The 144,179-nt window shown below is 51.5% G+C and overlaps 1 protein-coding gene and 1 pseudogene across 1 annotated transcript; both read left to right on the top strand.

Moving 5' to 3' along the window:
* Window positions 1-66,547: 66,547 nt before the first annotated feature.
* Window positions 66,548-67,699, top strand: LOC120842567. The gene has a single exon (XM_040213701.2). It carries the CDS (start codon window positions 66,548-66,550, stop codon window positions 67,697-67,699), a length of 1,152 nt encoding a protein of 383 aa, XP_040069635.2.
* Window positions 67,700-77,358: 9,659 nt separating this feature from the next.
* LOC115331420 lies at window positions 77,359-126,484 on the top strand (annotated as a pseudogene).
* Window positions 126,485-144,179: the final 17,695 nt, after the last annotated feature.

The following is a 144,179-nucleotide window of genomic DNA, read 5'->3' as shown; positions in this document are numbered from 1 at the left end:
CATTGGGCATCGCAGCCAACGCGCGCGATACGAGTGAGCCAACTAAACGGCGTCGAAATTGTCTTGTCAGAGACCGCTCAGTCTTGGGATTTTCGCTCTCATTGGGCATCGCAGCCAACGCGCGCGATACGAGTGAGCCAACTAAACGGCGTCGAAATTGTCTTGTCAGAGACCGCTCAGTCTTGGGATTTTCGCTCTCATTGGGCACCGCAGCCAACGCGCGCGATACGAGTGAGCCAACTAAACGGCGTCGAAATTGTCTTGTCAGAGACCGCTCAGTCTTGGGATTTTCGCTCTCATAGGGCACCGCAGCCGACGCGCGCGATACGAGTGAGCCAACTAAACGGCGTCGAAATTGTCTTGTCAGAGACCGCGCAGTCTTGGGATTTTCGCTCTCATTGGGCATCGCAGCCAACGCGCGCGATACGAGTGAGCCAACTAAACGGCGTCGAAATTGTCTTGTCAGAGACCGCTCAGTCTTGGGATTTTCGCTCTCATTGGGCACCGCAGCCAACGCGCGCGATACGAGTGAGCCAACTAAACGGCGTCGAAATTGTCTTGTCAGAGACCGCTCAGTCTTGGGATTTTCGCTCTCATAGGGCACCGCAGCCGACGCGCGCGATACGAGTGAGCCAACTAAATGGCGTCGAAATTGTCTTGTCAGAGACCGCGCAGTCTTGGGATTTTCGCTCTCATTGGGCATCGCAGCCAACGCGCGCGATACGAGTGAGCCAACTAAACGGCGTCGAAATTGTCTTGTCAGAGACCGCTCAGTCTTGGGATTTTCGCTCTCATTGGGCATCGCAGCCAACGCTCGCGATACGAGTGAGCCAACTAAACGGCGTCGAAATTGTCTTGTCAGAGACCGCTCAGTCTTGGGATTTTCGCTCTCATTGGGCACCGCAGCCAACGCGCGCGATACGAGTGAGCCAACTAAACGGCGTCGAAATTGTCTTGTCAGAGACCGCTCAGTCTTGGGATTTTCGCTCTCATAGGGCACCGCAGCCGACGCGCGCGATACGAGTGAGCCAACTAAACGGCGTCGAAATTGTCTTGTCAGAGACCGCTCAGTCTTGGGATTTTCGCTCTCATAGGGCACCGCAGCCGACGCGCGCGATACGAGTGAGCCAACTAAACGGCGTCGAAATTGTCTTGTCAGAGACCGCGCAGTCTTGGGATTTTCGCTCTCATAGGGCACCGCAGCCAACGCGCGCGATACGAGTGAGCCAACTAAACGGCGTCGAAATTGTCTTGTCAGAGACCGCTCAGTCTTGGGATTTTCGCTCTCATAGGGCACCGCAGCCAACGCGCGCGATACGAGTGAGCCAACTAAACGGCGTCGAAATTGTCTTGTCAGAGACCGCTCAGTCTTGGGATTTTCGCTCTCATAGGGCACCGCAGCCGACGCGCGCGATACGAGTGAGCCAACTAAACGGCGTCGAAATTGTCTTGTCAGAGACCGCGCAGTCTTGGGATTTTCGCTCTCATTGGGCATCGCAGCCAACGCGCGCGATACGAGTGAGCCAACTAAACGGCGTCGAAATTGTCTTGTCAGAGACCGCTCAGTCTTGGGATTTTCGCTCTCATTGGGCATCACAGCCAACGCGCGCGATACGAGTGAGCCAACTAAACGGCGTCGAAATTGTCTTGTCAGAGACCGCGCAGTCTTGGGATTTTCGCTCTCATAGGGCACCGCAGCCAACGCGCGCGATACGAGTGAGCCAACTAAACGGCGTCGAAATTGTCTTGTCAGAGACCGCTCAGTCTTGGGATTTTCGCTCTCATTGGGCATCGCAGCCAACGCGCGCGATACGAGTGAGCCAACTAAACGGCGTCGAAATTGTCTTGTCAGAGACCGCGCAGTCTTGGGATTTTCGCTCTCATAGGGCACCGCAGCCAACGCGCGCGATACGAGTGAGCCAACTAAACGGCGTCGAAATTGTCTTGTCAGAGACCGCTCAGTCTTGGGATTTTCGCTCTCATAGGGCACCGCAGCCGACGCGCGCGATACGAGTGAGCCAACTAAACGGCGTCGAAATTGTCTTGTCAGAGACCGCGCAGTCTTGGGATTTTCGCTCTCATAGGGCACCGCAGCCAACGCGCGCGATACGAGTGAGCCAACTAAACGGCGTCGAAATTGTCTTGTCAGAGACCGCGCAGTCTTGGGATTTTCGCTCTCATAGGGCACCGCAGCCAACGCGCGCGATACGAGTGAGCCAACTAAACGGCGTCGAAATTGTCTTGTCAGAGACCGCTCAGTCTTGGGATTTTCGCTCTCATAGGGCACCGCAGCCGACGCGCGCGATACGAGTGAGCCAACTAAACGGCGTCGAAATTGTCTTGTCAGAGACCGCGCAGTCTTGGGATTTTCGCTCTCATTGGGCATCGCAGCCAACGCGCGCGATACGAGTGAGCCAACTAAACGGCGTCGAAATTGTCTTGTCAGAGACCGCTCAGTCTTGGGATTTTCGCTCTCATTGGGCATCGCAGCCAACGCGCGCGATACGAGTGAGCCAACTAAACGGCGTCGAAATTGTCTTGTCAGAGACCGCTCAGTCTTGGGATTTTCGCTCTCATAGGGCACCGCAGCCGACGCGCGCGATACGAGTGAGCCAACTAAACGGCGTCGAAATTGTCTTGTCAGAGACCGCTCAGTCTTGGGATTTTCGCTCTCATAGGGCACCGCAGCCGACGCGCGCGATACGAGTGAGCCAACTAAACGGCGTCGAAATTGTCTTGTCAGAGACCGCGCAGTCTTGGGATTTTCGCTCTCATAGGGCACCGCAGCCAACGCGCGCGATACGAGTGAGCCAACTAAACGGCGTCGAAATTCTCTTGTCAGAGACCGCGCAGTCTTGGGATTTTCGCTCTCATAGGGCACCGCAGCCAACGCGCGCGATACGAGTGAGCCAACTAAACGGCGTCGAAATTGTCTTGTCAGAGACCGCTCAGTCTTGGGATTTTCGCTCTCATAGGGCACCGCAGCCGACGCGCGCGATACGAGTGAGCCAACTAAACGGCGTCGAAATTGTCTTGTCAGAGACCGCTCAGTCTTGGGATTTTCGCTCTCATTGGGCATCGCAGCCAACGCGCGCGATACGAGTGAGCCAACTAAACGGCGTCGAAATTGCCTTGTCAGAGACCGCTCAGTCTTGGGATTTTCGCTCTCATAGGGCACCGCAGCCGACGCGCGCGATACGAGTGAGCCAACTAAACGGCGTCGAAATTGTCTTGTCAGAGACCGCGCAGTCTTGGGATTTTCGCTCTCATTGGGCATCGCAGCCAACGCGCGCGATACGAGTGAGCCAACTAAACGGCGTCGAAATTGTCTTGTCAGAGACCGCACAGTCTTGGGATTTTCGCTCTCATTGGGCATCGCAGCCAACGCGCGCGATACGAGTGAGCCAACTAAACGGCGTCGAAATTGTCTTGTCAGAGACCGCTCAGTCTTCGGATTTTCGCTCTCATAGGGCACCGCAGCCAACGCGCGCGATACGAGTGAGCCAACTAAACGGCGTCGAAATTGTCTTGTCAGAGACCGCGCAGTCTTGGGATTTTCGCTCTCATTGGGCACCGCAGCCAACGCGCGCGATACGAGTGAGCCAACTAAACGGCGTCGAAATTGTCTTGTCAGAGACCGCTCAGTCTTGGGATTTTCGCTCTCATAGGGCACCGCAGCCGACGCGCGCGATACGAGTGAGCCAACTAAACGGCGTCGAAATTGTCTTGTCAGAGACCGCTCAGTCTTGGGATTTTCGCTCTCATAGGGCACCGCAGCCAACGCGCGCGATACGAGTGAGCCAACTAAACGGCGTCGAAATTGTCTTGTCAGAGACCGCGCAGTCTTGGGATTTTCGCTCTCATTGGGCACCGCAGCCAACGCGCGCGATACGAGTGAGCCAACTAAACGGCGTCGAAATTGTCTTGTCAGAGACCGCGCAGTCTTGGGATTTTCGCTCTCATTGGGCACCGCAGCCAACGCGCGCGATACGAGTGAGCCAACTAAACGGCGTCGAAATTGTCTTGTCAGAGACCGCTCAGTCTTGGGATTTTCGCTCTCATTGGGCATCGCAGCCAACGCGCGCGATACGAGTGAGCCAACTAAACGGCGTCGAAATTGTCTTGTCAGAGACCGCGCAGTCTTGGGATTTTCGCTCTCATTGGGCATCGCAGCCAACGCGCGCGATACGAGTGAGCCAACTAAACGGCGTCGAAATTGTCTTGTCAGAGACCGCGCAGTCTTGGGATTTTCGCTCTCATTGGGCATCGCAGCCAACGCGCGCGATACGAGTGAGCCAACTAAACGGCGTCGAAATTGTCTTGTCAGAGACCCCGCAGTCTTGGGATTTTCGCTCTCATTGGGCACCGCAGCCAACGCGCGCGATACGAGTGAGCCAACTAAACGGCGTCGAAATTGTCTTGTCAGAGACCGCTCAGTCTTGGGATTTTCGCTCTCATAGGGCACCGCAGCCGACGCGCGCGATACGAGTGAGCCAATTAAACGGCGCCGAAATTGTCCTGTCAGAGACCGCGCAGTCTTGGAATTTTCGCTCTCATTGGGCATCGCAGCCAACGCGCGCGATACGAGTGAGCCAACTAAACGGCGTCGAAATTGTCTTGTCAGAGACCGCGCAGTCTTGGGATTTTCGCTCTCATTGGGCACCGCAGCCAACGCGCGCGATACGAGTGAGCCAATTAAACGGCGTCGAAATTGTCCTGTCAGAGACCGCGCAGTCTTGGAATTTTCGCTCTCATTGGGCATCGCAGCCAACGCGCGCGATACGAGTGAGCCAACTAAACGGCGTCGAAATTGTCTTGTCAGAGACCGCGCAGTCTTGGGATTTTCGCTCTCATTGGGCACCGCAGCCAACGCGCGCGATACGAGTGAGCCAACTAAACGGCGTCGAAATTGTCTTGTCAGAGACCGCTCAGTCTTGGGATTTTCGCTCTCATAGGGCACCGCAGCCGACGCGCGCGATACGAGTGAGCCAATTAAACGGCGCCGAAATTGTCCTGTCAGAGACCGCGCAGTCTTGGAATTTTCGCTCTCATTGGGCATCGCAGCCAACGCGCGCGATACGAGTGAGCCAACTAAACGGCGTCGAAATTGTCTTGTCAGAGACCGCGCAGTCTTGGGATTTTCGCTCACATTGGGCACCGCAGCCGACGCGCGCGATACGAGTGAGCCAATTAAACGGCGCCGAAATTGTCCTGTCAGAGACCGCGCAGTCTTGGAATTTTCGCTCTCATTGGGCATCGCAGCCAACGCGCGCGATACGAGTGAGCCAACTAAACGGCGTCGAAATTGTCTTGTCAGAGACCGCGCAGTCTTGGGATTTTCGCTCTCATAGGGCACCGCAGCCAACGCGCGCGATACGAGTGAGCCAATTAAACGGCGCCGAAATTGTCCTGTCAGAGACCGCGCAGTCTTGGAATTTTCGCTCTCATTGGGCATCGCAGCCAACGCGCGCGATACGAGTGAGCCAACTAAACGGCGTCGAAATTGTCTTGTCAGAGACCGCGCAGTCTTGGGATTTTCGCTCTCATTGGGCACCGCAGCCAACGCGCGCGATACGAGTGAGCCAATTAAACGGCGTCGAAATTGTCCTGTCAGAGACCGCGCAGTCTTGGAATTTTCGCTCTCATTGGGCATCGCAGCCAACGCGCGCGATACGAGTGAGCCAACTAAACGGCGTCGAAATTGCCTTGTCAGAGACCGCGCAGTCTTGGGATTTTCGCTCTCATTGGGCACCGCAGCCAACGCGCGCGATACGAGTGAGCCAACTAAACGGCGTCGAAATTGTCTTGTCAGAGACCGCTCAGTCTTGGGATTTTCGCTCTCATAGGGCACCGCAGCCGACGCGCGCGATACGAGTGAGCCAATTAAACGGCGCCGAAATTGTCCTGTCAGAGACCGCGCAGTCTTGGAATTTTCGCTCTCATTGGGCATCGCAGCCAACGCGCGCGATACGAGTGAGCCAACAAAACGGCGTCGAAATTGTCTTGTCAGAGACCGCGCAGTCTTGGGATTTTCGCTCTCATTGGGCACCGCAGCCAACGCGCGCGATACGAGTGAGCCAACTAAACGGCGTCGAAATTGTCTTGTCAGAGACCGCTCAGTCTTGGGATTTTCGCTCTCATAGGGCACCGCAGCCGACGCGCGCGATACGAGTGAGCCAATTAAACGGCGCCGAAATTGTCCTGTCAGAGACCGCGCAGTCTTGGAATTTTCGCTCTCATTGGGCATCGCAGCCAACGCGCGCGATACGAGTGAGCCAACTAAACGGCGTCGAAATTGTCTTGTCAGAGACCGCGCAGTCTTGGGATTTTCGCTCTCATTGGGCACCGCAGCCAACGCGCGCGATACGAGTGAGCCAATTAAACGGCGTCGAAATTGTCCTGTCAGAGACCGCGCAGTCTTGGAATTTTCGCTCTCATTGGGCATCGCAGCCAACGCGCGCGATACGAGTGAGCCAACTAAACGGCGTCGAAATTGTCTTGTCAGAGACCGCGCAGTCTTGGGATTTTCGCTCTCATTGGGCACCGCAGCCAACGCGCGCGATACGAGTGAGCCAACTAAACGGCGTCGAAATTGTCTTGTCAGAGACCGCTCAGTCTTGGGATTTTCGCTCTCATAGGGCACCGCAGCCGACGCGCGCGATACGAGTGAGCCAATTAAACGGCGCCGAAATTGTCCTGTCAGAGACCGCGCAGTCTTGGAATTTTCGCTCTCATTGGGCATCGCAGCCAACGCGCGCGATACGAGTGAGCCAACTAAACGGCGTCGAAATTGTCTTGTCAGAGACCGCGCAGTCTTGGGATTTTCGCTCTCATTGGGCACCGCAGCCGACGCGCGCGATACGAGTGAGCCAATTAAACGGCGCCGAAATTGTCCTGTCAGAGACCGCGCAGTCTTGGAATTTTCGCTCTCATTGGGCATCGCAGCCAACGCGCGCGATACGAGTGAGCCAACTAAACGGCGTCGAAATTGTCTTGTCAGAGACCGCGCAGTCTTGGGATTTTCGCTCTCATAGGGCACCGCAGCCAACGCGCGCGATACGAGTGAGCCAATTAAACGGCGCCGAAATTGTCCTGTCAGAGACCGCGCAGTCTTGGAATTTTCGCTCTCATTGGGCATCGCAGCCAACGCGCGCGATACGAGTGAGCCAACTAAACGGCGTCGAAATTGTCTTGTCAGAGACCACGCAGGCTTGGGATTTTCGCTCTCATTGGGCACCGCAGCCGACGCGCGCGATACGAGTGAGCCAATTAAACGGCGCCGAAATTGTCCTGTCAGAGACCGCGCAGTCTTGGAATTTTCGCTCTCATTGGGCATCGCAGCCAACGCGCGCGATACGAGTGAGCCAACTAAACGGCGTCGAAATTGTCTTGTCAGAGACCGCGCAGTCTTGGGATTTTCGCTCTCATAGGGCACCGCAGCCGACGCGCGCGATACGAGTGAGCCAATTAAACGGCGTCGAAATTGCCTCTCAGAGATCGCGCAGTCTTGGAATTTTCGCTCTCATTGGGCATCGCAGCCAACGCGCGCGATACGAGTGAGCCAACTAAACGGCGTCGAAATTGTCTTGTCAGAGACCGCGCAGTCTTGGGATTTTCGCTCTCATAGGGCACCGCAGCCAACGCGCGCGATACGAGTGAGCCAATTAAACGGCGCCGAAATTGTCCTGTCAGAGACCGCGCAGTCTTGGAATTTTCGCTCTCATTGGGCATCGCAGCCAACGCGCGCGATACGAGTGAGCCAACTAAACGGCGTCGAAATTGTCTTGTCAGAGACCGCGCAGTCTTGGGATTTTCGCTCTCATTGGGCACCGCAGCCAACGCGCGCGATACGAGTGAGCCAACTAAACGGCGTCGAAATTGTCTTGTCAGAGACTGCGCAGTCTTTGGATTTTCGCTCTCATAGGGCACCGCAGCCGACGCGCGCGATACGAGTGAGCCAATTAAACGGCGCCGAAATTGTCTTGTCAGAGACTGCGCAGTCTTGGGATTTTCGCTCTCATAGGGCACCGCAGCCGACGCGCGCGATACGAGTGAGCCAATTAAACGGCGCCGAAATTGTCCTGTCAGAGACCGCGCAGTCTTGGAATTTTCGCTCTCATTGGGCATCGCAGCCAACGCGCGCGATACGAGTGAGCCAACTAAACGGCGTCGAAATTGTCTTGTCAGAGACCGCGCAGTCTTGGGATTTTCGCTCTCATTGGGCACCGCAGCCAACGCGCGCGATACGAGTGAGCCAACTAAACGGCGTCGAAATTGTCTTGTCAGAGACCGCGCAGTCTTGGGATTTTCGCTCTCATTGGGCACCGCAGCCAACGCGCGCGATACGAGTGAGCCAATTAAACGGCGCCGAAATTGTCCTGTCAGAGACCGCGCAGTCTTGGAATTTTCGCTCTCATTGGGCATCGCAGCCAACGCGCGCGATACGAGTGAGCCAACTAAACGGCGTCGAAATTGTCTTGTCAGAGACCGCGCAGTCTTGGGATTTTCGCTCTCATAGGGCACTGCAGCCGACGCGCGCGATACGAGTGAGCCAACTAAACGGCGTCGAAATTGTCTTGTCAGAGACCGCGCAGTCTTGGGATTTTCGCTCTCATTGGGCACCGCAGCCAACGCGCGCGATACGAGTGAGCCAACTAAACGGCGTCGAAATTGTCTTGTCAGAGACCGCGCAGTCTTGGGATTTTCGCTCTCATTGGGCACCGCAGCCAACGCGCGCGATACGAGTGAGCCAATTAAACGGCGCCGAAATTGTCCTGTCAGAGACCGCGCAGTCTTGGAATTTTCGCTCTCATTGGGCATCGCAGCCAACGCGCGCGATACGAGTGAGCCAACTAAACGGCGTCGAAATTGTCTTGTCAGAAACCGCGCAGTCTTGGGATTTTCGCTCTCATTGGGCACCGCAGCCAACGCGCGCGATACGAGTGAGCCAACTAAACGGCGTCGAAATTGTCTTGTCAGAGACTGAGCAGTCTTGGGATTTTCGCTCTCATAGGGCACTGCAGCCGACGCGCGCGATGCGAGTGAGCCAATTAAACGGCGTCGAAATTGCCTTGTCAGAGATCGCGCGGTCTTGGGATTTTCGCACTCATAGGGCACCGCAGCCAACGCGCGCGATACGAGTGAGCCAATTAAACGGCGCCGAAATTGTCTTGTCAGAGACCGCGCAGTCTTGGAATTTTCGCTCTCATTGGGCATCGCAGCCAACGCGCGCGATACGAGTGAGCCAATTAAACGGTGTCGAAATTGTCTTGTCAGAGACCGGGCGGTCTTGCGATTTTCGCTATCATAGGGAACCGCAGCCAACGCGCGCGATGCGAGTGAGCCAATTAAACGGCGCCGAAATTGTCTTGTCAGAGACCGCGCTGTTTTGGAATTTTCGCTCTCATAGGGCACCGCAGCCAACGCGCGCGATACGAGTGAGCCAATTAAATGCCGCCAAAATTGTCTTGTCAGAGACCGCGCAGTCTTGGGATTTTCGCTCTCATAGGGCACCGCAGCCAACGCGCGCGATACGAGTGAGCCAATTAAACGGCGCCGAAATTGTCTTGTCAGAGACCGCGCAGTCTTGGAATTTTCGCTCTCATTGGGCATCGCAGCCAACGCGCGCGATACGAGTGAGCCAATTAAACGGCGCCGAAATTGTCTTGTCAGAGACCGGGCGGTCTTGCGATTTTCGGTCTCATAGGGCACCGCAGCCAACGCGCGCGATACGAGTGAGCCAATTAAACGGCGCCGAAATTGTCTTGTCAGAGACCGCGCACTCTTGGGATTTTCGCTCTCATAGGGCCCTGCAGCCGACGCGCGCGATACGAGTGAGCCAATTAAACGGCGCCGAAATTATCTTGTCAGAGACCGTGCAGTCTTGAGATTTTCGCTCTCGTAGGGCCCCGCAGCCGACGCGCGCGATAAGAGTGAGCCAATTAAATGGCGCCAAAATTGTCTTGTCAGAGACCGCGCAGTCATGGGATTTTCGCTCTCTTAGGGCCCCGCAGCCGACGCGCGCGATACGAGTGAGCCAATTAAACGGCGCCGAAATTGTCTTGTCAGAGACCGTGCAGTCTTGGGATTTTCGCTCTCATAGGGCACCGCAGCCAAAGCGCGCAATACGAGTGAGCCAATTAAATGGCGTCGAAATTGTTTTGTCAGAGACCGCGCAGTCTTGGGATTTTCGCTCTCAGAGGGAACCGCAGCCAAAGCGCGCGATACGAGTGAGCCAATTAAACGGCGCAGAAATTGTCTTGTCAGAGACCGCGCAGTCTTGGGATTTTCGCTCTCTTCAGGCCCCGCAGCCAAAGCGCGCGATACGAGTGAGCCAATTAAACGGCGCCGAAATTGTCTTGTCAGAGACCGCGCAGTCTTGGGATTTTCGCTCTCTTAGGGCCCCGCACCCAAAGCGCGCGATACGAGTGAGCCAATTAAACGGCGCAGAAATTGTCTTGTCAGAGACCGCGCAGTCTTGGGATTTTCGCACTCTTCAGGCCCCGCAGCCAAAGCGCGCGATACGAGTGAGCCAATTAAACGGCGCCGAAATTGTCTTGTCAGAGACCGCGCAGTCTTGGGATTTTCGCTCTCTTAGGGCCCCGCACCCAAAGCGCGCGATACGAGTGAGCCAATTAAACGGCGCCGAAATCTTCTTGTCAGAGACCGCGCAGTCGTGGGATTTTCGCTCTCATAGGGCACCAAAGCCAAAGGGCGCGATACGAGTGAGCCAATTAAACGGCGCCGAAATTGTCTTGTCAGAGACCGCGCAGTCTTGGGATTTTGGCTCTCATAGGGCACCGCAGCCAAAGCGCGCGATACGAGTGAGCCAATTAAACGGCGCCGAAATTGTCTTGTCAGAGACAGCGCAGTCTTGGGATTTTCGCTCTCATAGGGCACCGCAGCCAAAGCGCGCGATACGAGTGAGCCAATTAAACGGCGCCGAAATTGTCTTGTCAAAGACCGCGCAGTCTTGGGATTTTCGCTCTCTTAGGACCCCGCAGCCAAAGCGCGCGATACGAGTGAGCCAATTAAACGGCGCCGAAATTGTCTTGTCAGAGACCGCGCACTCTTGGGATTTTCGCTCTCATAGGGCCCCGCAGCCGACGCGCACGATACGAGTGAGCCAATTAAACGGCGCCGAAATTGTCTTGTCAGAGACGCGCAGTCTTGGGATTTTCGCTCTCATAGGGCCCCGCAGCCAAAGCGCGCGATACGAGTGAGCCAATTAAACGGCGCCGAAATTGTCTTGTCTGAGACCGCGCAGTCTTGGGATTTTCGATCTCATAGTGCCCGCAGCCAAAGCGCGCGATACGAGTGAGCCAATTAAACGGCGCCGAAATTGTCTTGTCAGAGACCGCGAAGTCTTGGGATATTTGCTCTCATAGGGCACCGCAGCCAACGCGCGCGATACGAGTGAGCCAATTAAACGGCGGCGAAATTGTCTTGTCTGAGGCCGCGCAGTCTTGGGATTTTCGCTCTCATAGGGCCCCGCAGCCAAAGCGCGCGATACGAGTGAGCCAATTAAACGGCGCCAAAATTGTCTTGTCAGAGACCGCGCAGTCATGGGATTTTCGCTCTCTTTCGGCCCCGCAGCCGACGCGCGCGATACGAGTGAGCCAATTAAACGGCGCCGAAATTGTCTTGTCAGAGACCGCGCAGTCTTGGGATTTTCGCTCTGATAGGGCACCGCAGCCAAAGCGCGCGATACGAGTGAGCCAATTAAATGGCGCCGAAATTGTCTTGTCAGAGACCGCGCAGTCTTGGGATTTTCGCTCTCATAGGGCACCGCAGCCAAAGCGCGCGATACGAGTGAGCCAATTAAGCGGCGCCGAAATTGTCTTGTCAGAGACCGCGCAGTCTTGGGATTTTCGCTCTCTTAGGGCCCCGCAGCCAAAGCGCGCGATACGAGTGAGCCAATTAAACGGCGCCGAAATTGTCTTGTCAGAGACCGCGCAGTCTTGGGATTTTCGCTCTCTTAGGGCCCCACAGCCAAAGCGCGCGATACGAGTGAGCCAATTAAACGGCGCCGAAATTCTCTTGTCAGAGACCGCGCATCTTGGGATTTTCGCTCTCATAGGGCCCCGCAGCCAAAGCGCGCGATACGAGTGAGCCAATTAAACGGCGCCGAAATTGTCTTGTCAGAGACCGCGCAGTCTTGGGATTTTCGCTCTCATAGGGCCCTGCTGCCGACGCGCGCGATACGAGTGAGCCAATTAAACGGCGCCGAAATTCTCTTGTCAGAGACCGCGCAGTCTTGGGATTTTCGCTCTCATAGGGCACCGCAGCCAAAGCGCGCGATACGAGTGAGCCAATTAAGCGGCGCCGAAATTGTCTTGTCAGAGACCGCGCAGTCTTGGGATTTTCGCTCTCTTAGGGCCCCGCAGCCAAAGCGCGCGATACGAGTGAGCCAATTAAACGGCGCCGAAATTCTCTTGTCAGAGACCGCGCAGTCTTGGGATTTTCGCTCTCATAGGGCCCCGCAGCCAAAGCGCGCGATACGAGTGAGCCAATTAAACGGCGCCGAAATTGTCTTGTCAGAGACCGCGCAGTCTTGGGATTTTCGCTCTCATAGGGCCCCGCAGCCAAAGCGCGCGATACGAGTGAGCCAATTAAACGGCGCCGAAATTCTCTTGTCAGAGACCGCGCAGTCTTGGGATATTCGCTCTCATAGGGCACCGCAGCCAAAGCGCGCGATACGAGTGAGCCAATTAAGCGGCGCCGAAATTGTCTTGTCAGAGACCGCGCAGTCTTGGGATTTTCGCTCTCTTAGGGCCCCGCAGCCAAAGCGCGCGATACGAGTGAGCCAATTAAACGGCGCCGAAATTGTCTTGTCAGAGACCGCGCAGTCTTGGGATTTTCGCTCTCTTAGGGCCCCGCAGCCAAAGCGCGCGATACGAGTGAGCCAATTAAACGGCGCCGAAATTCTCTTGTCAGAGACCGCGCAGTCTTGGGATTTTCGCTCTCATAGGGCCCCGCAGCCAAAGCGCGCGATACGAGTGAGCCAATTAAACGGCGCCGAAATTGTCTTGTCAGAGACCGCGCAGTCTTGGGATTTTTGCTCTCTTAGGGCCCCGCAGCCAAAGCGCGCGATACGAGTGAGCCAATTAAACAGCGCCGAAATTGTCTTGTCAGAGACAGCGCAGTTTGGGATTTTCGCTCTCAAAGGGCACCGCAGCCGACGCGCACGATACGAGTGAGCCAATTAAACGGCGCCGAAATTGTCTTGTCAGAGACCGCGCAGTCTTGGGATTTTCGCTCTCTTAGGGCCCCGCAGCCAAAGCGCGCGATACGAGTGAGCCAATTAAACGGCGCCGAAATTCTCTTGTCAGAGACCGCGCAGTCTTGGGATTTTCGCTCTCATAGGGCCCCGCAGCCAACGCGCGCGATGCGAGTGAGCCAATTAAACGGCGCCGAAATTGTCTTGTCAGAGACCGCGCTGTTTTGGAATTTTCGCTCTCATAGGGCACCGCAGCCAACGCGCGCGATACGAGTGAGCCAATTAAATGCCGCCAAAATTGTCTTGTCAGAGACCGCGCAGTCTTGGGATTTTCGCTCTCATAGGGCACCGCAGCCAACGCGCGCGATACGAGTGAGCCAATTAAACGGCGCCGAAATTGTCTTGTCAGAGACCGCGCAGTCTTGGAATTTTCGCTCTCATTGGGCATCGCAGCCAACGCGCGCGATACGAGTGAGCCAATTAAACGGCGCCGAAATTGTCTTGTCAGAGACCGGGCGGTCTTGCGATTTTCGGTCTCATAGGGCACCGCAGCCAACGCGCGCGATACGAGTGAGCCAATTAAACGGCGCCGAAATTGTCTTGTCAGAGACCGCGCACTCTTGGGATTTTCGCTCTCATAGGGCCCTGCAGCCGACGCGCGCGATACGAGTGAGCCAATTAAACGGCGCCGAAATTATCTTGTCAGAGACCGTGCAGTCTTGAGATTTTCGCTCTCGTAGGGCCCCGCAGCCGACGCGCGCGATAAGAGTGAGCCAATTAAATGGCGCCAAAATTGTCTTGTCAGAGACCGCGCAGTCATGGGATTTTCGCTCTCTTAGGGCCCCGCAGCCGACGCGCGCGATACGAGTGAGCCAATTAAACGGCGCCGAAATTGTCTTGTCAGAGACCGTGCAGTCTTGGGATTTTCGCTCTCATAGGGCACCGCAGCCAAAGCGCGCAATACGAGTGAGCCAATTAAATGGCGTCGAAATTGTTTTGTCAGAGACCGCGCAGTCTTGGGATTTTCGCTCTCAGAGGGAACCGCAGCCAAAGCGCGCGATACGAGTGAGCCAATTAAACGGCGCAGAAATTGTCTTGTCAGAGACCGCGCAGTCTTGGGATTTTCGCTCTCTTCAGGCCCCGCAGCCAAAGCGCGCGATACGAGTGAGCCAATTAAACGGCGCCGAAATTGTCTTGTCAGAGACCGCGCAGTCTTGGGATTTTCGCTCTCTTAGGGCCCCGCACCCAAAGCGCGCGATACGAGTGAGCCAATTAAACGGCGCAGAAATTGTCTTGTCAGAGACCGCGCAGTCTTGGGATTTTCGCACTCTTCAGGCCCCGCAGCCAAAGCGCGCGATACGAGTGAGCCAATTAAACGGCGCCGAAATTGTCTTGTCAGAGACCGCGCAGTCTTGGGATTTTCGCTCTCTTAGGGCCCCGCACCCAAAGCGCGCGATACGAGTGAGCCAATTAAACGGCGCCGAAATCTTCTTGTCAGAGACCGCGCAGTCGTGGGATTTTCGCTCTCATAGGGCACCAAAGCCAAAGCGCGCGATACGAGTGAGCCAATTAAACGGCGCCGAAATTGTCTTGTCAGAGACCGCGCAGTCTTGGGATTTTGGCTCTCATAGGGCACCGCAGCCAAAGCGCGCGATACGAGTGAGCCAATTAAACGGCGCCGAAATTGTCTTGTCAGAGACAGCGCAGTCTTGGGATTTTCGCTCTCATAGGGCACCGCAGCCAAAGCGCGCGATACGAGTGAGCCAATTAAACGGCGCCGAAATTGTCTTGTCAAAGACCGCGCAGTCTTGGGATTTTCGCTCTCTTAGGACCCCGCAGCCAAAGCGCGCGATACGAGTGAGCCAATTAAACGGCGCCGAAATTGTCTTGTCAGAGACCGCGCACTCTTGGGATTTTCGCTCTCATAGGGCCCCGCAGCCGACGCGCACGATACGAGTGAGCCAATTAAACGGCGCCGAAATTGTCTTGTCAGAGACGCGCAGTCTTGGGATTTTCGCTCTCATAGGGCCCCGCAGCCAAAGCGCGCGATACGAGTGAGCCAATTAAACGGCGCCGAAATTGTCTTGTCTGAGACCGCGCAGTCTTGGGATTTTCGATCTCATAGGGCCCGCAGCCAAAGCGCGCGATACGAGTGAGCCAATTAAACGGCGCCGAAATTGTCTTGTCAGAGACCGCGAAGTCTTGGGATATTTGCTCTCATAGGGCACCGCAGCCAACGCGCGCGATACGAGTGAGCAAATTAAACGGCGGCGAAATTGTCTTGTCTGAGGCCGCGCAGTCTTGGGATTTTCGCTCTCATAGGGCCCCGCAGCCAAAGCGCGCGATACGAGTGAGCCAATTAAACGGCGCCAAAATTGTCTTGTCAGAGACCGCGCAGTCATGGGATTTTCGCTCTCTTTCGGCCCCGCAGCCGACGCGCGCGATACGAGTGAGCCAATTAAACGGCGCCGAAATTGTCTTGTCAGAGACCGCGCAGTCTTGGGATTTTCGCTCTGATAGGGCACCGCAGCCAAAGCGCGCGATACGAGTGAGCCAATTAAATGGCGCCGAAATTGTCTTGTCAGAGACCGCGCAGTCTTGGGATTTTCGCTCTCATAGGGCACCGCAGCCAAAGCGCGCGATACGAGTGAGCCAATTAAGCGGCGCCGAAATTGTCTTGTCAGAGACCGCGCAGTCTTGGGATTTTCGCTCTCTTAGGGCCCCGCAGCCAAAGCGCGCGATACGAGTGAGCCAATTAAACGGCGCCGAAATTGTCTTGTCAGAGACCGCGCAGTCTTGGGATTTTCGCTCTCTTAGGGCCCCACAGCCAAAGCGCGCGATACGAGTGAGCCAATTAAACGGCGCCGAAATTCTCTTGTCAGAGACCGCGCATCTTGGGATTTTCGCTCTCATAGGGCCCCGCAGCCAAAGCGCGCGATACGAGTGAGCCAATTAAACGGCGCCGAAATTGTCTTGTCAGAGACCGCGCAGTCTTGGGATTTTCGCTCTCATAGGGCCCTGCTGCCGACGCGCGCGATACGAGTGAGCCAATTAAACGGCGCCGAAATTCTCTTGTCAGAGACCGCGCAGTCTTGGGATTTTCGCTCTCATAGGGCACCGCAGCCAAAGCGCGCGATACGAGTGAGCCAATTAAGCGGCGCCGAAATTGTCTTGTCAGAGACCGCGCAGTCTTGGGATTTTCGCTCTCTTAGGGCCCCGCAGCCAAAGCGCGCGATACGAGTGAGCCAATTAAACGGCGCCGAAATTCTCTTGTCAGAGACCGCGCAGTCTTGGGATTTTCGCTCTCATAGGGCACCGCAGCCAAAGCGCGCGATACGAGTGAGCCAATTAAGCGGCGCCGAAATTGTCTTGTCAGAGACCGCGCAGTCTTGGGATTTTCGCTCTCTTAGGGCCCCGCAGCCAAAGCGCGCGATACGAGTGAGCCAATTAAACGGCGCCGAAATTGTCTTGTCAGAGACCGCGCAGTCTTGGGATTTTCGCTCTCTTAGGGCCCCGCAGCCAAAGCGCGCGATACGAGTGAGCCAATTAAACGGCGCCGAAATTCTCTTGTCAGAGACCGCGCAGTCTTGGGATTTTCGCTCTCATAGGGCCCCGCAGCCAAAGCGCGCGATACGAGTGAGCCAATTAAACGGCGCCGAAATTGTCTTGTCAGAGACCGCGCAGTCTTGGGATTTTTGCTCTCTTAGGGCCCCGCAGCCAAAGCGCGCGATACGAGTGAGCCAATTAAACAGCGCCGAAATTGTCTTGTCAGAGACAGCGCAGTTTGGGATTTTCGCTCTCAAAGGGCACCGCAGCCGACGCGCACGATACGAGTGAGCCAATTAAACGGCGCCGAAATTGTCTTGTCAGAGACCGCGCAATCTTGGGATTTTCGCTCTCATAGGGCCCCGCAGCCAAAGCGCGCGATACGAGTGAGCCAATTAAACGGCGGCGAAATTGCCTTCTCAGAGACCGCGCAGTCTTGGGATTTTCGCTCTCATAGGGCCCCGCAGCCGACGCGCGCGATACGAGTGAGCCAATTAAACGGCGCCGAAATTGTCTTGTCAGAGACAGCGCAGTTTGGGATTTTCGCTCTCATAGGGCACCGCAGCCGACGCGCACGATACGAGTGAGCCAATTAAACGGCGCCGAAATTGTCTTGTCAGAGACAGCGCAGTTTGGGATTTTCGCTCTCATAGGGCACCGCAGCCGACGCGCACGATACGAGTGAGCCAATTAAACGGCGCCGAAATTGTCTTTTCAGAGACAGCGCAGTTTGGGATTTTCGCTCTCATAGGGCACCGCAGCCGACGCGCACGATACGAGTGAGCCAATTAAACGGCGCCGAAATTATCTTGTCAGAGACAGCGCAGTTTGGGATTTTCGCTCTCATAGGGCACCGCAGCCAAAGCGCGCGATACGAGTGAGCCAATTAAACGGCGCCGAAATTGTCTTGTCAGAGACAGCGCAGTTTGGGATTTTCGCTCTCATAGGGCACCGCAGCCGACGCGCACGATACGAGTGAGCCAATTAAACGGCGCCGAAATTGTCTTGTCAGAGACCGCGCAGTCTTGGGATTTTCGCTCTCGTAGGGCCCCGCAGCCGACGCGCGCGATACGAGTGAGCCAATTAAACGGCGCCGAAATTGTCTTGTCAGAGACCGCGCACTCTTGGGATATTTGCTCTCATAGGGCACCGCAGCCAACGCGCGCGATACGAGTGAGCCAATTAAACGGCGCCAAAATTGTCTTGTCAGAGACCGCGCAGTCATGGGATTTTTGCTCTCTTAGGGCCCCGCAGCCGACGCGCGCGATACGAGTGAGCCAATGAAACGGCGCCGAAATTGTCTTGTCAGAGACCGCGCACTCTTGGGATATTTGCTCTCATAGGGCACCGCAGCCAACGCGCGCGATACGAGTGAGCCAATTAAACGGCGCCGAAATTGTCTTGTCAGAGACCGCGCAGTCTTGGGATTTTCGCTCTCATAGGGCCCCGCAGCCAAAGCGCGCGATACGAGTGAGCCAATTAAACGGCGCCGAAATTGTCTTGTCAGAGACAGCGCAGTTTGGGATTTTCGCTCTCATAGGGCACCGCAGCCGACGCGCACGATACGAGTGAGCCAATTAAACGGCGCCGAAATTGTCTTTTCAGAGACAGCGCAGTTTGGGATTTTCGCTCTCATAGGGCACCGCAGCCGACGCGCACGATACGAGTGAGCCAATTAAACGGCGCCGAAATTATCTTGTCAGAGACAGCGCAGTTTGGGATTTTCGCTCTCATAGGGCACCGCAGCCAAAGCGCGCGATACGAGTGAGCCAATTAAACGGCGCCGAAATTGTCTTGTCAGAGACAGCGCAGTTTGGGATTTTCGCTCTCATAGGGCACCGCAGCCGACGCGCACGATACGAGTGAGCCAATTAAACGGCGCCGAAATTGTCTTGTCAGAGACCGCGCAGTCTTGGGATTTTCGCTCTCGTAGGGCCCCGCAGCCGACGCGCGCGATACGAGTGAGCCAATTAAACGGCGCCGAAATTGTCTTGTCAGAGACCGCGCACTCTTGGGATATTTGCTCTCATAGGGCACCGCAGCCAACGCGCGCGATACGAGTGAGCCAATTAAACGGCGCCAAAATTGTCTTGTCAGAGACCGCGCAGTCATGGGATTTTTGCTCTCTTAGGGCCCCGCAGCCGACGCGCGCGATACGAGTGAGCCAATGAAACGGCGCCGAAATTGTCTTGTCAGAGACCGCGCACTCTTGGGATATTTGCTCTCATAGGGCACCGCAGCCAACGCGCGCGATACGAGTGAGCCAATTAAACGGCGCCGAAATTGTCTTGTCAGAGACCGCGCAGTCTTGGGATTTTCGCTCTCATAGGGCCCCGCAGCCAAAGCGCGCGATACGAGTGAGCCAATTAAACGGCGCCGAAATTGTCTTGTCAGAGACCGCGCACTCTTGGGATATTTGCTCTCATAGGGCACCGCAGCCAACGCGCGCGATACGAGTGAGCCAATTAAACGGCGCCGAAATTGTCTTGTCAGAGACCGCGCAGTCTTGGGATTTTCGCTCTCATAGGGCCCCGCAGCCAAAGCGCGCGATACGAGTGAGCCAATTAAACGGCGCCGAAATTGTCTTGTCAGAGACCGCGCACTCTTGGGATATTTGCTCTCATAGGGCACCGCAGCCAACGCGCGCGATACGAGTGAGCCAATTAAACGGCGCCGAAATTGTCTTGTCAGAGACCGCGCAGTCTTGGGATTTTCGCTCTCATAGGGCCCCGCAGCCAAAGCGCGCGATACGAGTGAGCCAATTAAACGGCGCCGAAATTGTCTTGTCAGAGACCGCGCACTCTTGGGATATTTGCTCTCATAGGGCACCGCAGCCAACGCGCGCGATACGAGTGAGCCAATTAAACGGCGCCAAAATTGTCTTGTCAGAGACCGCGCAGTCATGGGATTTTTGCACTCTTAGGGCCCCGCAGCCGACGCGCGCAATACGAGTGAGCTAATTAAACGGCGCCGAAATTGTCTTGTCAGGGACCGCGCACTCTTGGGATATTTGCTCTCATAGGGCACCGCAGCCAACGCGCGCGATACGAGTGAGCCAATTAAACGGCGCCGAAATTGTCTTGTCAGAGACCGCGCACTCTTGGGATATTTGCTCTCATAGGGCACCGCAGCCAACGCGCGCGATACGAGTGAGCCAATTAAACGGCGCCGAAATTGTCTTGTCAGAGACCGCGCAGTCTTGGGATTTTCGCTCTCATAGGGCCCCGCAGCCAAAGCGCGCGATACGAGTGAGCCAATTAAACGGCGCCGAAATTGTCTTGTCAGAGACCGCGCACTCTTGGGATATTTGCTCTCATAGGGCACCGCAGCCAACGCGCGCGATACGAGTGAGCCAATTAAACGGCGCCGAAATTGTCTTGTCAGAGACCGCGCACTCTTGGGATATTTGCTCTCATAGGGCACCGCAGCCAACGCGCGCGATACGAGTGAGCCAATTAAACGGCGCCGAAATTGTCTTGTCAGAGACCGCGCACTCTTGGGATATTTGCTCTCATAGGGCCCCGCAGCCGACGCGCGCAATACGAGTGAGCTAATTAAACGGCGCCGAAATTGTCTTGTCAGGGACCGCGCACTCTTGGGATATTTGCTCTCATAGGGCACCGCAGCCAACGCGCGCGATACGAGTGAGCTAATTAAACGGCGCCGAAATTGTCTTGTCAGAGACCGCGCACTCTTGGGATATTTGCTCTCATAGGGCACCGCAGCCAACGCGCGCGATACGAGTGAGCCAATTAAACGGCGCCGAAATTGTCTTGTCAGAGACCGCGCAGTCTTGGGATTTTCGCTCTCATAGGGCCCCGCAGCCAAAGCGCGCGATACGAGTGAGCCAATTAAACGGCGCCGAAATTGTCTTGTCAGAGACCGCGCACTCTTGGGATATTTGCTCTCATAGGGCACCGCAGCCAACGCGCGCGATACGAGTGAGCCAATTAAACGGCGCCGAAATTGTCTTGTCAGAGACCGCGCAGTCTTGGGATTTTCGCTCTCATAGGGCCCCGCAGCCAAAGCGCGCGATACGAGTGAGCCAATTAAACGGCGCCGAAATTGTCTTGTCAGAGACCGCGCACTCTTGGGATATTTGCTCTCACAGGGCACCGCAGCCAACGCGCGCGATACGAGTGAGCCAATTAAACGGCGCCGAAATTGTCTTGTCAGAGACCGCGCAGTCATGGGATTTTCGCTCTCATAGGGCCCCGCAGCCAAAGCGCGCGATACGAGTGAGCCAATTAAACGGCGCCGAAATTGTCTTGTCAGAGACCGCGCACTCTTGGGATATTTGCTCTCATAGGGCACCGCAGCCAACGCGCGCGATACGAGTGAGCCAATTAAACGGCGCCGAAATTGTCTTGTCAGAGACAGCGCAGTTTGGGATTTTCGCTCTCACAGGGCACCGCAGCCGACGCGCACGATACGAGTGAGCCAATTAAACGGCGCCGAAATTGTCTTTTCAGAGACAGCGCAGTTTGGGATTTTCGCTCTCATAGGGCACCGCAGCCGACGCGCACGATACGAGTGAGCCAATTAAACGGCGCCGAAATTGTCTTGTCAGAGACAGCGCAGTTTGGGATTTTCGCTCTCATAGGGCACCGCAGCCAAAGCGCGCGATACGAGTGAGCCAATTAAACGGCGCCGAAATTGTCTTGTCAGAGACAGCGCAGTTTGGGATTTTCGCTCTCATACGGCACCGCAGCCGACGCGCACGATACGAGTGAGCCAATTAAACGGCGCCGAAATTGTCTTGTCAGAGACCGCGCAGTCTTGGGATTTTCGCTCTCGTAGGGCCCCGCAGCCGACGCGCGCGATACGAGTGAGCCAATTAAACGGCGCCGAAATTGTCTTGTCAGAGACCGCGCACTCTTGGGATATTTGCTCTCATAGGGCACCGCAGCCAACGCGCGCGATACGAGTGAGCCAATTAAACGGCGCCAAAATTGTCTTGTCAGAGACCGCGCAGTCATGGGATTTTTGCTCTCTTAGGGCCCCGCAGCCGACGCGCGCGATACGAGTGAGCCAATGAAACGGCGCCGAAATTGTCTTGTCAGAGACCGCGCACTCTTGGGATATTTGCTCTCATAGGGCACCGCAGCCAACGCGCGCGATACGAGTGAGCCAATTAAACGGCGCCGAAATTGTCTTGTCAGAGACCGCGCAGTCTTGGGATTTTCGCTCTCATAGGGCCCCGCAGCCAAAGCGCGCGATACGAGTGAGCCAATTAAACGGCGCCGAAATTGTCTTGTCAGAGACCGCGCACTCTTGGGATATTTGCTCTCATAGGGCACCGCAGCCAACGCGCGCGATACGAGTGAGCCAATTAAACGGCGACGAAATTGTCTTGTCAGAGACCGCGCAGTCTTGGGATTTTCGCTCTCATAGGGCCCCGCAGCCAAAGCGCGCGATACGAGTGAGCCAATTAAACGGCGCCGAAATTGTCTTGTCAGAGACCGCGCACTCTTGGGATATTTGCTCTCATAGGGCACCGCAGCCAACGCGCGCGATACGAGTGAGCCAATTAAACGGCGCCGAAATTGTCTTGTCAGAGACCGCGCAGTCTTGGGATTTTCGCTCTCATAGGGCCCCGCAGCCAAAGCGCGCGATACGAGTGAGCCAATTAAACGGCGCCGAAATTGTCTTGTCAGAGACCGCGCACTCTTGGGATATTTGCTCTCATAGGGCACCGCAGCCAACGCGCGCGATACGAGTGAGCCAATTAAACGGCGCCAAAATTGTCTTGTCAGAGACCGCGCAGTCATGGGATTTTTGCACTCTTAGGGCCCCGCAGCCGACGCGCGCAATACGAGTGAGCCAATTAAACGGCGCCGAAATTGTCTTGTCAGGGACCGCGCACTCTTGGGATATTTGCTCTCATAGGGCACCGCAGCCAACGCGCGCGATACGAGTGAGCCAATTAAACGGCGCCGAAATTGTCTTGTCAGAGACCGCGCAGTCTTGGGATTTTCGCTCTCATAGGGCCCCGCAGCCAAAGCGCGCGATACGAGTGAGCTAATTAAACGGCGCCGAAATTGTCTTGTCAGAGACCGCGCACTCTTGGGATATTTGCTCTCATAGGGCACCGCAGCCAACGCGCGCGATACGAGTGAGCCAATTAAACGGCGCCGAAATTGTCTTGTCAGAGACCGCGCAGTCTTGGGATTTTCGCTCTCATAGGGCCCCGCAGCCAAAGCGCGCGATACGAGTGAGCCAATTAAACGGCGCCGAAATTGTCTTGTCAGAGACCGCGCACTCTTGGGATATTTGCTCTCATAGGGCACCGCAGCCAACGCGCGCGATACGAGTGAGCCAATTAAACGGCGCCGAAATTGTCTTGTCAGAGACCGCGCAGTCTTGGGATTTTCGCTCTCATAGGGCCCCGCAGCCAAAGCGCGCGATACGAGTGAGCCAATTAAACGGCGCCGAAATTGTCTTGTCAGAGACCGCGCACTCTTGGGATATTTGCTCTCATAGGGCACCGCAGCCAACGCGCGCGATACGAGTGAGCCAATTAAACGGCGCCGAAATTGTCTTGTCAGAGACCGCGCAGTCATGGGATTTTCGCTCTCATAGGGCCCCGCAGCCAAAGCGCGCGATACGAGTGAGCCAATTAAACGGCGCCGAAATTGTCTTGTCAGAGACCGCGCACTCTTGGGATATTTGCTCTCATAGGGCACCGCAGCCAACGCGCGCGATACGAGTGAGCCAATTAAACGGCGCCAAAATTGTCTTGTCAGAGACCGCGCAGTCATGGGATTTTTGCTCTCTTAGGGCCCCGCAGCCGACGCGCGCGATACGAGTGAGCCAATTAAACAGCGCCGAAATTGTCTTGTCAGAGACCGCGCACTCTTGGGATATTTGCTCTCATAGGGCACCGCAGCCAAAGCGCGCGATACGAGTGAGCCAATTAAACGGCGCCGAAATTGTCTTGTCAGAGACCGCGCACTCTTGGGATATTTGCTCTCATAGGGCACCGCAGCCAACGCGCGCGATACGAGTGAGCCAATTAAACGGCGCCGAAATTGTCTTGTCAGAGACCGCGCAGTCTTGGGATTTTCGCTCTCATAGGGCCCCGCAGCCAAAGCGCGCGATACGAGTGAGCCAATTAAACGGCGCCGAAATTGTCTTGTCAGAGACCGCGCACTCTTGGGATATTTGCTCTCATAGGGCACCGCAGCCAACGCGCGCGATACGAGTGAGCCAATAAACGGCGCCGAAATTGTCTTGTCAGAGACCGCGCAGTCTTGGGATTTTCGCTCTCATAGGGCCCCGCAGCCAAAGCGCGCGATACGAGTGAGCCAATTAAACGGCGCCGAAATTGTCTTGTCAGAGACCGCGCACTCTTGGGATATTTGCTCTCATAGGGAACCGCAGCCAACGCGCGCGATGCGAGTGAGCCAATTAAACGGCGCCGAAATTGTCTTGTCAGAGACCGCGCAGTCATGGGATTTTCGCTCTCATAGGGCCCCGCAGCCAAAGCGCGCGATACGAGTGAGCCAATTAAACGGCGCCGAAATTGTCTTGTCAGAGACCGCGCACTCTTGGGATATTTGCTCTCATAGGGCACCGCAGCCAACGCGCGCGATACGAGTGAGCCAATTAAACGGCGCCAAAATTGTCTTGTCAGAGACCGCGCAGTCATGGGATTTTTGCTCTCTTAGGGCCCCGCAGCCGACGCGCGCGATACGAGTGAGCCAATTAAACGGCGCCGAAATTGTCTTGTCAGAGACCGCGCACTCTTGGGATATTTGCTCTCATAGGGCACCGCAGCCAACGCGCGCGATACGAGTGAGCCAATTAAACGGCGCCGAAATTGTCTTGTCAGAGACCGCGCAGTCTTGGGATTTTCGCTCTCATAGGGCCCCGCAGCCAAAGCGCGCGATACGAGTGAGCCAATTAAACAGCGCCGAAATTGTCTTGTCAGAGACCGCGCACTCTTGGGATATTTGCTCTCATAGGGCACCGCAGCCAACGCGCGCGATACGAGTGAGCCAATTAAACGGCGCCGAAATTGTCTTGTCAGAGACCGCGCAGTCTTGGGATTTTCGCTCTCATAGGGCCCCGCAGCCAAAGCGCGCGATACGAGTGAGCCAATTAAACGGCGCCGAAATTGTCTTGTCAGAGACCGCGCACTCTTGGGATATTTGCTCTCATAGGGCACCGCAGCCAACGCGCGCGATACGAGTGAGCCAATTAAACGGCGCCGAAATTGTCTTGTCAGAGACCGCGCAGTCTTGGGATTTTCGCTCTCATAGGGCCCCGCAGCCAAAGCGCGCGATACGAGTGAGCCAATTAAACGGCGCCGAAATTGTCTTGTCAGAGACCGCGCACTCTTGGGATATTTGCTCTCATAGGGCACCGCAGCCAACGCGCGCGATACGAGTGAGCCAATTAAACGGCGCCGAAATTGTCTTGTCAGAGACCGCGCACTCTTGGGATATTTGCTCTCATAGGGCACCGCAGCCAAAGCGCGCGATACGAGTGAGCCAATTAAACGGCGCCGAAATTGCCTTGTCAGAGACCGCGCAGTCTTGGGATTTTCGCTCTCATAGGGCCCCGCAGCCAAAGCGCGCGATACGAGTGAGCCAATTAAACGGCGCCGAAATTGTCTTGTCAGAGACCGCGCAGTCTTGGGATTTTCGCTCTCGTAGGGCCCCGCAGCCGACGCGCGCGATACGAGTGAGCCAATTAAACGGCGCCGAAATTGTCTTGTCAGAGACCGCGCACTCTTGGGATATTTGCTCTCATAGGGCACCGCAGCCAACGCGCGCGATACGAGTGAGCCAATTAAACGGCGCCGAAATTGTCTTGTCAGAGACCGCGCAGTCTTGGGATTTTCGCTCTCATAGGGCCCCGCAGCCAAAGCGCGCGATACGAGTGAGCCAATTAAACGGCGCCGAAATTGTCTTGTCAGAGACCGCGCACTCTTGGGATATTTGCTCTCATAGGGCACCGCAGCCAACGCGCGCGATACGAGTGAGCCAATTAAACGGCGCCGAAATTGTCTTGTCAGAGACCGCGCAGACTTGGGATTTTCGCTCTCATAGGGCCCCGCAGCCAAAGCGCGCGATACGAGTGAGCCAATTAAACGGCGCCGAAATTGTCTTGTCAGAGACCGCGCACTCTTGGGATATTTGCTCTCATAGGGCACCGCAGCCAACGCGCGCGATACGAGTGAGCCAATTAAACGGCGCCGAAATTATCTTGTCAGAGACCGCGCAGTCATGGGATTTTCGCTCTCATAGGGCCCCGCAGCCAAAGCGCGCGATACGAGTGAGCCAATTAAACGGCGCCGAAATTGTCTTGTCAGAGACCGCGCACTCTTGGGATATTTGCTCTCATAGGGCACCGCAGCCAACGCGCGCGATACGAGTGAGCAAATTAAACGGCGCCAAAATTGTCTTGTCAGAGACCGCGCAGTCATGGGATTTTTGCTCTCTTAGGGCCCCGCAGCCGACGCGCGCGATACGAGTGAGCCAATTAAACAGCGCCGAAATTGTCTTGTCAGAGACCGCGCACTCTTGGGATATTTGCTCTCATAGGGCACCGCAGCCAAAGCGCGCGATACGAGTGAGCCAATTAAACGGCGCCGAAATTGTCTTGTCAGAGACCGCGCACTCTTGGGATATTTGCTCTCATAGGGCACCGCAGCCAACGCGCGCGATACGAGTGAGCCAATTAAACGGCGCCGAAATTGTCTTGTCAGAGACCGCGCAGTCTTGGGATTTTCGCTCTCATAGGGCCCCGCAGCCAAAGCGCGCGATACGAGTGAGCCAATTAAACAGCGCCGAAATTGTCTTGTCAGAGACCGCGCACTCTTGGGATATTTGCTCTCATAGGGCACCGCAGCCAACGCGCGCGATACGAGTGAGCCAATTAAACGGCGCCGAAATTGTCTTGTCAGAGACCGCGCAGTCTTGGGATTTTCGCTCTCATAGGGCCCCGCAGCCAAAGCGCGCGATACGAGTGAGCCAATTAAACGGCGCCGAAATTGTCTTGTCAGAGACCGCGCACTCTTGGGATATTTGCTCTCATAGGGCACCGCAGCCAACGCGCGCGATACGAGTGAGCCAATTAAACGGCGCCGAAATTGTCTTGTCAGAGACCGCGCAGTCTTGGGATTTTCGCTCTCATAGGGCCCCGCAGCCAAAGCGCGCGATACGAGTGAGCCAATTAAACGGCGCCGAAATTGTCTTGTCAGAGACCGCGCACTCTTGGGATATTTGCTCTCATAGGGCACCGCAGCCAACGCGCGCGATACGAGTGAGCCAATTAAACGGCGCCGAAATTGTCTTGTCAGAGACCGCGCACTCTTGGGATATTTGCTCTCATAGGGCACCGCAGCCAAAGCGCGCGATACGAGTGAGCCAATTAAACGGCGCCGAAATTGCCTTGTCAGAGACCGCGCAGTCTTGGGATTTTCGCTCTCATAGGGCCCCGCAGCCAAAGCGCGCGATACGAGTGAGCCAATTAAACGGCGCCGAAATTGTCTTGTCAGAGACCGCGCAGTCTTGGGATTTTCGCTCTCGTAGGGCCCCGCAGCCGACGCGCGCGATACGAGTGAGCCAATTAAACGGCGCCGAAATTGTCTTGTCAGAGACCGCGCACTCTTGGGATATTTGCTCTCATAGGGCACCGCAGCCAACGCGCGCGATACGAGTGAGCCAATTAAACGGCGCCGAAATTGTCTTGTCAGAGACCGCGCAGTCTTGGGATTTTCGCTCTCATAGGGCCCCGCAGCCAAAGCGCGCGATACGAGTGAGCCAATTAAACGGCGCCGAAATTGTCTTGTCAGAGACCGCGCACTCTTGGGATATTTGCTCTCATAGGGCACCGCAGCCAACGCGCGCGATACGAGTGAGCCAATTAAACGGCGCCGAAATTGTCTTGTCAGAGACCGCGCAGTCTTGGGATTTTCGCTCTCATAGGGCCCCGCAGCCAAAGCGCGCGATACGAGTGAGCCAATTAAACGGCGCCGAAATTGTCTTGTCAGAGACCGCGCACTCTTGGGATATTTGCTCTCATAGGGCACCGCAGCCAACGCGCGCGATACGAGTGAGCCAATTAAACGGCGCCGAAATTGTCTTGTCAGAGACCGCGCAGTCATGGGATTTTCGCTCTCATAGGGCCCCGCAGCCAAAGCGCGCGATACGAGTGAGCCAATTAAACGGCGCCGAAATTGTCTTGTCAGAGACCGCGCACTCTTGGGATATTTGCTCTCATAGGGCACCGCAGCCAACGCGCGCGATACGAGTGAGCAAATTAAACGGCGCCAAAATTGTCTTGTCAGAGACCGCGCAGTCATGGGATTTTTGCTCTCTTAGGGCCCCGCAGCCGACGCGCGCGATACGAGTGAGCCAATTAAACAGCGCCGAAATTGTCTTGTCAGAGACCGCGCACTCTTGGGATATTTGCTCTCATAGGGCACCGCAGCCAAAGCGCGCGATACGAGTGAGCCAATTAAACGGCGCCGAAATTGTCTTGTCAGAGACCGCGCACTCTTGGGATATTTGCTCTCATAGGGCACCGCAGCCAACGCGCGCGATACGAGTGAGCCAATTAAACGGCGCCGAAATTGTCTTGTCAGAGACCGCGCAGTCTTGGGATTTTCGCTCTCATAGGGCCCCGCAGCCAAAGCGCGCGATACGAGTGAGCCAATTAAACGGCGCCGAAATTGTCTTGTCAGAGACCGCGCACTCTTGGGATATTTGCTCTCATAGGGCACCGCAGCCAACGCGCGCGATACGAGTGAGCCAATTAAACGGCGCCGAAATTGTCTTGTCAGAGACCGCGCAGTCTTGGGATTTTCGCTCTCATAGGGCCCCGCAGCCAAAGCGCGCGATACGAGTGAGCCAATTAAACGGCGCCGAAATTGTCTTGTCAGAGACCGCGCACTCTTGGGATATTTGCTCTCATAGGGCACCGCAGCCAACGCGCGCGATACGAGTGAGCCAATTAAACGGCGCCGAAATTGTCTTGTCAGAGACCGCGCAGTCTTGGGATTTTCGCTCTCATAGGGCCCCGCAGCCAAAGCGCGCGATACGAGTGAGCCAATTAAACGGCGCCGAAATTGTCTTGTCAGAGACCGCGCACTCTTGGGATATTTGCTCTCATAGGGCACCGCAGCCAACGCGCGCGATACGAGTGAGCCAATTAAACGGCGCCAAAATTGTCTTGTCAGAGACCGCGCAGTCATGGGATTTTTGCACTCTTAGGGCCCCGCAGCCGACGCGCGCAATACGAGTGAGCCAATTAAACGGCGCCGAAATTGTCTTGTCAGGGACCGCGCACTCTTGGGATATTTGCTCTCATAGGGCACCGCAGCCAACGCGCGCGATATGAGTGAGCCAATTAAACGGCGCCGAAATTGTCTTGTCAGAGACCGCGCAGTCTTGGGATTTTCGCTCTCATAGGGCCCCGCAGCCAAAGCGCGCGATACGAGTGAGCCAATTAAACGGCGCCGAAATTGTCTTGTCAGAGACCGCGCACTCTTGGAATATTTGCTCTCATAGGGCACCGCAGCCAACGCGCGCGATACGAGTGAGCCAATTAAACGGCGCCGAAATTGTCTTGTCAGAGACCGCGCAGTCTTGGGATTTTCGCTCTCATAGGGCCCCGCAGCCAAAGCGCGCGATACGAGTGAGCCAATTAAACGGCGCCGAAATTGTCTTGTCAGAGACCGCGCACTCTTGGGATATTTGCTCTCATAGGGCACCGCAGCCAACGCGCGCGATACGAGTGAGCCAATTAAACGGCGCCGAAATTGTCTTGTCAGAGACCGCGCAGTCTTGGGATTTTCGCTCTCATAGAACCCCGCAGCCAAAGCGCGCGATACGAGTGAGCCAATTAAACGGCGCCGAAATTGTCTTGTCAGAGACCGCGCACTCTTGGGATATTTGCTCTCATAGGGCACCGCAGCCAACGCGCGCGATACGAGTGAGCCAATTAAACGGCGCCAAAATTGTCTTGTCAGAGACCGCGCAGTCATGGGATTTTCGCTCTCATAGGGCCCCGCAGCCAAAGCGCGCGATACGAGTGAGCCAATTAAACGGCGCCGAAATTGTCTTGTCAGAGACCGCGCACTCTTGGGATATTTGCTCTCATAGGGCACCGCAGCCAACGCGCGCGATACGAGTGAGCCAATTAAACGGCGCCGAAATTGTCTTGTCAGAGACCGCGCACTCTTGGGATATTTGCTCTCATAGGGCACCGCAGCCAAAGCGCGCGATACGAGTGAGCCAATTAAACGGCGCCGAAATTGCCTTGTCAGAGACCGCGCAGTCTTGGGATTTTCGCTCTCATAGGGCCCCGCAGCCAAAGCGCGCGATACGAGTGAGCCAATTAAACGGCGCCGAAATTGTCTTGTCAGAGACCGCGCAGTCTTGGGATTTTCGCTCTCGTAGGGCCCCGCAGCCGACGCGCGCGATACGAGTGAGCCAATTAAACGGCGCCGAAATTGTCTTGTCAGAGACCGCGCACTCTTGGGATATTTGCTCTCATAGGGCACCGCAGCCAACGCGCGCGATACGAGTGAGCCAATTAAACGGCGCCGAAATTGTCTTGTCAGAGACCGCGCAGTCTTGGGATTTTCGCTCTCATAGGGCCCCGCAGCCAAAGCGCGCGATACGAGTGAGCCAATTAAACGGCGCCGAAATTGTCTTGTCAGAGACCGCGCACTCTTGGGATATTTGCTCTCATAGGGCACCGCAGCCAACGCGCGCGATACGAGTGAGCCAATTAAACGGCGCCGAAATTGTCTTGTCAGAGACCGCGCAGTCTTGGGATTTTCGCTCTCATAGGGCCCCGCAGCCAAAGCGCGCGATACGAGTGAGCCAATTAAACGGCGCCGAAATTGTCTTGTCAGAGACCGCGCACTCTTGGGATATTTGCTCTCATAGGGCACCGCAGCCAACGCGCGCGATACGAGTGAGCCAATTAAACGGCGCCGAAATTGTCTTGTCAGAGACCGCGCAGTCTTGGGATTTTCGCTCTCATAGGGCCCCGCAGCCAAAGCGCGCGATACGAGTGAGCCAATTAAACGGCGCCGAAATTGTCTTGTCAGAGACCGCGCACTCTTGGGATATTTGCTCTCATAGGGCACCGCAGCCAACGCGCGCGATACGAGTGAGCCAATTAAACGGCGCCGAAATTGTCTTGTCAGAGACCGCGCAGTCATGGGATTTTCGCTCTCATAGGGCCCCGCAGCCAAAGCGCGCGATACGAGTGAGCCAATTAAACGGCGCCGAAATTGTCTTGTCAGAGACCGCGCACTCTTGGGATATTTGCTCTCATAGGGCACCGCAGCCAACGCGCGCGATACGAGTGAGCCAATTAAACGGCGCCAAAATTGTCTTGTCAGAGACCGCGCAGTCATGGGATTTTTGCTCTCTTAGGGCCCCGCAGCCGACGCGCGCGATACGAGTGAGCCAATTAAACAGCGCCGAAATTGTCTTGTCAGAGACCGCGCACTCTTGGGATATTTGCTCTCATAGGGCACCGCAGCCAACGCGCGCGATACGAGTGAGCCAATTAAACGGCGCCGAAATTGTCTTGTCAGAGACCGCGCAGTCTTGGGATTTTTGCTCTCTTAGGGCCCCGCAGCCGACGCGCGCGATACGAGTGAGCCAATTAAACAGCGCCGAAATTGTCTTGTCAGAGACCGCGCACTCTTGGGATATTTGCTCTCATAGGGCACCGCAGCCAACGCGCGCGATACGAGTGAGCCAATTAAACGGCGCCAAAATTGTCTTGTCAGAGACCGCGCAGTCATGGGATTTTTGCTCTCTTAGGGCCCCGCAGCCGACGCGCGCGATACGAGTGAGCCAATTAAACAGCGCCGAAATTGTCTTGTCAGAGACCGCGCACTCTTGGGATATTTGCTCTCATAGGGCACCGCAGCCAACGCGCGCGATACGAGTGAGCCAATTAAACAGCGCCGAAATTGTCTTGTCAGAGACCGCGCACTCTTGGGATATTTGCTCTCATAGGGCACCGCAGCCAACGCGCGCGATACGAGTGAGCCAATTAAACGGCGCCAAAATTGTCTTGTCAGAGACCGCGCAGTCATGGGATTTTTGCTCTCTTAGGGCCCCGCAGCCAAAGCGCGCGATACGAGTGAGCCAATTAAACGGCGCCGAAATTGTCTTGTCAGAGACCGCGCACTCTTGGGATATTTGCTCTCATAGGGCACCGCAGCCAACGCGCGCGATACGAGTGAGCCAATTAAACGGCGCCGAAATTGTCTTGTCAGAGACCGCGCAGTCTTGGGATTTTCGCTCTCATAGGGCCCCGCAGCCAAAGCGCGCGATACGAGTCAGCCAATTAAACGGCGCCGAAATTGTCTTGTCAGAGACCGCGCACTCTTGGGATATTTGCTCTCATAGGGCACCGCAGCCAACGCGCGCGATACGAGTGAGCCAATTAAACGGCGCCGAAATTGTCTTGTCAGAGACCGTGCAGTCATGGGATTTTCGCTCTCATAGGGCCCCGCAGCCAAAGCGCGCGATACGAGTGAGCCAATTAAACGGCGCCGAAATTGTCTTGTCAGAGACCGCGCACTCTTGGGATATTTGCTCTCATAGGGCACCGCAGCCAACGCGCGCGATACGAGTGAGCCAATTAAACGGCGCCAAAATTGTCTTGTGAGAGACCGCGCAGTCATAGGATTTTTGCTCTCTTAGGGCCCCGCAGCCGACGCGCGCGATACGAGTGAGCCAATTAAACAGCGCCGAAATTGTCTTGTCAGAGACCGCGCACTCTTGGGATATTTGCTCTCATAGGGCACCGCAGCCAAAGCGCGCGATACGAGTGAGCCAATTAAACGGCGCCGAAATTGTCTTGTCAGAGACCGCGCACTCTTGGGATATTTGCTCTCATAGGGCACCGCAGCCAACGCGCGCGATACGAGTGAGCCAATTAAACGGCGCCGAAATTGTCTTGTCAGAGACCGCGCAGTCATGGGATTTTTGCTCTCTTAGGGCCCCGCAGCCGACGCGCGCGATACGAGTGAGCCAATTAAACGGCGCCGAAATTGTCTTGTCAGAGACCGCGCACTCTTGGGATATTTGCTCTCATAGGGCACCGCAGCCAACGCGCGCGATACGAGTGAGCCAATTAAACGGCGCCAAAATTGTCTTGTCAGAGACCGCGCAGTCATGGGATTTTTGCTCTCTTAGGGCCCCGCAGCCGACGCGCGCGATACGAGTGAGCCAATTAAACGGCGCCGAAATTGTCTTGTCAGAGACCGCGCACTCTTGGGATATTTGCTCTCATAGGGCACCGCAGCCAACGCGCGCGATACGAGTGAGCCAATTAAACGGCGCCGAAATTGTCTTGTCAGAGACCGCGCAGTCTTGGGATTTTCGCTCTCATAGGGCCCCGCAGCCAAAGCGCGCGATACGAGTGAGCCAATTAAACAGCGCCGAAATTGTCTTGTCAGAGACCGCGCACTCTTGGGATATTTGCTCTCATAGGGCACCGCAGCCAACGCGCGCGATACGAGTGAGCCAATTAAACGGCGCCGAAATTGTCTTGTCAGAGACCGCGCAGTCTTGGGATTTTCGCTCTCATAGGGCCCCGCAGCCAAAGCGCGCGATACGAGTGAGCCAATTAAACGGCGCCGAAATTGTCTTGTCAGAGACCGCGCACTCTTGGGATATTTGCTCTCATAGGGCACCGCAGCCAACGCGCGCGATACGAGTGAGCCAATTAAACGGCGCCGAAATTGTCTTGTCAGAGACCGCGCAGTCTTGGGATTTTCGCTCTCATAGGGCCCCGCAGCCAAAGCGCGCGATACGAGTGAGCCAATTAAACGGCGCCGAAATTGTCTTGTCAGAGACCGCGCACTCTTGGGATATTTGCTCTCATAGGGCACCGCAGCCAACGCGCGCGATACGAGTGAGCCAATTAAACGGCGCCGAAATTGTCTTGTCAGAGACCGCGCAGTCTTGGGATTTTCGCTCTCATAGGGCCCCGCAGCCAAAGCGCGCGATACGAGTGAGCCAATTAAACGGCGCCGAAATTGTCTTGTCAGAGACCGCGCACTCTTGGGATATTTGCTCTCATAGGGCACCGCAGCCAACGCGCGCGATACGAGTGAGCCAATTAAACGGCGCCGAAATTGTCTTGTCAGAGACCGCGCAGTCTTGGGATTTTCGCTCTCATAGGGCCCCGCAGCCAAAGCGCGCGATACGAGTGAGCCAAATAAACGGCGCCGAAATTGTCTTGTCAGAGACCGCGCACTCTTGGGATATTTGCTCTCATAGGGCACCGCAGCCAACGCGCGCGATACGAGTGAGCCAATTAAACGGCGCCGAAATTGTCTTGTCAGAGACCGCGCAGTCATGGGATTTTCGCTCTCATAGGGCCCCGCAGCCAAAGCGCGCGATACGAGTGAGCCAATTAAACGGCGCCGAAATTGTCTTGTCAGAGACCGCGCACTCTTGGGATATTTGCTCTCATAGGGCACCGCAGCCAACGCGCGCGATACGAGTGAGCCAATTAAACGGCGCCAAAATTGTCTTGTCAGAGACCGCGCAGTCATGGGATTTTTGCTCTCTTAGGGCCCCGCAGCCGACGCGCGCGATACGAGTGAGCCAATTAAACAGCGCCGAAATTGTCTTGTCAGAGACCGCGCACTCTTGGGATATTTGCTCTCATAGGGCACCGCAGCCAAAGCGCGCGATACGAGTGAGCCAATTAAACGGCGCCGAAATTGTCTTGTCAGAGACCGCGCACTCTTGGGATATTTGCTCTCATAGGGCACCGCAGCCAACGCGCGCGATACGAGTGAGCCAATTAAACGGCGCCAAAATTGTCTTGTCAGAGACCGCGCAGTCATGGGATTTTTGCTCTCTTAGGGCCCCGCAGCCGACGCGCGCGATACGAGTGAGCCAATGAAACGGCGCCGAAATTGTCTTGTCAGAGACCGCGCACTCTTGGGATATTTGCTCTCATAGGGCACCGCAGCCAACGCGCGCGATACGAGTGAGCCAATTAAACGGCGCCGAAATTGTCTTGTCAGAGACCGCGCAGTCTTGGGATTTTCGCTCTCATAGGGCCCCGCAGCCAAAGCGCGCGATACGAGTGAGCCAATTAAACGGCGCCGAAATTGTCTTGTCAGAGACCGCGCACTCTTGGGATATTTGCTCTCATAGGGCACCGCAGCCAACGCGCGCGATACGAGTGAGCCAATTAAACGGCGCCGAAATTGTCTTGTCAGAGACCGCGCAGTCTTGGGATTTTCGCTCTCATAGGGCCCCGCAGCCAAAGCGCGCGATACGAGTGAGCCAATTAAACGGCGCCGAAATTGTCTTGTCAGAGACCGCGCACTCTTGGGATATTTGCTCTCATAGGGCACCGCAGCCAACGCGCGCGATACGAGTGAGCCAATTAAACGGCGCCGAAATTGTCTTGTCAGAGACCGCGCAGTCTTGGGATTTTCGCTCTCATAGGGCCCCGCAGCCAAAGCGCGCGATACGAGTGAGCCAATTAAACGGCGCCGAAATTGTCTTGTCAGAGACCGCGCACTCTTGGGATATTTGCTCTCATAGGGCACCGCAGCCAACGCGCGCGATACGAGTGAGCCAATTAAACGGCGCCAAAATTGTCTTGTCAGAGACCGCGCAGTCATGGGATTTTTGCACTCTTAGGGCCCCGCAGCCGACGCGCGCAATACGAGTGAGCCAATTAAACGGCGCCGAAATTGTCTTGTCAGGGACCGCGCACTCTTGGGATATTTGCTCTCATAGGGCACCGCAGCCAACGCGCGCGATATGAGTGAGCCAATTAAACGGCGCCGAAATTGTCTTGTCAGAGACCGCGCAGTCTTGGGATTTTCGCTCTCATAGGGCCCCGCAGCCAAAGCGCGCGATACGAGTGAGCCAATTAAATGGCGCCGAAATTGTCTTGTCAGAGACCGCGCACTCTTGGGATATTTGCTCTCATAGGGCACCGCAGCCAACGCGCGCGATACGAGTGAGCCAATTAAACGGCGCCGAAATTGTCTTGTCAGAGACCGCGCAGTCTTGGGATTTTCGCTCTCATAGGGCCCCGCAGCCAAAGCGCGCGATACGAGTGAGCCAATTAAACGGCGCCGAAATTGTCTTGTCAGAGACCGCGCACTCTTGGGATATTTGCTCTCATAGGGCACCGCAGCCAACGCGCGCGATACGAGTGAGCCAATTAAACGGCGCCGAAATTGTCTTGTCAGAGACCGCGCAGTCTTGGGATTTTCGCTCTCATAGGGCCCCGCAGCCAAAGCGCGCGATACGAGTGAGCCAATTAAACGGCGCCGAAATTGTCTTGTCAGAGACCGCGCACTCTTGGGATATTTGCTCTCATAGGGCACCGCAGCCAACGCGCGCGATACGAGTGAGCCAATTAAACGGCGCCGAAATTGTCTTGTCAGAGACCGCGCAGTCATGGGATTTTCGCTCTCATAGGGCCCCGCAGCCAAAGCGCGCGATACGAGTGAGCCAATTAAACGGCGCCGAAATTGTCTTGTCAGAGACCGCGCACTCTTGGGATATTTGCTCTCATAGGGCACCGCAGCCAACGCGCGCGATACGAGTGAGCCAATTAAACGGCGCCAAAATTGTCTTGTCAGAGACCGCGCAGTCATGGGATTTTTGCTCTCTTAGGGCCCCGCAGCCGACGCGCGCGATACGAGTGAGCCAATTAAACAGCGCCGAAATTGTCTTGTCAGAGACCGCGCACTCTTGGGATATTTGCTCTCATAGGGCACCGCAGCCAAAGCGCGCGATACGAGTGAGCCAATTAAACGGCGCCGAAATTGTATTGTCAGAGACCGCGCACTCTTGGGATATTTGCTCTCATAGGGCACCGCAGCCAACGCGCGCGATACGAGTGAGCCAATTAAACGGCGCCGAAATTGTCTTGTCAGAGACCGCGCAGTCTTGGGATTTTCGCTCTCATAGGGCCCCGCAGCCAAAGCGCGCGATACGAGTGAGCCAATTAAACGGCGCCGAAATTGTCTTGTCAGAGACCGCGCACTCTTGGGATATTTGCTCTCATAGGGCACCGCAGCCAACGCGCGCGATACGAGTGAGCCAATAAACGGCGCCGAAATTGTCTTGTCAGAGACCGCGCAGTCTTGGGATTTTCGCTCTCATAGGGCCCCGCAGCCAAAGCGCGCGATACGAGTGAGCCAATTAAACGGCGCCGAAATTGTCTTGTCAGAGACCGCGCACTCTTGGGATATTTGCTCTCATAGGGAACCGCAGCCAACGCGCGCGATGCGAGTGAGCCAATTAAACGGCGCCGAAATTGTCTTGTCAGAGACCGCGCAGTCATGGGATTTTCGCTCTCATAGGGCCCCGCTGCCAAAGCGCGCGATACGAGTGAGCCAATTAAACGGCGCCGAAATTGTCTTGTCAGAGACCGCGCACTCTTGGGATATTTGCTCTCATAGGGCACCGCAGCCAACGCGCGCGATACGAGTGAGCCAATTAAACGGCGCCAAAATTGTCTTGTCAGAGACCGCGCAGTCATGGGATTTTTGCTCTCTTAGGGCCCCGCAGCCGACGCGCGCGATACGAGTGAGCCAATTAAACGGCGCCGAAATTGTCTTGTCAGAGACCGCGCACTCTTGGGATATTTGCTCTCATAGGGCACCGCAGCCAACGCGCGCGATACGAGTGAGCCAATTAAACGGCGCCGAAATTGTCTTGTCAGAGACCGCGCAGTCTTGGGATTTTCGCTCTCATAGGGCCCCGCAGCCAAAGCGCGCGATACGAGTGAGCCAATTAAACAGCGCCGAAATTGTCTTGTCAGAGACCGCGCACTCTTGGGATATTTGCTCTAATAGGGGACCGCAGCCAACGCGCGCGATACGAGTGAGCCAATTAAACGGCGCCGAAATTGTCTTGTCAGAGACCGCGCAGTCTTGGGATTTTCGCTCTCATAGGGCCCCGCAGCCAAAGCGCGCGATACGAGTGAGCCAATTAAACGGCGCCGAAATTGTGTTGTCAGAGACCGCGCACTCTTGGGATATTTGCTCTCATAGGCCACCGCAGCCAACGCGCGCGATACGAGTGAGCCAATTAAACGGCGCCGAAATTGTCTTGTCAGAGACCGCGCAGTCTTGGGATTTTCGCTCTCATAGGGCCCCGCAGCCAAAGCGCGCGATACGAGTGAGCCAATTAAACGGCGCCGAAATTGTCTTGTCAGAGACCGCGCACTCTTGGGATATTTGCTCTCATAGGGCACCGCAGCCAACGCGCGCGATACGAGTGAGCCAATTAAACGGCGCCGAAATTGTCTTGTCAGAGACCGCGCACTCTTGGGATATTTGCTCTCATAGGGCACCGCAGCCAAAGCGCGCGATACGAGTGAGCCAATTAAACGGCGCCGAAATTGCCTTGTCAGAGACCGCGCAGTCTTGGGATTTTCGCTCTCATAGGGCCCCGCAGCCAAAGCGCGCGATACGAGTGAGCCAATTAAACGGCGCCGAAATTGTCTTGTCAGAGACCGCGCAGTCTTGGGATTTTCGCTCTCGTAGGGCCCCGCAGCCGACGCGCGCGATACGAGTGAGCCAATTAAACGGCGCCGAAATTGTCTTGTCAGAGACCGCGCACTCTTGGGATATTTGCTCTCATAGGGCACCGCAGCCAAAGCGCGCGATACGAGTGAGCCAATTAAACGGCGCCGAAATTGTCTTGTCAGAGACCGCGCAGTCTTGGGATTTTCGCTCTCGTAGGGCCCCGCAGCCGACGCGCGCAATACGAGTGAGCCAATTAAACGGCGCCGAAATTGTCTTGTCAGAGACCGCGCAGTCTTGGGATTTTCGCTCTCATAGGGCCCCGCAGCCAAAGCGCGCGATACGAGTGAGCCAATTAAACGGCGCCGAAATTGTCTTGTCAGAGACCGCGCACTCTTGGGATATTTGCTCTCATAGGGCACCGCAGCCAACGCGCGCGATACGAGTGAGCCAATTAAACGGCGCCAAAATTGTCTTGTCAGAGACCGCGCAGTCATGGGATTTTTGCTCTCTTAGGTCCCCGCAGCCGACGCGCGCGATACGAGTGAGCCAATTAAACGGCGCCGAAATTGTCTTGTCAGAGACCGCGCACTCTTGGGATTTTCGCTCTCATAGGGCCCCGCAGCCAAAGCGCGCGATACGAGTGAGCCAATTAAACGGCGCCGAAATTGTCTTGTCAGAGACCGCGCAGTCTTGGGATTTTCGCTCTCATAGGGCCCCGCAGCCAAAGCGCGCGATACGAGTGAGCCAATTAAACGGCGCCGAAATTGTCTTGTCATAGACCGCGCACTCTTGGGATATTTGCTCTCATAGGGCACCGCAGCCAACGCGCGCGATACGAGTGAGCCAATTAAACGGCGCCGAAATTGTCTTGTCAGAGACCGCGCAGTCTTGGGATTTTCGCTCTCTTTGGGCCCCGCAGCCGACGCGCGCGATACGAGTGAGCCAAATAAACGGCGCCGAAATTGTCTTGTCAGAGACCGCGCAGTCTTGGGATTTTCGCTCTCATAGGGCACCGCAGCCAAAGCGCGCGATACGAGTGAGCCAATTAAATGGCGCCGAAATCGTCTTGTCAGAGACCGCGCAGTCTTGGGATTTTCGCTCTCATAGGGCACCGCAGCCAAAGCGCGCGATACGAGTGAGCCAATTAAACGGCGCCGAAATTGTCTTGTCAGAGACCGCGCAGTCTTGGGATTTTCGCTCTCTTCGGGCCCCGCAGCCAAAGCGCGCGATACGAGTGAGCCAATTAAACGGCGCCGAAATTGCCTTGTCAGAGACCGCGCAGTCTTGGGATTTTCGCTCTCTTAGGGCCCCGCAGCCAAAGCGCGCGATACGTGTGAGCCAAATAAACGGCGCCAAAATTGTCTTGTCAGAGACCGCGCACTCTTTAGATGTTTGCTCTCAAAGGGCACCGCAGCCAACGCGCGCGATACGAGTGAGCCAATTAAACGGCGCCGAAATTGTCTTGTCAGAGACCGCGCAGTCTTGGGATTTTCGCTCTCGTAGGGCCCCGCAGCCGACGCGCGCAATACGAGTGAGCCAATTAAACGGCGCCGAAATTGTCTTGTCAGAGACCGCGCACTCTTGGGATTTTCGCTCTCATAGGGCCCCGCAGCCAAAGCGCGCGATACGAGTGAGCCAATTAAACGGCGCCGAAATTGTCTTGTCAGAGACCGCGCAGTCTTGGGATTTTCGCTCTCATAGGGCCCCGCAGCCAAAGCGCGCGATACGAGTGAGCCAATTAAACGGCGCCGAAATTGTCTTGTCAGAGACCGCGCACTCTTGGGATATTTGCTCTCATAGGGCACCGCAGCCAACGCGTGCGATACGAGTGAGCCAATTAAACGGCGCCAAAATTGTCTTGTCAGAGACCGCGCAGTCATGGGATTTTTGCTCTCTTAGGTCCCCGCAGTCGACGCGCGCGATACGAGTGAGCCAATTAAACGGCGCCGAAATTGTCTTGTCATAGACCGCGCACTCTTGGGATATTTGCTCTCATAGGGCACCGCAGCCAACGCGCGCGATACGAGTGAGCCAATTAAACGGCGCCGAAATTGTCTTGTCAGAGACCGCGCAGTCTTGGGATTTTCGCTCTCTTTGGGCCCCGCAGCCGACGCGCGCGATACGAGTGAGCCAAATAAACGGCGCCGAAATTGTCTTGTCAGAGACCGCGCAGTCTTGGGATTTTCGCTCTCATAGGGCACCGCAGCCGACGCGCATGATACGAGTGAGCCAATTAAACGGCGCCGAAATTGTCTTGTCAGAGACCGCGCAGTCTTGGGATTTTCGCTCTCATAGGGCCCCGCAGCCAAAGCGCGCGATACGAGTGAGCCAATTAAACGGCGCCGAAATTGCCTTGTCAGAGACCGCGCAGTCTTGGGATTTTCGCTCTCATAGGGCACCGCAGCCAAAGCGCGCGATACGAGTGAGCCAATTAAATGGCGCCGAAATTGTCTTGTCAGAGACCGCGCAGTCTTGGGATTTTTGCTCTCTTAGGGCCCCGCAGCCAAAGCGCGCGATAGGAGTGAGCCAATTAAACGGCGCCGAAATAGTCTTGTCAGAGACCGCGCACTCTTGAGATATTTGCTCTCAAAGGGCACCGCAGCCAACGCGCGCTATACGAGTGAGCCAATTAAACGGCGCCGAAATTGTCTTGTCAGAGACCGCGCAGTCTTGGGATTTTCGCTCTCGTAGGGCCCCGCAGCCGACGCGCGCGACACGAGTGAGCCAATTAAACGGCGCCGAAATTGTCTTGTCAGAGACCGCGCACTCTTGGGATATTTGCTCTCATAGGGCACCGCAGCCAACGCGCGCGATACGAGTGAGCCAATTAAACGGCGCCGAAATTGTCTTGTCAGAGACCGCGCAGTCATGGGATTGTTGCTCTCTTAGGGCCCCGCAGCCGACGCCCGCGATACGAGTGAGCCAATTAAACGGCGCCGAAATTGTCTTGTCAGAGACCGCGCACTCTTGGGATATTTGCTCTCATAGGGCACCGCAGCCAACGCGCGCGATACGAGTGAGCCAATTAAACGGCGCCGAAATTGTCTTGTCAGAGACCGCGTAGTCTTGGGATTTTCGCTCTCATAGGGCACCGCAGCCAAAGCGCGCGATACGAGTGAGCCAATTAGATGGCGCCGAAATTGTCTTGTCAGAGACCGCGCAGTCTTGGGATTTTCGCTCTCATAGGGCACCGCAGCCAAAGCGCGCGATACGAGTGAGCCAATTAAATGGCGCCGAAATTGTCTTGTCAGAGACCGCGCACTCTTGAGATATTTGCTCTCAAAGGGCAACGCAGCCAACGCGCGCGATCCGAGTGAGCCAATTAAACGGCGCCGAAATTGCCTTGTCAGAGACCGCGCAGTCTTGGGATTTTCGCTCTCATAGGGCCCCGCAGCCAAAGCGCGCGATACGAGTGAGCCAATTAAACGGCGCCGAAATTGTCTTGTCAGAGACCGCGCAGTCTTGGGATTTTCGCTCTCATAGGGCACCGCCGCCAAAGCGCGCGATACGAGTGAGCCAATTAAACGGCGCCGAAATTGTCTTGTCAGAGACCACGCAGTCATGGGATTTTTGCTCTCTTAGGGCCCCGCAGCCGACGCCCGCGATACGAGTGAGCCAATTAAACGGCGCCGAAATTGTCTTGTCAGAGACCGCGCACTCTTGGGATATTTGCTCTCATAGGGCACCGCAGCCAACGCGCGCGATACGAGTGAGCCAATTAAACGGCGCCGAAATTGTCTTGTCAGAGACCGCGTAGTCTTGGGATTTTCGCTCTCATAGGGCACCGCAGCCAAAGCGCGCGATACGAGTGAGCCAATTAGATGGCGCCGAAATTGTCTTGTCAGAGACCGCGCAGTCTTGGGATTTTCGCTCTCATAGGGCACCGCAGCCAAAGCGCGCGATACGAGTGAGCCAATTAAACGGCGCCGAAATTGTCTTGTCAGAGACTGCGCACTCTTGAGATATTTGCTCTCAAAGGGCACCGCAGCCAACGCGCGCGATACGAGTGAGCCAATTAAACGGCGCCGAAATTGTCTTGTCAGAGACCGCGCACTCTTGAGATTTTTGCTCTCAAAGGGCACCGCAGCCAACGCGGGCGATACGAGTGAGCCAATTAAACGGCGCCGAAATTGTCTTGTCAGAGACCGCGTAGTCTTGGGATTTTCGCTCTCATAGGGCACCGCAGCCAACGCGCGCGATACGAGTGAGCCAATTAAACGGCGCCGAAATTGTCTTGTCAGAGACCGGGCACTCTTGAGATATTTGCTCTCAAAGGGCACCGCAGCCAACGCGCGCGATACGAGTGAGCCAATTAAACGGGGCCGAAATTGCCTTGTCAGAGACCGCGCAGTCTTGGGATTTTCGCTCTCATAGGGCCCCGCAGCCAAAGCGCGCGATACGAGTGAGCCAATTAAACGGCGCCGAAATTGCCTTGTCAGAGACCGCGCAGTCTTGGGATTTTCGCTCTCTTAGGGCCCCGCAGCCAAAGCGCGCGATACGTGTGAGCCAAATAAACGGCGCCGAAATTGTCTTGTCAGAGACCGCGCACTCTTGAGATGTTTGCTCTCAAAGGGCACCGCAGCCAACGCGCGCGATACGAGTGAGCCAATTAAACGGCGCCGAAATTGTCTTGTCAGAGACAGCGCAGTTTGGGATTTTCGCTCTCATAGGGCACCGCAGCCGACGCGCATGATACGAGTGAGCCAATTAAACGGCGCCGAAATTGTCTTGTCAGAGACCGCGCAGTCTTGGGATTTTCGCTCTCATAGGGCCCCGCAGCCAAAGCGCGCGATACGAGTGAGCCAATTAAACGGCGCCGAAATTGCCTTGTCAGAGACCGCGCAGTCTTGGGATTTTCGCTCTCATAGGGCCCCGCAGCCAAAGCGCGCGATACGAGTGAGCCAATTAAACGGCGCCGAAATTGTCTTGTCAGAGACCGCGCACTCTTGAGATATTTGCTCTCAAAGGGCACCGCAGCCAACGCGCGCGATACGAGTGAGCCAATTAAACGGCGCCGAAATTGTCTTGTCAGAGACCGCGCAGTCTTGGGATTTTCGCTCTCGTAGGGCCCCGCAGCCGACGCGCGCGATACGAGTGAGCCAATTAAACGGCGCCGAAATTGTCTTGTCAGAGACCGCGCACTCTTGGGATATTTGCTCTCATAGGGCACCGCAGCCAACGCGCGCGATACGAGTGAGCCAATTAAACGGCGCCGAAATTGTCTTGTCAGAGACCGCGCAGTCATGGGATTTTTGCTCTCTTAGGGCCCCGCAGCCGACGCCCGCGATACGAGTGAGCCAATTAAACGGCGCCGAAATCGTCTTGTCAGAGACCGCGCACTCTTGGGATATTTGCTCTCATAGGGCACCGCAGCCAACGCGCGCGATACGAGTGAGCCAATTAAACGGCACCGAAATTGTCTTGTCAGAGACCGCGTAGTCTTGGGATTTTCGCTCTCATAGGGCACCGCAGCCAAAGCGCGCGATACGAGTGAGCCAATTAGATGGCGCCGAAATTGTCTTGTCAGAGACCGCGCAGTCTTGGGATTTTCGCTCTCATAGGGCACCGCAGCCAAAGCGCGCGATACGAGTGAGCCAATTAAATGGCGCCGAAATTGTCTTGTCAGAGACCGCGCACTCTTGAGATATTTGCTCTCAAAGGGCAACGCAGCCAACGCGCGCGATACGAGTGAGCCAATTAAACGGCGCCGAAATTGCCTTGTCAGAGACCGCGCAGTCTTGGGATTTTCGCTCTCATAGGGCCCCGCAGCCAAAGCGCGCAATACGAGTGAGCCAATTAAACGGCGCCGAAATTGTCTTGTGAGAGACCGCGCACTCTTGAGATATTTGCTCTCAAAGGGCACCGCAGCCAACGCGCGCGATACGAGTGAGCCAATTAAACGGCGCCGAAATTGTCTTGTCAGAGACCGCGCAGTCTTGGGATTTTCGCTCTCGTAGGGCCCCGCAGCCGACGCGCGCGATACGAGTGAGCCAATTAAACGGCGCCGAAATTGTCTTGTCAGAGACCGCGCAGTCATGGGATTTTTGCTCTCTTAGGGCCCCGCAGCCGACGCGCGCGATACGAGTGAGCCAATTAAATGGCGCCGAAATTGTCTTGTCAGAGACCGCGCAGTCTTGGGATTTTCGCTCTCATAGGGCACCGCAGCCAAAGCGCGCGATACGAGTGAGCCAATTAAATGGCGCCGAAATTGTCTTGTCAGAGACCGCGCAGTCTTGGGATTTTTGCTCTCTTAGGGCCCCGCAGCCGACGCGCGCGATACGAGTGAGCCAATTAAACGGCGCCGAAATTGTCTTGTCAGAGACCGCGCAGTCTTGGGATTTTCGCTCTCATAGGGCCCCGCAGCCGACGCGCGCGATACGAGTGAGCCAATTAAATGGCGCCGAAATTGTCTTGTCAGAGACCGCTCAGTCTTGGGATTTTCGCTCTCTTAGGGCCCCGCAGCCAAAGCGCGCGATACGAGTGAGCCAATTAAATGGCGCCGAAATTGTCTTGTCAGAGACCGCGCAGTCTTGGGATTTTCGCTCTCATAGGGCACCGCAGCCAAAGCGCGCGATACGAGTGAGCCAATTAAATGGCGCCGAAATTGTCTTGTCAGAGACCGCGCAGTCATGGGATTTTTGCTCTCTTAGGGCCCCGCAGCCGACGCGCGCGATACGAGTGAGCCAATTAAACGGCGCCGAAATTGTCTTGTCAGAGACCGCGCAGTCTTGGGATTTTCGCTCTCATAGGGCACCGCAGCCAAAGCGCGCGATACGAGTGAGCCAATTAAATGGCGCCGAAATTGTCTTGTCAGAGACCGCGCAGTCTTGGGATTTTCGCTCTCGTAGGGCCCCGCAGCCAAAGCGCGCGATACGAGTGAGCCAATTAAATGGCGCCGAAATTGTCTTGTCAGAGACCGCGCAGTCTTGGGATTTTTGCTCTCTTAGGGCCCCGCAGCCAACGCGCGCGATACGAGTGAGCCAATTAAATGGCGCCGAAATTGTCTTGTCAGAGACCGCGCAGTCTTGGGATTTTCGCTCTCGTAGGGCCCCGCAGCCAAAGCGCGCGATACGAGTGAGCCAATTAAATGGCGCCGAAATTGTCTTGTCAGAGACCGCGCAGTCTTGGGATTTTCGCTCTCATAGGGCCCCGCAGCCAAAGCGCGCGATACGAGTGAGCCAATTAAATGGCGCCGAAATTGTCTTGTCAGAGACCGCGCAGTCTTGGGATTTTCGCTCTCGTAGGGCCCCGCAGCCAAAGCACGCGATACGAGTGAGCCAATTAAACGGCGCCGAAATTGTCTTGTCAGAGACCGCGCAGTCTTGGGATTTTCGCTCTCGTAGGGCCCCGCAGCCGACGCGCGCGATACGAGTGAGCCAATTAAACGGCGCCGAAATTGTCTTGTCAGAGACCGCGCACTCTTGGGATATTTGCTCTCATAGGGCACCGCAGCCAACGCGCGCGATACGAGTGAGCCAATTAAACGGCGCCGAAATTGTCTTGTCAGAGACCGCGCAGTCATGGGATTTTTGCTCTCTTAGGGCCCCGCAGCCGACGCCCGCGATACGAGTGAGCCAATTAAACGGCGCCGAAATTGTCTTGTCAGAGACCGCGCACTCTTGGGATATTTGCTCTCATAGGGCACCGCAGCCAACGCGCGCGATACGAGTGAGCCAATTAAACGGCGCCGAAATTGTCTTGTCAGAGACCGCGTAGTCTTGGGATTTTCGCTCTCATAGGGCACCGCAGCCAAAGCGCGCGATACGAGTGAGCCAATTAGATGGCGCCGAAATTGTCTTGTATGAGACCGCGCAGTCTTGGGATTTTCGCTCTCATAGGGCACCGCAGCCAAAGCGCGCGATACGAGTGAGCCAATTAAATGGCGCCGAAATTGTCTTGTCAGAGACCGCGCACTCTTGAGATATTTGCTCTCAAAGGGCAACGCAGCCAACGCGCGCGATCCGAGTGAGCCAATTAAACGGCGCCGAAATTGCCTTGTCAGAGACCGCGCAGTCTTGGGATTTTCGCTCTCATAGGGCCCCGCAGCCAAAGCGCGCGATACGAGTGAGCCAATTAAACGGCGCCGAAATTGTCTTGTCAGAGACCGCGCAGTCTTGGGATTTTCGCTCTCATAGGGCACCGCAGCCAAAGCGCGCGATACGAGTGAGCCAATTAAACGGCGCCGAAATTGTCTTGTCAGAGACCGCGCAGTCATGGGATTTTTGCTCTCTTAGGGCCCCGCAGCCGACGCCCGCGATACGAGTGAGCCAATTAAACGGCGCCGAAATTGTCTTGTCAGAGACCGCGCACTCTTGGGATATTTGCTCTCATAGGGCACCGCAGCCAACGCGCGCGATACGAGTGAGCCAATTAAACGGCGCCGAAATTGTCTTGTCAGAGACCGCGTAGTCTTGGGATTTTCGCTCTCATAGGGCACCGCAGCCAAAGCGCGCGATACGAGTGAGCCAATTAGATGGCGCCGAAATTGTCTTGTCAGAGACCGCGCAGTCTTGGGATTTTCGCTCTCATAGGGCACCGCAGCCAAAGCGCGCGATACGAGTGAGCCAATTAAACGGCGCCGAAATTGTCTTGTCAGAGACTGCGCACTCTTGAGATATTTGCTCTCAAAGGGCACCGCAGCCAACGCGCGCGATACGAGTGAGCCAATTAAACGGCGCCGAAATTGTCTTGTCAGAGACCGCGCACTCTTGAGATTTTTGCTCTCAAAGGGCACCGCAGCCAACGCGCGCGATACGAGTGAGCCAATTAAACGGCGCCGAAATTGTCTTGTCAGAGACCGCGTAGTCTTGGGATTTTCGCTCTCATAGGGCACCGCAGCCAACGCGCGCGATACGAGTGAGCCAATTAAACGGCGCCGAAATTGTCTTGTCAGAGACCGGGCACTCTTGAGATATTTGCTCTCAAAGGGCACCGCAGCCAACGCGCGCGATACGAGTGAGCCAATTAAACGGGGCCGAAATTGCCTTGTCAGAGACCGCGCAGTCTTGGGATTTTCGCTCTCATAGGGCCCCGCAGCCAAAGCGCGCGATACGAGTGAGCCAATTAAACGGCGCCGAAATTGCCTTGTCAGAGACCGCGCAGTCTTGGGATTTTCGCTCTCTTAGGGCCCCGCAGCCAAAGCGCGCGATACGTGTGAGCCAAATAAACGGCGCCGAAATTGTCTTGTCAGAGACCGCGCACTCTTGAGATGTTTGCTCTCAAAGGGCACCGCAGCCAACGCGCGCGATACGAGTGAGCCAATTAAACGGCGCCGAAATTGTCTTGTCAGAGACAGCGCAGTTTGGGATTTTCGCTCTCATAGGGCACCGCAGCCGACGCGCATGATACGAGTGAGCCAATTAAACGGCGCCGAAATTGTCTTGTCAGAGACCGCGCAGTCTTGGGATTTTCGCTCTCATAGGGCCCCGCAGCCAAAGCGCGCGATACGAGTGAGCCAATTAAACGGCGCCGAAATTGCCTTGTCAGAGACCGCGCAGTCTTGGGATTTTCGCTCTCATAGGGCCCCGCAGCCAAAGCGCGCGATACGAGTGAGCCAATTAAACGGCGCCGAAATTGTCTTGTCAGAGACCGCGCACTCTTGAGATATTTGCTCTCAAAGGGCACCGCAGCCAACGCGCGCGATACGAGTGAGCCAATTAAACGGCGCCGAAATTGTCTTGTCAGAGACCGCGCAGTCTTGGGATTTTCGCTCTCGTAGGGCCCCGCAGCCGACGCGCGCGATACGAGTGAGCCAATTAAACGGCGCCGAAATTGTCTTGTCAGAGACCGCGCACTCTTGGGATATTTGCTCTCATAGGGCACCGCAGCCAACGCGCGCGATACGAGTGAGCCAATTAAACGGCGCCGAAATTGTCTTGTCAGAGACCGCGCAGTCATGGGATTTTTGCTCTCTTAGGGCCCCGCAGCCGACGCCCGCGATACGAGTGAGCCAATTAAACGGCGCCGAAATCGTCTTGTCAGAGACCGCGCACTCTTGGGATATTTGCTCTCATAGGGCACCGCAGCCAACGCGCGCGATACGAGTGAGCCAATTAAACGGCACCGAAATTGTCTTGTCAGAGACCGCGTAGTCTTGGGATTTTCGCTCTCATAGGGCACCGCAGCCAAAGCGCGCGATACGAGTGAGCCAATTAGATGGCGCCGAAATTGTCTTGTCAGAGACCGCGCAGTCTTGGGATTTTCGCTCTCATAGGGCACCGCAGCCAAAGCGCGCGATACGAGTGAGCCAATTAAATGGCGCCGAAATTGTCTTGTCAGAGACCGCGCACTCTTGAGATATTTGCTCTCAAAGGGCAACGCAGCCAACGCGCGCGATACGAGTGAGCCAATTAAACGGCGCCGAAATTGCCTTGTCAGAGACCGCGCAGTCTTGGGATTTTCGCTCTCATAGGGCCCCGCAGCCAAAGCGCGCGATACGAGTGAGCCAATTAAACGGCGCCGAAATTGTCTTGTGAGAGACCGCGCACTCTTGAGATATTTGCTCTCAAAGGGCACCGCAGCCAACGCGCGCGATACGAGTGAGCCAATTAAACGGCGCCGAAATTGTCTTGTCAGAGACCGCGCAGTCTTGGGATTTTCGCTCTCGTAGGGCCCCGCAGCCGACGCGCGCGATACGAGTGAGCCAATTAAACGGCGCCGAAATTGTCTTGTCAGAGACCGCGCAGTCATGGGATTTTTGCTCTCTTAGGGCCCCGCAGCCGACGCGCGCGATACGAGTGAGCCAATTAAATGGCGCCGAAATTGTCTTGTCAGAGACCGCGCAGTCTTGGGATTTTCGCTCTCATAGGGCACCGCAGCCAAAGCGCGCGATACGAGTGAGCCAATTAAATGGCGCCGAAATTGTCTTGTCAGAGACCGCGCAGTCTTGGGATTTTTGCTCTCTTAGGGCCCCGCAGCCGACGCGCGCGATACGAGTGAGCCAATTAAACGGCGCCGAAATTGTCTTGTCAGAGACCGCGCAGTCTTGGGATTTTCGCTCTCATAGGGCCCCGCAGCCGACGCGCGCGATACGAGTGAGCCAATTAAATGGCGCCGAAATTGTCTTGTCAGAGACCGCTCAGTCTTGGGATTTTCGCTCTCTTAGGGCCCCGCAGCCAAAGCGCGCGATACGAGTGAGCCAATTAAATGGCGCCGAAATTGTCTTGTCAGAGACCGCGCAGTCTTGGGATTTTCGCTCTCATAGGGCACCGCAGCCAAAGCGCGCGATACGAGTGAGCCAATTAAATGGCGCCGAAATTGTCTTGTCAGAGACCGCGCAGTCATGGGATTTTTGCTCTCTTAGGGCCCCGCAGCCGACGCGCGCGATACGAGTGAGCCAATTAAACGGCGCCGAAATTGTCTTGTCAGAGACCGCGCAGTCTTGGGATTTTCGCTCTCATAGGGCACCGCAGCCAAAGCGCGCGATACGAGTGAGCCAATTAAATGGCGCCGAAATTGTCTTGTCAGAGACCGCGCAGTCTTGGGATTTTCGCTCTCGTAGGGCCCCGCAGCCAAAGCGCGCGATACGAGTGAGCCAATTAAATGGCGCCGAAATTGTCTTGTCAGAGACCGCGCAGTCTTGGGATTTTTGCTCTCTTAGGGCCCCGCAGCCAACGCGCGCGATACGAGTGAGCCAATTAAATGGCGCCGAAATTGTCTTGTCAGAGACCGCGCAGTCTTGGGATTTTCGCTCTCGTAGGGCCCCGCAGCCAAAGCGCGCGATACGAGTGAGCCAATTAAATGGCGCCGAAATTGTCTTGTCAGAGACCGCGCAGTCTTGGGATTTTCGCTCTCATAGGGCCCCGCAGCCAAAGCGCGCGATACGAGTGAGCCAATTAAATGGCGCCGAAATTGTCTTGTCAGAGACCGCGCAGTCTTGGGATTTTCGCTCTCGTAGGGCCCCGCAGCCAAAGCACGCGATACGAGTGAGCCAATTAAATGGCGCCGAAATTGTCTTGTCAGAGACCGCGCAGTCTTGGGATTTTCGCTCTCATAGGGCACCGCAGCCAATGCGCGCGATACGAGTGAGCCAATTAAACGGCGCCGAAATTGTCTTGTCAGAGACTGCGCAGTCTTGGGATTTTCGCTCTCATAGGGCACCGCAGCCGACGCGCGCGATACGAGTGAGCCAATTAAACGGCGCCGAAATTGTCTTGTCAGAGACCCCGCAGTCTTGGGATTTTCGCTCTCATAGGGCACCGCAGCCAACGCGCGCGATACGAGTGAGCCAATTAAACGGCGCCGAAATTGTCTTGTCAGAGACCGCGCAGGCGTGGGATTTTCGCTCTCATAGGGCACTGCAGCCGACGCGCGCGATGCGAGTGAGCCAATTAAACGGCACCGAAATTGTTTGTCAGAGACCGCGCAGTCTTGGGATTTTCGCTCTCATAGGGCATCGCAGCCAACGCGGGCGATACGAGTGAGCCAATTAAACGGCGTCGAAATTGTCTTGTCAGAGACCGCGCAGTCTTGGGATTTTCGCTATCATAGGGAACCGCAGCCAACGCGCGCGATACGAGTGAGCCAATTAAATGGCGCCGAAATTGTCTTGTCAGAGACCGCGCAGTCTTGGGATTTTCGCTCTCATTGGGCATCGCAGCCAACGCGGGCGATACGAGTGAGCCAATTAAACGGCGTCGAAATTGTCTTGTCAGAGACCGCGCAGTCTTGGGACTTTCGCTATCATAGGGAACCGCAGCCAACGCGCGCGATACGAGTGAGCCAATTAAACGGCGCCGAAAATTGTCTTGTCAGAGACCGCGCAGTCTTGGAATTTTCACTCTCATTGGGCATCGCAGCCAACGCGGGCGATACGAGTGAGCCAATTAAACGGCGTCGAAATTGTCTTGTCAGAGACCGCGCAGTCTTGCGATTTTCGCTATCATAGGGAACCGCAGCCAACGCGCGCGATACGAGTGAGCCAATTAAATGGCGCCGAAATTGTCTTGTCAGAGACCGCGCAGTCTTGGGATTTTCGCTCTCATAGGGCACCGCAGCCAACGCGCGCAATACGAGTGAGCCAATTAAACGGCGCCAAAATTGTCTTGTCAGAGACCCCGCAGTCTTGGAATTTTCGCTCTCATTGGGTATCGCAGCCACCGCGCGCGATACGAGTGAGCCAATTAAACGGCGCCGAAATTGTCTCGTCAGAGACCGCGCAGTCTTGGGATTTTCGCTCTCATAGGGCACCGCAGCCAACGCGCGCGATACGAGTGAGCCAATTAAACGGCACCGAAATTGTCTTGTCAGAGACCGCGCAGTCTTGGGATTTTCGCTCTCATAGGGCCCCGCAGCCAAAGCGCGCGATACGAGTGAGCCAATTAAACGGCGCCGAAATTGTCTTGTCAGAGACCGCGCAGTCTTGGGATTTTCGCTCTCATAGGGCCCCGCAGCCAAAGCGCGCGATACGAGTGAGCCAATTAAACGGCGCCGAAATTGTCTTGTCAGAGACCGCGCACTCTTGGGATAATTGCTCTCATAGGGCACCGCAGCCAACGCGCGCGATACGAGTGAGCCAATTAAACGGCGCGAAATTGTCTTGTCAGAGACCGCGCTGTCTTGGGATTTTCGCTCTCGTAGGGCCCCGCAGCCGACGCGCGCGATACGAGTGAGCCAATTAAACGGCGCCAAAATTGTCTTGTCAGAGACCGCGCAGTCATGGGATTTTCGCTCTCTTAGGGCCCCGCAGCCGACGCGCGTGATACGGGTGAGCCAATTAAACGGCGCCGAAAATGTCTTGTCAGAGACCGCGCAGTCTTGGGATTTTCGCTCTCATACGGCACCGCAGCCAAAGCGCGTGATACGAGTGAGCCAATTAAACGGCGCCGAAATTTTCTTGTCAGAGACCGCGCAGTCTTGGGATTTTCGCTCTCTTAGGGCCCCGCAGCCAAAGCGCGCGATACGAGTGAGCCAATTAAACGGCGCCGAAATTGTCTTGTCAGAGACAGCGCAGTTTGGGATTTTCGCTCTCATAGGGCACCGCAGCCGACGCGCACGATACGAGTGAGCCAATTAAATGGCGCCGAAATTGTCTTGTCAGAGACCGCGCAGTCTTGGAATTTTCGCTCTCATAGGGCACCGCAGCCGACGCGCACGATACGAGTGAGCCAATTAAATGGCGCCGAAATTGTCTTGTCAGAGACAGCGCAGTTTGGGATTTTCGCTCTCATAGGGCACCGCAGCCGACGCGCACGATACGAGTGAGCCAATTAAATGGCGCCGAAATTGTCTTGTCAGAGACCGCGCAGTCTTGGAATTTTCGCTCTCATAGGGCACCGCAGCCGACGCGCACGATACGAGTGAGCCAATTAAACGGCGCCGAAATTGTCTTGTCAGAGACCGCGCAGTCTTGGGATTTTCGCTCTCTTAGGGCCCCGCAGCCAAAGCGCGCCATACGAGTGAGCCAATTAAACGGCGCCGAAATTGTCTTGTCAGAGACCGCGCAGTCTTGAGATTTTCCCTCTCATTGGGCATCGCAGCCGGCGCGCGCGATACGAGTGAGCCAATTAAACGGCGCCGAAATTGTCTCGTCAGAGACCGCGCAGCCTTGGGATTTTCGCTCTCATAGGGCACCGCAGCCAATGCGCGCGATACGAGTGAGCCAATTAAACGGCGCCGAAATTGTCTTGTCAGAGACCGCGCAGTCTTGGGATTTTCGCTCTCATAGGGCACCGCAGCCAATGCGCGCGATACGAGTGAGCCAATTAAACGGCGCCGAAATTGTCTTGTCAGAGACGCGCAGTCTTGGGATTTTCGCTCTTATAGGGCACCGCAGCCAAAGCGCGCGATACGAGTGAGCGAATTAAACGGCGCCAAAATTGTCTTGTCAAAGACCGCGCAGTCTTGGGATTTTCGCTCTCTTAGGGCCCCGCAGCCAAAGCGCGCGATACGAGTGAGCCAATTAAACGGCGCCGAAATTGTCTTGTCAGAGACCGCGCAGTCTTGAGATTTTCGCTCTCGTAGGGCCCCGCAGCCGACGCGCGCGATAAGAGTGAGCCAATTAAATGGCGCCAAAATTGTCTTGTCAGAGACCGCGCAGTCATGGGATTTTCGCTCTCTTAGGGCCCCGCAGCCGAAGCGCGCGATACGAGTGAGCCAATTAAACGGCGCCGAAATTGTCTTGTCAGAGACCGCGCAGTCTTGGGATTTTCGCTCTCATAGGGCACCGCAGCCAAAGCGCGCAATACGAGTGAGCCAATTAAATGGTGTCAAAATTGTCTTGTCAGAGACCGCGCAGTCTTGGGATTTTCGCTCTCATAGGGCACCGCAGCCAAAGCGCGCGATACGAGTGAGCCAATTAAACGGCGCAGAAATTGTCTTGTCAGAGACCGGGCAGTCTTGGGATTTTCGCTCTCTTCAGGCCCCGCAGCCAAAGCGCGCGATACAAGTGAGCCAATTAAACGGCGCCGAAATTGTCTTGTCAGAGACCGCACAGTCTTGGGATTTTCGTTCTCTTAGGGCCCCGCACCCAAAGCGCGCGATACGAGTGAGCCAATTAAACGGCGCCGAAATTGTCTTGTCAGAGACAGCGCAGTCTTGGGATTTTCGCTCTCATAGGGCACCGCAGCCGACGCGCACGATACGAGTGAGCCAATTAAACGGCGCCGAAATTGTCTTGTCAGAGACCGCGCAGTCTTGGGATTTTCGCTCTCATAGGGCACCACAGCCAAAGCGCGCGATACGAGTGAGCCAATTAAACGGCGCCGAAATTGTCTTGTCAGAGACCGCGCAGTCTTGGGATTTTCGCTCTCATAGGGCACCGCAGCCAAAGCGCGCGATACGAGTGAGCCAATTAAACGGCGCCGAAATTGTCTTGTCAGAGACAGCGCAGTCTTGGGATTTTCGCTCTCAAAGGGCACCGCAGCCAAAGCGCGCGATACGAGTGAGCCAATTAAACGGCGCCGAAATTGTCTTGTCAAAGCCCGCTCAGTCTTGGGATTTTCGCTCTCTTAGGGCCCCGCAGCCAAAGCGCGCGATACGAATGAGCCAATTAAACGGCGCCGAAATTGTCTTGTCTGAGACCGCGCACTCTTGGGATTTTCGCTCTCATAGGGCCCCGCAGCCGACGCGCACGATACGATAGAGCCAATTAAACGGCGCCGAAATTGTCTTGTCAGAGACGCGCAGTCTTGGGATTTTCGCTCTCATAGGGCCCCGCAGCCAAAGCGCGCGATACGAGTGAGCCAATTAAACGGCGCCGAAATTGTCTTGTCTGAGACCGCGCAGTCTTGGGATTTTCGCTCTCATAGGGCCCGCAGCCAAAGCGCGCGATACGAGTGAGCCAATTAAACGGCGCCGAAATTGTCTTGTCAGAGACCGCGCACTCTTGGGATATTTGCTCTCATAGGGCACCGCAGCCAACGCGCGCGATACGAGTGAGCCAATTAAACGGCGCCGAAATTGTCTTGTCAGAGACCGCGCACTCTTGGGATATTTGCTCTCATAGGGCACCGCAGCCAACGCGCGCGATACGAGTGAGCCAATTAAACGGCGCCGAAATTTTCTTGTCAGAGACCGCGCACTCTTGGGATATTTGCTCTCATAGGGCACCGCAGCCAACGCGCGCGATACGAGTGAGCCAATTAAACGGCGCCGAAATTGTCTTGTCAGAGACAGCGCAGTCTTGGGATTTTCGCTCTCAAAGGGCACCGCAGCCAAAGCGCGCGATACGAGTGAGCCAATTAAACGGCGCCGAAATTGTCTTGTCAAAGACCGCGCAGTCTTGGGATTTTCGCTCTCTTAGGGCCCCGCAGCCAAAGCGCGCGATACGAATGAGCCAATTAAACGGCGCCGAAATTGTCTTGTCAGAGACCGCGCACTCTTGGGATTTTCGCTCTCATAGGGCCCCGCAGCCAAAGCGCGCGATACGAGTGAGCCAATTAAACGGCGCCGAAATTGTCTTGTCTGAGACCGCGCAGTCTTGGGATTTTCGCTCTCATAGGGCCCGCAGCCAAAGCGCGCGATACGAGTGAGCCAATTAAACGGCGCCGAAATTGTCTTGTCAGAGACCGCGCACTCTTGGGATATTTGCTCTCATAGGGCACCGCAGCCAACGCGCGCGATACGAGTGAGCCAATTAAACGGCGCCGAAATTGTCTTGTCAGAGACCGCGCAGTCTTGGGATTTTCGCTCTTGTAGGGCCCCGCAGCCGACGCGCGCGATACGAGTGAGCCAATTAAACGGCGCCAAAATTGTCTTGTCAGAGACCGCGCAGTCATGGGATTTTCGCTCTCTTTGGGCCCCGCAGCCGACGCGCGCGATACGAGTGAGCCAATTAAACGGCGCCGAAATTGTCTTGTCAGAGACTGCGCAGTCTTGGGATTTTCGCTCTCATAGGGCACCGCAGCCAAAGCGCGCGATACGAGTGAGCCATTTAAATGGCGCCGAAATTGTCTTGTCAGAGACCGCGCAGTCTTGGGATTTTCGCTCTCATAGGGCACCGCAGCCAAAGCGCGCGATACGAGTGAGCCAATTAAACGGCGCCGAAATTGTCTTGTCAGAGACCGCGCAGTCTTGGGATTTTCGCTCTCTTAGGGCCCCGCAGCCAAAGCGCGCGATACGAGTGAGCCAATTAAACGGCGCCGAAATTGTCTTGTGAGAGACCGCGCAGTCTTGGGATTTTCGCTCTCTTAGGGCCCCGCAGCCAAAGCGCGCGATACGAGTGAGCCAATTAAACGGCGCCGAAATTGTCTTGTCAGAGACAGCACAGTTTGGGATTTTCGCTCTCATAGGGCACCGCAGCCGACGCGCACGATACGAGTGAGCCAATTAAACGGCGCCGAAATTGTCTTGTCAGAGACCGCGCAGTCATGGGATTTTCGCCCTCATAGGGCACCGCAGCCAAAGCGCGCGATACGAGTGAGCCAATTAAATGGCGCCGAAATTGTCTTGTCAGAGACCGCGCAGTCTTGGGATTTTCGCTCTCATAGGGCACCGCAGCCTACGGGCACGATACGAGTGAGCCAATTAAACGGCGCCGAAATTGTCTTGTCAGAGACCCCGCAGTCTTGGGATTTTCGCTATCATAGGGCACCGCAGCCAAAGCGCGCGATACGAGTGAGCCAATTAAATGGCGCCGAAATTGTCTTGTCAGAGACCGCGGAGTCTTGGGATTTTCGCTCTCATAGGGCCCCGCAGCCAAAGCGCGCGATACGAGTGAGGCGATTAAACGGCGCCGAAATTGTCTTGTCAGAGACCGCGCAGTCTTGGGATTTTCGCTCTCTTAGGGCCCCGCAGCCAAAGCGCGCGATACGAGTGAGCCAATTAAACGGCGCCGAAATTGTCTTGTCAGAGACAGCGCAGTCTTGGGATTTTCGCTCTCATAGGGCACCGCAGCCGACGCGCACGATACGAGTGAGCCAATTAAACGGCGCCGAAATTGTCTTGTCAGAGACCGCGCAGTCTTGGGATTTCCGCTCTCATAGGGCACCGCAGCCAATGCGCGCGTTACGAGTGAGCCAATTAAACGGCGCCGAAATTGTCTTGTCAGAGACTGCGCAGTCTTGGGATTTTCGCTCTCATAGGGCACCGCAGCCGACGCGCGCGATACGAGTGAGCCAATTAAACGGCGCCGAAATTGTCTTGTCAGAGACCCCGCAGTCTTGGGATTTTCGCTCTCATAGGGCACCGCAGCCGACGCGCGCGATACGAGTGAGCCAATTAAACGGCGCCGAAATTGTCTTGTCAGAGACCGCGCAGGCTTGGGATTTTCGCTCTCATAGGGCACTGCAGCCGACGCGCGCGATGCGAGTGAGCCAATTAAACGGCACCGAAATTGCCTTGTCAGAGACCGCGCAGTCTTGGGATTTTCGCTCTCATAGGGCATCGCAGCCAACGCGGGCGATACGAGTGAGCCAATTAAACGGCGTCGAAATTGTCTTGTCAGAGACCGCGCAGTCTTGGGATTTTCGCTATCATAGGGAACCGCAGCCAACGCGCGCGATACGAGTGAGCCAATTAAATGGCGCCGAAATTGTCTTGTCAGAGACCGCGCAGTCTTGGGATTTTCGCTCTCATTGGGCATCGCAGCCAACGCGGGCGATACGAGTGAGCCAATTAAACGGCGTCGAAATTGTCTTGTCAGAGACCGCGCAGTCTTGCGATTTTCGCTATCATAGGGAACCGCAGCCAACGCGCGCGATACGAGTGAGCCAATTAAATGGCGCCGAAAATTGTCTTGTCAGAGACCGCGCAGTCTTGGAATTTTCGCTCTCATTGGGCATCGCAGCCAACGCGGGCGATACGAGTGAGCCAATTAAACGGCGTCGAAATTGTCTTGTCAGAGACCGCGCAGTCTTGGGACTTTCGCTATCATAGGGAACCGCAGCCAACGCGCGCGATACAAGTGAGCCAATTAAACGGCGCCGAAAATTGTCTTGTCAGAGACCGCGCAGTCTTGGAATTTTCACTCTCATTGGGCATCGCAGCCAACGCGGGCGATACGAGTGAGCCAATTAAACGGCGTCGAAATTGTCTTGTCAGAGACCGCGCAGTCTTGCGATTTTCGCTATCATAGGGAACCGCAGCCAACGCGCGCGATACGAGTGAGCCAATTAAATGGCGCCGAAATTGTCTTGTCAGAGACCGCGCAGTCTTGGGATTTTCGCTCTCATAGGGCACCGCAGCCAACGCGCGCAATACGAGTGAGCCAATTAAACGGCGCCAAAATTGTCTTGTCAGAGACCCCGCAGTCTTGGAATTTTCGCTCTCATTGGGTATCGCAGCCACCGCGCGCGATACGAGTGAGCCAATTAAACGGCGCCGAAATTGTCTCGTCAGAGACCGCGCAGTCTTGGGATTTTCGCTCTCATAGGGCACCGCAGCCAACGCGCGCGATACGAGTGAGCCAATTAAACGGCACCGAAATTGTCTTGTCAGAGACCGCGCAGTCTTGGGATTTTCGCTCTCATAGGGCCCCGCAGCCAAAGCGCGCGATACGAGTGAGCCAATTAAACGGCGCCGAAATTGTCTTGTCAGAGACCGCGCAGTCTTGGGATTTTCGCTCTCATAGGGCCCCGCAGCCAAAGCGCGCGATACGAGTGAGCCAATTAAACGGCGCCGAAATTGTCTTGTCAGAGACCGCGCACTCTTGGGATAATTGCTCTCATAGGGCACCGCAGCCAACGCGCGCGATACGAGTGAGCCAATTAAACGGCGCGAAATTGTCTTGTCAGAGACCGCGCTGTCTTGGGATTTTCGCTCTCGTAGGGCCCCGCAGCCGACGCGCGCGATACGAGTGAGCCAATTAAACGGCGCCAAAATTGTCTTGTCAGAGACCGCGCAGTCATGGGATTTTCGCTCTCTTAGGGCCCCGCAGCCGACGCGCGTGATACGGGTGAGCCAATTAAACGGCGCCGAAAATGTCTTGTCAGAGACCGCGCAGTCTTGGGATTTTCGCTCTCATACGGCACCGCAGCCAAAGCGCGTGATACGAGTGAGCCAATTAAACGGCGCCGAAATTGTCTTGTCAGAGACCGCGCAGTCTTGGGATTTTCGCTCTCTTAGGGCCCCGCAGCCAAAGCGCGCGATACGAGTGAGCCAATTAAACGGCGCCGAAATTGTCTTGTCAGAGACAGCGCAGTTTGGGATTTTCGCTCTCATAGGGCACCGCAGCCGACGCGCACGATACGAGTGAGCCAATTAAATGGCGCCGAAATTGTCTTGTCAGAGACCGCGCAGTCTTGGAATTTTCGCTCTCATAGGGCACCGCAGCCGACGCGCACGATACGAGTGAGCCAATTAAATGGCGCCGAAATTGTCTTGTCAGAGACAGCGCAGTTTGGGATTTTCGCTCTCATAGGGCACCGCAGCCGACGCGCACGATACGAGTGAGCCAATTAAACGGCGCCGAAATTGTCTTGTCAGAGACCGCGCAGTCTTGGGATTTTCGCTCTCTTAGGGCCCCGCAGCCAAAGCGCGCCATACGAGTGAGCCAATTAAACGGCGCCGAAATTGTCTTGTCAGAGACAGCGCAGTTTGGGATTTTCGCTCTCATAGGGCACCGCAGCCGACGCGCACGATACGAGTGAGCCAATTAAATGGCGCCGAAATTTTCTTGTCAGAGACCGCGCAGTCTTGGAATTTTCGCTCTCATAGGGCACCGCAGCCAATGCACGCGATACGAGTGAGCCAATTAAACGGCGCCGAAATTGTCTTGTCAGAGACCGCGCAGTCTTGGGATTTTCGCTCTCATAGGGCACCGCAGCCAAAGCGCGCGATACGAGTGAGCCAATTAAATGGCGCCGAAATTGTCTTGTCAGAGACCGCGCAGTCTTGGGATTTTCGCTCTCATAGGGCCCCGCAGCCGACGCGCACGATACGAGTGAGCCAATTAAACGGCGCCGAAATTGTCTTGTCAGAGACCGCGCAGTCGTGGGATTTTCGCTCTCATAGGGCACCGCAGCCAAAGCGCGCGATACGAGTGAGCCAATTAAATGGCGCCGAAATTGTCTTGTCAGAGACCGCGCAGTCTTGGGATTTTCGCTCTCATAGGGCACTGCAGCCGACGCGCACGATACGAGTGAGCCAATTAAACGGCGCCGAAATTGTCTTGTCAGAGACCGCGCAGTCTTGGGATTTTCGCTCTCATAGGGCCCCGCAGCCAAAGCGCGCGATACGAGTGAGGCAATTAAATGGCGCCGAAATTGTCTTGTCAGAGACCGCGGAGTCTTGGGATTTTCGCTCTCATAGGGCCCCGCAGCCAAAGCGCGCGATACGAGTGAGGCAATTAAACGGCGCCGAAATTGTCTTGTCAGAGACCGCGCAGTCTTGGGATTTTCGCTCTCATAGGGCCCCGCAGCCAAAGCGCGCGATACGAGCGAGCCAATTAAATGGCGCCGAAATTGTCTTGTCAGAGACCGCGCAGTCTTGGGATTTTCGCTCTCATAGGGCACCGCAGCCGACGCGCACGATACGAGTGAGCCAATTAAACGGCGCCGAAATTGACTTGTCAGAGACCGCGGAGTCTTGGGATTTTCGCTCTCGTAGGGCCCCGCAGCCGACGCGCGCGATACGAGTGAGCCAATTAAACGGCGCCAAAATTGTCTTGTCAGAGACCGCGCAGTCATGGGATTTTCGCTCTCTTAGGGCCCCGCAGCCGACGCGCGTGATACGAGTGAGCCAATTAAACGGCGCCGAAAATGTCTTGTCAGAGACCGCGCAGTCTTGGGATTTTCGCTCTCATAGGGCACCGCAGCCAAAGCGCGCGATACGAGTGAGCCAATTAAACGGCGCCGAAATTGTCTTGTCAGAGACCGCGCAGTCTTGGGATTTTCGCTCTCTTAGGGCCCCGCAGCCAAAGCGCGCGATACGAGTGAGCCAATTAAACGGCGCCGAAATTGTCTTGTCAGAGACCGCGCAGTCTTGGGATTTTCGCTCTCATAGGGCACCGCAGCCGACGCCCACGATACGAGTGAGCCAATTAAACGGCGCCGAAATTGTCTTGTCAGAGACCGCGCAGTCTTGGGATTTTCGCTCTCATAGGGCACCGCAGCCAACGCGCGCGTTACGAGTGAGCCAATTAAACAGCGCCGAAATTGTCTTGTCAGAGACCGCGCAGTCTTGGGATTTTCGCTCTTATAGGGCACCGCAGCCAACGCGCGCGATACGAGTGAGTCAATTAAACGGCGCCGAAATTGTCTTGTCAGAGACCGAGCAGTCTTGGGATTTTCGCTCTCATAGCGCACCGCAGCCAACGCGCGCGATACGAGTGAGCCAATTAAACGGCGCCGAAATAGTCTTGTCAGAGAGCGAGCAGTCTTGGGATTTTCGCTCTCATAGAGCACCGAAGCCAACGCGCGCGATACGAGTAAGCCAATTAAACGGCGCCGGATTTGTCTTGTCAGAGACCGAGCAGTCTTGGGATTTTCGCTCTCATAGGGCACCGAAGCAAACTCGCGCGATACGAGTGAGCCAATTAAACGGCGCCGAAATTGTCTTGTCAGAGACCGAGCAGCCTTGGGATTTTCGCTCTCATAGGGCACCGAAGCAAACTCGCGCAATACGAGTGAGCCAATTAAACGGCGCCGAAATTGTCTTTTCAGAGACCGAGCAGTCTTGGGATTTTCGCTCTCATAGGGCACCGAAGCCAACGCGCGCGATACGAGTGAGTCAATTAAACGGCGCCGAAATTGTCTTGTCAGAGACCGCGCAGTCTTTGGATTTTCGCTCTCATAGGGCACCGCAGCAAACGCGCGCGATACGAGTGAGCCAATTAAACGGCGCCGAAATTGTCTTGTCAGAGACCGAGCAGTCTTGGGATTTTCGCTCTCATAGGGCACCGAAGTGAACGGGATACCAGATCATCGCTCTAAGCCCTCTACCTCGTCGCACTTCGCTTACAACCACAGGATTGTAACTATGTTGACCACACATTCATTCATGTTTATCTAGTTTTAAGATCAGTGCTGTGTTGTCTCTAGCCAGTGGCGCAGCCAGAATTTTAGTTGCGGAGCGTGTTCGACCATTTAGGACAATAAAAAGTTTAAAATTGGACCCCAGGGAGAAACACTAATTCTTGCACTTGCGGTGCGTTATGTGGCATGCACAAAAGTGTTATGAATTTCTGCTAAACAAACAGAATCATACCTTAGATCATACATAGTTCTTTTACACTTCAGTTTCTGTCTCCAGAAACTGAAGTGTTTCTTCAGTTTCTGCTTTCTTCACAAATTGTGCAGCTGAACTATTATTTGTTAGTGCTTCACCTGCTGGTCATAATGACAACTCCAACGTACCCGCTATTCTCCGCCATCGTGAACGGCAGTACTCAAGCAAGCAGCGCCTTTATGCAACTGTCAGTTAATTTATAAAGGGAAGGGGGGTTATAAGCATGTCTGTCCGTCCTGCTCACGCTGCAACCAGCTGGCAAACGGCACACAATGTTATCAATTTCATGGCATCTTGTGTCGCTGAGTGCCAAACTTCTTATCCAGAGCGATCGTCAGGAAGGCCAGTTTCAGCCGTTTCGCTTGCTTAGTAGTTCACAAAACGGAACCAGTTACTATCCCCTTCCTTTCCTTACGGGAATATGCAAGCCAGAGAGAATGACAGCAAAAGGTGACAGTAACTTCTACAGCGACAGCTGTTAATGGCTCACTTGGCCGGATTCTGGCTGACGCCATTGGCAAATACTTCTGGCACGGTGTAAGATATACCCTTTAAGTGAGGACAAAGTGCTGCTAAATACACGGTGAGATGAATCCGATAACATTCGGTCGACGAGCGCTCAAAAAGGCCGCATCATCCCGCGGCCACCCTGCCCACGGCTGAGTGCTATCGGTCGGCCAAATGGCACAACTGCGAGAGCGGACAAAATTCCCCCAAGGAAGCAAAGAAACAAGTCCCAAGATGACTCCAGTTCAACGAGCCGTCTTCATGAGCACCCTACTGAAAAAAAACATTTGGCGCCCATATGAAAATAAATGGGTCCATACCGGTAACCGTTTAACCATACTGGTCACCAGTTTGTCAAAGGGGTCGCCCGTATGGCTCAAAGGGGTCCCCCGTATGGGCCATAACGGTCACCTATTTGCCAAACGGGTCGCTCGTCTGGGCAAATGGGCGACTCGTTTGGGCAAAGTTGTCGCACGTTTGCTGAAACCGGCGACCATGCTGCAAACTGCACCGGTTTAATCAAACGGCTCTCCGGAGCCCGTTTGATATTGAACGTACAAATCGGCGGCGTGGGCACGCCTAGCGTTTCAGCCGTGGCAGCCAATGTTTTCCGGAAGGCTGGGAGCGCCGGTTCATCGATTTCAGATCGTCCGCGTAATGCAAGTAATTATATTTATATTTCAATTGCGCTGATTTTCGATTATACTGCAACTAAAACTAACACCTTCTTTTGTTTTACGTAAATGCGCGACGTTGGTGAGTCGATATTTTTGACAGACCTTTAATACTTTGTCCATCTTTGTTGCCTCAATTTACTTATTCAGCTCGAATCTCTCTCGCAGAAGACGCGACCGCGTGAAAGAATGTACATCTAGACTCCGTTTCACTTTAATTCAAGACGCAGCGAAGGTAGCACGCGTACACGCGGCTGCAAGAACATCGAGCATTGCGAGAGCACGCCCGCCGTTGCAGCACTCAAACTACGAGCTTGCGCTGGGCACTTTCTTCGCTCGGGCGCAAGCCGAGCTTCTGGCCGCCCCGCCGCCATCTCCAAAGTTCGAGCGCGCGCGCGCGCGCGCGCGTTTGTTCTTCGGGACTACAAAAACGCATCTCCCTCGAATGCCTGGGGAGAGGGAGAGGGGCTGTCCCGGTGGTCCCAGAGCCTTTTATACTGGGAGAGTTCGGCGGATGGGCGGGACTTACGGCCTGCCAGGTTTAGCGGATTCAGCGAGTTCCGCTCCCGCCATGATGTGCCTCCCGGCAAGTGGGTCCCCATTGACGTGCGATGTATACGCGAGTAGGTTTTGCCGTTGGCGCTTTTGTTGCCGTGAGGAGAAAATTAGAAAGCAACCATTTAGTGATTCGGTGCTTTATTCATGTAAAAATTAGCAAAAAAACCGCCCATTTACGAACAGCACTCATTTATAAATGGGGAATTGCTCAAAAATGCCCAACGTCCGACACAGCTCAGCGGCCTTGTGCGTATTTTTCAGTGGGTAAGTTCGATTGTCCGGATCACTCTCCGACTGTTTACCACACCACAAGGTTTGTGCACCATTGTGTGGAACACGGCGGACCGATCGTGATTTTCCGCCGTGCTTCTTCACCTGCCGGTCTTTTGGTGTGTGTGTGTGTGTGTTTTTTTCTGACATTGTTTGGTTTGCTGTGAAAAAGCAGCGTCGGCATCGCGTTGTGCCTGAGCTTTTTGGGATCGACAACCTCTTTCGAATTCACTGTCTGCGAAGTGCACCTCGAAAAAAGAACAAAAAAAAAAACGCATGTCAAATAAATATTTACTACGCGTATTAAAAAACAAAAACAAATAAAGGTATCGGTAGCGAAACAAAAGCGCTTGCGAGACGGCGAAGCTACGAGGCCGCTTCTAAAAACTCGAGGGTAGAGAAAGCTACGAGAGTGAGATGAACGCTTTGAACATGCCCACGGAGCGCGTGCGCTCGTACAGTGCACGCGTCGTTCAGCGCGACATGCACACGCTCGCAGCGATCGGCTGCGGTTCCAATTTGGCAGGCTAGGCAGCTCGCAAGTATCAGGTCTTCCGCGGCAGGAAACGGCTTCGTGATCAACGGACACTCTTACCATGACGCTGCCGCGTCAAGTCGCTGCACAGTTTCAGTCAAAATAAAACGCGTTTAAGTCACAAAATAAATTAATTATAATATTACCTCGCACCACCGAGAACTCGAAATCGGCTTCCACTTTGCCCTCCTTGTTTTGGCCTCCCGGATCTTGTGCCTTGCACGGTTTTTCTTTTCCTTGCGGGAACCACTACATCCTGAACCCTTTTTTCGCGCTGTTCGAGCACCCAACGGCACTACAGCACCCCATTACGCTTTCTTCTAACGTCTCGCGGAGCCCAGAACGATCACTTTCACCGTCGTCTCTCGCTCCACGCTACTCAGACGGCTCCCGACTTGAGACGACAAGGCACATCATGGCGGACGACGAGACCCGGAATGCGATGCGCACAGTTGCCAGACTGTTCGATCAGTGCTGCCAGACTGGCGGCTGGATCAATAGACCGCCGAACTCTCCCAGTATAAAAGGCTCTGGGTGGTTCCAGCGCCTTGACCTCGCCCCCTCCCTCCTCTCTTGTCACCCCTGTCACGTGACCCACAGCAGCGCGCGAGCTACACGCTGATAAGCATCGAGATCCGGAAGGGTGCGCCTTGCAGCCGCTTTTTTCTTTGTCTGCTTGTTGTCAGTTGCTGCTCGAAGTTCGCTCGTCCTACCTGCTTCAATCTGTCGCCTAACCGTGCGGTCTTATTGGGATGTCTCTCGAAAACGTATTGGATGTGCACCAAAGCTATCAGTGTTCGAAAAGACCCACGTGTATGTCGGCAACGAGCGATTCTTCAAAGAAGTCGCAAATTCTCGCGGTTTGGTTGGGTTCGGCAAATGACAGCTTGTGCGCCGCATCGTGTTGAAACTTCCAAGGAGCCGTTCCCTCTCGTTTGTGTTTCTGTGGTTGTCCTGCTTTCACCGTGTCGACAAATATCACGGATTACATCTTTCAAGTCTGCTATTGTTATGGTAAGTGCACTGCAACCTACGTGTTGGCAACGATTGACCGTTCTTCTACGCGTACTCTTCTAGATTATCTAAAGAATTATGCAGCGCCTATTCGCGAGGCAGCGAGGAGAATAATTTCTCCGAAAGTCTACCTGTATAGTGTTCACAGATCGTTTGCACGTTTGTACTTGTCTACAGAAGAGGTAATAAACTTCGAGGAGAATTGAAAACAATCTTTTGTGTCGGTTTTCCTGTCCACTTACAAGCACCTACGCGAGTGCATTTGTTCTACGTGTTTTCTCCATGTTATAAATACGTTTATGAGTATCGGGACGTCTTAAATATGTTTAAAATAACCAACCTCCCAGACGATACCCATTTAGGGCTAGCGCATAATTTGCCAATTCGAATGGCACGTTCAAACGCGTGGTCACGTGCCATGCTGAACGGGTACTCGTACCATACGGCACCAGTATCAAACGAGCACCTGTATCAAACGGGTACCGTTTCGAACGGGTACCGTTTCCAAACGGGTACCCGTATCCCATAATCACGTTTGATCCAAACGGATCGACAAGTTTGATTCAAACGGGCGACCAGTTTGCCACCCGTTTGAATTTCAAATGGTTTTTTTCAGTAGGGCAGCTTGAAATCAAAGCAACCAGCGACCTTTACCTGGCAGCTGCGTAGAGCGTGTTGTACATGCCTGAAGATTATCTCACACCCTGGCTTCTGGGAATATTATCAGTTAATGAGAAAGGAGCTGATAACATCTTTTAGAAAGTGATGCGGTCAATGTGCTCAGCTGCTCCACAGCCGATAGCAAGCAGTCTGTGAGCGCGCAGAGGCTTCATATCTCTCCTGGGTCCACGCAAAACAGCCCTAACCGACTGATCACTAAGCGCAACCTGCAATGACGAGGCAGTGCCAGCAGAACCGAGGGTTGGCGTTTCTATATCTCTTCAGCATCAGTTGGCTAAGAACATTTCTACGGTCTCCGTGAGCCAGTTAAGGTGCCAGGAAGAGCACTCTGACGGTATGTTGTCACATGCCTCGTGTCATCGCTCTCAGGTGGGCTCGGTGGCTGTGCCACAACGCAGACCACTAATCCGTTCAACTTTTTCGTGCAGATGTTCTCCTTCGTCCGCGCTTTGCTCCCGGTGCTGGCTTCCTCGGACGGCACGACAGCATGCACAATCTGGAGCAACGAAAATCAAGCAAGCGGCTACCATCCGGCTATCAGCAACGCCTCGTCACGTCTGGCAGACTCGTCACTCAAGCAATTGATCCTCGGCCAAGTGTGGAGGGCCCAATCGTCATCAACAGCCACTTACCCGCCCACTATAAACCAGCCGGCGCAGCCGAACTCGCTCTGTGGGCTCGGTGGCTGTGCCACAAGGCAGACCACTAATCCGTTCAACTTTTTCGTGCAGGTTAGTAAACCGTGCAGTCTTTTCTCTAAAAAAACAAGTAACTACTTTTTGATACAGCTGCCGAGCCCGCAGTGTTCCGTTGTTATTTCGATTGAGTGCTTCCATACCATCCGTTCCTTGCTGTTGCAATCGGGTGACATCGAAACTAATCCTGGTCCTGATACTAACGCCATACTAGCCGAGCTAAAAAGACTATTCACCGGTCAATCGAAATTACTTGCAGAGGTACAAGACCTTAAAACCCAGCTTTTAACAACAGATAAAGCCATATCAGATTTGAGCGGGCGCAAGACTGCGCTCGAAAACCAATATCAAAATCTCGCCCCCGTGCGCACCAAATTAGAAAATGTGAAAATCGAGACGGCTCAGACGGCCCGTTTGGTCTGTGGCCTGGAGGCGCGCTTCGACGATGCCGAAAATCCTTCTCGACTCAACAACCTTAATTTCTATGGCATCCCTAACTCCACTGGACCAGAAACGTTTGCCCAATCTGAACAACTCGTCATCCGGCACTGTCGTGATCACTTGAACATAACCATAGACCCCACAGAAATAGAGCGTGCACATCGTCTTGGACATCATACATCTGACCGCCCTCGCCCAGTAATCGTTAAATTCACGTTCTATAAGACAAAAGACACCATACTAGCTAATGGCCGCAAGTTCAAAGGAACAAGTTTCAGTGTTGGCGAAGACTTTTCTCGGCCCGTCCAAAATGCTCGCGAACACCTACTTGCGTTTGCAAAAAGCAAAAATACGCCATTTTCTTTACGGTTTAAAACACTACTCATGGGCCCGAAACGCTATGTTTTTGGTGAACCATCACAGACTGTAAAGGAAACAGCATAGCAATTGCCCCGTCAGAAGAAAATAACAGCCCCCTCTCGGATTTCTACCGAAAATAATCTTTCATTTTCTGTAATCTTCACCAACGCGCGAAGTTTTCTTCCGAAACGAGAAATTTTGTCTAATCTCGTGTTGTCCTCCTGTAGTAATTTGTTGATATTAACCGAAACCTGGCTGTCTAGAGAAATCACTGATGCTGAAGTTCTGGCCGATTTGCCGGACTTCAGCCTTTATAGAAATGACCGCCAAGCCACACGAGGAGGAGGTGTTCTCATCGCCGCACACCAGCAGTTGTCATGTTCTATTGTTAACATTACATCCGACCTTGAAATACTATGGATCATATGTCGCGCTTCACCTCAGACGGTTCTTTTGGGAGTCTGCTACAGGCCTCCCCATACTTCTCCTGACTTTTCTTGTAAACTTAATAACATCCTTACTGAATTTGCCTCAACGTACCCGAATGCGCATATCTTTCTCTTTGGAGACTTCAACTACCCGCAAATAGACTGGAGCAACCAGGTCCCCTCAGCTATAGGCAATGAATCCGCAAAAGATTTTATTAACGTATGTCTTGATTTTAACCTTGTTCAACTAGTATCCGAACCCACACGTGTTTCACGGGATTCTGCAAACATCTTATATCAAATACTAACCAGTCATCCCGACAGCCTATCATCGGTTACTTACCTCCGCGAAATCAGCGACCACAAAGTAATTCATCCTACCTTCAACTTTTGCTCGGTACGACATCAAACACGCGATAAAAGAATTCGTCTTTATGATAAGGTAAATTATGAAGTAATAAACAGAGAGCTAAACGCCTTTCTTCGAATTTTTGGAGCATCATTTTTTAATCGCTCTATTTATACAAACTCGATAATGTTCAGAAATAAATTAAATGAACTTGCAAATAAATTCATCCCAATAATTACGTTCCGTGAGAATCGACAGAAACCCTGGTTTACAAAGTCTTCAAAAAAGCTAGGTAACAAAAAAAACGTCTTTTCCGCTCGGCCAAGCGGAATGGAAACCCCTGCGCATGGGAAAAATACTACGCAGCTGAAGACTCCTATCTGGCATTTATACGTAACGCAAAGCATTCCTTATTTTTTTTTGATGACTTACCAAAGATCTTAATTAACAATCCTAATGAATTTTGGCAAGTTATAAATCCCCAAGAGACGCGCATCATTAGCCTGACGAACGGAGCGGGCGAAATAGTCACTGACACTGAGTGACCCAATGCTTTTAACTCCGCCTTCTTTTCCGTGTTTACCGGAGAAACCGATGCCCCTTCCCCTTTAATACCTTGTAACGCAGTATCTACTATGCCAACTCTCACATTCTCTGTAGATAGCATCTCATCATTAATTGAAAATATCAAACTCTCATCGTCAGCCGGCGTTGACGGAATTAACTCAAAACTTTTAAAAAATACCAAACGTATATCTGTTGTGTACATGACCATGTTGTTTTCACAGTCACTTTCTACAGGCATCTTACCGGACGACTGGAAGGTGGGAAGGGTCGTTCCAGTTTAAAAATCGGTTAACAAGGACTCCCCACTAAATTACCGTCCCATCTCTTTAACAAGCGTCCCCTGCAAAGCCATGAAACACGTCATCTACACTCAAATAATTAATTTCCTAGACTCTATCGACTTTTTGCACCCCTCCCAGCACGGGTTTCATAAGGGCTTCTCTTGTGAAACTCAGCTTGCCCTCTTCGTTCATGACTTGCATTTTAATCTTGACCATAACCTTCAAACTGACGCGGTTTTTTTAGATTTTGCCAAAGCATTCGACAAAGTACCGCACCAGCGCCTCCTACTAAAACCTTCCCAATTAAACTTAAACACTGCTGTTCTTCAATGGGTCAAGGAATTTCTGTCTAATCGGTCTCAGTTTGTCTTGGTTAACAACCACTCATCTAACCCTCTCCCAGTAATATCAAGCGTCCCACAAGGATCTGTCCTCGGCCCCCTCCTGTTCTTAATATACATAAATTACTTACCATCGCATCTGTCATGCCACATTCGTATGTTTGCGGATGACTGCGTTATTTATCGTACAATCACTAACACCTCTGACCAGACATGCCTGCAGAATGACCTTAACGATGTGCAAGAATGGTGCGACGGTTGGCAAATGACCCTTAATCCCAGCAAATGTAAACTTGTATCATTCCATCGTCGCCGTAAACCCTTCTTTTTACCTATACAATGGCTAGCGTAACCGTCGAATCTGTACAATCATTTAAATACCTAGGTGTAACACTGTCGAACGATTAATCTTGGCGCGCGCATACTACCAACGTCATATCAGCCGCGAACAGAGTCCTTGGATTTCTTAAACGTAATCTGCGCCATGCCCCGAAGCACGTACGTTTACTTGCGTACAAATCACTTGTTAGATCAAAACTCGAATACACATCTGCCATCTGGAACCCTCACCAAGCATATATTACTAATGAACTTGAATCTGTTCAAAACCGATCCACTAGGTTCATTCATTCTGCCTACTCATACGATATCAGCGTTTCATCCTTAAAAGCAGAATCCGGCCTGACACCTCTCTCTCTTCGCCGTCGCACTTCCAGCCTCTCCCTCTTTCACAAGTTTTACTACAGCTCGCTCAACCATGCACCTTACATTGTGCCCCCATCACGCATATCTCCGCGCATTGGTCATCCAAATCAAGTAACACTCCTACGTGCCCGCACTACTACTTTTTTAGCCTCCTTTTTTTCTCAAGCAGCAGCAGACTGGAACGGCCTTCCCCACCACGTCGCCGCCATCACATGTCCGTCCGTATTCATGGAGACTGTCGTGAACCACCTTCCGACATGAATGTCTGCTAAAAATACTTTTATATGTAACCCACCCCTTATGTAATACCCCTAACGGGGTCTTTAAGGTAATAAAATAAAATAAAATGAAATGAAATGAAATTTATTCGCAGGGTCCATCGCAAAGAGTTCTGGCTTCAGCCGCTATGCTAGGCAGTGTTAGCAGATCGAGAGCTTAGCTCTGCACAATACGCCTGCAATGTCGTGGCCTACCACAACGGTTCTTGCGCCAGTGCGGAGCAGCTTTGACCCAGAAGAGTCAACTCCGAAACCCGCTAGCACAACACAAAACTTCGACGAGAGCGTTGAGGAATTGCTCAAGACGCCACAAGGTTCGAGACGACACCTGCCAAATTTTGGTGGATGTTCGTCTACAATCCATGCGTCTACTCCTGTGACGTTTCTGACGACCTGTGGTTCCAGCGATACATCAACGGCGTACAAGAGACTTACAAGTTGGTCCTCTATTCAAACAGAAAAATTATCAATCGCATTTCGGTAAATGGTTACAATTCAAAATCAAATTATTCAATCCACCTCTTATAGCTGAATATTCTGAGTCATTACTACAAGCTGTTGCTGTCTCTCATATTGCACGATAGCTTAATGTCTTAACATAAGCGATAGCTTAATGTCATAACAGTTTTAGTTAGTCTTGCGCCACTTCTTGAGAGTGTTGACAAGGGGGAAAGTCTTGGAAAACTTTTCGGAGGGGTTTGAACTCTCCCTATTCCCCACTCTGCCTGCGCCATTGTCTCTAGCTCAAACAGAGCCACGAGCAAAGTTCTGAATCAAAACAGAGCTGCCAGTATATTTTAGCTCTGAAAAGGGAGCCGCTGTTTCACAATTGCAGTTCCGTAGGATAGTTTTGAAGTAATTAGAATGTAATTTTGTAACATCCATCTATGTCACCTACTGCAATCTGGTGTGTATATTTCCACGAGCCAATCGCACTCACTAACACCCGCGGGGTAGGAGGCTCGCAACAATCGCGTCTTTATAAAGCGTTCGGTCCCATGGCTAATTCTTCATTCATAAATCTAGATATAACACATTCACCAGTAACTCAGTGTTATAATATGAAATGTGACAATTCACGGTTATGATCATACCGGCATGCTATATCCGAGATTCGTTGAGGTTCATGAAGAGCAAGATGTAGATTGCTTCGGACAACCTGGACAGGTGCCACCAATATCGGTCGGGTAGGATGTTAATGGTGCAGGGCAAGCTGTAGAACAACAGCCTCAGTCTCCACTCACTCTCCTTCCAGAACCCACGTTCCGAAGGGGCTCGTGGCAGTCGTGTGAAGCAATGGGGTGGCCGTATACTCAGCAGGCGCTTGTTAACCAGCCTCAGAGAAGCTGGTCTGCCTGTAGGGAAACAAGTGCAGGGATAGGTCCTGTTAGTACTACATCCCTGTGTTATCATAGATTGGCTTTTCCAGAGATCCATTCACATGACGTGTATTGTAAGTTTGCATCATCATGCAAAAGCACAGTCTACTTTTTGGAATATTCATCAAGGTATTCATGCCTGACAGGATATCATAGCTAAAGCAGGTAATTGCAGTGTGCTTTGTCAAACTTATTGGAGCACTTCCAGAATATTTAAAAAGTTTTAATCACAAATCTAGTAAAAAATTCTACTTTAAGGACAGCCTGTAGTTTTCCCCACAGAAGCTGTAAATACAAGAAATTAGGCCAAATGGTCTGGTGGGAGGCTTGTCCCCTGAACCAGTTACATGGTTATGCCGCAGTGGACCGCTAGCTATGATACTGAAAATATATAGAAGTCACAAAAAATTACCATGCATGAAACTATTCATTTTAGGGGTGGGATGGAATAGCTATTGTCATTTATAGGTAACTAGTGAGGAAATGAGTCGTAAATTGTTTTGCCTGGAATAAGGAGGCAAAGCGGCCACATTTGAGCTGTCTGAGCTTTTCGATCACTCACATCTGTATTTTAAAGGGGCACTAAAGATGGTTCCGATATCGTCTATTCTTTGTCATAACTAGGGTTGCATGTTTTCGGTATATCCCGATAAGCACTGAAAAAGTAACCCCCGAAGGGTTTTTCTCGAAATGTGTAACAACAAATAATCCTGAATTGTAGCACCCATGAAATAAGAAAAACCCCAGCTTTGCGCAACAGGAACCTTTTATCAATAGGCTTATTTGTGTTGGCCCCCAACACTGACCGCAGTGAACTGCCCGTGAGGCCACCTTTTTTTTTTGTACATTGTTTCCATGTGCTTATCTGTGAAACAGCACATATAGAGTTATTTTTCCTAAAAATGCCATAGATAAGCATTTGCTTTAACGACATAAACGCCAATTTCTGGCAGACACCAAAAATAGACACAAAAAAAACACCGAATTTGGGAGAAAAAAATAAACACTGCAAAAACATCCCTGATTTTGAAGAAAAATAAACACAGACGATATGGAACCCTAGTCATGACCAATTCTACAGGCTTCAAGCATTCTAAAAATTCAGATATTACAATTGTGCACCCCTTAATTTTGTATTAAAAATGTGATCAAAAGATTTTTTTTTTTTGTGCAATATATCGCAGAAATTGAACGATTGCCAGATGACGAACGTCGCTTGTCAGAGGATCATGAGCAATCTCTTCCCACATGAATGAGCAGGACTGGTCGGTTCCTTGTCGGCATGGGAAGCCATCGCTCGTTGTTGGCTGATGAGTGCCGTTTGTCGTTCATCTGCATTCGGCCTGGTTCGGTGGCGCCATCTGTAGGTCTGAGCTGCCGCAAACTTTGACCACATTTCAATACCAAAATAGGCCGCACAGCACTGTAATTCATTTTTCTTATTTTTGGTGTGCTTAGAACATGTAGGTCACATTGTGGCCATAAAGAGTTGATCTCAAGAACCTTTGTAGTGCTTTTTTAAGTGCTTTGTTATGTTCCTTCTTTAGTCTATTATGTCAGAGTCGCACAGTTCATAAAGGATGGACTGAAGCATCCGTTTGACGGAAGGCGCATAAAGAAAAATAGTAAGTTAGGATATTCGGTATTTCATCACAGATTGAATGCCAAAAAAAAACTAGGACAGAGGGAGGAAAAGACAACACTAGGTGTAATCGCATGCTGCCTGTTGTTGTCTCTTCCTTCCTCCATCCCTGCTTTTTTTTGCGTACGCCCCGGGATGCATAAAGGTTCTATACCACAACCTAATGACTGTTCTATTTATTACATTATCTGTAGCGAGGTAGCCAGCAATTATGCATGATCCGCATGGCTGCAGTGTCACTGTTTGGACTTCTTGAGTGTTGCCCAATCATGCCTTCCTAACTCGCTCAGTGTAAATCATGTTAGCTAGCTATAAGAGTTTAAAGTCCTCACCTATATAGAAAGATATTTTCAGAGTGGGATGAGTTGACAAGGAACTCGGTTATCTGCTTTGAGACTCCCTGGAGCACACAATGCATATAATCCCCAATGTACCCCTGCACAATATTAAATCCCATCAGGTTCGTTAGAGGTGAGGGCCCCTTCACACCATTGATGTCCGTATTTAGTTCAACTGCCAGCTGTGCATCCCGAATTACTCCTGCTGGTGTTCGTTCTGGTCCAGGGGTCGAATGATAGGTATCGCATCCTCCTGCAAACGACAAAGTGCACCCGGACACCTGTTTTAGCAGACTTGCATAGTGGATGAACTGGATTTATTGTAAGCGGATCAAGATTTGCTCACAATCGGCCTCATACACAATTTTAGGTCGAAATGAGGCGTCTTATAAGAAGCCTCTGCTCAAAATTAAACGTTTTTTTTCCAATTTTTCATATTTTCCAAACTGAGAGCATCACAATATTTGATTTCCTTTGGGTTTCAGTAATCTAAACGAGGTAACGAATAATAAGATCTGGTCTCTGCAAATTTCAAAATCGGAAAATACTGGGCTTAATTTCTGCTTTGAAGGGAAACAAATTACACTTTATTACTGGCAGTGATGATTTTTACAACTGGAAGTTTTTAGTGCACAATATGTCTAGGTGTAATTGCATATATAACTATAATTAAAGAGACAGACTCAATATATGATTGTTTCCTTTTTAATTAGATATTATGGTTCATGCCACCTTCAAATAAAAAGATTTGAGGTGAAAACATTTCTTTAATAGAGCTGGATTTTACCTGAAAACAACATATGAATGGCTTTTAGATACTGAAATCTATTACGCTATTACCTGGCACTTATGATAACTGAACCATTGAGCTTGCTCACCATTACACTTATTCAAGTAATATGAGCTTCTTTTAGGGTTTCTTTTCCTCAGAATCAAGATGGTTGGTTAAATTGAGAGCAATACATTAAAAACGATCTATTTAAGTGCCCTATTTATCTTATAATGCATAGTTTTTTTGTGTGTTTTTTTATTTGTTTTCAAAAGAACCAAACCCATGTGAAGCAAATCTGAGATAAGCATGAAAGTTTGCTCATCAGCATAGATTTCAGCCCTGTACCGCAGCCACCTTTACAGTGGCTTTTCTTGCATGTGACTGATTTCAGTGTGGTACCTTTTGGAAACTGCTCACTCAAATATACTCCGAATTTCAGCAAGGGTTGGTTCAGCTTTGGTTTCTGGATTTTGTCTCTTCTAAGAAAAAAAATCACATATACTTGGTCTGAAACCTCGTCATTATGTTGCATCACATATGCATTCAGCACATTGCTTATGCAGAAGAACGCCAGTGCTGCGACTGTTCCATTCTTTGTGCCGACTGTCTCTGGGCTTTTTAGTAGGGTCATCAAAACTGTCAGGGTGCTTGCGTTTCAACTCTTATTTCAGTCATGAGCATATTGCACAGTTCCTTACCTTCTTTATGCTCAGCCTTTGTGAGACACCATGGACACCCAAAGAAGCTGTTGAACTGCATAAAGTTCTGCACTGCTGCTCGTGCTGGTGCGTCTACGCAACAACAGAGAGCGTAAACTTTGCTGTGGTACGTCTTCATTATGTGGGTCCACGTGAGTGGCTCCATGCTGTTGAATTGTTCGACGAATTTGCCAAAGAGCAGGGTAATTTTAGGGTGTTTTTTTTCCCAAACCACAGACCAGCAAGTGTTGGGTGTTTGAACCTTATTTCAGGAGGAAGTTCATTGATAATGAACTGGATGGGCCAGATTGAGTTTCTTGATGATTTGAAAAGCGGGCTGCCATCCGTATTGAATGTAATGGTCAGATCACCATACCGCAATGTTCCCTCTTCCCTAAGCTTTCTGTAAGCGGCCCCTGCTGTGATGTCGTTGATGTTTTCATTTGCGGCAGTTGCAGCAATCTTCTGAGGTTTTCAAGAAGTGCCTGCCTGTTCCTTATCACTAGGTGCTGAATTTGATTCCGAAGATTCATGATCACAAAGAAGCAGCCATTAGCTCGAAGTTTCCTTAACTCGTACGTGGTGTTGCAGATCTAGCAGGCCATGTCCAAGTTCAGAAGTGTCTCACAGGCTTCACAGTAGTAGAAGTAATTAGCCTTGTCCTTGTTCCACAGCTTCCGGAAAAGGTATTTGGATGGTGGCTTGCAATGTAGCCGAAGGTAGCGTTCATGGTGCACAACAAATCGTCAAGCGCCGCCCAAAAGAGTGCATGAGTGATAACGAATGATGCTAAAAGCACAATGGCCATCATAGCTGTGGTACCTGAACCCGGCAGACGAACGTCGTCAAATGGAAGCTGATCGCCCTCATCCGCGCTCTCAGGATCGCCGGCCTCATCTTCTCTGTCGTCATCAGAGTGCACTTCGTCGTCGGAGCTTGGGAGAGATCCACCACCGTCCTAACTAACTCCTTCTAAGTCTTCAGCGGGTGTAGAGCTGGCGTCGCTTGTCACTTCGTCGTAGTCGTCGGGTATCGCAAAAGTTTCTGGCAACGACTGTTCTCCGGTTTGTTGATTTGTGTCAATTTCGCTCGCGCACCTGACACGGGGAAATCCACTGACCTGTTCGATATCACGGCTCTCGCCGGCTTCGCGTGAGGGACCCGGGCGAGCGTCCTGGCGCTCCGCGAAAGTTTCGGCGCTGGCAGTAGTTTCCGCGCGATTTGCCCGCAAAGCGCTGTCATGCCGTGTGGACCTTGGCACGACGAAAGGCTTCTTTTTCAAGTATTGTTTCCTTCGGTGTACTCTCCCCATGATTCTCAAAAGTTAGAAAGGCTGGCTGAAGCCGACGAGTCTAATTTATTTGCTAGTGGCGGTCACCCTCTCGTTGCTCGTGACCAGACAACTAAGACGCGCTCACTCTTCGGCGCCCGACAGCTCAGCTCCTCGTCACTCGACACAGACAACAAGCATTGCCTGGGAACTTTGATCACGCACTTGGCTGAAGGAGTCCCTCTGCTGGTTCTAATGTTCCATTTGCGTTGTACAAAGGCCTCCCCTGCACTTCGCCTCACTGTGGACGTAAAAAGGAAAGCGAAAGCGAAACTATAACATGCGTCAATATCACGGGGGTGGGGTGGGGTGAAGGAGAGGAGAGGGGGGGAGGAGGATTAAATTCCATTGGCTTCACAAGTTTGTTTGGTGCCTTTTTCTGCCAGCTTTGCAAGTTCATTTTTTGTCACAGGCTAATTAATTTTAATAGTTTTCACTTATAATAGTTTTTTCTTTAATGTGTACGGCTGTGTACGTTTGTTCACAAATACTGCATCCACCGGTGAAACATTTTTGCTGAAAAACCTTATCCATTCTCATATCTACGTTTGGCCCAAAAAAGTCCCACGGCGCATGGAAACAATGTGAACCGATCAGAAAGCGCGCTGGCAGAAACTGCAGTTGAGAAACTTAACATGTACGTGTATGTCAAATACCTCGATGGTGAAAAATCGATTTTGCCTGTAAGTTTGATAAAAAAGTTTAGACCGGCAAGTATCGACGACCTCGATCCCACAGTCGTGAAGCTCGCCTACTGGCGCTCGGAGGCGGGCGAAGAGGAAAATTACTATCCGGCTAATATATTGATGCTCGGAGGTAAGTGCTTTATTTCCTGTTTCCCGGTTAAGTTAGTTGTTTCTGATGCTATTAAGAAAGAATGAAAAGATGACATCTGGGTTTCAGTTGGCAAACATGCCTCATATTACTTTTCTGTTTGCGGTCTATTTTGATGTACTCAATACTTTTTCTGCTTATTATAACAGAGACCAAAAAAGATCTGATCAAGAAGATGCAAGGTGCCCGCATAGCAATTCCCGTCAATATTGAGAGTACTGAAGTTCGACAAAGAGTAAGTATTTGTGTGTGTTGTATGGTAACCACAACATATTTTTTTCCTAAGGCTCTGTCTACAGTGCCGTACGACGGCACTCCACTCGCGCCTACAAGTGTCGTCCGAAAGAAAGTCCGACGACGCGAGTATCACGGGAGCTCGTTAAAGGCCTGTCCCAACAGGATACTACAAAAATCACGACTCCGGCAAATCGTGCCCCGCTCCGCTTCCGGCCGGCGGGGGGAAATTTCTCCTGTCAAAGCTGCCGGGGGGAAACCTCCCCCCCATCAAATCTCCCCCTCGCTCCCTCCACGCGCCCTTGCTCTGCTCATCACGTGGGTTCGGAGGGTCACTCACACGCTCTGTTGGCTGTTGATCAATCGCTCAAGGCCTCCGCCGTTTTTCAAGTCCCGAAAACGGGAAAGGAAAGATTAGAGTGTGAGGGGGCAAGCCAGGCGAGCGCGCGTGGTATCCATGGTCGTGTTATGGTGCCTGGAACGCGTCTCCGACAGGTATGTTTAGCGTCCTATGCTGCCCATACATCAAAAGTGGTCCCCAAGTGGCAACAAATGACGTCACAGAAGCCGGAGTGTCATGCTGTTGACTGTCGAGATCCTGGCAGTTGTCCGTAGAAATGCTGGCGAAAAGCGCGAGCGAACGCGAGCGTCGCTGTCGTCACGGCGTCCCAGGCGTCCCAACTTTCGGCTGCAATAGCTTCCGTGGACTGTCACAGTGGGAGCGACCTGCAGCAGAACAGGCGTCTGCTATAGACACCACAGCTGTTGACACCACCAGGGTCGCGACCGGCGACAGCAGGACACTTCTATGACGTCATCAGGCGGAAATCGAGGGACCACTTTTTTGGGCGCGGTAAACACACCAGTCGGAGACGAGTTCCAGGCACCATAGTCGTGTCGTCTACCAGCAGTTCTGTGGATTGGATTCCCGCGGCTCTTGTTTCTAACGTACCTCATATAGACAAACAAACCTGGCATGGTTTGGAGTTTAATAAAATAAATTATATATTCTTAAGTTCTCAGTGTTTCTACATACAACTAAAAGTCTCACTGTTGCGCGCTGCACTTCATTTATTTTTTTCGAGCTACGAACGTGGATTTTGACAAAGAAAGCTGAGCCAGGGCGGCCTAAACGCACCCTTCAACGCAGGAATGTCGCAAAGCCACCCGAAGCCGGACCTCCTTGACCTTCGAACCCAGGCGACGGCGGTACGCGAGGGCGTTAGCGAGGTGAGCCAGACGCAGGTGGCGTGTGACGTCAAATCTGACAAGCACCGACGTCACAGAAAAGTGAAGGAGGCGAGGAGAGAAGTCGTGATCGTGAAAATTTTAACGACTCCTGCAAAAATTTTCGCGACTCCGACAAATCGTAAAAATAGAAGCGTCCGCTTCAATTTTCACGATTTGTCGGAGTCGTGTGTTTTGTAGTGTCCTGTTTGGACACCCCTTGACACACCACACCCCCCCCCCCCCCCCCCGCCTTCGTTCACACCGCTTCGCGGCGACAGTTTGCCGCTGCTGATTACAAAACTATACGCCTTGCAAGTGGGCTCATTTTCGTCTTCTGCGCATGAGAAAGGAAGTAGCGGTGCCGTCAGAACGCCGAGCCCTGATTGGCTGATCGCGACCCCCTATCTGAGCGTCGTCTGCTCCTTTGCAACGTCGTCTGCGCCTGTCTTACCTTTCCTGCGACTTTCTGAAGCCGAGCGAGCTCGACTTGGCCTTTCAGAGAGGGCAGACGAAATAACTCGAGCGGTACGTTGTTTTTGTCTAACAACTAGCAGACGCGCATCAAGGAGGGAAGTCAAAGGACTCACTGGCGAGGTGTCCCGAGGCGCCGAGGTTTGTTTGCTAAGAGCCGGGTGTGAGCGTGTTAGTGTCCGCAAGTTTCCTCCGAAATACTTTTTCCCTCCTTTCATGTGCGGCGAGACCCCTCATTCTTTAACGGCGTCGGCGGGTTGGCGCAGTTAACGTCGTCTGCTTTACGTCTGCTAGTCAAAGCGATGGCTGCTTTACCTTTCCTGCGTCGGTCGGAGATTTACCGCTTTTTCACCGGCGAGAGTCACCGTTGCCTCGGTAAACAAGGAGATAACAGGAGGAAGAAATTGACCTCTTAATCTAAAACTGAGGTCAGCGATCAAAGTATAATACGGGAAGGGTTCACAAGGGTCGCGCGGGCATATTCTATTCACCACGCCAGCCGGACGTGGGCAGACGGTCGCCGAGTGCCTGCTAGGCCTAACTGCCGTGCTCGCTTGGTCGCGTTCGGTGGATTCGTGGCCGTTGGAGCTTTTCCCGGGTGTTTGTGGATCCAGCGTTCTTGTTCGTCGTGGTCTGTTTCAAGTACTTTTTACTTTTTTCTTGCTGCTTGAAGTCGGGACGCGTGAGAAGCGCCCGTAGAAAAATAAACGTCCGTGGGTCGTCGCGATCGTGACGCTGTCGGCCGTGCTGATTTGATCGTAAGAAGTGCGTAAGACACCTTCGGAGCTGTCGAAGGATTTCGTCGTAACCTGCGCAAAGGTTACGAAAATTTCGTTTCGTGAATACGAATTTGTTCTTAAGTTTTGTCTTACGCACATTTTTGGCGTAAGATCGTTTCGTGAATCCTGGCCTCTGCACTTCCGAAAGTCGCAGGAAAGGTAAGACAGACGCAGACGACGTTGCGAGCAGACGACCTTGCAAAGGAGCAGACGACGCTCAGATAGGGGGTCGCGAGCAGCCAATCAGGGCTCGGCGTTCTGACGTCACCGCTACCCCCTGCGCAAGAAGCAGACGAACTTGCCCTCCGCATTGACTCATTCGGCCTCGCCGCACACGCCGCTTCGCGACGCCCAGCCGGCAAACCCAGCCCCGTTGTCCCCCATGCACCTCCGGAAACGAAGTCTCATACCATTTTGTTCAGCGAAGTTTTGTTAACAACATATGTTTTTTTTTTCGATTGTTAATCGTAAAAAAGAAATGTAGGTATCGCCTAATGCGTCTACCAAACAAACTGTTCGAGCAAAAGGAAGAAAAATAAGCCCGCATTTGGGTTTAAACCCGGGACCGCTTGCTTAGGAAGCACACATCTTACCACTAAGCTACATTTGCCTTGTTGCCTTTTTTTTTTGTTTTTTTGCCTGGTGTGTTCTGTCTTTGAATGGGGCATGTTGAGTGTTTGGGTGACCTTGTGGTTGTGAGTATATAAGAATGTGGGATTAAATAAATCTTTTAGCTGCGTTTGAGACGTTCTCTTCTTCACTTGTCTCTGTCCCTTCTACTTTTAAGTTTCTGTTTCTACCCCAGTCTCGGGTTAAGTTCCATCATGCTACATTACACCTTAGAAAAAATTGTTTTCAGAACTCGTTTTATACGAGACTTTCGGACAGCACTTGAACGCGTGAGTGGAGTACCGTCGGACGGCACTTGAACGCTCTGCAAGAGTGCCGTCGGACGGTACTCTAGACACTACGTTTTTCTAATTCTGTTACATATGTAACCGCTCCGAGTTCCTAGGCAAGAGAGTGCAAGGAGTTTGCGAGCAAACCAAACAGTGTTTCTCGAGCTGCAACAGTAAACTAGACATCACGGCGAGCTGAAACTCTCCAAGAACGTAGGCCTATCGGCTGAAGCAAAGTGCCAAAGTTTCAGAACGTTGCATCAACAAAATAAAAATTTAAGGGCAGTTATCGAAAATGTTTAAGGAGAAAATGGGGCCGCAGCGTCTCCTATTTGTCTCCGTATGTTTGCAAGCTCTGTCTGTCACCAAACTTTACACAATTTTGTAATTTTGGTTTTCAACATATTTCTAAATCAATGCCAGCTAACAGTGAAACAATATATTTAAGGGGCACTAAGAAGGTTTCTAATACCCTAGTTACACAAGTGCTCTCAACTACCATTGAGCGAAGGGCCAGGAATCGAACCCTTGCCCTTCGCGTGGGAGCCAAGCGCGATAACCATTAAGCTACGGCCGCGCTGCCTACTTGGCGCGCGGCATTACTCCCCCCTTAAAAAGTTCATCGCCCCGATGCATCCCAAAACAAAACAAAGCACGTAAAAAGAACGGTAAACTAAAGAGTCACTTGAAACACACAAGATTCACAGTCCTATCGAGCGTAGTACGGCTTCACGCGCACGACGTGGACGACTTCAGGTCGTGGTGGGCGGCGTGATGATGTTCTTGTTCCGTCGGGCATCACCTCGTAGTTCAGCTCGCCGAGGCGACGAAGTACCTTGTATGGTCCAAAGTACCGTTTCAGCAGTTTCTCACTGAGGCCGCGGCGACGGATGGGCGTCCACACCCACACCCTGTCTCCGGGCTGGAAGTGAACGTCCCTGCGACGAAGGTTGTAGCGGCCCGCGTCGAAGCGTTGCTGGTCTTGAATCATGAGTCGGGCGAGCTGGCGGACTTCTTCGGCACGTTGAGCAACCGCCTGGACGTCGTCGCTCTCATTGTCAGATGGCTCATGGGGCAGCATTGCGTCCAGCGTGGTCGTTACCTTCCGACCATGTACCAGCTGGAAAGGGGTGAATCCAGTGGTCTCCTGAACCGCCGTATTGTAGGCGAACGTGACGTAGGGCAACACCTCGTCCCACGTCTTGTGCTCTACGTCGACGTACATAGAGATCATATCGGCGATTGTGTTGTTGAGTCGCTCGGTCAGCCCGTTGGTCTGCGGGTGGTATGCAGTGGTTCGACGATGGCCGGTGCCACTGAGGCAAAGGATCTCTTGCGTAAGCTTTGCCATCAACGAAGATCCGCGATCTGTAATCAGAACTTCGGGTGCGCCGTGCCGGAGGACGATGGACTCGATGGAAAACTTGGCGACTTCCACAGCAGTCCCTGAAGGAAGAGCTTTCGTTTCGGCGTACCGCGTGAGATAATCTGTGGCGACGATGATCCAGCGGTTCCCCGACGTCGAAGGCGGAAAAGGACCAAGTAGATCCATTCCGATCTGCTGGAAGGGTGTAGTTGGAGGAGAAATGGGCTGCAGAAGTCCGGCCGGCCTCGTCGGCGGTTTCTTGCGTCGCTGGCACTCGTGGCATGATCGTGTGTATAGGTGGACGGTCTTGGGGAGCTTCGGCCAGTAATACTTTTCACGAATACGGGCCAGTGTCCGGCTGTAACCAAGGTGTCCGGATGTCGGGTAGTCGTGGCAGGCTTGGAAGATCTCCTCTCGAAGGTCACTCGGGATTACCAGCAACCACGGTGTGTTGTTGTCGCCGAAGATATCTTTGTAGAGTACACCTTGTCGGATGGCGAAGGTCGGCAGTGCTCGTGAGAAGACACGTGGCACGGTACTCCTGCCCCCTTCCAGGTGCTCGATTAATGCGCGCAGCTCAGGATCGTCCCTTTGATGTCGTGCCATATCGTCGGTGTTCACTGCTCCTAGGAAGCACTCGTCGTCATTATCGTCGCTGCAGGCGGAAGGGGTTTCGACGGGGGCTCTGGACAGGAAGTCGGCGTCGCTGTGCTTGCGGCCTGACTTATAGACCACTGTCATGTTGAACTCTTGTAGTCGAAGACTCCATCGAGCGAGGCGTCCTGACGGGTCCTTCAGGTTCGCAAGCCAGCAGAGCGAGTGGTGGTCCGTGACTACACGGAACGGGCTCCCGTACAAGTACGGACGAAACTTTGTTATTGCCCAGACGACCGCAAGGCATTCTTTCTCAGTCGTGGAGTAATTTTTTTCCGCCTTGGACAATGTCCGACTTGCGTAGGCGATGACTCGCTCGATGCCTTCTTGCACTTGGACTAGTACTGAGCCCAGTCCCGCGTTACTTGCGTCCGTGTGAATTTCTGTTTCCGAATCCTGGTCGAAATGTCCAAGCACAGGAGGAGTCTGGCGTGTTCGTTTCAGTTCGTCGAATGCCTGCTGTTGCTCCTCGGCCCATTCCAACTTCTCGGCGTCCTTCGTGAGATTCGTAAGTGGTGCGGAAATCTTTGCGAAATCCCGAACGAAGCGTCGATAATAGGCACAAAGTCCAAGGAATCTTCGCACGGCCTTCTTATCTGTCGCCGCTGGAAATGCCGCGACGGCGCGAGTCTTCTCGGGGTCTGGGCGGACGCCTTCGTTACTAACCACGTGGCCAAGGAACTTCAGTTCGTCATAGGCGAACGGGCACTTTGACGGCTTGAGTGGCTTGTCGGCGGTCTGAATGGCTTGAAGAACAGCTCGGAGTCGTCTCAAGTGCTCGTCGAAGTCAGCTGAAAATACTACGACGTCGTCAAGGTAGACGAGACAACTCTGCCACTTCAGCCCTGCCAGTACGGTGTCCATGACACGCTGGAAAGTTGCTGGCGCCGTGCATAGTCCGAAGGGCATCACCTTGAACTCGCACAGTCCATCCGGCGCGACGAAGGCTCTCTTCTCTCGGTCCCGTTCGTCGACCTCGATCTGCCAGTAGCCGCTCTTCAGGTCCATCGCTGAAAAGTATCGAGAGTGGCGCAGCCGGTCTAGAGTGTCGTCGATGCGGGGGAGTGGGTAGACGTCTTTCTTCGTAACCGTGTTGAGCTGCCGGTAGTCCACGCAGAACCGAAGAGTTCCGTCCTTCCTCTTAACCAGCACGACTGGAGAGGCCCATGGACTGCTTGAAGCTTGGATGATGTCGTCATTCAGCATCTCTTGAACTTGCTGATGGATCACCTCCCTTTCCTTAGCGGAGACTCTGTACGGCGATCGATGCACAGGGCGCGCGTCGTCCTCGGTAACGATGCGGTGCTTGGCAACCGCGGTCTGGCGCACCTTCGACGACGTCGCAAAGCAGTCGCGGTATTCGGCGAGGAGGTTAACCAGCTGACGCCGTTTAGGGTCCGGAAGCTTAGGGTCAATGTCGAGCTGCGCTGGCGACGTACTGTCTTGCTGGGGCGGCGAGGATTCGTCAGTAATCGGGGTGATTTCGGCGGGGTTTCGGAGTTTCTCGACGTGGCCCACGGCTGCACCTTTCGTGAGGTGTTGCGTTTCGTTTCGGAAGTTCGTCACGAGGGCCACAGTCCGCCCATCCTGAAGTTCAGCTACTCCCCTTGCGACGCCTATGCCTCTTCCCAGGAGCAATTGGAGGCTTCCCTCGAGAAGAACTTCGCCAGAGGAAGCTTCATCGATCCCGACAAGTACGAAAACACTCGACCGCGGTGGTAGGTTTACGTGGTTTGCGAGGACTCGGACCGTGGGTGACGTCGCTTGGGGTTCCTCCGCTGGTGGAGCAAGTTTTCGTAGAGTCAGCCGGTTTGTTCCGAGGTCGATGACGGCGCCATACTCGCAGAGAAAGTCCATTCCGAGGATAACGTCCCTCGAACAGTCATGCAGAACGACGAACCTGACAGGGCACGTTTCACCGTGGATCTCGACGCGAGCAGTGCATCTCCCGACTGGTGTGATGAGATGTCCTCCGGCGGTTCGTATTTGGGGTCCTTCCCACGGCGTCATGACATTTCGAAGGCGGCGGGAGCGCCTCCCACTCAGGACTGAGTAGTCTGCTCCGGTGTCCACGAGTGCAGATGCGTCGTGGCCGTCGATGACGACGTTTAGGCTGTTGGACACCGTTGCAGGGGCGTCGTAGCGATGCGTGACGTCGGGAGAGTGGGAGCGCTCCGGCGTTCTTGGAGGCTCTTTACTCGGGTCGTCTTCGGCAACGGCACCTCATGGCGTTGCCGCACTTAGTTTTCCCGACGGGATAGGGGGGACAGGCTGTCACGGCACGACCGACGGAAAGGCGACGCGGAACGTCGGGGGGAGGGAGAACGGGAGCCTCGTGGTGCGGTGGGCGCTGGTGACGGAGGGCAACAGAGGTATTCTTCGATGTCCGTTGGTCGTTCTCCAAAACGAGGTCGACGGTCGTTTGCAGCGAATCCTCGCAGGCCGAGCTGGCGGTAGGGGCACCTCCGGTAAACGTGGTCAGCCTCCCCGCAGTGGAAGCACACCGGGCGTCCGTCATCCGTGCGCCACACGTCGGTCTTTCGAAGTCCACGCTGCTCTTGGCGCGGCGCATACTGCGGCGAAGAGACTTCTCGTTGGGGTGCAGCTGGGTACTGCCGAGCAATAGGAGGCTGCGGACGACGAACAACGGCGGCATAGGTCACAGCTGGTGGTTTCGGTGCGGCGTCGGCGAGAACGTCTGGCTGGAGTGCTTGCTGGACCTCTTCTCGAACAATCTCGGCGATCGAGAGTGAAGCTGGGTGTTCGGCGGCAGGTATCAGCTTCTTCAGTTCTTCACGGACGATGTCCCGGACTATTTCTCGGATTCCCGGAATATTGATATTGGTGCTGAGGGCGCAGCTTGACGGCGTGGGTGCAGCGACGGCAGGAGCTCGGTGGAAGTGAGCGGCTCGTGCTTGCAGGGCCCGTTCAATGTTGGTCGCCTCTGTTACAAACGTTTCGACGGTGGTCGGCGGGTTGCGGACGAGGCCTCCGAAAATGTCATCTCGTACGCCTCGCATCAGGATCCGCAACTTCCTTTCGTCGGTGGCTTGAGGGTCGGCGCGAGTGACCAGGTGCAGGACATCCTCGACGAAACTGGTGATGGTCTCGTTTGAGCCCTGGGTTCTCATTCGAAGAAGGTCCTCGGCCCTCTCCCGTCGATACTGGTTTGTGAAAGTTCGCCTCAACTCATTCTTGCAGGCGGTCCACGAGATCAATGATGTCTCCCGATTCTCGAACCAGTGCCTGGCCGTTCCTTCGAGCGCGAAGTAAAGGCTCTGCAGTCGCTGGTCGTCCGTCCATCGGTTGTGCTGGGCCACCCGCTCGTACTGTTGAAGCCAGTCCTCGACGTCTTCGTGGGCGTCCCCGTGGAATGGCGTCGGAGTCCGGGGTGCGACTGGCAGGTAGATGAAGGCAGGAGCGGCCGGGGTCTGCGACTGCTGGCCGTCCATCGTCGACTTCGTCGGCTGCTTGGTCCTGGGTGGCAGAAGTCCATATTCCGGGTGTAGACCTTGGGTGCGGCGACTGGTCCGAGTTTCAGGTTCCGCGTCGAGTGGTCTTCTCACCGGGCTCGGAATCGGGCTTGCACTGCGGGACCTGGGAGGGGAACGCTGCACGGGCATGCGCTACCCCGCACCTCCACCAAAATGTCACGGGTGGTGACCAATATAAAAGGAAATAAACGGGAAGAAATAAACGTTTAATGTGGCGAACTTGTGCCAAAAAAATAAAGGGAGAACAAAGATAATAACAGAGCGTCGCGGGCGTCGAAGTCGGCGTAGCAGCACAGTCGAACGCTGGAGCGAAACTGACTCCGGCTTGCCTGCGGAGCCGCTTTTGTGCACACGTTGGCTTCTGGAGCATTCGACGTAGAAGGTTCGACGCGTAGAAAATTCTGACCTCGAATCAGCTAGACGGTTCTCGATTTCACCAGAACATCACATTACAGTGTTAACAAAAATGCATAGCCGCGGCCAGGAATCGAACCCTGGCCCTTCGCGTGGGAGGCAAGCCCGATAACCGTTAGGCTACGGCCGCGCTGCCTACTTGGCGCGCGGCAATATGTGCAACCTAGCCCTGAATCTGTTTTGGCACTTGTGTAAACGCCGCTAAAAAGCAACATGGTATTTAACATAATGTACAATATACTTTTAATAAATAAAAGGTATGTCTCCGAGTAAACTACCTTACAATTAGACTGATCATGTGGCATAAGAACTAGTTTTGTTTTAGCTTCAGCTGGGTTCTAGAGAGCCGTGTAGCACCATCTCAGTTGAGTTCAATCACAGTTGGGACTAGGGTAACCACCCGTCCCACCACTCGTGGGACTGTCCCGCAATAAGGGCTCGTGCCTTGCGTCATGCGAGAAATTCCCGAATCTACAGAATGCCCCGCATTTCACACTGTCGTAAAATTCACTCTGCAACTCGTGGTGCTGCCGAACAACGGCGTGGTGCTGCCGACCAACAGGGCGCGGGGAAGGGCGGAGGTTGCTGGTAACCGTGGGAATCGCAATGGTACGCCATTTTCTATACAAAAATTGCGGGAAGTGACTGTCATTCTTGCAGAAGAACCGACGCGCATGTGCTGTTGTGCCTCTCCCCTTGGTGGCAAAATATTGTAAAAAAAATTGTTTGGCAAAAATTTCCATAAAAATTATCGTAATTATTTCCAAATCGCTGTCTCAATGTTAAAGAGTTGTGTGGAATTATTTTTTTTTACTGAAGACAGCCACACAAGGGAAAAAGCCTGCAGCTCACAAAGGTAGAAAAGAACATAATGTTAAAATTTGTGCATGACCATGTTGATAAAAGTAAACGTTTGCAAAGATTAATAACCCCAAAAAATTTACTGTCTCTTTTTTCAAATTAATGCACTGAGTTCCGCTGCAGTCGATTTTTAGGTTTTCAACTTCGACACATTTAATAGCATATTTATCATTAAAAAGATATAATACTGGGAGTGAATATTGTTTGAACTTATTTGGTGCTATACAACTTGCAGGTGTATAAACAGTACAGGATATTAAATGTGTTAACAGAGCCTCAGTTTGTGGTGTGCGTGTTAACTGTCATAGACTCAACGACGGTTCAAAGCGCCCGTGTCAGATTGTCTATTTATGGCTGTAACTCAGTTTAGGTGCTTCAAAGCATCAAACAAAATATTAAAAAAATTACAATGGTGCCCAGCCAATTTCATTATTAAAGGGGTAGGGAAACGAAATTCCAGCGCTCATTTTCTAGCTTGAATGTGTTGCATGTTGCACCTGAACCTCAAAAACACCAGTCTTCCGTTTAAAAGCACAAGAAAACTAATTTTAAAGCTAAATAAACAATCTTTCAGTGTGCATCTGGTGGATGCATGCGGAGCCTAATTGGGAGGTAATCTAGCAACGTTGGCGAACTTGCTACGTAGTCGTGACGTAGCAGATTCCTTCGGAGCAGCACCGCCCTTTGGAATTTCAACATTTTCCTCCTTAGCTTTCCTCCTAGCTGAACTCACAAATCGCGCATTGTACCAAACGGTCCAAGAAGACAGAAGGGAAGGACTCCCCTCTTTCCCGAACCCTCGTTCGTGCAACCGGACACCGCCATTTTCCCCCTAGAAGATTAGCCCGTCGCTCAAAACTCGAACAAAAGTTGTTTTCCCCACCCCGTCCAGCCCTAAGCTGGCAGTGTTGTGGAAGCTACGTGCTCCTTGGGCCAGCTACACGCTCGTCACATTACGGGTGCTTCGAACGGCTCGGTTGTAACGCGCTGACGCTATTGACACCACCACAACGCTGACGACGCTATCAAGGGCAAAGCTCATAACCACGCCCGCCTTGCTACTCCACGAACGCGCGAAATCTTTTCTGTCTGTTTTTTTTTTTTTTTTTTTTTGTGCCGGATATTTCATGATTCATCGCGCTCTCCGTTCGCTTCTCTTCGAGTGCTTGCTCGAGTTCACCGTTTGGAACAAAAAAATATGGCCAGTCGTTCAAAATACAAACGTGCGATTATCATTTACAGACCTACAGATGGCGCCACCCGAGCCTGGCCGAACGTGGTTGAGTGGCGCTTGTCAGCCGATCACAAGTGATGGCTTCTCGTGCTCTAATATAGATTGAGTTAAAACCACAAATAGACAATTTCGGACAGCTCCTCAGCCCCTTTGATAAAGTTGTGCCTCAGTCTTGCCATATGTATTGCTAAGTCACCTGGCCGGTAGTTTTCATGGTCTCTGAGCGTGCATGTAAAGTGAGGTTTTAGGACATGAATTTCCCTAACGTGTTTGTGGTATCTTAGAAGTGGAGAGCACACATACCGCGATTGTAGAGCGGCGTAAGAATCATAAAGCAGAATTTCATTCATCAGCTGAAAATGACCCCCTCCCCCCCCGCCCCCCAAGCCATGATTTACATTATGTTGGCTACTTTTCATGCAACCTTACCAAATATGTATGCACAGCAGCAAAAAAATGGCAGTGTCCAGTGCCTCCGCCTTGCAAGCTGGCATCTTTCTGCTGTTATCGTCATGCAATTGATGAGGGCAGATGACGAGTAGTCAAGAAAATGTACAATATCGCGGATGGCAGGTAAAGTCACTTTCAGCTGCCGGTTGTTTATTCTAAGCTCCGCTATGTCGTTGGCACGTGGATTGCTTTGACCGGCTCTTGAACTTTGTCGAGTGCGCAGGCATCTATTTTCTGTTAGGTGTCGTAAGGAAGCTGTTTACGGATATTCAATAGCTTTTCATTACATAAATGTCAGGGGCCATCCTGTTCTACAAGAAGTAAGTCAAAATCATTCTTGTAACATTTATTGATTCGATCTACGCACCTCGAAAAAGGAGCTCCAAAACATTGTAATTCTTATAAGCCCTCCTTTCAGTTCTTGCTCATATTATTGTGGCCTAACATACAGGTACAAAAAAGCAGAAGACAGATGGTCCACAGGTCCCTGCGGCAACTGGAAAGAGCCACAGCCAGCAAAGCCTGAGGAGAAAATGAACCCCCTTCAGAGCCAGATGGAGGAGGAAAATGCGACCTTGCGGGCAGAGGTCGTGGTAATGCGGGGGATTTCCTGGTCGAGCGGCAGCTGACAAGGAGGCTGCAGGAACCTCGCCTGGACAGGATCACTTGTTTCCTTTAGGAACCCTTCGGTGCCACTGAGACTGGGTACAATAGGAGAAACGGACAGTTCCCTCCTCAGTTAGAGGCACATGCAGGTCCCCTTTGTTTTTAAATATTTGTCTGTTATTTGAAAAATATTTTTCAACCAAAATATAAAAAAAGAATGGCGCTCACTGTTACGTGGATTCCACCTTCACTGTGTTTCTGTGACTCGGCGGGCATTTGGTGATTGGATAACCCTGGATAACTGTACAATATTTTGGCTAATCGATAAAAATGTGTATATTTTTTAATTAACGGTTCAACAGACCATGTTGAAATTGCAGTTTTAAAAGGAGTGATTTCAATGGCTAACTTAATTGAAACAAGTTGTAAAAACTCAAGGGGCTTTGAGATGCTAATAATGCAATTTTGGGGTTTTCATTACCTGATTCAAAAACCACATGCTGTAAAAGCTCAAAAAATGGCACACTTATCAGTGCACAAAACAGTTAAATACTACAAAATTTCGAGCAAGCGCCCCCCCCCCCCCCCCCCCACGCAAGTCAAAATTACCTGGAAAGGGGGGGGGGGGGGCGCTATCCCGGAAAGGCAACAAAATTCAAGCTGGCGACAAAATTTTTCCGACAGAAAAAGAAAAAAAGCGCATGCACACGGATCTAATATTTTATTTATCTCTGCGAACATAAACTTTATTAGGCCAAAGATTTGTCACTGCTACGTTATTCACTTTCAAAACCACCAAAAGACTCCTCAGAGTCGGTCGCAAGAAAAAGTCTGCGGCATTCCGCGATGTTTCCGAACTGCATGCCGTTGGCTATTTTGACAGCCTCTTCAGAAAGAAGCCGGTTGCTAATGGCTCATTCTGCACTTCTCTTGCGCTCCAGGTATTTAAAGAGCGCGTCGTCCACGTATTTACTGAACACCGCCGCACCATTATTAGCTTTCGTTGAAGTTTGGCTTTCCCGTAGTTTGGCTGTAGCAAACTCAAACTTTTGGTCCCATTCCCGTATCCGGTCGAGCTTGATGTGTTTAGACGTCTGGTGCACGTTTTGTAAGACTGCATTGCCGACTTGACACCTCCAAAACAAAGCAACAGCGGCGCGTAACGATAGGGCTGCAAAGTAAGGTTGGATTGGATTGGATTCTTGGACTGAATTTCACCGGCCAGTGTTGCCTGGGCGCGGTTAGCACGGTGCGTGATACTGGTGCGGAGCGGGGAGGGGGGCGCTTTCCCGGAACGGCGTGGAAATGTGAAATTAGCAGTGAAGTTCTTTGTGTGCGTGTGTGTGTGGGGGGGGGGGGGGGGGAGGGGGGGAGGGGGCTTTTGCTGAAGTGGGGGCGCTTGCTGGAAATTTTACGGTAGTCGTTTCAGGCGTATCGTCACCACCTTGACAGCGCGTTCTTGGCGAATTCGCCCGTCGAGGTAATGACAAGTGCGCAAAATGGGTACGTCGTCCTCCACATCCTGCACTGTTGCTGCGTGCGGTTCTTGAATCTGGCGAAGAAAATGCAAAAGTAGATAGATAAATACCACGTAGCCCCTTGCCTTTTTGCAAAAAAAAAATTGCTTTAATCTGATTAAGCTCTTATAATTGCTGCCTTTAAAGCTGCACTTGCGAAATGGCCCATGAGACCACTAATCGAAAAGTTAATTAACATATTTTGGTTAATTAGTCCAAATACCGTCATGGTAATACACTCATGCAATGTCTGTAGGGTTTTACAGACTTGCAGTAAATGTAGGTCACCTGCCCTATATTTGCATAGTTGGAATCTCCTGACAGGCCACATTCGTTTTGTTTATTTCTTATTTTTTTTATTTCAGTCTGTTCAGACAATGCATTTTGTCTGCGGTACCAGCACAAAAGACCAGAAGGTCTGACGACGCCTTGGTACCGCTACATAAATGAAATATTAAAAGACAGTGACACTTGTTAACAGCAGAGCACACTAAACATACGCTCTTAAATCAAATATAATGAATAACTAAATATACATATCAATGACATTTATATAGTATACATACTATACTATACTATATTACTATAACAAAAAAACCTACAAAAAAAACAAAAAAAAAAGAGATAGCAAAGAGGATAAAACCAGATACTTCAGATCAGTTTGCAACATTTGTGGCCAAGAGAGTTTATTTCACTATGTTTTTGTATCTGTTTAGCGATATAATTGACTTAATAAGTGTATGAAGGTAACTGTCTGTATTAAGGCAGTTTGGAATTTGAAATGAGAGCGTTTCTCTGCCCATGTTTGTCCTGATTTCGGGGAGTATATACTTGTCATTTCGAGTGGTTTAATGGTGGTCGGATCTAGTGCATGCAGATGGATATCTAGGTTGTTGAAGTCTAGGTTCATGGAATATGTAGAGTGCAAGTTTATAAATGTGCAGATGTTCAAAGCTCAAAATTTTATACTTCTTAAAAATCGGAGCTGTATGTGCATCATAAGCAGAATTGTGCATTAGACGAACAGATTTTTTTTTGTAATAAATGCAGATGTGTGATATTTGTCTTTGGTGTCTGACCCCAGACAAGAAAGCAGTAATAAACCTTGGTATATATCAGCGCATAATACAGTTGGTACTTCAGCTATTCCGGTAAAAGGTGCTTTGCAGATGAAATTAGGCCTATTGATTCTGAGATTTCGTTTCGTTTGAACTGCCATGTAGGAAGGTTTCTTACAGCCAGGCATAAGTGTTCACTTTTTAAGGCCAAATAGTTGGAATGATCAGAATAATGGAAATAGTAGGGTATATGATGAAAGACATGAATTAGGACACATCGGGACAAGGCAGAACTTGTCTGCATTTAGGTTGTCTGAATAACTAGCCAATTAGTTTATATTGGTATTCACCCAGCTTGAAGTGCTGCAGCACTCAAAGAAAAATTACGCTCGACCGTGTTTTTTGTGGTCAAAGCTGGGATTCATGGCAGGTGTGTATGGAGTGACGGAAGTGCTACGCCATTTGCGCCAAATTGCGCCCTGAACGTGACTCCAATCATGTAATTGCTGCGCCAAACTTTTTAAACCCTGCTACACGCTGCTACATTTTGCCAAAATATGGGCAAAATGTAGCAGCTCTTGCACAAAAAGTTTAATACACGTACAACCCGAATCAGAACCAAAAGATTCCACAACAGCGAGAGTAGTCAGACGTTTTACTGCAATGCGAGTTAAATGTTTGAGCATAGTCTGACGACAGTGATGTGCATACCGCTTTATATTATTTTAGTGTGGGGACAGCATTGTGTTGACGCACATCATAACAGAAAGGATGAAGGCTGTCCTTTTGCAGCGGTAGTAAGAATGCAGACACCCAGTCGCTAGGCAAGCGGTCTTGTCGTTGCCGTGGGTAGTGGGATCAACAACTGCCACAAGTGCTCGGTGATTGCTGCAGTAGGTCGGGAATGCAGGACACTCGATGAATGTCGTAATGTTCTTTGCTAAAACAAGGTTGACAATTGCGCCACTGCGGGACAGACTCATAGTGGCCTCCATAGGTTCGTACCGGCGAGGAGGGTGATCTACGACGGCGACATTCAGCCAGGCTGTTGTCTGCTTTCACGTCGGAGATCGATTATGCGCGACGCCGATGCCAATATTGCAAACCCCGCAAAACGTCATTAATGCAGCTGTTGCTGTAATTGCAGTGGTACTTTGGTGTGTGCGGGACGGGTCTTCCCTTTGCTGTTGGTCTGCAATGAATAGGCTTCCTCTGGACGGTTGTCGCGAGCCACACTGGCTTTTGGAGCCCTCAACTCGAATTGCCCAGAACGGTGAAGTCGGGCAGACGACAAACAAAGCGAGGGTCACCACAGATACCTTTCCTCTTCGCACAGAGGTCTCCCGTGCACCTTGCAGAAAGCCCATGCGTGCGCGGTTGACATTGGTTACGCTCGACAGCAGACGACCATTGCAAACCCCACAAAACTTATAAAAGGCAGCTGTTACTGTAAAAGGTTTATGAATGATATCTGTGTGTCTTTCATGGACTCGGGTTCATTAATATGAAACTTGGGGTGTTTGCATTGTAACGTTTTTGAGCAGTCTCTTTTTGTATATCGCTTACAGTCCGCTGATAGCTGGTGATCGGTACATGCATCAGCTCGGTTAGCAAGTAGCCCCTGCTTACTGAGGGGCGATTTTTTGTCTGTCTTGCTCGGTAATGTGAAGAGGGAATACACTTGCAAACCTGCTGGTTGCCCGCCCAGCCGTGCTGCCTGGAGTGGAGATTATTCCCGAGGCTTCCTGTTTCCCAGATTCATTTGTTGTGACTAGTAAGTGTGATCTTTATAAAAAGGTTCAGCATCGTAGACTTCACACAGATACTTTATGGGGCACGAGTTTGACTGGGGATATAATTGAAAGTTTCGAATCAAGCAGGTGACTCCGCCAGCCCAACACCATCAGTGTTGGTACCACCATACCTCGCAGAGCCAGTCCTGCCAAACAAGTCCGGCCACCCCTAATCCCCCCACATCTGGCTTCAGCGCCACAAGCAACAGTACCGCAAGCCCTGGCACCGCCAGTCCTGCCTCAGCCAGTTCCACTACGGCCAGTCCTGCCACCACTAGTCCCCCCCACAACTAGCTTCGGCACAACAAGCACCAGTACCGAAAGCCCTGCCACCGCCAGTTCTGCCACAACCAGTCCTGCCACAATCAGTCCCGGCTCCACAAGCCCCAGCACCACCGCTTCTGGAACCGCCAGTTTTTGCAGATCCAGAAATCGAAGTACAAGAGCAAGTGCCAGCCGCACCGCCAGCCCAGGAAGAGCCTGTAGTGCTTCCCGGCAATGCTGCTGAAGTTCAGGTGAAATAAGTTTTGTGTATGCCTATATTCAATGACAGTTCAAGAACGAAGGGATAGAAAAAGGAAGGGTGGACAGAAGGAAGCATCTCACCCTCTCCAGCCATCCACCCAACTTCCTCCTTCCAACCCTTAATTTCCCTAGCCCTTCATTCTTGACTTTGCACTGACTAGTTCCATGCCGTGGCCAGGCAAAGAGCTGCGTGTTTCAAACGGCTGCTCACAAACTGCCCCACCTGTCGGTGAGATTAGGACTTAGAAATGTTGCACTTATGACTGAATATCTGACAGCTAATGTAAGGGTAAGTAGCGCAGCGATTATCGATGGAACAAAATATCTGAGATGTCAACATCTGAAAACGTGCTGAGCCAATTCTCGGCTTCTAGCTTGGTGTCATTAAATAGCATTGCACCAAATCTTCGTTGCCATTTCTTGGCAAAAAGAAAATAATTTAATTGGAACCTAAAGGGCAACTGCGGCCAAAATTAAAAAGGAAACAAATTACTGGTATCGCTTTAGTGACACAAAATACGACCCCAGCCAAAATATTACGTCAAGGGGACGCCGCATTCTCAACTAATGCCGATAATAAAAGTGCGACCCGCTGCGAGCAGCCGCTCCTTAGGGGCCGCCAGCGGGTCACCGATCGCTAAAGGAACCCTGGGCGGTGACGTCATGATCATTATTTTTTCTTTTTTTTTCCCGGTCCGGACGGGCTTGTTTGTTGCGTGGTCGAGCGGGGAAAGTGTGCTTCTTTGAGACGCTACCGCCGCTGCTTCGGCTGGTGCTTGGTGTGTTTAGCCGTTGCTTTATCTGTAGCTCGTGTAGCTTCAGCATAGCCTTTTGTTTATTTGCTTGTGAGGACTCCAAGGCTCATTTTAGCGAGTAACTCGGTGCGCACTCGCGCACCGAAGAAGCACTCTTCCTGCGAAGTTCGTCAGCATGTGGCAGTGGGTCATGTGCACATCGATTAAGGCTCCAGCTGTCGTCGCCTTCGATGTCTTCACTAAACAACGTGTCTGCTCAAAAAGAAAAAAGAAAAAGCCCGCCCAGTTTGAAAATCGGCAGACAACCTTGATGCAGGGATTCAAAAAATAAAAAGCTTTCTTTATCGCATATGGAGAAAGGAGGCAGAGATTTAAAAAAAGCAACATTTCTGGGTTGCCGATACCTGTCCTGCATTAAATTAGTGACAAGGATGTTTCCAGCCGAACCACAGTGAAGACATAAGGCAAAACATGCAGTCAACATGGCAACGAACTTCGCATTACTAAGTGGTATGTTCTACACAAAAGTTAAACATGATAAAAGTATCCAGATCAATAAAGCAGTCATCGTCAAAGGCAGTGTTGAACATGGAGCATTCACGCTCCGTTGAATGGGGAATGGTGGCATGTAGATTACAACCCCTCTCTAGCTCCTATCACAAGTTTTTTTTGTGTGTTTCTTATGATTGCAGCAAGCCTTTTCTTTGATATTTTCGCAAATGAGGTTTTTCAAACCTAATTAATTGATTAACTTTCACAAAACGTTAATCAACGCCTGCCGTGCGCGCGTTCCACCGCTCATACAAACGGCAACAAACAATCAGGGTATTTTGCCGCAGAAAGTTATTTCCGCCGTTTTAGCGAAATAAACGACTACGGTATTCAATTTGGCGTACGCCATACCCCACTACCGTGGTCGAAGCAGAGGGGTAGTGAGATTGGCATCCTACATCGACACCGAGCGAGTTCACTCGCCTGCCAGTCGCTAGAGTTTAGTTATACGCACTAACTATTGCTACGTATGCATGATATCTACCACGTATACAGAATTAGAACGAATGCTACTCACCTTTAATCTTTAAACGGCTAGCGCAACAGACGTAGGTGCCGCTTGGACCGGATACTCGTTAAAGCACTTTATTGAACGAGAACGAGGATAACGTGAAGTCCACCTAGCGACTGATGTCCAGTGTTGCCGGGGCCTCGAGCGGCTAGTTTCCATTTTGTCGACCGCGCCCCAAACGAAACTTTTGAGGCGTCGATATCTTTAAAACTACGCACAATACCGAAAAACAAATTATACCTTGTAATTCAGGTACGCTGACTGTGCTAAATCAGTCATAATGATTAAAAAGCGCAACAGGACAACGGACACAGAAGGAGACACAGACACAGCGCTTCAGAAGACTGGTGTGTGTATCGGATCGCGTATAGCACCGGCACTCAGGGATATTTTTCTAGCGGCCCTTGATCGCACCCTGGCTAGCAAACTTGAGGGTTCTAAGGTTGTAAACATTTTTATATTTGTGGACGATTTTTTAGTCCTCTTGGACTGCGGCTCACATGTCTTTGAGGAGCTGGTGTCCGTGACCCTGTCCACTTTTAGTGACTGTCTAAGGCCCCTGGTTATAACACATGAAGTGCCGGAGGGGGGTTCCATTTGGTTTTTAGACCTGAGGCTTGACATCCGACCTGGTCATGTACGTTAGATTTATGAACCAAGGGGCAACAAGCCAATTCCTGCCATTCGCGTCGGCGCACTCAAAGCTCGTGAAAAGGGGGATAATAAATCTTTGCTTCGGTAACGCTCTGAAGAAGTCGTGCACTCACAAGATCAACGAAAGTTTTAAACATCAGGTGTCAAGACTCAAGTCCGCGGGGTATCCAGTCTCCCTTCTATCAGCCGTAGCAGAGAACACTCTCAAGACGTTAAAGAATAAAAATAGGGATGGAACGGAAGTACAGAAAAAAAAAAGAGAAACCAGTGGTCATACCATACCTACATAAAGTGTCCCATAACCTGAGAAGAGTGGGCTTGCACGCAGGGGTTAACGTTGTCCTTTCAGCTCCTGTCAAGTTGGCTAGTTTATGTGAAAAGTTAAATTCTACCTTGAACACGTCAAAGCAGACCCGGCTGCACGAAAAAGCACAAAACTTGCTTTGTTGAGTGTACAGAAGAGGTTGTGCACTCCGTGCCATTATCGTGCGGGCGTCATTGTGTGGGGCAGACTGGTCGCTGCCTAAAGGAAAGATTGAGGGAACACCGTTACAACGTTGATGCCGTCATTTCAGGACACCTCGGTGTGCATTGCCGGGATTGTGGTTGTACTACGATTTTCACAGATTGTACAGTACTGAACAAAAACAGAAACAAAACCACAAGGGAAATACTCGAGGCTCGAGAAATTGCTAGATTAGGTCTGCAATGTGTAAGCGCACCCTCTTTATCGTTATCAGAAAAAGAATTGCAGTTTCTTGACCGAGCATGACTAGTTTTGGGTGGGTACCGATGAGTGATGCAGGAATTTTTAGACTCTTTATGTTGTTTTTAAAGATTTCTACCATGTGTATTTTATATCTTCCTATCTTGTTTGTGTTGTTGCCGGTAATATATACCGAGCTGCAGCGGAAATAAAGTTCAGTTGTAAGAGCGGTGTGTCTGTCTCCTTCTGTGTCCGCTGTCCTGTTGCGCTGTTTAATCATTATGAGTCACCAACTCGCCCAACTTTCTACCCTCGTCAGTCATAATCCCAAAATCAAAACTATGGACCGGAGTTGCCCTTTAATGTTGGAAAACGTTTTAATATGGGGGACCTGTTCTTCTGTTTTGCACTCCAGAGCAACACCATGGTTTATCTTATGGGAAGCTGGTCTTGTTCTAAAACGACTAAAAAAACTGCCTTAAAAAAGGCAGTTTTTTTTTTTGTTGGTTTTAGGAAAATGTGTTTTCTTATCTTTTTGGGGTACTAGCACACCGCTCAATGCTTTATTGAAATTTAGGACGCCTATTTTTGCGCTTTCAAATGGACGAGAAAAATGGAGCCTCACTATCTGCATTCTCGTTTTATTGGCCTCCGAAAAAGAAGTGCATCAAGGGTGACGTTGCGAAAGAATGTTGGTTTCAATTAGAGGAAAAGAAAAACTCCAACACAAAAGCATTTAAAGGGTTATGACACAAAAATTAAACGGACAGATTATTCTTCAAATGAAATACTCAGAGGCTACTTAGTATATACACCAAATTACGAAATTTGTATAGCTCTAATAATTGCAATTACCAATTTACAATTATTTTTTCATTTTTATTTAGCAACGAGGCAACAGTGCCCAAGTTAGTCACACAATGACGTCCATAAACCACGTTATCATGGATGCGCTCTCTCATTCTAGGCGCCCCCATGATCGCCCAAGCTCTCCTCACCGCGGTACGACCAAAACTGCTCACGCAACTCGGCAACCCGAACGCTATTCTCGCTCTCCCCCCCGGCTTGTTGACCTTCCACCCTGCATGCACTTGCAAGATATTGCCGGACGACGGTGACCACGGCGAGTTCGTCCGTAACTCGCCGTCGCTGGAGCTGGTCGCCAGCGGACCGCAGTCAAAATGAACAGCTTCCAACATCTGTTGATAGCAATAACTCTCATTGCTGCTGCGATCAATGTCGAACACTTTGACAAGGCGAGCAGTGCCATAGACGTAATCGTCACGGACCGCATGCTCGAAACGCGGAAGGTAAACGAGGAAGCTGAAGCTCGAGACTCCCAAGAGAGGCAAGTCCGTGAATACGTGCAACGGGGCTCCGCACAGGAGGCTGGCTAGTTCACCAGCCTCCCGCTCCGCCTGGAACCGCCCCTCCGAGGGACCCGAATATAAATCAATTTATCTACGAAACTATCGCTCCATTTTCAAAACAAGCTTAGCAGAATTATAGGAACGTACAATGGGACCCAGCAGTATTGTTTTCTCATATTTTACTTTCGGCGTGTCATAACACCGTTAAAAGAGGTTCGCAACGTTTCAAGGTCGACTTGACCCTTTCTTATGGGGGTGACTATGTGGAATGGTGCAGCAACAGCTTCGACCTCTTCCTTTTCTACCTTCAAGCATCTGCATCGACTCACTGCATTGCATCCCGTTGCGCTACATCATGCAGCGCATCACCTCCCCATTGTGTTGTTTGAAGGGTGGCAAAGGCAACTCGTATTCACATCTCGTTGCAAGCGGACACAGCGCAGCCAAACGCTGATGTCTGAACCAGCTTGTTCAGATATTAGCATTTGGATAATGTCTGATGCATGATATGATGCAAGTGCTCTGGGGACCCCTGCCTTCTGACAAATTTCAAACTCTTCAAGAGCAGTTTAGCACAGGCGTTTTAGAAGACAGACTGCCCACTGCAGTGACGTAGCTTTGAATCCAAGCCCTTCCACGCTTCCTTAAATATATATATATATATATATATATATATATGTTTTTTACCAGTAACTGCATTAGATAGAGGAAGTGCTTGGCGCCAGCGTATAACTAGAAGTCTTTGTTTTGGGGGTTTATTTTGGAGTTAAATCAGAGTGTTGTTCGGAGTTTATTTTTGATTATCAGTTCGGAGCTTTCATTTGTGGTTTCACAAATGTCTGAGCTTTTCAGCCTTTTCGTGAAGCGATTAAAAGGTAGAAAGAGCAGCTTGCGAATTTATTATATGTGAGACATATTCAAGTACAGTCGCGGAGAGGCTACGTCATTTTCGTCATAATGAGAAAACATTTTTGGATATAATCACAAACATAAGTTCTAACTAAATTAATGACAAATGCAAAACTTGTAAAAATTTTCCAGGGAAATGCAAAGATCAGTCAGGGTCATAATAGCTGGCAGTTCCAAAATTTGGAGTTTGCCGACTCAGATAAATCTGAATTGGCAAAAGATTTACGGTCGATTGTGTTTTGCGTTTTATCAGATTTATTCAAAAATGCAGGACCCTATGTGTAACACGTTCTGTGCTAAAAGCAATATTTGAATATAGCTAGGCCTTGATGAAAATAGGAGAAGGAAAGAAAATTTTCTATGAACATTAATTTCATAGTCTCTAATCACATCATGTTAAATTCACTTTTTATTACAGGGTGTCTAGCGATCGGGAAAGCCGGGAATCGTCAGTGAAATTTTAAGTGCCGGGAAAATTCAGGGGAATTGTCAGGGTTATTGCTAAAAAGTCAGTCCAGTTTGGAAAACTGAGCCGGAAATGCCATCGAGTTTCCTGAGCAAAAACTCGATTACTTGAGGGCAGAAAATTCGGCAATAAATTCTGCTTAAAGCGGAGCGCGGGCTCTGTTCAGCCGACGTTCTGCTACATGACGCAAAGGGAGCAGACGACAAATCTAGTCTAAGCCTTGCCTTGCTTTGGATTGGATTAGATTGGAATGAGGGCATGACACTAGGCTAGATCCAGTTAGAGCTACTAGATTTAATAAGAAGTGGGAAAGCCGCAGACCCCAATCCAATCCTTAAGCCGAAAGTGTGCATCTGGCTGCCATGTTTTCATAGTGTTTCCAGTTGTGGCCTCTTCATTGGCAATGTCGGCGGCAAGAAAGCGCTTGTTTAATTCAGACTGGCCGAACCCGAATATTTCGGAATATGCAAGTTGGATTAAGTCCGTGCATAATAACCCTCACGGTGCTCAATGCTCAGTGTCTTGTGTTTTAATGGTGTTATATATTTAACCCCATTAACACCATTTTTTACAGTGGTCAGGGAATTTCACCGAAAATTGTCAGGGAAAACCTGGAAACGTCAGGGAGTTTCAAATTAATATTTTGCTAGACACCCTGTATTAACATCAGGCAAACCTCCAAAAGTGCCAACTACATATCTTCATGTGGGTTCCACCATGCTGCAATGCAAGTGGAAGCTTGACATGTCAAGCTTCATCCCTTCACGCTGGCTTCCTTGGAGGAGTGCCGTTTGCCCTCCTTGGTAAACTTGGTGGGCTGAAATTTTGCTCCTCCTCACGTGTCGACCCTATAATAATAGGTTGGCCCTTACTTTTAAGTTGTTTCAAATAATGCTTAATAAAAAATGGTAACTAGCGTATAAACTCGTGTAAGGGCCGCACTATTTTTTCCCGATTTGAGGGCAAATTTTCAAGGAAGAAAGAAAAACTTTATTAGAAACCAGTTGATTGCACTTATTCAGTGCATGTGGGGCTGACCCCCGTTCAGGCCTTGCTGGGCAAAGGTGTGAGCCGCATAGTGATTGCCCACTTTTGGGCTCGCTCGTCAGGTTGGGCCAAGGCAGCCAGCATCTCCCGCTCAGTGGTCAGCGGATATTTTTTCCTGGATTTTATACACTCGAACATTATATGTTTGAAAGTTCCTACTTTCACTTTGCATACGTTGCATATAGGTTCTTTTTGAAACTCTGGTCTAATGATGTTCATCATTTTGGGTGTTGGGATTGTTTTAGTCTGTAACATTCTGAGCAAAAACGCCTTCTCTTCTACTGAGAGTTTTATGTGGTGGAGCGTAGACTCTCCTATTTAATTTGAAGCCTCTAGTGATTTCTTGAAAAGTTTGTGGAGTTTCGCTTTCTTCTCCGTCTTCCCCTGTAGACGCCTGACTTATTCCGCGGCTCAGTTTCCTCGCGGTTTCGTCTGCGCGCACGTTAAGGTTAGCCAGGTTTTCGTCCTCGCTTAGATCAATGTGTGCCAACGTATGGCTATTTGTTCAGAGTTTTCGCTTGTTTTCCTAAGGATTTTAGTCGTTCTTTTGTGTACGTAGTTTTTGATATAGTTGCTGATAGCCGTTTTCGAGTTGCGGAAGATGTGGCTGCAGTTTTTGCAGTTCGCTGCTATGGCGATGCCTATCTCCTCTGCTTCTTCTATTGAGGCGTTTCTAACACTAATGGCACTTATAGCGTTGCCTTCTGTATCAAAAACTACAGCTACTTTGTGTCCGAGCTATTTATTCTCGCAACAAGCAGCATCTACAAAGAGTACATCTTTTCTTTTACCGTAGGTCTTTAGCAGAGCGCTGGCTCTAGCTTTTCTTCGTTCCTCGTCATGATTCGGGTCCATGTTCTTTGGAATTGGTAGTATCTTGATTCTCTCATATGCACTTCTCGGCAGCGTCTCTTTCTCGCATTGACCATCTTTAGCTGTTAGTCCTAGTTCTTTTAGGATATCCCTTCCGGTTTTGGTCCATGCTAGTCTGTTGTTTTGAGCTCGCTTCTGTGCCTGAATTATTTCCTAAACATGGTTGTGTATTCCTAGGCGGTTCAGTGCTTCGATACTCGTAGTTCTGGATATTCCTAGTGTTGATATATATATTGCTCGCACTTTGGCCTTTAGTCTTTCGTGTTCGTTTTTTTTTTTTCATTTAGCCATTGAAGTAAAGTATATTAAGTGTGAGATGACGAATGCATGCACGAGTTTCAACAAATTTTCCTCTTTCATCCCTGCGTGCTTGTTTGCGATTCTTCTGATCATTCTATGTGCGTTGCTGACTCTGCTAAGGATAGTTTCTAGCATGGTCTTGTTTCCTCCGTCGCGCTGGATTTTGACTTTTTGCACTACAGGTACTTGGGTTCCGTCTTCTGTGTATATTTTAACCTCTACAGTTTTCTGTTCCTTCTTTTTCCGATTCCTGCTGTTTTTAAGAATCAGAAGCTCGGATTTGTTTGGCGCGCACTTGAGCCCCGATGGTTTGAGGTACCTTTCTGTGGCGATGATAGCGGTTTGTAGTGCCTTCCTTACATCCTCTTCGCTCTCTTGTTCCGTCCATATAGTGATATCATCAGCGTATATACTAAAACTAATACCTTCCACCTGTTCAAGTTCTTTTGCCAGTCCTATCATAGAAATCTTTAAAAGGACCGGCGAGATTACTGAACCCTGTGGTGTGCCTTTGTTTCCTAGTTTTATGCCTTCGGTTGAAAGTTCGCCTACCTTCAATGTGGCTTCTCTGTTGGAAAGAAAGCTGCCTGCAAACTTGTGCAGTTTCTCGCCCAGGTTCAGTGCGCTTATGGAGTCGAGTATGAAATCGTGCGTCATGTTGTCAAAGGCTCCAGCTAAGTACAGTGCTAGTATAGCTGTTTTTGTTTTTGCGTTTATAGTCTATCATCTGTTCCTTGATTTGCCTTAGGGCATCCATGGAGGAGAGCTTGCTTCTGTATCCGATCATGCTCATGGGATAATATTCTTTTTCTTCCAGATATATGTTTAGTCTGTTTAGAATAATATGCTCCATCACTTTTCCTAAGCACGAAGTAAGTGATATTGGGCGTAAGTTATTGAGACTTAGCTCCTTGCCTGGTTTGGGTATTAGTATTGTGTTGGAGGTCTTCCATTGTTTTGGTATCGTTCCTTCCCTCCAGTGTTTGTTGAAGAGCTCCGTAATCGCTTGGACCGAGTTGTCGTTCAAGTTTTTGAGTGTTTTGTTGGAGATTTTATCGGGCCCTGGTGCTGATCGCGTGTTGAGATTCAACAGTACCGCTCGCAATACAATTCAACAGTACCGCTCGCAATACAAAGGTAGAGAACTCCCTTTCCAAGTCTGTGTTCCTGTTCTCAAAATACCTTCGTTCTTTGCATGTTCCTTCTGTTCCTAGGTACCTTTTTACGCATTTCAGCACGAGTTCCTCTCCCCCGTTTCTTTAAGCGCTTCGTTCACTAGTGTTGTGAGCCTGGTGCGTTGTTCTGTTTTGGTCTTCTCCGGGTTTAGTAGATGCTTGAGTAGCCTCCATGCTTTAGTGGTATGCAGATTTGTTTCTACCCAGCTACATGTTTGGTGCTATTTTTGGCTGCTGAGACGCTGGCAGTGAGTTTATCTCTCGATGTTTAGCCTGGCTATTCTTGCCCTTAGCTTTCTGTTGAGTCTTTTTCCCTTCCATACGTTTACTATGGAGTTTTTGGCCATCGTTAAGTGTGCAAACTTGGAGTCGACGTTCCCTTCAGCTTCAAGTGGTATTCACTCGATAGTTTTGGTTGAGTTATTCATGTCCTGCATGAGCTCGACGACTCAGCTGTCCAAATCATTCATCTTAATGTCCGTTGTTTTTCTTCTACTTCTGAAAAGACTCAGTCTATGTTTCTGACCGTATTATGTAACTTCTTTCCCAAGAAACTTTTCGTTCCTAGGTGCAGATCTATCGATATGATCATGTGGTCACTCTCCAAGTCATCGCCTGTGTTGGTCCACAGCATGTTTCTAATGGCGTGTGTGAGAGTCAAGTCCGGAGTTGTGTCCCCACAGACTGAATTTCCTGTTCTTGTTGGCTTCGTCGGGTCTGTGTGGAGTATTAAGTCTAGGTCTATTATCGCGTTCTCCAGTGCCAGACCTTTTATTGTGTTTCTTCTGTAAACCCATGCTTTGTTATTAGCGTTAAAGTCGCCTACAATAAGAAGTGGAGATTTTCCTGCGATACCCTTACCCTCTTCTAGAATATTCTCGAATTGGTGGTCTCTGCCTTTGGAGCTACTGTAAAGATTTAATACGTATAAGCTTTTGCCTCTTAGCTTCTTTGGTATGATTTCTACCGTATCGTTTTCGGTACTTCTTTCTTTTGTTTCGTGTCGTCTGACTGCAATCGCCCTCTTGACTAAGATCGCAATCCCTCGTTTTGCATGTACGCTGCAGAATGAGTTGTATCTTGTGAGTTTGGTATCCTCGCATAGCGTTTCTTGCAGTGCTATAATTTCTGGCTTCTTTCCCCAATTGCCAATGTACTCGTTGCGAAGAGCAGTTTTAGGCCTGATTCCCCTGCAGTTCCACTGTAGGATGGTGATCCCTCTTCCTTCAGAGTTTTCTCCCTTGTAGTTTCATAAATAGACTGGTTCTCGGTTATCTTCTCTCTCCATTGCTACTCAAGTTTGCTTTGTCCTTATTTTCCACCGCTTTGCGTTTAAGCTCTGGAGTCGTTTCGTTCTCAATTTTAACTACCCTGTTATGAAGAAATTCCATGTTTCTACTGAGAGTATTAAGCGCATCCACCACCTTATCAAACTCTGCTTTCTTAATGTAGCTTTCTTCCTGAGTCACGTCTTGCTCGGTGTTATCATTCCGCGCGTTAGCTACTCCACCACACCCGCTGTAATCATCACTGGGCTCTGTTTCCATTCTCTTTGTCTCGTTTTTCCTCCCTTTTCTACTGTTTTGGAGGTTGGCTAGCATACGTCTTAGCTCATTTAGCAGTTCTCTCATAAACTGGTTTTCCTTCTTTAGTTTAGCGATTTCTGCATCTCTATTTTTGACCACATTGCTCTGGTTAGTAGATGGGGAGACCCTGTCTGCCCAGCTCACCCCTTCTCCAGTGATGCTTTATAATCTCGATCTGGATCTGGATTTTGATCTGGACTTGGCCCCACTTCGTGGGGTTGCGCCGACCCCTGCGAAGTCTTCCTCGTGCAGCTTGAAGTCTCCGGTGTCTTCAGTGTCCGCCTTTGTTCTTGCTCTCGCCTGCCTTTGCTTGATGATGTAAGGTGTCTTATACCTTGCCCTGCATGTTTTGTCTGCCGTACAGAGTAGACAAGTCGGTGTACAGTTTTATTCGGTGCCGGGTTCCTCGAAGCACAGCCCCTGTGGATCTTCTTCTTCGGATCCGGGCAAACGTCCCATTCGGTGCCCAAGTCTTCCACATTCATAACAAATGTCGACTCGCTTTCTATATATCGAGCATTGTAGCAACGTAGGGCCGTATTTCACTGTGAAGGGGACCTTTTCCCCTTCGAAGAATACGATTACGTTTGTGGTCTTGCCCAGTCTTTTTGCCACTATCGCTCTTGGGTTCCTGTCGTTGACCACCTTTGTGTATATTGTCACGGGTGGTGACCAAACAAAAAACAGGAAATAAACAGAAAGAAATAAACGTTTAATGTGGTGAACTTGTGCCAAAAAAAATAAACGAGTACAAAAGATAATAACAGACCGTCGCGGGCGTCGAAGTCGGCGTAGCAACAGAGTCGAACGCTGGTGCGAAACTGACTGCGGCTCGCCACGCGGAGCCCCATATGTACATGGGTGGTCTTCGGGAATAATCGGCGTAGAAACTTCGACGCGTAGAACATTCGGGCCTGGAACAAGCAACATGATTCTCGAATTCTCCAGAACACTAAGTTACAGGAATAAACAAAAGACACGTCGCTCCCAGGATTCGAACCCTAGCTTTTCGCGTGGGAGCCAGGCGCGATAACCATTAGGCCACGCGCGCGCTGCCTACTTGGCCAGCGCGCGCGGCATTACTCCCCCCTTTAAAAAGTGCATCGCCCCGATGCAGCACAAAACAAAACAAAGCAAACAAAAAGAACGGTAAACTAAGGAGTCATTTGGAATACGTAAGGTCCACTGTCCTATCGAGCGTAGTACGGCTTCATGCGCACGACGTGGACGACTTCTGGTCGTGGAGGGCGGCGTGATGAAGTCCGTGTTCCATCGGGCATCACCTCGTAGTTCAGCTCGCCGAGGCGACGAAGTACCTTGTATGGTCCAAAGTACCGTTTCAGCAGTTTCTCACTGAGGCCGCGGCGACGGATGGGCGTCCACACCCACACCCTGTCTCCGGGCTGGAAGTGAACGTCCCTGCGACGAAGGTTGCAGCGGCCCGCGTCGACGCGTTGCTGGTCTTGAATCGTGAGTCGGGCGAGCTGGCGGACTTCATCGGCGCGTTGAGCAACCGCCTGGGCGTCGTCGCTCTCATTGTCAGATGGCTCATGGGGCAGCATTGCGTCCAGCATGGTCGTTACCTTCTTACCATGTACCAGCTGGAAAGGGGTGAATCCAGTGGTCTCCTGAACCGCCGTATTGTTGGCGAACGTGACGTAGGGCAACACCTCGTCCCACGTCTTGTGCTCTACGTCGACGTACATAGAGATCATATCGGCGATTGTCTTGTTGAGTCGCTCGGTCAGTCCGTTGGTCTGCGGGTGGTATGCGGTGGTTCGACGATGGCCGGTGCCACAGAGACGAAGGATCTCTTGCGTCAGCTGGGCCATGAACGAAGATCCGCGATCTGTAATCAGAACTTCGGGAGCGCCGTGCCGGAGGACGATGGACTCGATGAAAAACTTGGCGACTTCCACAGCAGTCCCTGAAGGAAGAGCTTTCGTTTCGGCGTACCGCGTGAGATAATCTGTGGCGACGATGATCCAGCGGTTCCCCGACGTCGAAGGCGGAAAAGGACCAAGTAGATCCATTCCGATCTGCTGGAAGGGTGTAGTTGGAGGAGAAATGGGCTGCAGAAGTCCGGCCGGCCTCGTCGGCGATTTCTTGCGTCGCTGGCACTCGTGGCATGATCGTGTGTATAGGTGGACGGTCTTGGGGAGCTTCGGCCAGTAATACTTTTCACGAATACGGGCCAGTGTCCGGCTGTAACCAAGGTGTCCGGATGTCGGGTCGTCGTGGCAGGCTTGGAAGATCTCCTCTCGAAGGTCACTCGGGATTACCAGCAACCAAGGTGTGTTGTTGTTGCCGAAGTTCTCTTTGTAGAGTACACCTTGTCGGATGGCGAAGGTCGGCAGTACTCGTGAGAAGACACGTGGCACGGTACTCCTGCCCCCTTTTAGGTGCTCGATTAATGCGCGCAGCTCAGGATCGTCCCGTTGACGTCGTGCCATATCGTCGGTGTTCACTGCTCCTAGAAAGCACTCGTCGTCATTGTCGTCGCTGCAGCCGGAAGGGGTTTCGACGGGGGCTCTGGACAGGCAGTCGGCGTCGCTGTGCTTCCGGCCTGACTTACAGACCACTGTCATGTTGAACTCTTGTAGTCGAAGACTCCATCGAGCGAGGCGTCCTGACGGGTCCTTCAGCTTCGCAAACCAGCAGAGCGAGTGGTGGTCCGTGACTACACGGAACGGGCTGCCGTACAAGTACGGACGAAACTTCGTTATTGCCCAGACGACCGCAAGGCATTCTTTCTCAGTTGTGGAGTAATTTTTCTCCGCCTTGGACAATGTCCGACTTGCGTAGGCGATGACTCGCTCGATGCCTTCTTCCACTTGGACTAGTACTGCGCCCAGTCCCGCGTTACTTGCGTCCGTGTGAATTTCTGTTTCCGCATCCTGGTCGAAATGTCCAAGCACAGGAGGAGTCTGGAGTCGTCGTTTCAGTTCGTCGAATGCCTGCTGTTGCTCCTCGGCCCATTCGAACTTCTTGGCGTCCTTCGTGAGATTCGTAAGTGGTACGGAAATTCTTGCGAAATCCCGAACGAAGCGTCGATAATAGGCACAAAGTCCAAGGGATCTTCGCACGGCCTTCTTATCTGTCGGCCCTGGAAATTCCGCGACGGCACGAGTCTTCTCGGGCTCTGGGCGGACGCCTTCGTTACTAACCACGTGGCCAAGGAACTTCAGTTCGTCATAGGCGAACCGGCACTTTGACGGCTCGAGTGTGAGTCCGGCGGTCTGAATGGCTTGAAGAACAGCTCGGAGTCGTCTCAAGTGCTCGTCGAAGTCAGCTGAAAATACTACGACGTCGTCAAGGTAGACGAGACAACTCTGCCACTTCAGCCCTGCCAGTACGGTGTCCATGACACGCTGGAAAGTTGCTGGCGCCGTGCGTAGTCCGAAGGGCATCACCTTGAACTCGTACAGTCCATCCGGCGTGACGAAGGCTGTCTTCTCTCGGTCTCGTTCGTCGACCTCGATTTGCAAGTAGCCGCACTTCAGGTCCATCGATGAAAAGTATCGAGAGTGGCGTAGCCGATCTAGAGTGTCGTCGATGCGGGGGAGTGGGTAGACGTCTTTCTTCGTAACCGTGTTGAGCTGTCGGTAGTCCACGCAGAACCGAAGAGATCCGTCCTTCTTCTTAACCAGCACGACTGGAGAGGCCCATGGACTGCTTGAAGGTTGGATTATGTCGTCATTCAGCATCTCTTGAACTTGCTGATGGATCACCTCCCTTTCCTTAGCGGAGACTCTGTACGGCGATCGATGCACAGGGCGCGCGTCGTCCTCAGTAACGATGCGGTGCTTGGCAACCGCGGTCTGGCGCACCTTCGACGACGTCGCAAAGCAGTCGCGGTATTCGGCGAGGAGGTTAACCAGCTGACGCCGTTTAGGGTCCGGAAGCTTAGGGTCAATGTCGAGCTGCGCTGGCGCCGTACTGTCTTGCTGGGGCGGCGAGCATTCGTCAGTGATCGCAGTGATTTCGGCGGGGTTTCGGAGTTTCTCGACGTGGCCCACGGCTGCACCTTTCGTGAGGTGTTGCGTTTCGTTTCGGAAGTTCGTCACGAGGGCCACAGTCCGCCCATCCTGAAGTTCAGCTACTCCCCTTGCGACGCCTATGCCTCTTCCCAGGAGCAATTGGAGGCTTCCCTCGAGAAGAACTTCGCCACAGGAAGCTTCATCGATCCCGACAAGTACGAAAACAATCGACCGCGGTGGTAGGTTCACGTGGTTTGCGAGGACTCGGGCCGTGGGTGACGTCTCTTCGGGTTCCTCCGCTGGTGGCGCAGGTTTTCGTAGCGTCAGCCGGTTTGTTCCGAGGTCGATGACGGCGCCATACTCGCAGAGAAAGTCCATTCCGAGGATAACGTCCCTCGAACAGTCTTGCAGAACGACGAACTTGACAGGGCACGTTTCACCGTGGATCTCGACGCGAGCAGTGCATCTCCCGACTGGTGTGATGAGATGTCCTCCGGCGGTCCGTATTTGGGGTCCTTCCCACGGCGTCATGACTTTTCGAAGGCGGCGGGAGAGTCTCCCACTCAAGACTGAGTAGTCTGCTCCGGTGTCCACGAGTGCCGATGCGTCGTGACCGTCGATGACGACGTTTAGGTTGTTGGACACCGTTGCAGGCGCGTCGCAGCGATGCGTGGCGTCGGGAGAGTGGTAGCGCTCCGGCGTTCTTGGAGGCTCTTTACGTCGGTCGTCTTCGGCAACTCCACCTCCAGGGGTTGCCGCGCCTAGTTTCCCCGGCGAGGAGCGAGGGGCGACAGGCTTTCACGTCGGGGTCGGTGCATCGGCGAAGCTGGACGTCGTGGCGATGGCGACGGGAATTCTCGGCGGGACGCAGGCTCGGGGGACTGGGGTCGTCGCAGGTACTCGTCGATCTCCCGAGGGCGTTCACCCCACCGGGGGCGCGGGTCGTTTGGGTGGAATCCGCGCAGCCCGAGTCGTCGGTATGGGCATCGGCGGTACACATGGTCGGCTTCCCCACAGTGGTAGCAGAGCGGGCGTCGGTCGGCCGTTCGCCACACGTCGGTCTTCCTCGACGAGGGTTGCTCCGGGCGAACGTCGTGGACTTGTCCTTCCTGGCGTCGAGAATACTGTGGCATCGGAGGGTCTCGTCGGGGTGGCGCCGTGGTCTGGCGGTTAGCTTGCGGCGATCTTCGGGCCATGGCGGCGTAGCTCAAAGTAGGCTCCTCTGGCGTCGTCGTTTTGATCGGAATCTCAGGTTGGAACGCTCGGTGGACTTCCTCTCGAACGACCTCGGCGAGCGACAGGGAGGACGAGCGATCCGTAGAGGGGAGCATCTTGCGGATTTCTTCCCGGACGACTTCACGGATGATGTCACGGATGCCTGGGAGGTCGGTACCAAGGTCGTATCCGGATGTCGCCAGAGTAGTCACGCCAGGGTGCCGCTCGTAGTGTCTGGCGCGTGCTAGTAGCGCACGCTCCATATTCGTCGCCTCCGTGACGAACCCGTCGACAGTTGTCGGAGGATTGCGAATGAGACCTCCGAATATCTCGCTTTTGACACCCCTCATCAGGTGTCGCAGCTTCTCCTCTGTAGCCTGAGGATCGGCGCGGGCGCTCAGGCGAAGAACATCCTCAACGAAGCTGGTGATGCTTTCATTCAGACCTTGGGTCCTTGTTCGAAGGATGTCTTCGGCCCTCTCGCGTCGGTGTTGGCTGGTAAACGTCTTCACTAGCTCTTGCTTGCACACCTCCCACGAGGTTAAAGAAGCCTCGTGGTTCTCCAGCCAGTACCTTGCAGTACCTTCCAGCGAGAAGTAAAGGTTCTGCAAGCAGTGCTCAGCTGACCACCCGTTATGTCGGGCCACACGTTCATAATGTTGCAGCCAGTCCTCGATGTCCTCGTGGGTGTCTCCGTGGAAAGGCGTCGGAGTTTTGGGTGTGACGGGCAGGTATACGACGCTGGCGGTGGACGGGTTCTGGGACGAGTGGCTGTCCATCGTTGGCCTCGTTGGCTGCTTAGTCTTGGGCGGTAGAGGTCCGAATTCCGGGTGTAGACCTTGGGTGCGACGACTGAACCGGATCTCGGAAGTGCTTTCGTCGGTTCTTCGTGGGCTAGGCGTCGGACTTGCACTGTGGGCCCTCGGAGGGGTACGCGGCAGGGGCATGCGGTACCCCGCACCTCCACCAAATGTCACGGGTGGTGACAAAACAAAAAACAGGAAATAAACAGAAAGAAATAAACGTTTAATGTGGCGAACTTGTGCCAAAAAAAATAAACGAGTACAAAAGATAATAACAGAGCGTCGCGGGCGTCGAAGTCGGCGTAGCAACAGAGTCGAACGCTGGTGCGAGACTGACTGCGGCTCGCCACGCGGAGCCCCTTATGTACAGTCGGGGACAAAAGTCCCCAGGACGTGCGAGCTGCGACTGAAACGCATTGCTCTGCCATCTGCCGGCGGGTCGCCTGGTTTCGAGATCGCACAAAAGCGCATGCGCGTCCTTCTGTACCTGCCAACATGTGCGCTTGGCCGCTTTTCTGTGGCGCGGCGCCTAACTCGGAATCGGGCGCATGGTACCGCCTCGGAGATAGCGCTTACTGACATGGCACCTATAAAGCAAGAAGTCACGGCAGCTCAACTGAGCGATAAGCTGAACTGGTTATAAAGCAAGGTGCGCTGACACGGCGAAATGCGGCGCAACGCCGCAGGAGGTATCTCCAGTTTCGGAATGTGTAGCAGACGCTCATCAGCCGCCAGAGCTATCTCTGAGGCGGTATTATGCGTCCGATTCCGAGTTAAGCCTAGTTCACATGCAGCGGTTTCGACCCTAGAGCGGCGCGATTTCTGCCGTCGCGGCGCTCTGGCCAGCACCAGCAATTATGCGGCACGAGCGCCGCGACGGCAGGAATCGCGCCGCTTTAGGGCCAAAATCGCTGCATGTGAAACGCGCTTTAGGCGCAGTGCCGCAGAAGAGCGGGAAAACACACATGTTTGCAGGCAGAGTAGGACGCGCATGCGCTTTTGTGTTATCTCGAAACCAGGCGACCCGCCGGCAGATGGCAGAGCAATGAGTTTCAGCCACAGCTCGCATGTCCTGGGGACTTTTGTCCCCGACTGTACATGCGTGGTCTTCGGGAATAATCGGCGTAGAAACTTCGACGCGTAGAACATTCGGGCCTGGAACAAGCAACATGATTCTCGAATTCTCCAGAACACTAAGTTACAGGAATAAACAAAAGACACGTCGCTCCCAGGATTCGAACCCTAGCTTTTCGCGCGGGAGCCAGGCGCGATAACCATTAGGCCACGCGCGCGCTGCCTACTTGGCCACCGCGCGCGGCAATATCGTACCAGCGTCTTCCTCCAGTGGTATGCCTCTTACGACGGCCTTGGCTGTTCCGCTAGGAGCCGCCTCGTACACATGAACGCTGTGTTCTATGCCCTGGATCTTGATCGTTTTCACGTTCAGTAGAGCTTTGATACTTCGGTCGCTTGTGGTGCTTGCCACGAGGATATTTTGCTTGGTGTTAGGGCATATGGTCAGATCCGACCCGGAGTCGTCTTGTATTCCCGCTGCAGCGAGAATGGCGTCCGCTACTGCTGCCGTTGAAGTCCGTCCAAGATTAAGTCCGCCACCGGGTCTAATGATGACTTTGGTGTCCGCCTCGGGCAGTCTTGGCATACGGCTTTCTCTGGAAATCTTGTTCATTATTCTCCTCCCTTGCGGTGCCTTTTTCCGCTGCTGCTCGGTGCTTGCATCCAGTTGCTGAAACGCCCATTTAGCTTTGGCTTTTTGTTCTCCGGCAACTCTCCAGCGCGCCGCTGCATTGATTTCTTCTGGGTTTACGTACGTCCCCTCGACTTCTATAACGTTTTTAGGCGTAATAACGGCTAAGCCAGCCTCAGTCTCGTTTGTGTTAGCTGCCATTCCGCCGCCGCGAAGATGGCGTCCCGCCTCGAGAACATGTGGCCCACGTGGTCCGACTTTCTTGGCCTCTTCTTTATAGAAAAGCGAAAAACTTGCCTGAATTGCGTTGACCCGATGATCCGCCAATTCTTCGGAGGTCTTGGCCGCCGGCTGTAGGATCAAAGTCCGCGAATTTGAGGAGAAATCGTCGAAGTCCACGGAGCCAGCGCGAGGCACGTCTTCGATGCGGCCCATACACGGATAAAAAAAATGTATCCACATTTCGAAATGAACGTACATGAGCGCGCTAGGCTGCACTGGTCGAAAACGCCTTCACTCCGGAACCCGGACTGAATCGTCATTCGAATTTAATTAGTTTACATACTGCGCAATACGCATATTTTTTTTTGCACTTGATAGCATGCGCGGCAACTTTCGACTTGAATCCCGTATGACTGTTGAAGTAGTACTTGCCCATAGCTCTGATTGCGCGAAAAGGCAGACAAATCACGACGCTTTGACACGAACCAAAGAACAAAAAAACGTCCCCAGAGCGTACAGTGGCGTTCAGAAACCTGAGTGCACGCTCGAACCGAGCCCGCTGAATCCCCACTCCTTGCTCTTGCAACGGAAGCTGACATATCCTTTATATTTTCTCAATGTCTTCCGGCCGCAACATAAACGCATCCCGACGGTTCGGCCAAACACGATCGAGGTCGGCAGCCATTGTGCCATACGGCGATACGGATGAGTGGAGAGCAAATATCGGGGACACGGAGACGTGTCGCAACGTGCTCGGGCGGTGGCTAGCGCCACCTAGCGATATATATTCTGTAGGGGACGAGGAAGAAGATAGGCATAGGGCGAGGCGCGAGGGACGAGAAGAAAAAGGAAAAAGGAAGAGGTAGGACGGGATAACACGGGCGAGGCAGTCGAATCCGGCGGAGCTCGAGGACAGAAGCCTTTCCATCGCGGGGTCGCGGACCCAGACGTTCACGTCATACCAGGGCCTGCATCATCGAGGCAGACTTGCAAGGCAGCGGCGGTCACCACAACCGGGGAGGCCAAGCCACCGGCACAGCAGAGAACTGTATTTATAAAACCTCTTCTTTTGTCGGCTGGTGTCGTCTGGTTTCTCGGTGAGCGAGCGGAGCGCGGTCCGAGCGGGCAGGGGCAATAGGACACCCACATAAATTGGCGCCCTAAGTGGGGCCGATGAGGTCGCAAGCAACCATCTCCCACGGGTAGTGACTCACTACAGGCTGCATCAGGCCTGGGAGCTTTCCCCCTCGCGGCTTCGCTTTCTGGCAGGCTGGGCAGCTACGGGCGTATCGGAGTGTGTCCTGTCTCATCCCCGGCCAGGTCGCGACGCGACATAACTTTTGAAAAGTCTTGCTGCCGCTGCCATGACCAGCCAAAGCCGAGTCGTGGAAGTATCCGATAAACCGCCTCCGTAGCCTCCTAGGAATCACCACCCTGAACGGAGAGTCGTTCCCCTCTTCGTCGATAAGCATAACACCACCCGGTTCGGGAGGCAGCCAGGCTGGGTGGCAAGAGGCTGGCCGGCCCAGCCCACAGAGTTATCGACCCAGGGGGAGACCGGCCGGTGGCTCAATGCAGTGGGACGCGGGGAGCTCCACTTCCCGAAACGGTTCGGCTAGCCGATATGGATCAGACCGGTCCAACTCGCGCGGAGGCCGCCCAGGGAGACGGCTACGCCATTTCCGTGGAGCTGGTTCCCCCGCTCAGTCTTCTACTCCGAACGGGGTGAGCCCAGCTACGTCGAGGGGACAACCAGAGTCAACGCAGAACGGTGTGAACGGAACCGAGAGGGGAAGACCAAGGGGACGCAGACCCCTTTGCCACACCGTGGCTACCTGGACGACGTGCGACGGGCGAGAAGACCGCCATTTTGTTTCAAGACAGCGTTAGAGAATCCAACCGAGACCAACCCCGTCCCAACCCCTCGACCAGGTCCCACAGCCCTTCAGGGGACGCACATTGCCGGCTTTTTCCTCTGCTGAAAACCAGCTGAACCCCTGTTGGTTGTGCCAGGTCCCGGTTGTGCACCAAGAAACCCACAAGGCCAGTCGTCGGCACACGGACATGTTAAAGACAATGGGCCCCCTCGTCTGCATAGCGGCAGTGGTACAGTTGCTCCGCAGGAACCGGCCCGACCTCCTGAATCCAGCTGCCTTGAGTCCCGCCCAAGCCAAAACACACCCAAACGAAGCCCTAGTCGAGGAAATGACAACCGGGGAGTCAACCCCAGACCCTTCCCCCGCCGAACAGCCTCCGTTTTTACCAATTCCGGCTCCACGAACACTGGCTACAACCGAAGTGCTTCCACCTCCTGCCAACGATACAGTAATGGAAGACATTGACGAGTTCCTTGAGGAGGTGATACCTCCTGCCTCCGGTACCCAGGACCAGACGCTTGAGAAGGTGACACCCCCAGCCTTCGGTACCCGGGACCAGGCGCTTGAGGGGGGGAGGATGTAGGGGACGAGGAAGAAGAGAGGTTTAGGGCGAGGCGCGAGGGACGAGAAGAAAAAGGAAAAAGGAAGAGGTGGGACGGGACAGCGCGGGCGAGGCAGTCGAATTCGGCGGAGCTCGAGGACAGAAGCCTTTCCATCGCGGGGTCGCGGACCCAGACCTTCACGTCATACCAGGGCCTGCACCATCGAGGCAGACTTGCAAGGCAGCTGCAGTCACCACAACCGGGGAGGCCAAGCCACCGGCACAGCAGAGAACTGTATTTATAAAACCTCTTCTTTTGTCGGCTGGTGTCGTCTGGTTTCTCGGTGAGCGAGCGGAGCGCGGTCCGAGCGGGCAGGGGCAATAGGACACCCACAATTCATAGAAACTTTCATGCATTGCAGTTGGCGCGCATCAAAAACATGGGGGTGCGGCGCATACACAAATAATTTCTCTAATTTTAGTTTGAAATATTTTGTCCTAAATACGGGGGTGCGGCCCTTACACGCGATTATACGGTACTATTTGAAAAGTATTTTAATTGCTTGTGTGAGATAGTTCTATCATCATATACATGTAAGGTCACTTTCTGCTTGGCAGAAAATCTTTCCTCAGTATATAAGCCTAGAGCACAAAAACAAATCAATTACACAGAGAGAGAGAGAGCACCGTCCTTGGTCATTTTGCTTACCTATCTTTTCGCGTATTCATTCCGTTTTTGCACTGTAGGCTCATACGATGCATCACCAACTTGCTGAAGCTGCCACCTTGCCACCTTCTCCTCAGTGTCGTTTCCCCCTTCCATCTGGCTGTGTTCGTATTTCCAAACGAAGTTGGTGAGGGAGTTTATCTCCTCAGAAAAGAAAACAGGCGTCATACTTTATGGGAGAAGGTAGAAATTTAAAGGGGCCCTGCAATCTATTTAAGCGTCTACCTTTTTTGCGGTTTCCACGTCTCTTGAAGTTCGGACAAGCCAGCGGGCACGGAGAGAGTAAGTAAATATCAGTGAGTCATATTTTAACCAGACGACGCGGAAACCTCCCACCTACGGGGGCGACCCGCGGTGCCGAAAGCGCGCAAAATGTGACGTCTTTGATCCTGGGCTTACTACTGGTCAGAACAGCTAAAAGCTTATTTTTAGTTGAAATATCGAAATACAAAATATAAGTGGCGCGAACCGTTTCAATTACTTATAAAAGTAGTTTTCGTTCACAATTTTAGATGAGAAAAGAAACAGATGCAGTTTATAAAGTGCTGAAACAAGAAATGACCCGTCGACATACCCGCCACCAAGCGGTGGAAAAGGCGGCGCATACTAGAAAAGAGTAGTGGGATCAGGCGCCGACACAGAAAGGTCCCGGATGTACGCGGCGGCGCTGCCGTCGTATCGACTGGAGGATCCGACCGGCTCCGAGCGTTCCGAAGGCCTTCGGCAAGATGCTTTGTCTTGTGGTTTGGGCGCTTCGCGGTGTGGCAGCGCGAAGTGGCTCCAATTCTGAACTGATCTTTACCCCGTGTTTCCTTTCTTTTGTGGCCAATGAAGTGCCATGCCGAATTAGTGTTTAATCGCCCAGCAAATGCAATGAGAGCCGCTCTGGTTGCCCGCTGCATACAGCCTAACGAGAATATGCTTTAGTGGCGCCCTCTTGCGCCGTCGGCACGGAGTGCGGCCGCCATGAGCTCCCGCGATGAGGCCACTACCCCTTCCCTAGTTCACGGCCACTCAAGCAAAGAAGGACGTCGTGAAGGAGGTTATTTTTTGCTTGCTTTTGTAGTTTTAATTAGCCTATAGCTTTTAAAACAAATCGAATTTTTAGAAAAGAAAAGTTTCACTAAGTTACTACCTTCAGTGCACTCAGTTTCGGTGCAAACTAAAAACCAGTAAAAAAGTACTTGCAGGGCCCCTTTAAGGGCTTTTCCTACCTTTCTGTGTTTATGTTAGGTCTAAGCATAGAATCACATGCATTCCATTTCTACTTTCAGCCATTTCTGGAGCCCGGTGACATGGAAGCACTGATGGATGCAGGCACGGACTCCATCTTCGTTCGGGACATCAGCAGAGCGTTATTGCCGGATAACCTGAGGAACAGAACCCTCACAGGGACCCCCTGCCGTCGTCTTTTGAAAAGTGGCGCAGTGGGAAGGCGAGCCCAGACTCCTCAAAAACTGTAATATATTCACCGTAAGTAAGCATTATTTTTGCTTTCGTTTAAAAACGTTAGTCTCTTCCTTTCTTTCGTCTGCCTTTTCGACGATTCAAAGTATTTCTTCTAGCGTCAGGGCGGTCCGTTTCCTACACATCGTCGTGCGTAGTAGTGCGCCGCAGTGTGCCAGCACGTGCTGCAAACGTGTGCTGGGACCGGAGACAACCAGAGGGTTTTTAGCTTTGAGCTTGTTAACTTTTGCAAAGACAGGAGCGAGCGCGACAGATCAATGGCAGAGGCAGGGAGAGAATGCTGGTAATAGCAAAGCACGAGTTGGCAGGAAACTGAACATTGTCACTCTTTCATGGAACAAGAAAGACAGAAAGGGGAATCAAAGTAGAAAGAGAGAAGAGCGGTGGCGCAAGGGGAGAACCTAGGACGTACTGTTCTGATGATGGGGACGAATCTCTGGAATGTTTTGCTGCTGCTGCCTGGGAGACTCACGTGCCTGTGTGCACCTGCATTGCTTGGTTCTCACTGTTTTCCCGCATGTCATCGTCTGAGGAATAACAGGTGAATTTCTCAACGTGTAATATGGACATTGCTTTTATGGGGAGCTAGCCAGGACTGTGTTAATTCATTGTGAAATGCAGGACGTCGCATAAACCAGGGATGTGTAATTGAGGTTCCCTCTATTGTGGGCCGCACCGCTACTGCGCGGAAAAATCTCAACTTCGAGCTGTTGAACTTTCCTTTGAAAGCTCTGGGTTCAGGTATCATGTGTGCCACTTTGCAAAGTAACTGAGGGAGGCAAAGGTTGTAATACCTTTCCACATATGCAAACAAATATACTTTTCGTGGCAGCATTGGTCAGCTGAAGGGACTCTTTTCCGCCCACATGTTCATAAACCCTGTACGAAGAGCCTTTTGTAGACACAAAGATTGGTTGCCACTAGTCACGACAGCACTAATTATTGCTGTTTTCTCTCCAAGATTGAATTTTCCAGGAGGTCAGTTTCGTCGCGGTGGCATCACTGCTTTTTCAGGCCCAACAACGGTAGAGCGACAAGGGCACATTTTAAGCCAGCAAGTATTTATTTATTTCTTATTTTAAAACCACTGCCAATCCCCATTAGGGTATGGTACAAATAAAATCAAGCAAATATCGGTACAAATAAAAACAACACAAAATGTTTGAGGCGCGCGAAAAACGGTAATTTTTACTCAAAGTTCAATGAACTTTGAGGCATCATACACGAAATGCATTTGCAGTGACCGTTCTCTACAGGCTTCGACAGTGAAGTAAATAAGAGGCAAATTGTGTTGAGTTCGTTGAGACAGCGAAAGGTCAGTCTGCCTCAGATTGGCGCCAAGTTTTCCGACGTAAATGAGCCATTTAACCAGCGCAGCATGACTGCTAGCCTGGGGTCTTTAACGTGCATCACACCGCAGTGATTACACGTACGCGCGCCAGTACGATGCTCATCCAGATTGAAACGGGCGGGCAGGGATTGGACCCCGGACCCCTGGGTTCTTCATCGCGAGCTTTCGCTCCACGTGCTCCAAGCTAAGACGCGTTAGGCCACTCGGGGACCGTTTTCCCCCGACAGTGCAGTCGGGATTTATATATTTGTGTAGTTATAAGGCATGAAATCAAACATCACAATCAAAAAATCCGTGCCCCTATTGTTAGGGGTTCTGATTCCTGATTTTCAAATGAGCAAGCGTCCTGCTCTCATGTATAGATTTTCTCATGGTGGGTGGCACCATTTTGAGACTGAGAGAGAAGATGGGAAAGGGGGGAGGAGGGGCTACCGGGGCTTTCTCCCTTGCTGGTGTGTTAGAAAGGGGGGAAGTCCTGGATGAGTGTCTTCGCCCGTGTTGGTTGTATGCATTTCCCAAACTTCGTTCGCGCTTTCTTCTCTGTTTTAGACTTCCAAACTTAATTAGAGCCACCGGCTTCAATGAAGACAGTCCTGCGGTCATTGGGCCACCATTTCTAGGTTATAGGGTGCACAAATAACTACAGAAAGCGTCGAATACTGTCCGAGGATCTATGTAGCTTGCACGGAATCCGGCAATGCGAGTGCGGCTGCAGTGTCTTGAAGCTCCATCGCTTTCCACATGACCCCGATCTCCGGTGGCAGTGGGTTGCATCCATAAACCGAAAAGACCTTTCCCCAGCGCCATCCTCTATGCTCGGAACATTTTGTGAATGAAGCGTGCACTGAACTTAACGTTGTACCGCCGATAAACATAGGGTACGCTCCAAGGTGTGTGCAAGTTTTCTCGTGATAATTGCTTTTTTCAAATTGTAACCTTTTGTAACTGAGTTTATCTTAATATTGTTATTTTGAAGTGATAGCGCTGATTCGATTTTATCATCTACAGTACTCAGTTCAAGGCTCATTTCCACCGCCGGGAGTGCGTGGATATTGTCGAAAAGTTAGTTGTATTGGTTTCCCTGAATCGGCAATCTCCTGCGTGCTACCAGAGCGCTGTGAACCCATGCTGACCGTCGCAACGTGACTAGACTCTTCTTATTTTCTAAAATTGTACACAATGTAGCTGGAAAGAAACCTTCAATTTCTGTTGCTGAAAGTTGAAACATGCTCCTGCATCGATTTTGAATCGTTGAAGCATTGAGCGACTTTTTCGGAAATAGGCCCATCTCATCTTTGCTATTTTTAGTTCTCGATAAAAGGCACTCGTAGACACGTTTTATATGAGGATCCTGTGTCAAGAGTGTGTCTTTTTACAAGAACTGAAAACAACAAAGTCGAGATGGGCCTATTGCCGAAGCGAGACGATCAATGATTCAACGATTCGAAATCAATGCATGAGCATGTTTCAGCTTTCAGCAACAGAAATTGAAGGTTTCTTTCCAGCTACATTATGTACTGAAATTTGAAAATAAGCACAATCTAGTCACGCTGCGACGGTCAACATAAATTCACGGCTCCCTGGTATCGCGCAGGATATCGCGATTCAGGAAAACCGATAGAACTAACTTATCGACCATTTCCAGCAACACCCGGCGGCAGAAATTAGCCTTCGACTAAGTATTGTAGATGATAAACTCGAGCGACTGTGACCACTTCAAAACATAAATATTAGAATAAATTCAGTTTCAAAACGTTACAAGCTGAAACAACACTTATCACAAGAAAGCTTGCAGGCACCTTGCGAGCGTACCCCATGTTCATCGACGGTACAGCGTTAAGTTCGGTGCACGCTCCATTCACAAAATGTTCCGAGCAGAGAGGATGGTATTGGGGAAACGTCTTTTCGGTTTACGGATGCAACCCACTGCCGCCGGAGATCGCTCATGTGGAAAGCGATGGAGCTTCAGGACATTGCAGCTGCACTCGCATTGACAGACTCCGTGCAAGCTACATAGGTCTTTGGACAGTATTCAACGCTTTCTGTCGTTACTTTTGCACCCTATAACCAAGCAATGGTGTCCCGATGACCGGGGGACTGTCGCTATATAAGCATGTGGCTCTAATTACGTTTGGGAGTTTAAAACACAAAACAAGCGCAAACGAAGTTCGAGAAATGCATATACCCAACACCGGCGAAGCCTCTCATCTAGGACTGGCACTCTTTCTAACGGGGGGAAGCTCCGGTAGCCCTTTCCCCCCTCTTCTCTCTCGACCTCTTTAAGTAAAACGATCTATAGGTTCCCACATTTCAGCAATGGCAAGATGCCTTGGAATATATTTTTTTGGTAAGGGGTACCCCCAAGTACCTGTATTGTGCATAAGCATCCTTGGGCATTGGACAGTATAAAGAAACCTCATGCACTTGCTAATAATAGTCCAAGCCCAATTAAAAGTATTGAATCTTGCCACAAATGAGGTTTTATAATGGTTTTATTAGGAATGACAATATATATGTAAGTTTACTTGATAAATTGAATTGAAAAAAAAACAGTAGTTCTCCCTCAAGGAAATTCCCATATGTCTCTTATGCAGCTTTTGATAAACCATGCTTTTCTTTAGATTATTATGGGGGACTTGCTCTTAGTACATAATATTCAGAAGCTCCAGCAGAAGTGTTTTTTGCGAGGCTAATTTTTCTTTCCAGATTTGTGGGCTTTCGGCATTTACTTTCGGTGTCAGCAAGAACTTTGCATTTTTTGTGCTTATATTGTAAGATAGCAAACACAACGTATACTTGATATACATTCTAAAATGGTGCCTGTGGAAACAATTCCCAAAAAAGAAGCAGCCTCATGGATACTTGAGTACGGGCTACAAAATGCAGAATAAAGCTGTAGATAAATGGTTCCTCTCATGAAGCCTTAAGTCTCGTTACCCAAGGCCAGCTGCAATTTAGTGCGGTTATTTCTTGATTTGTAGGAAACTGCCTCAGGCCTTTGTTTTTTTAGTATAACTTTTCATCGAAACAGATTTTTAGTTTATGCGACTCGGTAGGTATTATATCGGTGGACATCCGTGGCAATATTTTGACCATTTAACCAAAATCTGTTTAGTAACTTTTTACATTGTGGTCTTATGAGCCATGTTGCAATTGCAGTTTTAAAGGCAGCCTCTGTGAGACCCTAACCCGATAGACCCTTTTCAAAAGTTGGCGCCATCTACTGCTGGACGCACAAACTTTGCCTTCGCCATTGTTTGATCCCTCTTCCATATGCGCCCGTATGAGCGCAATAAGAAAGCCAGTTTGACACCAATGGAAGGTGCTCAATAATGCAAATGAGTAATCAAAATTTAAAAAAAAAATTTTTCATTTGCCTAATTAATACATTGTCACTTCCAAAGTTTCCATAGGGGATATACTTAATAAACATCACGCTTCGGTTAAATTTGACTAGACCCTTGCACAAGTCCATGCAAAAGAAGCGAACGATTGCCATCCTCGCTTTAAAAATGGCGTCTCGATTTCGGTGCGACGCAGGCGTATAGTGTACCGGAAAAATAACGCAACCACGTAAAGTAGGGAGTAATTATCAACATTGACAATAGCCAATACCTTGGCTGGTAACCTCTAGCGACTGCCTATACGACTAGCTTTCGAAGTGTGTGCATCATCGTTTGTAGGCTACACGATGAGCTGCGTTTGTGATGATTGCATGTCGTCACATCCCCTTCTGCAGCCTTCGCAGTTTGAGAACTGCACACGGAAGCAAGCTGCATATGATGCAGCCATTCGAAGCGACAGTAAATAGGTGTAAAATTCACAGAGCAGCTTGTGGCTGCTCTCTGAATCTAGCCCGTCTTGCTGTGTCTGAAAGCACAGCCTCCTTGAGGTATTGGCATGTTCCTAGACCACCGCATATTTTCATTGGACATTCCGGTCTTCGAAGGCACGACTGACTCAGATCACGCACTGGGAGGTCTCGGCACCTCGACAGCCTTGACGCGATCACAAACACGATGCTTAAAAAATGACAGCATTTCCGCTTACAGCACTTCGCTCCCGGTTGCCAGACTGACTTTTGAAAAGTAGTATTTCAAAATTGGCAAAAAGCAAGGGGCTTTGAGACATTTGTTGATCAAGTTTTGGGCTTTTTCTGCCCGATTAAAGAACCACATGGTTGGAGCGGGGGAAGTGTAAAGTGGTGTAGCGGTTTCGTGCCCTCATCACATCATTGTCTTGGAGGTGTGACATCAACCCATCCACCAACTACACACTGTCGAGATAGTGACGAACTATGCGAAATGGCTGCATCGCCTTTTTATGCATTGATCAGTTTGCAACTTCCGATGCTCTATCCTCTCGCTTTTTGAATTAGGTGAATAGACAACGAAACTTTATCAATAAATATCTCGAAGTTCCGTTCCATTTTGCAAATTGTTTTCGGTTGGGTTAGCATGATGTCTACCGACGGTGAAAACCGGGAATTGTCAGGGAATCTTAAGACACCTGGAAAAGTCAGGGAATTGTCAGGGAAATTTCCAAAAAGATTGCCGAGTCAGGGAACTTATCCCATGCTTGCCCGCTTATGCTAGAAGCGGCAGGCACCGGCAGGCATAGCCTTGAGCGCAGTCAAGTGCGGCGTCGCGACCCCCTAGGCACGACACGACCCGCCCAAGTTGACGGGCGCAGACAGGCGGGTACATTCGCAGTTCTGCCACGCCAACTTTCCACGCGCTGCGCTTCACACGAGAGCATGTGCGAAGCTGGCGGCTCGTCATATTTTTAGTAGACTCTGAAGCCACTGAATAAGCTACACCTTAGAGTAGCAACGCTAAAGTATGGCGGCTCAAGATTTACTCACAGTTGCTAGTGAAGCAGAGTGGCAGCGGCCATTTTGTTTAGTTTGTGACGAGTCAGAGGTGTTGCTCTATTACGAGGAGAAACAGTTACTCTAGCCGATACTAGGTGGCGCGAGTCACCACTCACTCAGAGGAAAACAGGCGTCGTTTATTCATCTACCCTCTGAGAGGCGCGCGCCTAGCGATCCATTCGTTTGTCAGATATGGTGTTTTCGCGCCTCCCCGTAAACGCAACTGGACGCCTGCACTCTACAAGCTCTGCCACGTGCGTTTGTCGCTTTGGGTTGTGCTCTCTATTGTGTAATTTTCCGGAAGTGGAGATATGTGAAAGTGACTATGTTGCTGTCGAGGAAGTGCTCCTTCAACTTCCACTGGACAAACTCGGACATATCCACGAATGCAAGTTGGATTTGGCCCGTTCCAAATAATCCAAATAGAGCTTACTGCACAATGTGCTGCAAGAATTTCTCCTTGAGCAACATGGGGAATAGGGTGATTACCACACATGTTGAGGGTAAGAAACATCAAGCTGCTATAAAACATATGCAAGGCGTTTCCCACAGCCCAATCGTATTTTTCAAGTCTGCGACAAATGTGGACTTGCCTTCCGCGACAGCAACGGGCATTTTGTCCAGAGGTAGCGATAGTGCTTGTAGGGCTCCAGCAATGCATCTAACCACCGCCACGGAAGCTCTCAGCCCTTATGTGAAGGCGTTGGTGGGTGGCTTTTTATTGAAGAAGGAAGTCACAAAGGCTGAGATCATGTGCTGTTTGAACACTATAATTACTCGTGGATCTTTCCGTTAAGCGGCAGCGTGTGCCTCGCTGTTTATGTTGATGTTCCCCATGTGTGATGCCGCCAGAAAAATGCAGCTTAGAAAAGACAAAGTGGGATATACCATATGTCATGGTATCGGCCCATACTTTCAAGAGAAGTTGCTAGCAAGCCTTTCTAGCGTGCCATATCTGCTGGTTGCTTTTGATGAGTCACTGAACAAAGTAACTCGCAGAGAACGAATGGATATACTGGTCAGGTACTGGGACCAAATTCCCTGAAACAGTAAAGCCTGGTCAATGCTGTATTATAAACATCTTCCAAAGTAAATAAAATATTTTGCATTGTGAATAGTGTCTATCTATAATATATTTTGTTTTGGTGTCGGTAGCTGTGGGTGAGGGAATTCAATTAAAACAGTCAGAGAAAACCTGGAAAAGTCGGGGAATTAAAAAAAAGCAATTTGGTAGACACCCTGATTAGGCTCTAATTTTAGCTGCCTCAAAACTGCAATTACGACATGGCCCGTAATACTGCGAATTAAAAAGCTAATGAACAAATTTAGGTTAATAATCAAAATATTGTTGTGGTCATCCACGCATCTAATGTCCCCCGAGTCCCCCCAACACCCAGTGAAGACAGCATCAATGTAGCAATGAGCTCTCTTTTTCAAGAAACTGTTTCAGTTTTTACCTGTGTTCTGTTCTCCCTTACTTTTTAATTCTCTCGGATGGTGTTTAAGGTCTTGCGTCCACTGGTAGTCACCTACTTAATATTACATTATATTCCAGGTGCCCTCGCAGCGTACATCGAGAGGAACTCGTCACCAGTTGTGTCGGCCGCCCTGAGACTTGGTCAGCTCAACACGCACATCCGGAGGCTGCTGGGAGACGAGAACACAAAGCGCCACTGAGCAGCAGCAGCAGCAGCAGCAGATTTTATACTCCTTGTCACTAGTTGCGTGCAGTAAAGGCGAAGGCAGCGCCAAGTGAGGGGAGAAAGGGCAAGCAATAAGAAGGCTGGCTAGGAGGAGAGAATACTCTTTTCTTTAACGTTCCTGGTGCTCTCCCTTTGTCCCCTCATCCTCCATCGCCCTCCTCTCCCGTCCCGCCTTCCTAGTGTTCGCCCTTTATCTCTACGCCTGACGTTGCCTTCGCCTGCACTGCACATAACTACAGACTATCACTGCACTTTTATTGGGATCAACTTTCTGTTGCTTTTTTACTAAAGCATTTTTTATATTTTTAGTAACGGAGTGTCACATCTCAAGCTCAGTTCTAGTTTTAATGTAGTTTTTCAAAAAAACAAAAAAAAATACAATGCTCGTTTAATTTGGCCCATATATTCTACATGTTACTGGCTTTGAACTGAACCCAAAAGAAAATAAATTTGAGCATGCAGGATGCAAGAAAAAAAAAGTTCTTTCTAGTCGTAAGCCATTAGAGGGAGACTTTTATATTTTAATTGTTTTTACGTTATAGTGTTGTGAATTCTTAAAACATTTAGGTTTAAACTGTTGGCGAAATATTTGACTATAAGCTGTAAAAGTTCTAGTGTAATCAGTTAAGTAGTTTCTTAGTCAAGGTATATAAAATTTATAAAAATGTCATTTTGAGAGCGCTGATTTTGGTGCCATATGCAAGTGGCTTGGGACGCTCACTCACTCTTGTTGCTTGCTGGTTTTCTCCCTCAGACTGCACATAATGTTTTAACACTAAAACTGCAAAATCAGTTTGAGCTAGAGGCAGCAAATGTTTGGAATGTATATCTATAATTCTAGCCTTTTATATTTTTAAGTCACTATAGAAAAGCAAACATTTTTAATATATTTGTAACCATCTCGTCGTTTAGGTTTTTATGGCAAGAGGCAAAACTCTTAATATAGTACATGGGCAAAAAATATATATAACCGCTTTAAACAAATTGGAAATGGAAGTTTCATATAGTTTTGTACGTATGTGGTACAGTGTTTATGATCTGCTTGTATATATCTTTATAGTCCTTTAATTTGGAAAATAAAAAGGTGCGTTATGAAGCTTGAGTTTCTCAGAAATGAAAGATAAGTTGGAGACCTAGCTCTTTAGATAGGTTTTGTAAGAAAATCTACCAAACCGTTGCATTTACACTGTCAGTGTGCGACGATGACCTTGAACAAGGTTGCGTGCTGGTTCATGCCTGTGAAACCAGCACAATTTTGTACAACTCGCTTCTGTGCTTTGTCACATATTAACATGTAAATGTAGAATCTAATTCACTTGTATGGTCCTTGCAGGCACGTGGCCAGGGGGGGGGGGGGCATGGGGCCCGCCCCCCCCCCCCCCCGAAATCTTCCGTTTTGCTGTGGTCTCCTCTCTTCCTTCCCCCTCATACAGAATTTTGTCATAGGCAGGCACCCCCGAAACAAAATCTTGGCTACGTGCCTGGATCCTTGTGTGGAGCAGGTACGCGGAAGGTGTGGCTGCCATATGGTTCCACGATGCGGGCATCGCCCTTTCGCCGGTATAGGATATCCCCTAATACGTTATGCTTGTATGGTTTCGTCCGTCTGCATGGCTCCGTGCGCCTCCATAGTTCCGAGCGACTTCATGCAGTCACTCGGAACCATGGAGGCGCACGGAACTACGGAGGCGCACGGAACCATGCAGGCGAACGGAAGCATGTATGGTTCCGTGCAGTTGCATGGTTCCGACATAATCCACTACGCTGGTGTAGGATGTCCAATAATACGACACACTTGTATGGTTCTGTCCACCTGTATCATTTCATCTCAATCCGCTATGGTGGAGCCGCCTTTTCGCTGGCATAGGATGTCCCATCCCTATTGAAAATTCCATCAAGCTACGTAATTTTGGACACTGACTGCCGGTCAGCAGCCTAGGTGGAACGTGATGGACCATCAGACGTCATCTGGTGGTCCATCAGATGACGTCTGACTGCCACTGCCAAGAGAATTTCATCAACAAGGGCAGCATTTATATAAGAGTAAAGCTATACGCACTCATAAATATCGCCAAATGCCTCGATAAAACAAAACGTTCGAGAAACAAAAAGCAGCACCACCGCGCATCGAACCCGCGACCACATGCGTACAAATCGGACACCTTAACAGCTATGCTACGCCCCAGCGTCAGAGAAACTCGATTTGACTATTCGTTTTATACAAAATGCTTTGGCTGCAAATGCAGTTAAGCCGTCAGCATGTTATGCAAAGCACTCGTACATCACTCGCCGTACTTCAGTTCTACTCACCTGCCATGTAGAGTACTTTCGCGTCGTAGCACGGTCTTTTTGTTCGCGCATCACCGGCCCAGTAGACCTGGTACACCCTGTCGTCTTCAACTACACCGCTTAAGTCCCTTACATCGTCGGAACTCACAACAGGCTGGGTCTTGTCGAGTAGAAATTCTACTAAAACATAAGACATTGTAGAGCCCGGGCAGGATCGACAGGTTGGAGCAAGCGGGCAAACAAAACGAGTCGAGAGCGATCGTTCATGAAAGCTCGGCGAAGCCTCTATGGGCGAAGCGAAGTGCGAAGTGTCGTGTTCGGCGCTTCGGCGGGCTTCTGATCAAGGTTGTCGGTCGGTTGCGTGTCATATCTCTAACGTCAGCGGTTTTATGGGCTCACGTCCCAAAATCGTTTTCTCGTGCATAGATTACTTTTCGTATTCATAGATTTGACGAAATAGTGGTATCCGAACGAACTTCACGTCCTTTGACCGTACGTCTGTCTGCACGTCAAAGCTTTCTGACGTACAATCAGAGACAATCGATGTACAGTCAGAATCACCACCAAGACATCCTGATGGCATTTCGCGGCGGCCGACTGCCACCAGGAAACCATCAGAAAGCCGACAAGCGGGGTCTGACTGGAGTTTGATTGTCTGTCAGAGTAACTTGTTGGCCAATCAGACATGCTTGACGTACAGTCAGGCACAGTCAGCGGTCCACTAGAAAACATTGACTGCCAAGCAGGGTTACATTGATGGATTTTTCCTTCGGGATATTACGGTTACGCTTGTATGGTTCCGTCCACCTGTACCATTTCATATGAATCCGCTATGGTGGAGCCGGCTTTTTGCTGGTATAGGATGTCCCATATTACGGTTACGCTTGTATGAGGATTTTCCATCGTCTTTCCGATCATCAAAATTTTCCAACAGGGGGGAAAGTGGGACACAAGTAAGACAGCGTTATGTAAATTAAGTGAATCCTAATCCGACAGGAAACTATGTGCTCTATACAGCATGAGATCAACAAGACACAATAGAGGGAAGTGCAGTGCCCCTCAAACTAAACGCCGCCACTCGGTTACACTCGGTTACGCAAATATTGATCTATTGCATGCTACTCAAAGATAAATTGGTCGCTGCAGCCTCTCGAATACCTTCCCCTGGTTGGGTTCTCGTCGGGGACGCGAATATTCACCAAGTAGTTCGATCACTAGGTTCAGGAATAGCTCAACAAGTGAATAAACCGGACGATCTAGTGGCGGCGTTAAGTTTGAGGGGCACTATACAATACATACACTTAGTCCATACACAATAAGCGGTGCAACTGAGGTAGAGCAATATACAGAGTCTCGGTAAAATTGAAGCTGAGATAATATTTCAGTCAACATATTACCCAGTCCGTTCTTTCTTTAGCAGCACGCAGCTCCGTACACAGAAGACGCATGAGTGAAAGAAGTAATGATGTTACAGAGTCCCACAAGCAATGAACGCCCCTGATTTCGGCTTTCATGGAACTTCATGGTGATGATTTTGCGATTCCGACTAGCAGAAAGCTGTCTTATATCAAGCGCTGTCCTGTTTTTAGACCACAGAGTATTTCTTGCCTTAGCTCCATATTTCTGGTTTGTCGAGGGTCGATGAGCTCAGGGACAAGGTAGTTAAAAAAGAAATCTTTTAGCTTGGGCACAGCAACCTTCCAGAAATGCGCGTCTCTTGCAATTCGCAAAACAATAAAATCCGTTGGAGACCAGAGAGCGAGGTCACAGTACAGTCGGTTTGAAATATGGAGTTGACCTTGAATTTGATAATAGAAACGATGAGACTTAGGTAAACACAAACATCCCTTCTTACAATTCCTCACGCTGATTTAATGATTTTGTGACGACTTAGCGATTGTCTGGTAGCGCAAGGCTGTATAAGGACATTTTGCTTCTAACAGCCCGTCATCATTCAGAAGTCCATCTGGGCTAGCACAAAGGAACGGGTTCGCGCTGTCAACAATGTGGCCACAGGATCTAAACACTACACCAGGGTTGCAAATCATATACTTTGTTATAGCGTCAGGTTCATGGACGACTCCGTATTCCATGGCTGGTGTGTGAAGCTTTTTCGGATAGAGTTTATCTTTAACAAGGTTGGAAAACTTGAAGCCTGCCCTCTGCTTTCTGCAGACATGATAAAATAAGAACACCGACTTCACATAACAAGAAAAACAACTTCATTAAACGTTTCGCCTCCCATGCGGGAGGCATCATCAGTACATACACAGGAATGAGAGAGCTTCGGTCAACGCAGTCCTATTTATCGGGAAGGTCCATATAAGCTTCCGGGAGGGGGCCACGGTTCTTGTTGCACGCCGTCTTATCTCCACCGATGAACCATGACTCAAGTAGTTTGCGTGGGCCCCAAGTATCTTTCTTCGCCAAGGTCGTCACGGCTGCGAAGTCGAAGGTGTGTCCTGTGGTCCACGCGTGGTCGACCAGCTCCGTCTTGAGACGGGTGGCGTTCGTGGAATACTTGACGTCACGTTGGTGTTCTTTCATCCTGGTTATCTTCTTGCGTCCGGTCTCTCCAATGTACGAAGAGCCGCAGTCCAGGCAGGGGATCTTGTGCACAATGCCTTTCTCCGTATCCGCAGGGCTTTAGGGCGCGGCTTAGCGACTCAGACACTCCCTTAACGTACGGAATGCACAAGACATTACGTTCTTTGTCGGCTGGATTAGAGTGCGTTTTTCGTTTCGCGTGGTTGATTACCTCATCTACAAAGCGCCCGGGCAGTTTCGCTTTTGCAGAGACTCTTGTACACGTGCCAGCTCATTAGCGCAATAGGTCGCGTTAGAGGGCACAGTGTTTGACCTGTGAACAAAAGTTCGTACAACAGACTTCTTATGCTGTACAAAGTGGTGCGAAAGAAAATCTAGAAAATTACCACTGTCACATTGTTTACGATACACCTTGGTTTCCATCCTGTTGTTCGGCTCGTCAGTTCTGATCACACACACATCTAAGAAGGACAACATGTTATTTTGTTCAGGCTCGGAGGTAAACTTAATCGCGGGGTGGACGCTGTTTAAGCATTCGTGAAAATCATCAACAAAATTCTTTTCTAGGATAACGAAAGTGTCATCAACATACCTACGATAAAACTTGACAGGAAATACAATCTCACCGAACACTTTCTCCTCGATATACTCCATTACACGGTTAGCGGCAGTGACAGAGAAAGGGCTTCCCATTGGACAGCCATTCACTTGATGGTACACCTCTCCACGGAAGGCAAAGACACATTGGTTCAGACAAAAACGCAAAAGCAAAATGATATCATCTACATGCAGAGACGTACGAGTAGAGAGCGTTCGGTCATCAAGTAAGCGTTGTCGGGCGACATCAACTGCAAGATCGTTGGGAACATTTGTGAAAAGGGAAACAACGTCAAACGAAATCATGCTTTCGTGTGGAAGAAGAGTTTGAGCGCGAATCAATGATACAAACTCTTGGGAATTTTTTACACCAAAGTTATTGTTCCCTGTCAGGGGTGTTAGCAATTCTACCAGATACTTCGACAAACCGTACGTGGGGGAGCCACTAGAAGATACAATGGGACGAAGGGGGCATTCCGGCTTATGTACCTTTGGGAGACCGTAAAGTTTAAGCGTGCTACCATCTGAGGAAAAAAGGCGACGGTACAACTGGTTACTAAGCCTACGTTTCTTACGGAGTTCTTTGAGATGATCAACTAGCGATCGCTTAGTTTTTGCAGTTGGTTCGCGCGGCAATTTAACAAAGTGGTCGGTATCGTTAATGATAGCGTACATTTTTTCGTCGTATTCGTCTTGTCGAGGATCACCGTTCCGCCACCTTTATCGGCACGCACAATGATGATTGATTCATCCAATCTCAGTTCCTATAGCGCCTTGCGTTCATGATGGGCAAGGTTAGGCTGAGGTGGCTTGGCATTGTTCAAAATCGAGAGTACGCGACTACGGGCAAGGTTCACGCCAGTCACGTTGTTTATATGTCGGAGTTTTTCTTCGATTTCGACTATGAAGTCACGCTTGGGAACGTAGCGGGGGGCCATAGCAAAGCTAAGGCCCTTGGCCAAGAGACTCACGTGGTGGTCCGACAGCTGTTTTGATGAGTAGTTGAAAATAGTAGTTCTCTCGTTTCGTGGAGCAGGCTCCTCGGGTTGAGGTCGGGCGAGCTTCTTGCTGTTTATTTCTGAATACTTGCTCCTTTCCATGTCGTCTGCTTGTTTCCTTGCGATGAATATGATGCGTAGGTTGTCGTATTCCAGTACATGCCGAAGATTCCGTTCTGCCGATGCTGGTCGTTTACTGGCGTAGGTGATCCGTTGTTTGTTGTCTTGGATGCGAGCTTTTATGCAGTTTCGGCTGAAGTCGCGGGCCAACTCTCGTCCATAGGGGGTGTGCACTGTAGTGTTGTTTGTTACCGTCAGGTGTCGCTCTTAACACGACTAACACGATTCTAACATACTATCATAGAGGGCGCCGCCTCACTGTTACGTTTGTATATATGTCGTGAATAAAGACTGCCGCGGGTCTTTGCCCATCCGGCCCAGCTTACTGTCTGGTCCCGGTCTCTACATGGCGTCAGAAGTGGTTCGCTAGGCTGCCTCCTACGGTAGCGGCCGCGGCGAAGTTCGGAGACCGAAGCCGGCGGGGTCCGGGGCGGGACCCGTAACAGTGGGCGTGCCAAGCCTACGCCCGCCGCCGCAGTTTGACTTCGGTAACCCCGGAGCATGGCGAGAGTGGCGGCTGCAATTTGAAGACTACTGCTACGCATCAGGCCTCTACGCCGCCAGTGACAAAGTTCGTGTGCGGACACTGCTGTACTGCATGGGACCCAAGGCACGCGACATCCTGAGCTCGCTGCAAGTGGAAGAGGCGGACTTCAGCGAATTCAACCACATCGCCGAAAAGTTCGACGGCTATTTTATCCATCCCGCCAACGAACTGTACGAGAGTGCACGCTTTCATTGGCGCGTCCAACAAGCCGGTGAGTCAGCCGACTCTTTTTTCACGGTTCTGGGAAACTTTGTAAAAAAAAACATCTATCCTTCGCGCGAAGTGGAGGAGCGTTTGATACGGGACCGCTTCGTGGTCGGCCTTCGAGATGTCAAGTTTTCAGACAGGCTTTGTCGCAATCCGAGTTTGACACTCGAAGAGGCCCTGATTCAAGTACGTCAGGCTGAAGATGCCGAGAGGGAGCGGAGGATTCGCGATTCTACCGGAGCCTCGGCGGCATTTGCCGAAGCGAAGGCGATAAGCATCGACGCGGCGAGAGTCACGGGGAACCGCCCACCAAAAACAGTGCGCAACGTTGCCGTAGGGAATGCGGGTTCTTTGCCGTGCGGGTTCTGCGGACGTGACTTTCATCCGCGTACCGAGTGTCCTGCAAGCCGAGCACTCTGCAGCAAATGCCACAAGAAGGGTCACTTCGCAGTGGTATGTCGCTCCGGAACAAAGCTCGAGAGGCACAGCAAGAGGCTCGCGTCGGTTGAGCTGGGTGCCGTCAGTTCGGACGGCAGCACTCGGGCGAAGTTCGTCGAGGTGAAAGTCGACGGGATGCCACTGAGTTTCAAGGTCGACAGCGGGGCCGAAGTCACGGTCATCCCCAGCACATTTTCTGGGATTCCGGCCCGGCTCGAGCCGCCGGACGGACAGCTGACCGGTCCAGCGGGCCAGCCTTTGGGTGTTCTCGGGGCGTTCGTCGCCACGCTTGAATGGAAGAACAAGACGACCAGGCAGAAGCTCTATGTGATCCGGTCCCAGGTCGTTCCACTCCTGGGATTACCGGGTATCCAGGCGCTTGGCGTGGTCACGTTCGTCGAGCCGGTGGCTGCCGTCTAGCAAGGAAGGAACGATACTTTGCCGACGGGGTTGTTCCAAGGGTTGGGTAAGCTCAAAGAAGAGTACATCATCCGCCTTCAGCCCGATGCGATTCCTTTCCCGCTTCACGTTCCAAGAAGAGTTCCTATCCCCTTGCGCGACGTTGTGAAGACGGAGTTGGACAAAATGGAAGCCCAGGGCGTCATCCGGCGGGTGTCGATTCCTACACCGTGGTGCGCGGGAATGGTCGTCCAGCCCAAGCCGTCTGGCGCCTACCGCATCTGCGTCGACCTCACGAGGTTGAACAAGGTGGTGCTTCGAGAGCGCCATATCCTTCCGACGGTAGACCAGGTCTTGGGACTTCTTGGTGAAGCTCGAGTTTTTTCGAAGCTGGACGCTACATCCAGTTTCCATCAAGTGAAGTTGGCCAAAGACTGCCAGGAACTCACGACGTTTATAACCCCGTTCGGGCGTTACTGTTTCCGCCGGTTGCCCTTCGGGATTACGTCGGCGCCAGAGTTTTTCCAGCGCCAAATGAGTTACATCCTCGAGGGTCAAGACGGCGTCGTCAACATGATAAACGATCTCCTCGTCTTCGGCCGGGATAGCGCGGAACACGATCGCCGACTGGCGGAAGTCTTGGATCGTCTGGCGAGGGCAGGGCTGACTTTGAACAAGGCCAAATGCAAGTTTGGCGTCACAAGAGTCGGTTTCCTTGGCGTGATCGTGAGCGGAAACGGAATTGCACCAGATCCGCAGGACGTGGCAGCCGTGCAGCGTATGGAACCGCCGGTCGACGTCGGGGGCGTGCGCCAGATCTTGGGCATGGTCAACCATGTGGGGAGGTTTCTGCCACATTTCTCCGACGTTACAGCATCAATCCGCGAGCTACTGAACAAGCGGAGTGTTTGGCTCTGGGGTCCAAGCCAGCAAGCGGCATTCCAGAGATTGAAAGACATGATTTCTTCAGACGTCTGCATGGCCAACTACCACCCACAACACCCAACCATCATATCTGCGGATTCCAGCTCGTTTGGACTTGGGGCAGTTTTGCTGCAGGACCAGCCAACGGGTGAACGCCGAGCCGTGGCTTTCGCATCCCGTGCACTCACGTCAACCGAGCAGAGGTATAGTCAAACCGAAAAAGAAGCCCTGGCAGTCGTTTGGGCCGTACAACGCTTCGACGAGTACGTCAGAGGTCTGCGATTCACCGTAGAGACCGACCACCAGCCTTTGACAGCCCTACTGGGAGAAATGGACGTGGACGTCTTGCCTCCAAGGATCCAGCGCCTGAGGATCAGGCTCAGGAGGTACCAGTACAGGATCTTTCATGTTCCCGGAAAGTTGTTGGCTACGGCCGACACCCTGTCCAGGGCCCCGTTGAGATCAGCCGTAGAAGCGAGCTCCGTGGAGCTTTACGTGCAGAACGTCATCCATTCCATCCAGGAAGGCTCTCCAGTCAGCCCCGAAGATGTCCGTCGGCATCAAGCATCAGACGGCGAGTGCGTAACGCTGGAGAAGTTGTGCAACCACGGCTGGCCTCAGAGGAACAAGCTTCCCAGCCATGTCATGAAGTACTGGAATTTCCGTGGGGAGCTGAGCGTCTGCGATGGTCTGCTTCTCAAGGGTAGCCGTCTAGTGATCGCAGCAGGTCTACAACCCGAAGTTTTACAGTTGATCCATGAAGGACACCAGGGGGTGAACAGGTGTAAGGCGCGGGCCCGAGACTCGGTTTGGTGGCCACATGTTGGACAGCAGATCGAGGCCATGGTGCAAACGTGCGAACGCTGTGCATCTACCAGGACGCAACGAACGGAACGCTTGCTGCCAACGCCTCCGGTGGACCTGCCATGGAAACAGGTGGGAGCGGATCTGTTTCATCTAGACGGGCAGGATTTTCTTCTACTTGTGGACTGCCACTCTCGTTACCCAGAAGTTGTAACACTAAGAAGTACATCAAGCCAGGCTGTGATTGCAGCGGTCAAGAGTTCCATGGCTCGCTTCGGTATACCGGAAGTACTAAGAAGCGACAACGGGCCACAGTTTTCTTCACATGACTTCGCGAGTTTCGCAAGAGACTATGGTTTTCAGCATATCACTAGTAGCCCCGGCTACCCCCAATTGAACGGGGAGGTGGAGCGCGCTGTGAGAACCATTAAGGACCTTTTCCGCAAGAGCGACAATTTTTTTGGCACTGTTGTAATACCGGGACACCCCAGGCGTTTCAGGTTTCAGCCCGGCGCAACTGCTGACGGGGCGGCGTCTGCGTTCTCGTATGCCGAGGGCCAAGGAGAAGCTGCGTCCTGAGGTGCCGGCCCTGGGTGCCTTCCAAGAGAGGGACAGTGCGGCGAGGCGGCAGCAGGCAGTGAACTTTAACCGTCGCCATGGGGTGCAGGTGCTTCGAGACCTCTCGCCGGGAGAAGAGGTCTGGGTAACCGATGCTCAGTGCTCTGCTCGGGTGTTCAACGGTGCGCAGCGTCCACGTTCCTATGTCGTGGAAACTCAACGGGGCATGCTACAGCGAAACCGGCGACACCTGGTGCCTTACGGTGCTCACGCTCCTGGGGCTCCAGTTCCTGGGGAGCCTGTGGCTGGTTCTGCAGTTCCTGGGAAGCCGGTTGCTGATCCTCCGATTCCCGAGGAGGCTTTTGCTGGTCTTCCAGCCCCGCCTTCAGAGACGCCGGCTGAGCCGCAACAGCGACGATCGGCAGCGACGAGTGCAAACCCATGGGTGAACGGAAGTTCGACATCAGGGGACTTCAGGCAGCAGGAGCATCGCTACACAAGATCAGGGCGACGGGTTATTGCGCCTCTGAGACTGGACCTGTGATTGGTGTTGGTTTAGTTGAGAGAAGGGCATTCTTCTGGAAGGGGGGATGTAGTGTTGTTTGTTACCGACAGGTGTCGCTCTTAACACGACTAACACGATTCTAACATACTATCATAGAGGGCGCCGCCTCACTGTTACGTTTGTATATATGTCGTGAATAAAGACTACCGCGGGTCTTTGCCCATCCGGCCCAGCTGACTCTGTCTGGTCCCGGTCTCTACGCCTACGCTGCAAGCCTCTCTACGAGAGGCTTGCAGCGTAGGCCATGAGGAATGAGGCCCCGGTGGAGGCACCGGCGGTTGAAGTCTTGGTGGCATTCCAGGCGAATGATAGATGTTGACTGGTTGACGTAATCTCTCACGTTGCTGAGTGCGACGGAACCGTAAAGGTTTCGGATAAATGCAAAAATAGTCCAAAAGCCGGGAGATGTCATGATTAAAATAAGAACACCGACTTCACATAACAAGAAAAACAACTTCATTAAACGTTTCGCCTCCCATGCGGGAGGCATCATCAGTACATACACAGGAATGAGAGAGCTTCGGTCAACGCAGTCCTATTTATCGGGAAGGTCCATATAAGCTTCCGGGAGGGGGCCACGGTTCTTGTTGCACGCCGTCTTATCTCCGCGGATGAACCATGACTCAAGTAGTTTGCGTGGGCCCCACCTATCTTGCTTCGCCAAGGTCGTCGCGGATGCGAAGTCGAAGGTGTGTCCTGTGGTCCACGCGTGGTCGACCAGCTCCGTCTTGAGACGGGTGGCGTTCGTGGAATACTTGACGTCACGTTGGTGTTCTTTCATCCTGGTTATCTCCTTGCGTCCGGTCTCTCCAATGGTCTATGCTGCAAGCCTCTCGTGCACACCTTTATGGACGCAAGTTGGCCCGCGACTTCAGCCGAAACTGCATAAAAGCTTGCATCCAAGACAACAAACAACGGATCACCTACGCCAGAAAACGACAAGCATCGGCAGAACGGAATCTTCGGCATGTACTACAAAGCATGATTTCGTTTGACGTTGTTTCCCTTTTCACAAATGTTCCCAACGATCTTGCAGTTGATGTCGCCCGACAACGCTTGCTTGATGACCGAACGCTCTCTACTCGCACGTCTCTGCTTGTAGATGATATTATTTTGCTTTTACGTTTTTGTCTGAACTAATGTTTCTTTGCCTTCCGTGGAACCATCAAGTGAATGGCTGTCCAAAGGGAAGCCCTGTCTCTGTCACTGCCGCTAACCTTGTAATGGAGTATATCGAAGAGAAAGTGTTCGGTGAGATGGTATTTCCTGTCAAGTTTTATCGTAGGTATGTTGATGACACTTTCGTTACCCCAGACAAGAATTTTGCTGATGATTTTCACCAATGCTTAAACAGCGTCCACCCGCGATTAAGTTTACCTCCGAGCCTGAACTGACGAGCCGAACAAAAGGATGGAAACCAAGGTGTGTCATAAACCATGTGACAGTGGTAATTTTCTAGATTTTCTTTCGCACCGCCCTGTACAGCATAAGAAGTCTGTTGTAGGAACTTTTGTTCACAGGTCAAACACTGTGCCCTCTAACGCGACCTATTGCGCTAATGAGCTCGCACGTGTACAAGAGTCTCTGCAAAAGCGAAACTACCCGGGCGCTTTGTAGATGAGGTAATCAACCAGACGAAACGAAAAACGCACTCAAATCCAGCCGACAAAGAACGTAATGTCTTTTGCATTCCGTACGTTAAGGGAGTGTCTGAGTCGCTAAGCCGCGCCCTAAAACCTGTAGGTATTCAAACTGTGTATAAACCGTACCGAACTATAGCAAACATTGTGTCTAAGCCAAAGGACCCCACCCCTGCGGATACGGAGAAAGGCATTGTGTACAAGATCCCCTGCCAGGACTGCGGCTCTTCGTACATTGGAGAGACCGGACGCAAGAAGATAACCAGGATGAAAGAACACCAACGTGACGTCAGGTATTCCACGAACGCCACCCGTCTCAAGACGGAGCTGGTCGACCACGCGTGGACCACAGGACACACCTTCGACTTCGCAGCCGCGACGACCTTGGCGAAGGAAGATAGGTGGGGCCCACGCAAACTACTTGAGTCATGGTTCATCCGCGGAGATAAAACGGCGTGCAACAAGAACCGTGGCCCCCTCCCGGAAGCTTATATGGACGTTCCCGACAAATAGGACTGCGTTGACCGAAGGTCTCTCATTCCTGTGTATGTACTGATGATGCCTCCCGCATGGGAGGCGAAACGTTTAATGAAGTTGTTTTTCTTGTTATGTGAAGTCGGTGTTCTTATTTTTATCATGACATCTCCCGGCTTTTGAACTATTTTTGCATTCTGCAGACATTGTTGAAAAATGTTGAGGAAAGCCTCTTCCTTCGTTCTCGGTGCCACTCCTCACAGTCTTTTTGGGCTCTCGTCGACACCTCAAGCTCCTGTTTCTCCCTTGTTGATAATATGAGAGAATTCACGAACTCCTCACGTTTGGCAGTGTATATTGCTGGATCGATGTCCCTTTTTTGCGCCTGTGGTTCGTAGTCCTTTTCTGCGCTGCACGAGATCTTGGGCCCAACAGCGGGAGCTTTAGACAACGCGCGAATCTACTTGCATGTGCCTCACCGTCTGTTGGTTTCTTTTTCTATTCAAAAGCTTCACCATGGGCAATTTTGTGTTCCGTGACAATTTATTGTGATGTTCAACGGATTTTAGTAGGCCTCCTCTGTTGTTGACCGCAAGGGCTGCTACATGGTATCGGCGTTCGTACCCGCGCCCTTTTGCAAAGTCGACGCGCTTGCCACCCACAGTTTTTGCTACAAAACTAGTCATGTCGAGGATTAAGGTGTCTGCCTTATCTGCAACAATGTCAACTGCCTTTTGGAGTTCGACCATAAGGCCCGAGCTGATGAGCAACCTGCTCTTTTTCGTCTTCTCCGTGCTGTCTGTTTTATCTCCTGTTTGCATCGGACATAAATCGGCTGGACAGTTGTTGTGAACTCCAAACACGTGATACGGACCGTTCTTCAGTTGACTACGAAGGGCGCTTACGGCACCCGCAGTGACAGCTGTCACGGCTTCCCCATGGCGTCGAACTGTTGATCTGGCAAGGTTTTTTTGAAACTTGATGTTGTACATCGTGAGAAGTTTTCTGGCACCGATGCCTTTCTTTGTGGGGAAAGATTTGCTGTCCTTAGATAAAGCGTAAAGCTTTTTTGTGTACGAATTCACGACATGATTCGCGCATTCTATTTTCTTCATGAGATAGCCGCAATTTGCCCCAGCGAGCACGGTAGTATAGACGCTGCTGTCACCATCTCCTATTAGTGTGGTGTATTGAAGCCCCTACAATTTTTCACTTTCATTAAAACCTTGAAGGATTATGTCTCGATCCATGGCTGTCGAGGCTGATATACCATTTTTGGCGCACTTGTGCGGTCCAGGTTCTTCGTTCTTGTGATGTGCACGCTGACAAACAGTGCAGAATTTGTTCTTGATTCCTATGTGTAGAATCTGCTTACTGTACCAACCAATTATGACCGCAACACCACTCTTGGCTGAGTAATCGTGGCCATACGAACGTTTGCTTCAGCCCCCATCAACTATTACCGGGATTCTCCAGAATCCTTCATTGTCAGGAGTTCCCCTCTCTCACGTGCCATCTGCGCCTCATAGATGGCGGCTTCTTTCATTGAACACATAAGGTCAAATGCTACCTCATTCCCGACAGTGGTCTCACATTTTTCATATAATTTTGTTGACGTGAGGGGAATATTGAGGCATGCAGTCAGTTCTTGCGCTTGCGAAAAGCCAAAACCTACGGCGAGTGCACCTCGGCCGAAATCTTCGTTGACCATTGACGCTGACGTCTTTCAAACTCCTCCGCATCCCTTTGTGCTTACATGATGAATAAAAGGGCACAAAGGCTGCTGAGAGCAGCGGTACTCAAACGTGCTCACAAGACCAACTCTGATCTCTTTCGAGAACAGAAGTTGTCCGCAAAATAGGCACGTTTGAGAATGCACCCTAACCGCTCTCGAGTGGCTTTCAAGTATTCCAACCAGATCCGTAACAATGCTCCTTTCATGGACAGATGGTTCGGGCCTTGCGTCAAGTGGATCGGTTGGTGAAGAGCAGCTTGAAGTTGCGTCATGTCTTGTATTGGCAGAGGCAATCCCCCCAAGTCTGAAACAGTAAGTGCACAGATCTAGTCACTGATAACACCATGTAATTTTTCCCATCCCACCGTGCGAATTTCGCAATAATCCTTGGTGTCAGCTGCTAACTTGAGGCGGTGCATTTCAGATGACCGGTAATCGCACATTTCAGCCAACAGTGTTCAGATATGTATACGCCCATAAAACGTCCATACAACTTACTCTTTGTGACTACAGGTCGCGTGAATCTGTTTTATTTATTTATTTATTTATTTCAAAATACTGGCAATCCCCAAAGGGATTATTGCAGGCATTGGTACATAATAAAAAAGATAAATGTGTGGCATTTAACAACGAATGAACAACACTTCTCGTCATTCAAGACATTCAATAATTACGAAAAAGTTCATACTCGACTGCATTGATAAATGATTCAACAATGCCGTGACTGAACACGTGTGGATCAAGGCTATTCCAGATTCTAATGGCAGAGAGAAAAAATGAGTGTTTAAAAGTGTTATTATGAAACGAATAGTCAACAAGTCTATGGCTGTGCTTGTGTCTACTCGGTCTTGTGTTAGACAATTGAACGTACTTGGATGAGTCAATCTTAAAGGCGCCTTGTAAAAGAAGTTAGAGCAATTTCAGACGATTTAATGTTGCGCGGTCAGTAATGGTCTGTAAACCTGCTCTTTTCAGAAGCTCTGTGGGGGTGTCAAAACGACCATACTTGTGATAAACAAACCTAATTGCCTTCCTCTGAAGGCGAATATCAACATAAACACACTTGAAGTGTGTTTATGTTTATATTCGTGTGAGGGAACCAAGCAATATTTTCGTATTCAATTGCTGGACGTATAAGGGTTTTATATGCTAGGAGTTTTGTTTCACAAGACGAAGATTTTAAGGTTCTCTTCAGAAGGAATAATTTCGTGAGAGCTTTATTAAATACATATTTAACGTGTGCGTTCCAGTTAAGATCAGATGTTATCAAGACTCCTAGGTACTTATACTCGGTGACTCTATGCAAAGGTTCATCTTTAATGCTATATTGAAACTGGGAGACATTCTTTTTCTTTCTCGTCAAACTCATGGAGACTGTTTTTTCTTTGTTAATCACCATTTGCCAGTCATCGCACCAGTCGGAAATCTTTTTAAGAGATTTGTTTAGTAGGATGTGGTCGTCTTGGTTCTTAATTTCTTGATATATGATACAATCGTCAGCGAATAATCTTATGTTAACGTCAATGACATCGGCTATGTCATTTATGAAAAGAAGAAATAAAAATGGAGCTGAAACGATACCTTGTGGGACGCCGGATACTACAGCAACTGGTCGCGTACTTTGTCCCTCGTAATAAACAAATTGGAAGCGACTTTTTGAGTAGTCTTCAGTCCATGCAGTTATCGGTCCTTCGCCTATAACATGTTTAAGTTTTATTATCATTTTGTCGTGGGAAACGCGATCAAACGCTTTCGAGAGATCCAAGAACACTGCATCTACCTGACTTCTGTTGTTTATGCCCATCGTGAAATCGTGAAGAATCTCAATTAGCTGTGTAACGGTCGATAGTCCACTTCTAAAACGATGCTGATGTTGGAATAAGATATTGTTATTTTCTACAAATGATTTCATGACTTTGAGAATAATATGCTCGAGAAGTTTGCAGCAGGTGCAAGTAAGTGATATGGGTCTGAAATTTGAGGCTAGAGTCTTCTCCCCAGATTTATGTATAGGGATTAATTTCGCAACTTTCCATTCGGCGGAAAAAAAGGAAAAGAGACTCGTTAAAAATTAACACTAAATACTTGCTAACCCATTCGGCGTATCTTTTAAGAAACATATTCGAAATTTCGTCAGGATCGTTACCTTTTTTGGTGTCTAAATTGAGTAAAAGTGTAAATATGCCTGGTTCCGTAACTATTAGGCTTCCAAGTTCTTCAGCAGTGTTGCGTTGTGGTAAAGTTAAACCGTCATTACCATCATCAGCTGTAAATACCGACTTAAAGTAATTGTTAAATTCATCTGCCATTTTTTTGTTTCTCTATGGAGCTCATACAATTCATTTTAGACTTTTTTGGGTTAACGTGGTTCCAAAATTTCCGAGGTGACGTTTTCATGAGCTCGTGGAGGGTCTCATTGTAGTACTGTAACTGAGTAGCGGCTGCAACTCTTTCGGAGGGTCTGAAATGAGGAAATAAGAAATGCCAAGTTGATTAAACTCCTAATGTAGTAACTATCCCCAAAGTATGAAAAATATTATAGTTAAATAAACGATGGACACTACTATTCTTTCTTAAAGGGGCGATGCAACGATTTTTGTATTTTGCGCAAATACCGCATAGAACGGATTCCTGACGTTAATGACCTGTGAAATACCCGTTCGTTTTTCACCACACGCAATCGAAGTCGCAGAAAAAATTAAAAAAAACGAGCAGAGTTCACCCCCTCAACTCGCAGCCAGAACAAGCGGCCACGTGATCTGGAGCCGATCATATGCCGCCAATGTTGATCATAGCCATGCGCTGGGGTTGGCAAGGCACAGGACAC

This window comes from Ixodes scapularis, unplaced genomic scaffold (genome assembly GCF_016920785.2).
Source record: "Ixodes scapularis isolate PalLabHiFi unplaced genomic scaffold, ASM1692078v2 PGA_scaffold4__175_contigs__length_147842914, whole genome shotgun sequence".
Lineage (NCBI taxonomy): Eukaryota > Metazoa > Arthropoda > Arachnida > Ixodida > Ixodidae > Ixodes > Ixodes scapularis.
Note: the sequence above shows the minus strand (reverse complement) of the source record. Positions and strands in the feature narration are given on the sequence as shown.

Excerpts from the sequence above, each read along its gene's own strand:
- LOC120842567 (XM_040213701.2), top strand. The coding sequence starts at position 66,548 with ATGTTCTCCTTCGTCCGCGCTTTGCTCCCGGTGCTGGCTTCCTCGGAC.